Below are 138,267 nucleotides of genomic sequence, written 5' to 3'. Positions count from 1 at the left end.
TGCTTCTTGCATGACCAATCAAACAGACCCTGATTGTACATGTAGCAAACTCCAGACGTACTTTTCCTGTCTGCAGTGTCACTTCCAAAACTTGCATCTGCAAATATCTCAAGACCACCAGACTTCTGATTGTTAAATCTCAGTCTGTAATGCATAGTGCCTTTCAAATACCGCGCTATGCGTTTCAGAGCTTTCCAATCCTTGACACTAGGATTGTTGTCTTGTCTGCTTAGCAAATTACAGCTAACAGCAATGTCTGGTCTTGAACATCTGGCAATGAAGTTTAGCTTGCCTAGCACACTTCTGTACAGTGTAGTGTCAGAAAATGCTTCTTCAGTGTCATCTACCTGATAACCTGTTGTCATCGGTGTGTCTACAGGGTTAGCATCCATCAGGTTTAGTTTGCTTAACACATCAGCAATTTTCCGTGACTGGTGTACTAGAATGTTACCATCTTGATCTCTCTCTATTTCCAGAGATAGGTAGTTGTTTACCTCACCAAGATCTTTCATGTCAAAGTGCTCTTTCAGTTGAGCTAGGGCGTTATTGTACATTGCGACATCTTTTCAAAAGAATAATAAATCATCAACATAAAACAAACAGTACAGTTTCTTTTGCCCCTCCTCTTTGACAAATACACATGGATCAGCTGTCCCTTGCTGAAAACCTAGAGAAAACAATACTTCAGTGAGTTTTGTGTGCCAACACCGTGCACTCTGTTTGAGACCATAAAGGGATTTCTTCAGAGCACAAACAAATCCCTGTTTTACCTGTACGCCATCAGGTGGAAGCATATAAAGTGATTCATCTAGAGATCCGTACAGAAAAGCTGTATTAATATCATGGTGACTAATGTGTAGATTTTCCTCTGCAGCTAGCTTGAGCATAAGCCTAATGCTTTCATACCTCACTGTGGGTGAGTAGGTCTCGTGATAGTCTTCACCTGGTACCTGTGCAAAACCTCTGGCTACCAATCTGGCTTTGTGTCTGACTATCTTGCCATTTTGATCTGTCTTCGCTTTGAAGACCCATTTGCTTCCAAGCAGTTTCATTCCTGGAACTACCGGAACTAGCTCCCATGTTTTGTTCCTTTCCAAGGAATCAAGCTCAGCCTTCATGGCATTTAACCATGGCTCAGCTTCCTTTGAATCTAAACCCTGGATTTCTTGGAAACTTGAAGGTTCAAATACCTTCTTGGAGCTTTTAACAGCTGTTACTGCTATCGTAGCAAACTCATCAGCAAATCTCTTTGGAGGTTTGCCTTTTGTGGCTCTCTGTGACCTACGAATTAGCCTTAAGTCTTCAACACTCTCCTCTTCCTTCTTAGGAGAAAAACGTCCTATTGTGAACAATGGTTCCTCCAATTCTTCTCGATCAGAGCTTTCAGAGGGTCGCATAGAGGCTTTCGCACTCTTGAAATCCTCTGAATCACCTGATTCAGTTTCAGATTCAGACTCAGAACCTTCATCAGTGGGTGTGGGTTGTTGTGGTTGCTTTTGACTATCCTCAGTCTCATCACCGTCATCAGGATAACATTGGAAAATTCCCACATTCTCCCCCCACTTTGCATTGTACTCAACACTTCTCGTGAGCTTAATTGTCTTAGAGTCAGTCATCATTATTCTGTAAGAACCTTTCTGATAACCTAGAAAGATACCATGCAAACCACGCTTGTCTAACTTGGAGTTTTGTGGTGTGTGAATCCACATATCAGAACCAAAAATTCTCATGTGTTTGATGTAAGGCTTCTTGCCAAACATCTTCTCATAGGGGGTACAACCAATCGCTGAAGATAACCTGCGATTGTAACTGTAAACAAAACACGAGAGAGATTCGGCCCAATAACTCTCTGGAAGATTGGCATCATGCAGCAAGGTTTTTAACCCTTGAAGCAATGTCTGATTTGCCCGTTCCGCAAGTCCATTCTGCCATGGCGAGCGAGGACTAGACAAATCGTGTTGAATTCCTTTCTCAGTCAGAAAAGCTTCAAACTGCTGAGAAGTTAATTCTCCCCCGCGATCACTGAAAAGAGTCTTTATCTTCTTACCATGCACATTTTCCAACCAAGCACAGAATTCCTTGAACCTTGGAAAAGCCTCTGATTTCTGCTTGAGATTGTACACAAAAATATACCTAGAAAATGCATCAATGAGAACCATGAAGTACCTATTTCCACCCAAAGAGGGCGATAGTGGACCAACCAAATCAGCATGAACAACCTGGTATGGTTCCGTAGTTTGCCTACTAGACACCTTACCTTTCGCAGCCATTTTCACCTTGTTTGCTGCGCATGCTTTGCACTTCATGTGGTACCTGCAGGGTTTAATAGTCATACCTTCAACCAAGGCAGGCATTTTAGATACAGTGGTGCCTCGCAAGACGAAATTAATTCGTTCCGCAAGTTTTTTCTTCTTGCGAGTTTTTCGTCTTGCGATGCACGGTTTCCCATAGGAATGCATTGAAAATCAATTAATGCGTTCCTAGGGAAACCGACTTCAGACCAGGTCCGGGGACAGTCTGTCCCCCGACCTCTTCTGAAGGCTGGGGGGGGGACAAGGGCTTTTCTTCCCACCCCCAGCATTTTAAAAAACCCCGGGACAGCGGAGGGCTTCTCCGCTGTCTGGGGCGATCTTAAAATGCTGGCGGGCGGCATTTTAAAATCGCCCCGGGAATCGTCCGGGGCGATTTAAAAGCCCCTGGGAAGGCAGGCAGGGGGGACAAAGACTTTTGCCCCCCGCCAGCCTTCAGAAGAGGTCCTGGACCTCTTCTGAAGGCTGGCGGGGGCGAAAGTCTTTGCTCCCCCCCGCCTGCCTTCAAAAGCTGTCCGGCCAAGGCGCGGACCTCTCCGCCAGCAGCGGCAGCGCTGCCGCTGCTTGGGGAGAGTTGCCGGCATCCCGAAGCCTGCGCGCGCTGATCTCAGCGCGCCCAGGCTTCGCGGACCTCTCCACAAGCAGCGGGAACGTTCCCGCTGCTGGCGGAGACTTGCCGGCATCCCGAAGCCTGCGCGCGCTGATCTCAGCACGCCCAGGCTTCGCGGACCTCTCCACAAGCAGCGGGAACGTTCCCGCTGCTGGCGGAGACTTGCCGGCATCCCGAAGCCTGCGCGCGCTGATCTCAGCGCGCCCAGGCTTCGCGGACCTCTCCACAAGCAGCGGGAACGTTCCCGCTGCTGGCGGAGACTTGCCGGCATCCCGAAGCCTGCGCGCGCTGATCTCAGCGCGTCCAGGCTTCGCGGATCTCTCCACAAGCAGCGGGAACGTTCCCGCTGCTGGCGGAGATTTGCCGGCATGCCGAAGCCTGCGCGCGCTGACATCAGCGCGCCCAGGCTTCGCGGATCTCTCCTGCCTTCAAAAGCCGTCCGGGATAGCGGGAAGCGCTTCCCTGCTATCCCGGACTGCTTTTAAAATGCTGGCGCTGGGGAGCAAAGCCTTTCGGCCCCCGCCAGCCTTCCTGGACCTCTTCTGAAGGCCGGAGGGGGGGGGGAGGCTTTGCTCCCCACCGCTAGCATTTAAAAGAGGTCACCGGAGATTTCCCTATGGGCTTTCGTCTTGCGAAGCAAGCCCATAGGGAAATTCGTTTTGCGAAGCGCCTCCAAAACGGAAAACCCTTTCGTCTAGCGGGTTTTCCGTCTTGCGAGGCGTTCGTCTTGCGGGGTACCACTGTACTGCCTCAAAATGCAAATGACCAAATTTTCGATGAAAATCATGAATACATCCTGCATGCAAACTTTTGTTAGAACCTGCAATGCAACAAGTGTCATCCTGCACAACATCATCATAATACAAAACAAACAAACGATCAACATATTCAGCATGCAATACATAATCATTTTTCTTTGTGATGATGCACTTCTTGTTCTTAAAGGAAACGTCAATGTTCCGCTCATTCAGCTGTCCTACGCTGAGCAAATTATGTTTGGCGTCTGGCACGTATAGGACATTCTGTATCGATAAGTCCAAACTGTGAAGAACAACAGTTCCGTAGCCTTTACTGGGAATCGTGTGGTCATCCGCCTGGTGAATCGCACCTTCCTGCGGTGTAAAAGACACAAACAGTCTCTTATCGTTGCACATGTGGTGGGTCGCCGCTGAATCAACAACGAAGAAAGATCTAGACGTCTTCTGGACCTCTGCAACCTTTGGAGTGAAGCGTGAAACCATAGCCTTGTGCTGCGTTGTCCTAGACACCGGACCTTTGCCTTTGCCTCGGCCTTTCCCACGCGATGAGCTTTCGCTGCGCTGCTCTGTCTTGGCCTTGGGATATCTGCATTCCCTCTTCATATGGCCTAGACGTCCACATGAGTAGCATTTCACTGCCTTCAAAGCTTTGGCGCCATCTGGTGGTTCCACTGCACTATGGGATGACGTCTGTGAAGACTCCCCCTTGCCCATGCAGCTAGCACCCCGGCGATCTGCTTCATTTAAAACCACGGCAGTAACAAAGTCCACTGTCAGCTGAGCTGTTGGCTGCACAGCAATCTGGGTTGCAACAGACTCCCAACCTGAACCCAAAGATTGTAGTATCATGAAAGAATACACAGCCTCTGGAAAGTTGAGTCCTCTCTGTTGCAGCTCATGTCTCAGATTTTGCATCTCCATCAGATGTAAACGCACATCTCCACCTTCTGCAAGAGCCATATTATGCAGCTTGTTAAAGTAAAACATAGTGGATCCAGCTTCTGTCCTTAAGTGAGCCTCTCTCAAAGCGTCCCAAATTTCTCTGGCTGAGGTCTTATCACGCAATAGACAGAGCTCTTCTGGGGATACTATCAATGTAAGTGTTCCCCTCGCTTTGGAATCCTTAGCTTCCCATTCATCTGTAATTGGAGCTGGGGGGGCGTCTGTAATCACTGCAAACAAACCCTCTTTCCGCAGTATTGCCTCTGCATACAGAACCCAGTCCGCATAGTTTTTCTTGTTGAGCTTAGGAATCCCACAAGCATCCTGAAGGGCCATCATGACTCTGGCATTAGCCTTCAGCGTCATCTATGCTGCTTTAAATCTTGCTGCGTCACTGCTGCAGCTGCTTTGTTCCAAAAGCGCTTTTTAAAAGTTACTTTCGATTTCCCCAGCATAGTAACGTGAGCCTGGGAGCCTTTTGCGTATTCCCGGCAAAACGGCTTTAAAAGTTCAAAGTCCAGCCATAAAGCCATTAACTGGAAGCTGGCAGGCTGCCCGGAGCAGTAGCACATACCTCATCAATCATGTTTACGCGCAGAGCAGATTCCGATCCAATCCGTCCCTCTGCATTCCGATCCTTTGCCGGCACTCCGATTCGACTTCTGGGCCCATAACCACGTGTTGGTGTAAAGCAGAGTCCCGTGCCCAGCGGAAGGATGAGGAGTACGTACTACATACTCTATATTGCTTTATTTACAGTTCAAAGCTGATATATTACAGAAAGACATCTTGCCTCTGCCGGAGCAGAAAATGCATCCTCTCTCCTCGACAGCTTGGAGAGAATCACACAGTGAAACTGCAAAGAGCAGTGAAAAACAGGAAACCAGTGTACGTCACATCCAGTCTCCCTTTCCCGTGAGAAACTCCAACAGTACTGACTGTGGAATGTAAACACCTGTCTCGTGACAAGCCCTTTCGCTGCACAGTGAAGGAAAGCAGAAACCAACAAAGCTACCGTTAGAACTGGATATGGAACAACTGATTGGTTCAAAATTGGGAAAGGAGTACCACAAGGCTGTATTTTGTCTCCCTGGTTATTTAATTTATATGCAGAATACATCATGCGAAAGGCTGGGCTGGATGAATCCCAAGCTGGAATTAAGATTGCCGGAAGAAATATCAACAACCTCAGATATGCAGATGACACAACCTTGATGGCAGAAAGTGAGGAGGAATTAAAGAACCTTTTAATGAGGGTGAAAGAGGAGAGCGCAAAATATGGTCTGAAGCTCAACATCAAAAAAACGAAGATCATGGCCACTGGTCCCATCACCTCCTGGCAAATAGAAGGGGAAGAAATGGAGGCAGTGAGAGATTTTACTTTCTTCGGCTCCATGATCACTGCAGATGGTGACAGCAGCCACGAAATTAAAAGACGCCTGCTTCTTGGGAGAAGGGCAATGACAGGCCTAGACAGCATCTTGAGAAGTAGAGACGTCACCTTGCCAACAAAGGTCCGTATAGTTAAAGCCATGGTTTTCCCAGTAGTGATGTATGGAAGTGAGAGCTGGACCATCAAGAAGGCTGATCGCCGACGAATTGATGCTTTTGAATTCTGGTGCTGGAGGAGACTCTTGAGAGTCCCATGGACTGCAAGACGATCAAACGTATCCATTCTGAAGGAAATCAGCCCTGAGTGATCACTGGAAGGACAGATCGTGAAGCTGAGGCTCCAGTACTTTGGCCACCTCATGAGAAGAGAAGACTCCCTGGAAAAGACCCTGATGTTGGGAAAGATGGAGGGCACAAGGAGAAGGGGACGACAGAGGACGAGATGGTTGGACAGTGTTCTCGAAGCTACAAACATGAGCCTGACCAAACTGCGGGAGGCAGTGGAAGACAGAAGTGCCTGGCGTGCTCTGGTCCAGGGGGTCACAAAGAGGTGGACACGACTAAACGACTAAACAACAACAACAACAGTGGGTGGGAGTGACATTTCCAGATCTGGTCAAAGGCCAAGGCATGCTGCCACTCTCTCCTCTTTTCCATCATCTTTTCATCCTGTGAACTTCCTGGACTGAACTCCTGGCTGCCAGCCAAGCAGTTCCCCAGGTCATCTCCCCTAAGGGATAAACCTGTTAGTATACAGTAACTTTGTAACTTTAAGCCTAAAACCTGCCTTCAGGGGACATACTGTGCTCCACCTGATCATGAGTAAACTTTAAAAGGGGATCTTACCAGGAACATGATTGAATTGCATAATAGTAAAAGGTTCTAACGAGCCTGCAACCAGCTTTCTACTGAAGGGGAATGTAAACTCTGCTAAGTAAAGGAACTTGCTAGTGCAAATTAGGAAGGATATTAATAAACAATATATCCTCTCCTGCAACCCTGAACATTCCCGCAATCTGATGGGAGGGCATTCCACATGGCAGGTGTCACTACCAAGAAGGCCCTCTGCCTGGTTTCCTGTAGCTTCGCTTCTTGCAGGAAAGGAAGCGCCAGAGAGCCCTCGGAGCTGGAGCTCAGTGTCTGGGCTGAATGATGGGGGTGGAGACGCTCCTCCAGGTGTACTGGACTGAGGCCGTTTAGGGCTTTAAAGGTCAGCACCAACACTTTGAACTGTGCTCGGAAACGTACTGGGAGCCGAAGTAGGTCTTTCAGGACCGGTGTTATATGGTCTCGGCAGCCACTCCTAGTCACCAGTCTAGCCGCTGCATTCTGGATTAGTTCTGGTTTCCAAGTCAGCTTCAAAGGTAGCCCCACGCAGAGCGCATTGCAGTAGTCCAAGCGGGAGATAACCAGAGCATGCACCACTCTGGTGAGACAGTCTGTGGGCAGGGAGGGTCTCATCCTGCATACCAGATGGAGCTGGTAGACAGCTGCCCTGGACACAGAATTGACCTGCGCCTCCATGGACAAAATGACTCCCAGGCTGTGCACCTGGTCCTTCAGGGACACAGTTACCCCATTCAGGACTTCTGTCTTGTCAGGATTCAACCTCAATCTGTTAGCCACCATCCATCCTGCAACTGCCTCCAGACACTCACAGAGGACATTCACTGCCTTCACTGGTTCTGATTGAAAAGAGAGGTAGAGCTGGGTATCATCCACATACTGATGAACACCCAGTCCAAACCCCCTGATGATCTCTCCCAGTGGCTGCATGTAAATGTTGAAAAGCATGGGGGAGAGGACAGAACCCTGAGGCACCCCACAAGTGAGAGCCCAGGGGTCTGAACACTCATCTCCCAACATCGCTTTCTGGACATGGCCCAGGAGGAAGGAGCGGAACCACTGTATAACAGCCCCCAGCCCCTAACTCCTCTAGACAGTCCAGAAGGATGTCATGGTCAATGGTATCAAAGGCTGCTGAGAGATCCAGCAGAACTAGGAAACAGCTTTTAATTTTGTCCCTAGCCTGCCAGAGATCATTAACCAGCTCGACCAAGGCAGTTTCAGTCCCATGATGAGGCCTGAATCCTGATTGGAAGGGATTCAAATGGTCTTCTGTAAGAACCTTTCTGATACCCAAGAAAAATACCATGCAATCCACGCTTGCCTAACTTGGAGCTTTGTGGTGTGTGAACCCACATGTCAGAACCAAAAATTCTCATGTGTTGTATGTATAGTTTCTTGCCAAACATATTTTCATAGGGGGTACAACCAATCAATGATGATAACCTGCGATTATAACTGTAAACAAAACAGGCCAAAGATTCTGCCCAATAACTCTCTGGAAGATTGGCATCATGCAGCAAGGTTTTCAACCCTTGAAGCAATGTTTGATTTGCTCTCTCACAAAGTCCGTTAGCCATGGCGAACGAGGACTAGACAAATTGTGTTGAATTCCTTTCTCAGTCAGAAAAGCATCAAACTACTGAGAAGTGAATTCCCCCTCCCCCCGCGATCAGTAAAAAGAGTCTTTATCTTCTTACCATACACATTTTCCAACCAAGCACAGAATTCCTTGAACCTTGGAAAAGCCTCTGATTTCTGCTTGAGATTGTACACATAAATATACCTGGGAAATGCATCAATGAGAACCATGAAGTACCTGTTTCCACCCAAAGAGGGCGATAGTGAACCAACTAAATCAGCATGAACTACCTGGTATGGGTCTGTAGTTTGCCTACTAGACACCTTACCTTTTGCAGCCATTTTCACCTTGTTTGCTGCACATGTGTCAGAGCTGGCTCCAGGTCCCAGCTCACAGAGGACCCACGCTAGCCGGTAGTAATGTACAAAAGTCTTTATTGAAGTACAGTTTCCATTTCCAAGCCGCAGCGCCCCAGCTCTACGTCTTAGAGGCTAGACCGGCGAAGCTCCATCTGAGTCTCCACCCCCTGTACACCAGCTTAAGACTCTAACCTTACTCCACCTCTTCCGTCTCTCCTTTCTCCTCTGGGTCCTTCTGCCCCCCGGGGTCTCCTCCTTTCTGGACTCTGCTGACGCTGACCCCCCTGACTCCTCCCCCTCCTTTCGGCGGGCTTTGGGACCTGGCTCCCTATCCGGGCTGCCAACTGCGCCGCCCTCCTGTACATTTGAACTTGGCGCGCGCGCCCAGCCTTCCACCTTCCTCTTGACCGTTTCCTCGCTCTCCGATGGAGGCGTGGCCAATCCTGACTCCTCTCCTCCCGCTGGCGGTGAGCCTCCTGGTCCCGATACCTGGGACTCCTCCCCCCTACTGCGCTCTGGTGGGGAAGCTGGTCCTGATTTCCAACTGCTGCTCTCTGAGTCCCCTCTGGCCTCTTCTTCCTGGGGTGTCCCCCTAGGCACCCCCCTTGCTCTGACCATGGGAGCCCCTTTCTGTGAATCTTCCGATTCGCTGGAAAGACTCAGAGACCTCGGACCGCTGTCATCGCTAACATTTCCTTCGGATTCCTCCCCCTCGCTCTCTATTTCCTCCCTTTCCTGTGCCTCTGCTCCTGAGCCCCTGACATCCATCCCCCCCTCGAAGCCCCCCCTTCCCCCCTCCCCTCCTTCCGGTGTGGGTACTGGGTGCTCCGTCGTTGTGGGGGTGAGTGCCGGATACAGTTCGTCCCCCGTGGCGTACATCCAGCCGGATAAGTCTGGCTCGTTCTCCGTGCTCTCGCCGACGTCGATCTCCTCTGCTTCCATCTCTTTGCCTCCGTGCTCGAACCCAATGTCCTCCCCCAACACGTCCATGTCCGTCTCTCCCCCGTTCTCCTCTGGGGATGTTGCCTGCCAAGGACCCCCCAGCCACTTCCTGCGCCACTGCTCCTCTGGTCGATCGTCCCACCAATAAGAGCGGTCTGAGGCAGACCCCGAGAGTGATCCCTCCGGGGAACGTGTGTCTAGTGCCGGTTCCTCGTCCGAGGCGAACCCCTGGAATGTGCTGGCTGAAAGTGTGGGTGTGAAAAGTCAGTCGTCGAAATACTCGGCTGGCATGGGTCTGTGTGGGAAAAGGGCATGAAACTCGTCTTTGAGCAGAGGTTCCTCCAAAGCATAGTCCGGCACCCAACTGTTGGCGTTGGCCGGGGTACCTTCTCTGGCGAGGAGATATTCTACTCCCTCTTCCCCCCATCTTGAGTCTAAAATCTCTGTGACCTCATTGATGGGTTCCCCCCTTGGCGACCCCCCCCTTGTGGGCGTTTCCCTGAGTGGGTCTGGTGCCGTGCCTGGCTCCTGAAATCTGTGAGGTGCTTTGTAGGGCGTGAGCACTGATCTATGGAAAACTGGGTGCATTCTGGATCCTTCAGGAAGTGTCAACCGGAAGGCCACTGGATTGACCTGTGCCTCGACTTGGTAAGGCCCTAGCTGCTTATGTCCGAGCTTCTTCTTCGCTAACGATCTGGCCGGCACTGCCTGGGCTGCTAACCAAACCCAGTCTCCCACCTGTATGTCTTCCCCAACCCTTCTGTGTCTGTCAGCCTGCAGTTTGTATGCGTGCTTTGCTAGTTCTAACTGTCTCCGAAGCTGTTCGTGGACCTCCTGCAACTCTGATGCTAAGGCTTCCGCTGCCTGTGGCTCCCCCTCCCCCACTCTCTCTAAACCCGGGAAGGTTCTGGGATGCCTCCCGTTGTTGGCGAAGAACGGTGTCACCCCCGTGGACACGTGCTTCGTGTTGTTGTAGGCGAACTCGGCGAGCGGCAGGTAGTCCACCCATGTTGCAGGCTGCTGATTCGCGTAGCATCTCAGGTACTGCTGCATGATGGCGTTGACCCACTCCGCTTGTCCGTTGGTCTGCGGGTGTCTCGCCGACGCTAGGTTGATCTTGACGTTCAGGAAGCCCATCAGCTTCTGCCAGAAGTTCGAGATGAACTGTCGCCCCCGGTCGGACAGGATAGACCGTGGTAGACCGTGAACCCTGAACACGTGGTCTATGAACAGTTTGGCGGTCTGTTCCGCCGTGGCCACCTTCGCGCACGGAATGAAGTGGGCCATTTTGGTGAACATGTCCACCACCACTAGCACTGCTGTCTTGCCCCTCGAGCTGGGCAGATCCGTGACAAAGTCCAGGGCCACCCTCTCCCACGGTTCGAGCGGTGTCTGCAGCGGTTCCAGCAGTCCCGCCGGCGGTTTGTGCACTGACTTGGCCCTTTGGCAGGTGTCGCACCTCGAGACGTAATCCGCGACTTCCCCCCGCATCTTGGGCCACCAAAAATCTCTGGCTACTAATTCTACAGTCTTCTCTTTGCCAAAGTGCCCGGCGGTGGGTGCGTCGTGCAACTGCTGCAGTACTTTCGCGCGGAGGTCGTCTCCCGGTACGTAGAGTGCCCCTTTGCGGATGAGCAATCCGTCGCGTATCTGGAACTCGTCGTCCTTCGCCGTGCCCCTGTGCACCTCCTCCATCTTGGCTTGTGCGAAGGGGTCCTCCTGCAGCGCTCGACGTACAGCATCCAGGTCCACGGTTGCCGAAGCGCACGCCCACGCTTTCGGTGCGAAAATGTGCTTGGCCGCCGCTGGTGCCGCCTCCTCGAGGTATTGCGGCTTCCTGGACAGTGCATCCGCCATGACGTTGTTGTCGCCTGGGATGTACTCTATCCTGAAGTCGAAGTCCGCAAAGAACTCCGCCCATCGTATGTGCCTCTGGTTCAGGAACCTTGCCGTGCGCCAGTACTCCAGGTTCTTATGGTCTGTGCGGACCTGCACTGTGTGTTTGGCTCCGATAAGGAAGTGCCGCCACGCCTTGAATGCTGCATGAATGGCTAGCAACTCCCTGTCCCAGATGGTGTAGTTCTGCTCTGACTTGCTGAGCTTCCTGGAGTAGAAGGTGCACGGTCTCCAGTCCCCATGCGGGTCTTGCTGCAACAGGACTGCTCCCACGGCCCTGTCTGAGGCGTCCGTTTCAACCCTCATCGGTCTGCTGGGATTCACATGCAGTAGCTGCTCTTCGGACGAGAAGAGACGCTTGAGTTTCTGAAAGGACTGCTCCGCTTGCTCCGTCCAGATGAACTTCTTCTTCTTGGAGCTGAGCGTGTCGGTAATGGCCGCCGTCTGCATAGCGAACCCCTTGATGAACTTGCGGTAAAAGTTGGCAAAGCCGACAAACCGCTGGACCTCCTTCCGATTGCGCGGGCTCTTCCAGTCCAACACTGAGCGCACCTTGGCGCTGTCCATGGCGAGCCCCTTGTCCGACAACTTGTAGCCCAGGAAATCTACCTCCTTCATGTCGAACTGGCACTTCTCCAGCTTGGCGTACAGTCTGTGCTCCTGCAGTCTCTGCAGAACTTCCTTGACGTCTCTCTCGTGAGTCTCCTGCGATTCTGAAAATATCAGGATGTCGTCCAGGAAGCAGACGCACTTCTTGTAGAGGAGACCCGCTAACACGTGATGCATGAAGGCTTGAAAACAGTGGGAGCCATTTTGTAATCCAAAGGGCATAACTCTGTATTCATAGGTGCCCAGGGGCGTGAACATGGCTGTCTTCCACTCGTCGCCCTCCTGTATGCGAATCAGGTTGTACGCCCCTCGCAGATCCAACTTGGTGAAAACGCGTCCTTTCCTCACCGTCGCGAGCAGGTCGTCTATCTTGGGCATGGGAAAGGCTGTGGGCTTGGTTTTCGAGTTCAAAATTCGATAGTCCACCACCAGCCTTTTTGGGGGCGTGTCCTTTTTCTTCACAAAGAATATGGGACTGCCCCCCACTGCCTTCGACTCCCGGATGAAACCGCGCTTCAAGTTGTGATCTATGAACTCCCTGAGTTCCTGCAGCTCGTCTTCAGACATGGAATACAGTTTCCCGGTTGGCAGCGTCGCCCCCGGCAGGAGGTCAATCTTGCAGTCATAGGACCTGTGGGGAGGTAGCTTGTCCGCTTCCTTCTCGCAGAAAACCTCCAAAAACGCTGCGTACTTGAGGGGCACTGCTTGCAGCGTGCCTAATTGTAGCTGCGGGTCATCCTCTTCCCCTTCCGGGCTAGGCAGAATGCAATGTTCCGCACAGTAGGAGGAGCCGAAGGTCAGTTGGCGCTGGTACCAAGCCAATGCTGGGCTGTGCCTGTGCAGCCAACTCATGCCTAATACTACAGGCGTGTCCGACAGTTGGGTGACATTGAAGCTGATGACTTCTCGGTGATTCCCAATTTGCATCACCATCGGAGGCGTTTGCTGCACCACCTGCCCCCCCAGCAATTCCCTGCCATCCACCGTGACAACCTTCAGGGGCAGCGTGGCTGGCAGTAGTGCTATGTTGTGCTGTTGAATGAAATCCAGTCCTATAAAGTCTGCGTTACTACCAGAGTCAATGGTAATTGGCACTTCCATAGTGAGTCCATTGGGTAGTTGGAGCGATGCTGTGAGCTGCACCACTGGTTTGGGCGGGAGGGGGTCTGGGGACTGCTTCACTGACTTGTCTGGCTGGGCCCCAGTGCCTCTTCCTCCAGCCAGACTCTGCCGTTTCCCTGCTGTGGTTCTCTCTGCTGAGTTGTTTCTGTTACTGTTGCGGAGGCCGCAGTGTGCTTGTGGAGCCTCTGGGGACACTCTTTCGCCATGTGCTGAGCACTGTCGCAGATGTAGCACTTCCTGTTCCCTCTAGGAGGCTTCGCTTTGACTGCTCCCGGTGTTAGGGCTCTGGTTGCTGACTGAGCCCTGGCGCCTCCAATCTCCATCGGTTCCTCTCCCCCTCCCTGCGGAGGTGTGGATTGCGCACGCGCTGCATCCCTGGGAAAGAGGGGAGGTGCTCTCGCTGGCGTGCGTCCCCAACGCCCTTCATCTTTGCTCCATGGACGTTCTTCCAGACACACCCCAATTGTCAGCGCCCGCTGGACAATTTCCTGAATGCTCTTTGGTCTCTCCCCCCTTGCAATTTCATCTTTAACATTTGCATTCAAGCCTTCCCAAAAAAGGTCTCTGACTGGAGCAGAATCTTTCTCCCAACCCAGCGCGTTGACCAATGCAAAAAAGCGAGAATGATACTGCCTTACAGTGGCTCTTCCTTGTTTCAACCCATGTATGTCTTTTCTGGCGATATCAATGTCTATATTAGATAAAAAACACGAATCCATCGCTTTAATGAATGCATCCGCACTTCGGAGTGCCGGATCCTTATCTCTCCAAAGATTGCGCAGCCACGCTTTAGCATCTCCATACAAATGGGATAAGATAAACCCCACCTTCTCTTGCTCATCTCTAAAGTCTTTATCCAGCAGTTGCAGCGCAAACAGCACGTCTGCTCTGAAGTTAGGGTACTGCTGTAAATTCCCATCGAAATGCGAGACCAGATTGCCTCCTCTCTTCCCCAGCCCAATCCCCTCTGATTTGGGTCCTGGTTGCCCCTGCTTAGTAAGCACTTCCAACCTGGTTTGGAGATCCCTGTAGGCGGCAGCCGCTTCATCTTCCCTTTTCCTGGATGCGAGTATCTCCGCGTTGAGTTGTGTCACTGCATTTTGCAGGGCTGCTATTTGCTGTTCGGAAGTCATCTTGCCTGACTTTTGTGAGCTCGCGAAACACCAATCTTCGCCCCTCGCTGCGTCCACTCACGTTGCGAGGTTTTTGGTGCAAAAGGGGGATGGAGCTTACTGTCAGAGCTGCCTCCAGGTCCCAGCTCACAGAGGACCCACGCTAGCCGGTAGTAATGTACAAAAGTCTTTATTGAAGTACAGTTTCCATTTTCAAGCCGCAGCGCCCCAGCTCTACGTCTTAGAGGCTAGACCGGCGAAGCTCCATCTGAGTCTCCACCCCCTGTACACCAGCTTAAGACTCTAACCTTACTCCACCTCTTCCGTCTCTCCTTTCTCCTCTGGGTCCTTCTGCCCCCCGGGGTCTCCTCCTTTCTGGACTCTGCTGACGCTGACCCCCCTGACTCCTCCCCCTCCTTTCGGCAGGCTTTGGGACCTGGCTCCCTATCCGGGCTGCCAACTGCGCCGCCCTCCTGTACATTTGAACTTGGCGCGTGCGCCCAGCCTTCCACCTTCCTCTTGACCGTTTCCTCGCTCTCCGATGGAGGCGTGGCCAATCCTGACTCCTCTCCTCCCGCTGGCGGTGAGCCTCCTGGTCCCGATACCTGGGACTCCTCCCCCCTACTGCGCTCTGGTGGGGAAGCTGGTCCTGATTTCCAACTGCTGCTCTCTGAGTCCCCTCTGGCCCCTTCTTCCTGGGGTGTCCCCCTAGGCACCCCCCTTGCTCTGACCATGGGAGCCCCTTTCTGTGAATCTTCCGATTCGCTGGAAAGACTCAGAGACCTCGGACCGCTGTCATCGCTAACATTTCCTTCGGATTCCTCCCCCTCGCTCTCTATTTCCTCCCTTTCCTGTGCCTCTGCTCCTGAGCCCCTGACAGCATGCCTTACACTTCATGTGGTACCTGCAGGGTTTAATAGTCATACCTTCAACCAAGGCATGCATTTTAGATGCTGCCTCAAAATGTAAATGACCAAATTTCCTGTGAAAATCATGAATACATCCTGCATGCAAAACCTTGTTAGAACCTGTATTGCAACAAGTTTTATCCTGCACAACGTCATCATAATACAAAACAAACAAACGATCAACATATTCAGCATACAATACATAATCGTTTTTCTTTGTGATGGTGCACTTCTTGTTCTTGAAGGAAACGTCAATGTTCCGTTCATTCAGCTGCGCAACGCTGAGTAGATTGTGAGAACATTGAGAACATTGTGAATCGACAAGTCCAAACTGTGAAGAACAACAGTTCCGTAGCCTTGACTGGAGATCATGTGGTCATCCGCCTGGTGAATCGCACCTTCCTGTGGTGTAAAAGACACGAACTGTCACTTGTCGTTGCAAATGTGTCTCGTGGCTCCTGAGTCAATCATGAAGAAAGATCTAGACGTCTTCTGGAGCTTTGCAACCTTTGGAGTGAAGCGTGAGACCATTGCCTTGTGCTGCGTTGTCCTGGACACCGGACCTTTGCCTTTGCCTTTACCACGCGATGAGCTTTCGCTGCGCTGCTCTATCTTGGCCCTGGGATATCTGCATTCCCTTTTCATATGGCCTAGACGTCCACACGAGTAGCATTTCACTGCCTTCAAAGCTTTGGCGCCATCTGGTGGTTCCACTGCATTCTGGGATGACGTCTGTGAAGACTCCTCCTTTCCGATGCAGCTAGCACCTCGCCTGTCAGCTTCATTCTGAATCACAGCAGTAACATGTGCTACTGTGATCTGAGCAGTTGGCAGAACAGCAATCTGAGTGGCAACGGACTCCCAACTTGAACCCAAAGAATGTAGTATCCTGAAGGAATACACAGCCTCTGGAAAGGTGAGACCTCTCTGTTGCAGCTCATGTCTCAGATTCTGCATCTCCATCAGATGAGTACGCACATCTGTACCTTCAGCAAGTGCCATATCATGCAGCTTGGCATAGTAGAACAAAGAAGCGCCAGCTTCTGTTCTCAAATGAGCATCTCTCAAAGTGTCCCAAATTTCTCTGGCTGAGCCCTTATCACGCAATAGGCATAACTCTTCTGGGGAGACTATCAATGTAAGAGTTCCCCTTGCTTTGGAATCCTTAGCTGCCCATTCATCTGTCATCGGAGCTGGGGGGGGGGTGCCTGTTATGACTTCAAACAGACCCTCTTTTCGTAGAAAAGCTTCTGCATACAACACCCACTCCGCATAATTCTTCTTATTGAGCTTTGGAATCCCACAAGCATCCCGAAGGGCCGCCATGACTCTGGCATTAGCCTTCTGCGTCATTAATCAAGCTGTATCTGTGTTTACTGCTGCTTCCAATAGCACTTCCGTTTCAAGCCTCTGCCGAGCCTCTGGCGTTGCAGGCTTAAAAGTTCAAAGTCCAGCCTTAAAGCCATTAATTAGGAGCTGGCAGGCTGCCCGGAGCAAGGGCACATAGCTCTCATCAATCATCTTGATGCGCAGAGCAGATAACTCCCATTCCCTCCGCCATCCGTCATGATTCCGATGTCTGGAGTCCATAACCAAAAATGTGAGATTTGACCAGCTCCGGCCCATCTGGAACTGGTACAGGCTCGTCTTATCTTGAGCCCAAACAGAGCGTAGTCATGCAGCAGAAGGATAAGTAGGTAAATGTGCTACATGCTAACTTTATTTACAAACTATGCTGAGAGCATACAAACATACATCCTGCCTCTGTGAGAGCAGAGAAGCAACTCCTCTCGACACAAAGAAACCGAGAGAACACTGAAAAACAGGGAACCAGTGAACGTCACATCCAGTCTCCCATTCCCCTGGGAACCCAACAGTAACTCTGACTGCGGAATGTAAACATTGCCTTGTGACAAGCAGTTGCTGCACAGTGAGGGAAATAGAAACCAACACAGACACCTTTGCTGCTCTATGGAAAGCCTCCCAGCTTAACTATGCCTTCAAAACTTGGGAACACATGTGTCAGGGCCGCCTCAGGTCCCAGCTCACAAGAGACCAACGCCAAGTCCACTTTATTTACAAAAGTCTTTATTGAAGTACCTCGTTTGATCCACAGCCGAGGCGCGCAGCCCCACGTCTGTTACGCTTAGACCGCTGAAGTCCCCTCTGAATCAGTCCCGCCTCCACACCAGTTTAAGAGGCTTCTGCTGGTCCACCTCTTCCTGTCCTTCCTTTTCCGCAGGGTCTTTCTGCCCCCCTGGGTTCCTTCCCTCCTGCTTTCCCCTGACGCTGAGTCCCCAGACGCCTGCTCCCCCCTCCTTCGTGCTTTGGGACCAGGCTCCTCCTCCGGGCTCTCCGCATTTCCGCGCGCCTCCACATTTGAACTTGGCGCGCGTTCGCTACCTCTGACCTTCCTCTTGACAGCTACACTACTCTCTGTACTACTCTCCGCCCCTTCCGGCAGGACGTCTTGCCCCGATCTCCTTCCCCTCTCTGCTTCCTGCTCTGCTTCGTCTGTCACACTGGGAACTCCACCCTCTTCACTCCGTTCCGGCAGGGAAGCCGGCCCCGATCTCCAACTCCCACTCGGGGTTCCCCTGCTGCTCCCCTGCTCCTGACGAGTCCCCCCTGTGGCTCCCCTTGGCCTGACCAGGGGCGCCCCCTTTTGGGAATCCTCTGATTCACTTGAAAGACTCATGGAAACCCTCAAGTCATTGTCATTCTCCTCCTCCTCGTTCCGGGATTCTTCCCCCTCGCTCTCAGTCTCCTCCCTCATCTGCGCCTCTCTCCCTGAACCCCTGACAACATGAAAAAAGAGATATGCTTATTCAGTATAAGAGAAAGCCAGCTGAGGAGGAACAGTGTGAAGTTGTCCTTTTGTTGAACAAAATATTCCAATGTGACCAATGTCGTCTGTCCTGAGGAATGCTTAGCTTTGATATACAGAAGCAAACAAGTTTTCAGTCTCATTTCTGTTCTTATTGGAATTCCCCAGCATCTTTACTCCTCCCTCAGCTCTATTTCCATGTCCAGGAGCGGAACATGTTTACTCAGCCCACAGAGGTGGCCAGAGATAGCTGCCCCAACCTTCCTTCCCAGTGCCTGCTTTCAGAAGGCAACCACTGGATAACCCCCAGACCCACACGTGTGTGTGTGTGTGTGTGTGTGTGTGTGTGTGTAGAGTATCAGTTCATTAGGCTCCAGAAAAACTGAATTTTTAAAATGTCTCTACTTTTGATACATATAAAGACCTTCAAGACAGGCTATCCTAATTTTGTACCATGACCTGTTATCCTTGTCTCGCAAAAACACATTCCGGAGTGTCTGCATAAGAAAGGGAGACATGCCTTGCTTCATGTTCTAAACTCCCTCAAGGTAAACCCATGTAAGGAATGGGTACCATGTGTATCTGAAGAAGTGTGCATGCACACGAAAGCTCATACCAAGAACTAACTTAGTTGGTCTTTAAGGTGCTACTGGAAGGATTTTTTTTGTTTTGACCATGTAAGGAAAGGAATGCAAAGGGATCACGTGCAGCGAGGTGCTGCTTAAAGAGAGTTCTTTGTGAGCTTGCTTAATGTATATGCAATTAAGGAAAGACCATAAATGGTATGCTAATCGGGCAATGTGGCCTAGGATAGGAGGGATTTTGCCGCAGTCTATGCATATGTAGTGCCTTAAGAGATAACAGAAATGTATATATGAAGGAGCCCCTCCCTTTTCTCAGGGCTGATTCCTCTGAGTCAGCTTGCTGGCTAGCCAAGCAATAAACCTTTTGTTATTCTTCATTCACTGCGTGGAGTTTTCTTTCAGCCCAGACGCTGCTATTTTGCAACACTTTGTTAAGAATGTAATAATCTCAGAACGATCTACTGCTTCATAATAATCCAGTGAAAAGACACAGGGCCTAGAGGTCAGACTTAGATCTTATGTGATAATGTATATTTCTCACTTCCTTTGTTGATTGTATAATCCTTATAATGAAGCCATAATTACTTTTGTTTATGATTATCTACCTTATGATAGAATATAAAAATAAAACTATACATACATAAAAAACTGAATTTTGTCAATGATTCTTAAAGGAATTGTATGCTTGTGAGGGGCATATGTAAAGGTAAAGGTACCCCTGACCATTAGGTCCAGTCGCGGACGACTCTGGGGTTGCGCGACTCTGGGGTTGTCATCTCGCTTTATAGGCCGAGGGAGCCAGCGTTTGTCCTCAGACAGCTTCCGGGTCATGTGGCCAGCATGACTAAGCCGCTTCTGGTGAACCAGAGCAGTGCACGGAAACATCGTTTAACTTCCCACCGGAGCGGTACCTATTTCTCTACTTGAACTTGGGCATGCTTTCGAACTGCTAGGTGGGCAGGAGCTGGGACCGAACAATGGGAGCTCACCCAGTCACGGGGATTCGAACTGCTGACCTTCTGATTGGCAAGCCCTAGGCTCTGTAGTTTAGACCACAGCGCCACCCGCGCCCCATTGTGAGGGGAATACATTCCATCAAATGAAAGATTGGAAGAAAGAGGCAGAAGAAAAGTAAATTTATGTTGATAATATGTTGGTGGTGCTTACCATATAATTTCCCTCCTTCCTACAGTGTTCATAATATAGTCTTATTTAGATTATGAAATAATAAAGTCCAAAATGTTAATGTGAAGTATGTTCCCCCTGGGTTCAATTACATACCATTACTTGTGGGATTCACCTCTGGGCTTACCTTACTTACTCCAGAAGGACCTATAATACAAATGCAGCTTACGAAAAAGGGAAAGAAAATGAGAGCAAAATACTTACCTTCTTTATCTCAAGGACTAAGCAGGACTCTTCCGTTTACATGGAAGTGAACTAGATTTCAATTCATTTCACTGACCTTAAAAACAAACATCACTCTCTTAACACCAACTTTCCCGCTACAACTTCTTTGTGTTCTGGGTCTGTGATGTATTGTGGAGAGCATATTGTTATAAACCTCTCAGATCAACATTAGGAGAAGTACCAGCAGGTAAGCATTTTAGTGAAAAGGGGGTGAGCATGCTTTGACTTCCCCGTAGTATTCATACTGTTTCCAACACTTGGCCTGATGAAGAATCAGAGGCATAGCTATTCAGGGCTTTGGGAGTAGGTGAGCTTATTCTCTGCATGTAAATGCTACATAGAATCATAGAATCCTAGAGTTGGAAGAGACCCCAAGGGCCATCGAGTCCAACCCCCTGCCAAGCAGGAAACCCCATCAGAGCACTCCTGACATATGGTTGTCAAGCCTCTGCTTAAAGACCTCCAAAGAAGGAGACTCCACCACACTCCTGGGCAGCAAATTCCACTGTCAAACAGCTCTTACTGTCAGGAAGTTCTTCCTAATGTTTAGGTGGAATCTTCTTTCTTGTAGTTTGGCTCCATTGCTCCGTGTCCGCTTCTCTGGAGCAGCAGAAAACAACCTTTCTCCCTCCTCTATATGACATCCTTTTATATATTTGAACATGGCTATCATATCACCCCTTAACCTCCTCTTCTCCAGGCTAAACATGCCCAGCTCCCTTAGCCGTTCCTCATAAGGCATCGTTTCCAGGCCTTTGACCATTTTGGTTGCCCTCCTCTGGACACGTTCGAGTTTGTCAGTGTCCTTCTTGAACTGTGGTGCCCAGAACTGGACACAGTACTCCAGGTGAGGTCTGACCAGAGCAGAATACAGTGGCACTATTACTTCCCTTGATCTAGATGCTATACTCCTATTGATGCAGCCCAGAATTGCATTGGCTTTTTTAGCTGCCACGCCACACTGTTGGCTCATGTCAAGTTTGTGGTCAACAGAGACTCCTAGATCCTTTTCACATGTACTGCTCTCAAGCCAGGTGTCACCCATCTTGTATGCTACATCTGTAGTTCAGATTCAGTAGCTCTATAGCAGGGAGAGGGAACACTTGGCCCTCCAGATGCCGCTAAACTACAATTCCCATCAGCCCCAGCAAGTCAAGCTGGTTTGTGCAACTACCTACAATTGAGATGGCAATCCTATCTCAATTCTTCTTTCTTTATTTTCCTGATTACCTGACTAAAGAGAACTGAAAGGTTGGGAGAAATTTGTGTTAAAATTTTATTTTGGGAAATGAGCCACTTCTACGTAAGACTATAAGTTTACAACTTCTGACTAACAGTGGAGGCAAAGCATTTCCACAGTGGGTGGGTTTTTTTGTCCTTTAAACACATGCTCAGATATTTGTCAATGAGTTCATGACTTCCACAATAATTCTTCTTTTTTTTTGGACAGGGTATCTACTGAAGAAGGAATGGATATCTGCGTGTTCCAGATAACCTTTTTGATTTCTTAGATGTGCATTAATGTGGGTTTTGAATTTCAGAATTTTTTTATTTAGTAGTAGTCGTAGCAGTCATTGTTATCATCCTGCCTTCTACGAAAGTTTCTCAGAGCAATATACCATAAAACAGCACACAAAAATTGAAAAACAACACACAGCAGATATCTTCAAAACTCAAAGCAAAGCAAAATAGGCACCCATGGTCCATACATTTGTCTTGGCTAGGTCTTCTGTCTTGGATAGAGCAGTTTTTTAGGGATGACCAAAACTGCATACCTCCCACTGTGACATATTTCTAAACACTTCATTCTTTTCACCCTGCAGGAAAATGTTATGGCTGCTGAAAATGAGACTGTGGTGACTGAGTTCATCTTGACTGGATTTTCCGAATACCCCAGAGTTCAGGCTGTATTCTTTTGGTTCCTCTTGATTGCCTACCTCATTAGTGTGCTTGGCAATGGACTTATTATCCTGCTGAGTATAAAGGATCCTGACCTTCATACTCCCATGTATTTCTTTCTTTGTGTCCTCTCATCACTTGACCTTATCGTTACTAACAATGCACTTCCAAATGTCTTGGTCAACTGCTTCATTTACATGCCCACAATTTCCTTCTCCGGATGCCTGACGCAGATGTACATTGGTTTGTTAGTTGTCGCAACAGAATGCATCATCCTGGCCATCATGGCATATGACCGCTTGGTGGCTATATGCCAACCCTTATACTACATGCAGATCATGAGCTGGAGAGTTTGCATAGCCCTGGTGGCTGTCCCTGTAACACTTTGCTTCCTCTACACCGTAGCCACAGCCCTGTTGCAACCTAGAGACTTCTGTGGCCGACACATCATCAACCACTTTGCATGTGAGTTACAGTCATTCCTCAAACTGGCTTGCTCAGATACACATATCAGTGAGTTATTTATGCAAATATCCAGCCTTTTTCTCCTAATACCACCCTTTGGTTTCATAGTTGTGACATATGGGCGCATAGGCCTGGCTGTACTGCGCATCCGTTCAGCACAGGGTCGCAAGAAAGCCTTTTCCACCTGCAGCTCTCACCTTGTTGTCGTCAGTGTCTTCTATGGCACAATCATGATCATGTACTTGAACCCACAAGGGAAATCGGTTTCTGAAAAGGACAAGCTCATATCTCTAATGTATGGAGCTTTGACACCTATGCTCAACCCTTTGATCTACAGCCTGAGAAACAAGGATGTGAAGGGTGCCTTTTGGAAACTGGTTGGAAGGAAAATATCAGAATAAGTATCAAAACATGATGATAAGGCCATAGCTTTCAATTACTTTTATTAGCATAGGGCTGATCTGAAGAAACTCGAGGGAAAACGATGTCCTTCACCCATATTTTTTTAAAACAAAAAAAATTCCTTCCAGTAGCACCTTAAAGACCAACTAAGTTAGTTCTTGGTATGAGCTTTCGTGTGCATGCATACTTCTTCAGATACACTGAAACAGAAGTTGCCAGATCCTTCTATATAGTGAGAAGGTGGGGAGGGGTATTACTCAGAAGGGTGGTGGGAATGGGTGATTGGCAGATAGCTGTGATGAGCCTGTTGACGACTCTTAATGACTGCAATAGGTCTTACAGGAAAAAGCAAGGGGTGAGAAGGTGAAAAATGGCTTTGTCATGTATAATGAGATAAGAATCCAATGTCTTTGTTCAGACCAGGTCTCTCCATGGTTTTAAGTTTGGTAATGAGTTGCAATTCAGCAGCTTCTCTTTCCAGTCTATTTCTGAAATTCCTTTGTTGTAAAACAGCTACTTTGAGATCTTGTATAGAATGTCCTGGGAGATTGAAGTGTTCTCCTACTGGTTTCTCTGTCTTGTGATTCTTGATGTCAGACTTATGTCCATTTATTCTTTGGCGTAAGGTTTGGCCTGTTTGTCCAATATAGAGAGCTGAAGGACACTCTTGGCATTTGATGGCATACACAATGTTAGACGATGAGCAATTAAATAGTCCCGAGATGGTATGTGTGATGTTGTTATTTTTTTGTTAATGACATTTAACCAGCCCCTGTTCCATTATAGCTCTCAGTTCTGTTAACCAGTTTCCCTCCCAGAGATTCATGTCCCCTAGAAGTGCCCCCCCACACACACACATCTACATCCAGAATTGAAGGAAACTGCAGCAAGAGGTGACAGCTCTGGACTTGACTTAATTTGAAACCTTTTCCAAATCATATAAATGTTTGGAGTGACAGAGTTTCATTAAAAAACTGTATGTTCTCTCCTATTTTTATGCCATAGGGGGTTTTTTTATTTCAGCAGGTGAACCATTTTGTTTTATTTTTGTTGACAGCAAATTTTGCAAACCATTTTTTTTTTCATATTCTGAGCATGGCTGTGTTGTAATATCAAACCACCTGATATTTGTTGACAGAATGTTTTTGATGTAATTCTGAGTTTCCTGCATGCCCATAAAAAACTTAGATATTACTGTTTTTCATTCATTTGTCACTCATTGTCAGGGGAGTGCCATTGGGACAGGGGAGGGAGGCCGGGGGATACAGAGAGCCTCCAAGGCTTCTGAGGAGCAGCTCCTTGTCCAACAGTGGGGAAAGCCACACCTCCAGTGTAGCAGAGGGGAAGGGGGAAGGCGAGCGAGGGGAGGGCTCGAAGATGCTACTGAGAGCCCAAGCGCCTCACCTAGCCTGGCCAGCCAGGAAACAGGCACGCCCTTTTGTCGCCCAGTTTGAGCAGAGGGGTGAAGTGTAAGGAGGGGAGGCGGAGATTTGGGGTGTCTAAGTATTTATGCTGGGGGAGAAACCAGAAGGGGCCACTCCCGGAATCTGCAAGTGACTAAGACGGACATGAACTTTAGCGTTCTGCACTGTAAATAGTTGGGACATTGGTTTCCAGGTGGGAGTTGATCACAGTGTGGATTTTCCAAGCGTGCCTTCCTCTTGGCAAGGTTCTCTCTTGCATCCTGAGTTCGAGCATCTTCAAAGCCCATGACACCTTTGGTGAAGGCTGTTCTCCAATTGGAGTGCTCGCAGGCCAGTATTTCCCAAGACTGATAATTTTGGCATCACTAAAGTCTGCTGGGATCGCTTCTCTTTCGATGAGCTTGTGAAGTTGTTGTGCAAGTTCGATTCCACCCACTTTGAAGATTTCAGCAGGTATCCCATCAGGTCCACTGGCTTTGTTGTTTTTCATTTGGTTAATAGCTGTACACAACTCTCCTAGACTTGGAGATACTGCAAGCTCGTCTCTAATTTGTTTTTGTGGAATTTCTGAGAGAACCTCAGCAGCTACGGGGGAGATGCAGTTAAGGAGATGTTGGTAGTGTTCTTTCCAGAGCAGTGCAATAGCTTCTTTATCTTTTAGAAGTGTGGTACCATCTGCTGAATGTAGGGGGCATATGCCATGATTTATTGGCCCATAGATGGTCTTTGTGGCTTTAAAGAAACTCTGTACATCATGAGTGTTGGCTAAGTCCTGGATCTCTTGAGCACTTAGGTAAAGGTAAAGGGACCCCTGATCATTAGGTCCAGTCGTGGCCGACTCTGGGGTTGCACGCTCATCTCACTTTACTGGCTGAGGGAGCTGGCATACAGCTTCCGGGTCATGGCGAACCAGAGCAGCACACGGAAACGCCGTTTACCTTCCTGCTGGAGCAGTACCTATTTATCTACTTGCACTTTGACATGCTTTCAAACTGCTAGGTTGGCAGGAGCAGGGACCAAGCAACAGGAACTCACCCAGTCGCAGGGATTCGAACTGCCAACCTTCCAATCAGCAAGTCCTAGGCTCTGTGGTTTAACCCACAGCGCCACCCACAGTCCCTTGAGCACTTAGTATATGTCCCACAATGAAGTCATCTAATCTGCTTTTTTTGGAATTGGGCAGATTACTCAAGCTCTGTGATGAAGCAATCCTTTTCCTCCTTTTGATCATATTAGGGAACAAACACTGTTCTTATATAGGGCAGCAAAATTCCAGATTCTATGGAGTCCTGTCTAGCTGCTGAGCCAAAATTGGTGTCTTTGCTGTTGTTAAATTAGGCAAGCAGTCAATAAGCAGTAGAGGCACAATAGTCTTGCAATAGTTTTGCAGGTGTCAGCAAATAACTTGGCAGTGAGACCTTAAGTCATAAACTATTGAGTTGCAGTGAAGGCAATAACATCTGCAAAACAACAGGCAAACGCAGTGGCAGAGCAGTAAAACAGTAAAATTAAGCAAGAAAAAAATAAAACACTAAAACCAGTCCATAAAACAATAAAACTTAACTATAAAATCGGAAACTCAGTTGGGGCTGCTGGCGCTGTCACCATCTGACTGGAAGTCTGGCATTTTATGATTCTAATGGCAGAGGTTGAGAGAGAGAGAGTTATATAGATAGATTGATTGATTGATTGATATTTATTTCTTTCTTTGATGGTGTGTATGGTTCTGTCATGGCCTTGGGCTAGTAAAATAAAGCTTATCTTCTGAAAGGTTCTTATCAGGTAGCAGGTGGGCTGCCTGATGCTGGATAGGTACATGCCCAATGCCATAGCCAAACCTACTGTTTCCTGTAATCAATAAAGCTGTGGCTTAATTCTGTCTGATCGATATTGATCCAGAGTAGATTCCAGTGTATAGCTAGCAGAGTAAAAACCTAAACACATTGCAGGAGTCCCAAAAAAATAGACCAGAGGCAATTGTATTTCATCCAGCAGAGCTTTACTGAGGAATGATGAGGAATGGTCGCATGGAGGAAAGTATTAGCTAAGGCTTAGCTCGGAAAGAAGGAGATACGAGAGCCATCTTCAAATATCTCAAGGGCTGTCTCATGAGAGATAGAGCAGGCTTGCTTTGTCCTGCTCTGGAAGGAAGGGCCCAAACCAATGAATTCTAATTCCATGAATGGAGATTTAGACTGAACACTAGGAAGATCGTTCTGAGGGTAAGCGTTGTTGACAGTGGAATGGACCCCCTTGGGGGAATGGACCCTCCACCTTCAGTGGAGGTTTTTAACCAGAGATTGGATGGCCACCTGTCAGGGATTCTTTAGCTTGGACTAGATGACCCTCAGGGTCCCTTCCAACTCGACAATTCTAGGATTCTATGATAAATGCCGTTTTGCTCCATTTTGACCTGGCATTGCTATCCCCCACTCTCACCAACTGCCCCCCCCACCTCCTTCTGATCTGGGCCAATACCCAATTCCACTGTGTTGCTTGGAAGCAGCTGCCTCTTACTTCACACACCTTTGCTGCCTGTGGACATTCGATGCTCATGGAGCAATATTTGTCTGACTTGGAGCCAGACGTGGTGAGGAAACAGAACTTAGCGGTGTGACCACAGGCTCCCCACCTTGCCTGCTGCATTGTGCACTTCAGTCTCTTAGGAAAGGATGCTGAAGACATCCCATGTCTGTGTAGGTTGCAAAACATGAGCAAATGCCCTGTAAATTTCACAGGACAGGACACAGCACAGACCAACAGCTCACAACCGGCACTAATAATCCTCCCCCAGAATAATATGAGAGCGCGATCCTCACTTTGGAGGGCCCCTCTTCTGAGCCCCCCTCTCTCTCCCAAAGACACACAACAATACACACAATTTTATGCCAATGCCTGCCATTGCCAACAATATCAAAACAAAGTGTTGATTCAGCACTACAAGTAAAATACAAACAGCACAACACACACATTCAGACCAGTTCAGAAAGCAGCAGGTTGGTGATCAAAGAGCATTCGGGGGAAAGAGAGGATTATGCCTGCCCTTCCTTTGGAAAAATGGATATAGAGGATGATTGATGGCATGGAAAAGTTTGGTGCTGGAATGACTGGGTTGTTTCCAAGGCTGCTGTCCTGTTCAGGCAAGAGATTTCTGCTTGGTATAAGACCTTTCCATCCTCTCCACTGAAGACTCCCCCAGGCAACCTCAAAATCTGCTCTAAAGATTGGAATGACTCTCCAGAACAGATGTGGTGGTTCCTGGGGCAGAGATGGGTTTAGGGCAGTGTTTCCCCACATGAGGTGTGGAGTAGGGGTGCTGAGTTTTGTCCTTGCACCAGGCACTACTGAAATTTGAAAGATCAACGTCCACCATTGTCCAGGGAGAGGAGAGGAATCAGGGGTCAATTTGTGAATTTGGAGACAAGCCATTGAGTTGCAGATGGTGGAGAGAAAGCCCAGGCAGAAATGATGGTATGAGGTGTGGATCTGAAGGACTTAGCATGAGAAGAGCCCTGAAACGGACCAGCCCAAAAGCCTGTCTAGTCCAGCACTCCTTGCTCTCTCCCACAAGCTCACACTCTCTTTTGTAAACCAATGAGAGGCTGTTTTCACAAGCAAGAGGCATAGAAATATAAAAACTCCCATCAGCCTCAGCCTCACATGGTCCTGCACGGGGCGATGGGAGTAGTAGTCCCAAACATCTAGAGGGCACCAGGCTGGTGAAGGCTGTGATGTGACCTGTGTCCAGCTCTCCCATCGTCCCCCTTTGGTCTCCATCCCAACAAGGACTACAAGACTTGCGTTCTCGCTCTCTTTCACAGTGGACATTTCTTTTGTTGTCCACCAACATTACGCTTTCCATTCTGAAGTTGGGAATGGAGTAGTTGCTTTGGAAGACGCTAATCAGGCATCTAAACCACATGACCAGTCCAACAAAGTTGATGTTGAAGAATCATTGCTTTGACACTGCTGTGGGGGCAATAGCAAAGAACCTTCAGCATCCAAAATAAACCAAAAATGGAAAGTAGAAGAATGACATATGGATATGAATTTACAGTGGTACCCCGCAAGACGAACGCCTCGCAAGACGGAAAACCCGCTAGACGAAAGGGTTTTCCGTTTGCGAGTTGCTTCGCAAGACGATTTTCCCTATGGGCTTGCTTCGCAAGACGAAAGCCCATAGGGAAATCTCCGGGACAGCGGGGAAGCGCAGCGTGTCTTCCCCACTGTCCTCGGACCTCCTCCCGCCGCCCGCCATCGGAACGAAGCTCCGATGCCGGGCGGGGGGGCGGGAACGCGTTCTCCCGCCGCCCGCCATCAGAACGAAGCTCCGATGCCGGGCGGGGGGGCGGGGACGCCTTCTCCCGCCGCCCGCCATCGGAACGAAGCTCCGATGCCGGGCGGGGGGGCGGGGACACCTCCTCCCGCCATCGGAACAAAGCTCCGATGCCGGGCGGGGGGGCGGGAACGCGTTCTCCCGCCGCCCGCCATCGGAACGAAGCTCCGATGCCGGGCGGGGGGGCGGGGACACCTCCTCCCGCCATCGGAACGAAGCTCCGATGCCGGGCGGGGGGGGCGGGGACGCGTTCTCCCGCCGCCCGCCATCGGAACAAAGCTCCGATGCCGGGCGGGGGGGCGGGGACGCGTTCTCCCGCCGCCCGCCATCGGAACAAAGCTCCGATGCCGGGCGGGGGGGCGGGGACGCGTTCTCCCGCCGCCCGCCATCGGAACAAAGCTCCGATGCCGGGCGGGGGGGCGGGGACGCGTTCTCCCGCCGCCCGCCATCGGAACGAAGCTCCGATGCCGGGCGGGGGGGCGGGGATGCGTTCTCCCGCCGCCCGCCATCGGAACGAAGCTCCGATGCCGGGCGGGGGGGCGGGGACGCGTTCTCCCGCCGCCCGCCATCGGAACGAAGCTCCGATGCCGGGCGGGGGGGCGGGGACACCTTCTCCCGCCGCCCGGCTTCGGATGGCTTTCCTGAAGACTTGGGGTGGGAGGAGGGTTTTCCTTCCCACCGCCAACATTCAGAATGCTGTTCTGAATGTTGGCGGTGGGGAGGAAAAACCCTCCTCCCACGCAAGCCCCGGGAACAGAGGGAAAGCGCTGCGCGCCTTCCCCTCTGTTCCCGTACCTGTCCTGAAGGCTTGCGGTGGGGAGAAAAGCCCTTCTCCGCACCGCCAGCCTGGCAAGCGGTTTCCCTAGGAACGCATTAATTGATTTTCAATGCATTCCTATGGGAAACCGTGCTTCGCAAAACGAAAAACTCGCAAGAAGAATAAACTTGCGGAACGAATTAATTTCGTCTTGCGAGGCACCACTGTATTTACAAATACTGTAAGCCCATTGGTTTTTTGGCCCTCATCAAACTTTGAAATGCAAAGTTGAAGCAAAGTGTAAGAATCTCTGAGAAGATATGCCTTTCATTAATTTAATATAATATAATTTCTATAAAATTTTCTCTTTTGCAATTTACAATATTCATTTAGACAATCTTAAAATATCAATGACTTCCCTTCTTCTCTTTCCATGGTTCATTTTGCATAGCATAAATCCCTGCATGTTTTATATAAACTAAACCATTCACTATTTCCTTATTATTTCCATCAAAATTTATTTACACAGTTGAATTTATCTTAATGCTGCCAACATTTTCAAGTGCACACAATTTCCCCCCATATATTAAAAAAATGTTTCCAATCTTCTTTAAACAAATATTCTTCTTGTTCTTTTATACTATAAGTTAGATCCTCAAGCTGCCACATATTCCATCAGTTTAAGTTGCCATTCTTCTTTGGCTGGGACCTCACTCGTTTTCCATTTTAGGCTAAAAAAACACGGGCTGCCATAGTGGCATACATAAATAACCTTTTTTGAGGTGTCAAAGAAGATACGTCTTTCCTTTTCCCTGCTATTTGTCCTCCAAATATGGAAAAGGAAAGGCATGACATCAAAAGGATGCTAAGAAATCACACTGTCATTCTTCAATGGATTGCTTGCCAGTGGGGTCCTCTTTGTGTTTTTGCCAGGGAAATGGGAGACATTAAATTCAGCTGACATTTAAAGGTCTGCCCAGCTAATTTGCACTTTCCACAATGTTATGTGAACCAGAACAGAATCATCCTTCCAACTTGACTCTTCTTTGAATTTTCCAAGGCAGTTCTCCAGTCACATAACGGGTACCCAAACACACACAGTGGGGTACCAGTGCCACTGATAACCCACAAGGAAGAGCCTTTCAAAACCATCTAATTTTGTGGCACTATCTCTTGTAGGAGCAAACTCCATTCTTTAACTATGTGCTGTGAAGGATCTTTTTTAAATGCATTATCTGAAGAAACCTTAACTCTTGTAAAGGGCATAAGGAGATCCCTGCTGGATCAGACCAGCAGCCTACAAGAGTCAACCATTGTTGGGAATGGTAACTAGAAGTCTACCAGAAACATACATGTGAGAAACAGCCACACCCTCTCTTGTGATTCTGAGCAACTGAAGTTCAGAGACCTACAGACTCCAGCAGTGGAGGGGAGACAGAGCCCTGGGGGCCAGGAGCCCTGATAGCCCTCTCCTCCAAGAATGTGCTTTTCCTCCATTAGCTTCATGGTAAAATCAGTGCATTGCTGGGAAATTAATTCTCCAATGGCATAGCTTCAGAAACAACTCTCTCTGCTTCTCTTTGTCAGTCAGTGACACTAGCCTGGTTTGTGGTCATTCTTCCATATGTGGTTTTGCACAAGAGAATTACTCAAATCCGGACGCCTCTTCTCATGTTCTTCTGCCCCGCAGGGTTTGTGACATCTATCCTGCAAAATACATTTGGCTTCCCACAAGGTTTCAACAGTCCTCCATCCACCCATAAGTAGAGGAACCTCTCCTTCCCCAGACAACTGCTCTTCCACTTGGCTTCTGGCAACTCCAGGATCCCACCAACCTCCAGCCATGAAGATCTTCTGCCTCCTCTCTGTCGCCTTCCTCCTCCTGATGCTGGTGGCTCCAGGTATGGCCTTCTTCTCAGATGCTTCTTCTCTGAGCTCCACAGCTCTCACCTTTATTCATCTTAAACCTGCCTCTGAATACAAGTTGCTGGGAATCCCAAAGGGATGGGTAGGGAATTCTCTTGCCCCTCTGTCCCCCTTGAGAGCGTCCCAAATGGGGCATCTGGTTGGCCACTGTGAGACCAGGTTGGTGGATTAGATGAGTCCCCTTTGGCCTGATCCAGCAGCCAGGCTCTTAGGATCTGATTGCCATCCCAGTCCTAAAGTATGGAATCTGATCCAAAGAAGCTGTTGCTTAAAAATCTTTAATAACACATTTCAGTAAATTCAGCTTTGTGGTGGGGAAGAGAGTGGGCCAGTTTCCTGGGCAAGGGGGCTTCTCTCTCCAAGGTTGCCAGTGGCTCCCAGGAGAGTGACTTCAAGGCAGCTGTTCTCAATTTCTACCATAGTTGACATTTCCCTGCTTCCTCTTCTTGGGTGGGAACTGGTGGAGGCCATCGGGGAAGGCCTTTGGGCTGGGCTCACCCTCCCCTCCAGGAATTGGTCTAATCCTCTCTTAAAATCATCCAATTTTGTCAACATCACTACATCTTGGACAAGCCAGTGGGCCTTTGTGACACTGGTCCTGAAAGTATTGCACTGGCTGCCAGTGAACTACAGGGTTCAATTTAAGGTGTTGGGATGAGCATGCTCAAAAGTGCCCCTAAATAAGCTTGCTTTTCACCAAAACACCTGGGGACCACCACCACCCCACCTGCCACTGGGAATATATTCATTACTATTTTTAAAATGAATGCCCTACTTTTTTCTGTCCACAAAATATTTGTTCAAAGGATATAAGCAACATCGATCCAACCACTAAAATAAAGAACAAACTGAAAGCAGAAGCAAAAACGATAGCATTGGCCAGTTTGGTTAATTTTGGTTTCTCACAGTGTCTCCTCTTCCAAGCTGCAGCTGAGTTTTCCACAGTTCCATTTCAGTTTGCTTAAACAACAAAACAAGAGAACTCAGCATTTCTGTGTGGATTTCTCCAGATAACATGTCTGTATGTAATTTTGCCTGATCTGCAGATTTTGGCAGAGCAATTTCCCTTGGTGAAATTTATTTTTGCATGATATTTCCATGAATATATATGGGAACATCAGAGATACCCTTTGCCCTGGGTGTACTTGGCCATATTGGCCGGGTCTAATTTTTTTTTTAAGAAGCGGTTTGATAACTGCCTCTTTCAGCGGGTCTGGGAAGACTCCCTCACAGAGGGAAGCCTTCACCACCCCGCGAAGCCCGTCTCCCAGCCCTTCCCAGCTAGCTTTTATAAGGCAGGATGGGCAAGGATCAAGGAGACAGGTGGTTGGTTTCACTCGTCCAAGCAGCCTGTCCACATCCTTGGAGGTAACAGATTGGAATTGATCCCATGAAACTTGACTAGACAGGACTCCAGCACTCTCCCACCCTGGCCCTGCTCCCACGGTGGCATCTCCCTCTTTCCAACTTTGAGCGACTTTATCTGCAAAAAAACTTTGCAAAATCACTGCAGGAGATCTTGGGGTTCTTACCAGGCCCCAATGGCGAAGGTGGTTCTATTAAATTATGATCCATCTGAAAGAGTCTCCTGCTGCAATTTTCTGCATATGCAATAGAGGTAATGAAGAAAGTCCTCTTCGCCGTCCCTATCACCACTTGGTAGGCTTGACGTTGAGCTCTAACCTGTGTCCGGTCAGATTCGGAGTGAGTTTTCTGCCACTGACGCTCTAGCCATTTCAGCGATTGTTTCATTGCCCTCAGCTCTGGGGGAAACTACAGGACTGTCCGGGCTCCATGCAATCAGAGAGGGCGCTTCGGAGCCAGACAGTCAATAGTAAAGGTAAAGGCACCCCTGCCCATACGGGCCAGTCTTGACAGACTCTAGGGTTGTGCGCCCATCTCACTCTAGAGGCCGGGGGCCAGCGCTGTCCGGAGACACTTCCGGGTCACGTGGCCAGCGTGACATCGCTGCTCTGGCGAGCCAGCGCAGCACACGGAAACGCCGTTTACCTTCCCGCTAGTAAGCGGTCCCTATTTATCTACTTGCACCCGGGGGTGCTTTCGAACTGCTAGGTTGGCAGGCGCTGGGACCGAACGACGGGAGCGCACCCCGCCGCGGGGATTCGAACCGCCGACCTTTTGATCGGCAAGTCCTAGGCGCTGAGGCTTTAACCCACAGCGCCACCCGCGTCCCATAGACAGTCAATAGCCCTGGTTAACTCCGCATTCCAGCGGGCCACCAGGGAATCAGCTGAAAGGCCATTGACATGGGATAAAGCATCCCCTACCACTCTCTGGAAGCCAATTGGATCCATTAAGTGGTGGGGGCAGACTATCCGAATCGGTCCCACCTCCCTGCAGAGGGGATGGGTCGCAGAGAAGTCCAGTTGCACCAGGAAGTGATCTGACCATGGCACTTCTTTCATTTCGCTTTTACTTAGTGTCAGATCACCCACATCCATAGAGGAAAACACCAGGTCTAAGGCTTGTCCGCAGCTATGAGTTGGACCAAACTTATTCAGGGACAGCCCCATGGAGGCCATGCTTTCCACAAAGTCCCGAGCGGCCCCTTGTAAGTTTGTGTTGGCATGGATGTTAAAATCCCCTAGGACAATCAAACTAGGTGTCTCCGAGTGAATATCCATCATGACCTGAAGCAGCTTGGGCAGGGGCTCCTTGGTGCAGATGGGAGGTTGGTACACCAAAAGGAATCCTGTACTGCCCCTATTGCCCAGCTTTCAGAACATGCATGCAGAAAACTGGGTCTTCCCAAGAGGGTGCCTGGTGCAAGCTAATGACTTCCTAAAAACCACTGCAAATATGACCTGGGTTGCTGTGCATAAGAGAAACCTGGTGGACAAGCAGCAGCAAGAACAGGCCCATCTGCTTCATCCAACCAGGTCTCTGTTACACATGCCAGGTCAAGTCCTCCATCCACAATAAAATAATGGATGGCAGTGGTCTTGTGAATCATTGACCTGGCATTGCACAGCAGCACCTTCAGGTCATGTAGATCTCCCTTGTTGATTCCAGTGTCCTTCCAGTCAGGACCAGACCCGGAGGCAGGAATAGTCTTATAACAACAACTAAACCTGCCTCCTTGGTAATGACATGGTCTGGTCTTAGCGTAACTCCTCCTCCTGCCCGTGATCACTGAAATCGGGTGTCCCAGTGCATCCCCCACCCCTGGTGGAACCTGCCCCAGCCATTCTGTTGGCTGGGACCCACTCCCAAGCAGCCCTGAGCCTCTCCCCTTCAGAACAGAATACAAACTATACAATAAACCAATAAAACAGTAGAAACTAATTAAAAAACAACGACAATTTACAGCTATACTAAAATTAAACTAATCCCCAGCCCCAACTAAATGTTTATCCCACCTGCAACAGAGCAGAGAAAAAGAAAAAAAAATAAACCACCAAAGATTTAAAACTATTTAAAAACATTTAAAAGCATTTAAAAGCATTTAAAAGCATTTTTGACATTTGCCTCAACCCGAGTTTGTTCCAGTGAGTCTGGGCTCTTCAGCACTCACGGCAGGACAATGTCCCTTTGTCCCAGGAGTCTGCTTTTTTCCTATTAGGTAATTATTTACTATTACACAGATGCTATATATTTAAGAGCATACATGCTGCCTGCTTTAATCTCTTCCATTGAAAATGATAAGTAAATATTGAGATATTTCCTAAATTGCACACTGTTATCCTATATCAAACCAGAATTGCACCATGTGTCTGTTTTTCTGCAGGGGGTGGGGTTGCTGTCAATATTTATTCCCCCCCCCATCAGTGTTCTGCTCACCATCTGGACTCTGCCCAAAACTTTGGTCTACAAAAGCCACTGCAGATCCCAGGGAACCAAGCTTCGCTCTCCAGGGAATCGCAGAGATGAAGGTTCTGGCCCTCACCCTCTTCTGCCTCCTCCTTGCAGGGAATGAAGCCAAAGTGTATAAGAGATGTGAACTGGCTGCGCGACTGAAACGGGCTGGGATGGATGGATATCGTGGCGTCAGCCTGGCCAACTGTGAGTTTGCTCTTCCTTTCCCTTCATCTTTGCTACTTCTGGTGTTTTGGGGCAAAGCTGAAATGGGGACTTCTTTTCAGGAAAAGGTTCACACAAACCCTGCTGCCCATCAGAATGCCCCAACTTTCATTAATCTTTAAAAGATCAAAAGGCTGCACATCTATAGGGCCAAACCAAATTTATCCTCCTTACTAATGTGAGATTATGAAAAGTACTAGTCAGCTGGAATGCAAGAAACTTACGTGAAAATGTCTATTTAAGACCATGGGGGGGGGGGGTTAGACGTTACAGACAGCTTTTACAGTGAACATTTTAAGAATCTTTTTAAATTATTCTGTTTCAAAATGCTGCAACTTTGACAATAAAGATTGCACACCCAGCGTGTCCCCAAATTGTAAGCCTTTTCTTGTTCACTTTGTTCCAGGGATCTGTACTGCTTATCATCAAAGCTCATTTAACACTAGACTCGTGGGGCCACAAACCTCCAGCGGCAATCGTGAGTATGGAATCTTTCAGATAAGCAGCCGCTGGTGGTGCGACAATGGACATGGCTCAACAGCCAATGCGTGTGGGGTCTCCTGCTATGGTAAGCAACTTGACACTACAGGGAATGCTAGCTTCCACTTCTTTAATTCAGTTCACATTTGAAGGTGAATCTACCTAATTTTCACTTTCTGAAATAATACACGGACAAACACACTGAACATTCTTTGAAACTCACACTTCTAATCTTGCAATGCACTTCTCAAGCCAACTGCATTGGGCACAGTATGACTATAAATATATATATTTACAAAAAATTACATACAAAAGTGCATTAAAAAGGTAAAGGGACCCCTGACCATTAGGTCCAGTCGTGGCCGACTCTGGGGTTGCGGCGCTCATCTCGCTTTATTGGCCGAGGGAGCCGGCGTAAGTGCATAAGATTACAGAAAATTGCATACAAAGCTGTCATTTAGGAGAATTTCACACAAAATAACTGCTGGATTTTTAAAAAAAGAAAAGAAATCTACAACCTCCACCCCCAGGTGTATCTGTCCAGCTCTCAGGACTGTCCTTAGTCAGTGTCCCCAATGTTTTTGGTATGGTGACCCACAAATCCAAACTTAAAAGACTACAGATTTATTGTCAAATGAATTTTGGACCTTAGGACTTCCAGAAATGCTGGTACTAATATCTTAATAAATTTTAAAATGTGTCTCCTATACTTCCTGTACCCCCTTCTTTGTTGAATTTGTGGTGAACTTTTAATGACAGAGTTAATAATAAAAATTAAAACTACATAATGAAATTCAAAATGTTTCACATAGTATAGGTTCCATTTATTTGTTTGAGTTAAAGCCATTGGGGTGAGCATAGGGAAAATTGCAGAGAGTACAGTACAGTCATTGCTGCTTCCCTGTCCCCAAACTTCATGTTTACCATTGGAAGCCAGCTGTGCCCTGTTTGTCCTGACTGTGTCGCGAAATATTGTTTTTACATGCAAACATACACACTGGTACCACTGTTGTCCAATAACACCAAGGAGCACTCCCTGTACCAGGAAAATCTATACAAGGTAGCCAGATGACACTATTGTGTACACACAGAGCACACACATGCCCTTGCACATACACATCACAGACATACATGAAGTTTTGTGTCTCTCACTCCACCTTATATTGCACAGATATACAATCACTCAGACATGCCTCTCTCTCTCTCTGCTCAAGTGCTTGTCTTCCTCTCTCTCTCACGCACCACATGTGCATGCATGCATCCCTCCGCCCGCACCAGCAGCGTAGTGTGGGTTGCCGCCCCCCTCCCCTGGTGGACAGGGCATTTGGGGCAGGTGCCAGGGGGTGGCACAATGGAAGACAATCTTACTCGGCTACAAGTGATCGCCAAAGAAGAATGTAACCCCTTGCACGAAGCAACATGTAAATCTGTCCCTCCTTTCTTCCATCACACACACACACACACACACATCACACATACATCTCTCCCACCTTCCTCAAACAACTTGCACATCTCTCTCGCAGTCACACACACATTACTTGAGCACTAACATCCCAATTCTAAAAAGCATCTTCATAAGGCTAAAGAACCATCCGTCAACAGCACCACCTAGCGGGCTGCGAGGAGACCTAGGCCTCTCCTTTACTTCTCCAACCCTTTTTAAAGAAAACATCTCCAGCACAAGGCAAAAGAGGCACCTGCTGGTGGTTGGTGGATAGCAGAATCCTGAATGTGCCGGGACGTCCCTGCTGCTCCTCCCCAACCCCCTCCATTCCATTTAGCCTCACTTACCGTGGGACAAACAAGGCACTCACTGCTTGCTGGCAGGCAGCAGCAGCCGGAGCCTGCAGGGATAACCCCACAGCTCCTTCCTTCCTTTCCCAACCTTTCATTTCAAGTAAACATCTGAAGGCAGGCAGCTGTGTGAACAAAAGTCCTAGCGCTCCTTGCCAAAGTTTCCCAACAGGGGGAGAAAGCACGGAAGCAATCGACCCACTTCTACAGGTTTGGCTGCCCACTTGCAGGTTGAGACCCACAGGCTGGGAAACATACGCCAGGGGTAGGCAACCTAAGGCCCGTGGGCCGGATGCGGCCCAATCTCCTTCTCAATCCGGCCTGCGGACGGTCCGGGAATCAGCGTGTTTTTACATTAGAATGTGCGTTTTTATTTAAAATGCATCTCTGGGTTATTTGTGGGGCATAGGAATTTGTTCATTTTAAAAAATATATATGGTCTGAGGGACGGTGGACCGGCCCACAGCTGAAAAAGGTTGCTGACCCCTGCCCTAGGCCATGAGCTCTCACGAGGCCATGCTCTGCCCCACTGCCTCTCCTCTGTATCCGCCTGCTTTTACCGGGTTGCAATGTGTCCTGGAACTGTGTCCTTGCTTGTCTGGGTGGAGGATGAGATGGGCCATTTATAAAGAACTGGTTTCATTCTCTGGCTAGAATGCAGCTGACTAGAAGGGATCCCCCGCTTGGTGCTATAATGATTGAATGCCAGCTCAGGGGGGAAATGCTTTAAGTGCCCCCCAAAAGTATTCAGGCTTGGAGTTGGATGGAGCTCTAGGAAAAGGTTTTCCACACTTCAGAGGCAGCCCCTGCAGCCTTGGGGGTGTTTGTATTCTGGGGTTTGCATTTTAGGAATCCCCAGTAACCTCCTTTGCTTTCTGACAAATCTTTGCCAGCGTTCTTAAATGATGACATCACAGATGATATCAAATGTGCCAAGAGGATTGTCCGTGACCCTCAAGGGATGAACGCCTGGTAAGTGCTAATATCTCAGTGCTTGGAACATTCAATACCAGCCAAGTCTTCAGTTCACATAACTGTGAAGAGGAAGGTGGTTTCACTTGACTGTTGTACAGCTGGCAGCTAAAGATCCTTCCCCAATAGGCACTGACAAGGGCTAAAGATGCTTCCTTAAATGTACAGCCAGTAGTGCCCTCACTGCTCTGGGACCCTGCTGCCCTTCTCCACTTCCCCTGAGTAACTGGCAGCATCACACAGTGCTGGGAAGCCAGGAAAAGACCGCAGCCCCACCCGCATCACAAAGCCAGCCACCACTGTATGCAGCAAACACTTGGGTGGCTGGTGACTACTAGGAGCTGTTAGTAGCTGTCAGCTGTCTTGGTGGGGATTTAAGGAAATGATTTGAGCCAATGTGGAGTAGTGGTAAGAGAGGACCTGGGAGACCAGAGATCAAATCCTGACTCAGCCAGGAAGTTCACAGGTTGACATTGAGTCAGTCACTGTCTCCCAACCCAGCCTACACCAGTGTTTTTCTAAGGGGAAGAAGCATGTATGCCACCTTGAGCTCCTTGGAGAAAAGGTGGGGTATAAATGTAGTAATAAATAAATTGGAATGCAGGAAAGGAGGAGACAGTCAGAGTTCTGTCATGGGCTGGAGCCAAGTCCTGGGGCAGATGGTTCACTTCCCAAGTTTGCTTGGAGGTCTTTCACAGAAGGCTATCAATGCTTAGCAGCCACAATGACTCTGTTCCACCTTCATTGTTAGGCACAATGTGCCTCTGAATGTGCTTCTCACTCACTGGATCATGACCTTGTCATGGTGAGTGGGCTTGCACGTTCCTATGACCCTTGTGAGCGAAGCTGTTGGGAGTCGCGTACTCCCAGCAGGGTCACCCAAGGCGGTAAGGTCAAAGGGAAGGAGCTAGACAAAGAATGATCCAAGAAGTCCTCGACAGCAGAACAGGAGGAAGATAACAAGTGACATGTTACAATGGCTGTGAAGGCAGGTGAAGGCTGCAGCAGATAAGAATTTACCGGTCATTGTTATACTCATGCCATCGGAATAGAGCTTTACTGCGAAGACTGTGTGTTGATCAGCATGCACTGATCTACACACAAACAACAAATTCACACACAGACATCTTCTAAAAAAATCCCAAACCCAAACCCCAAAAAGTCCCATAGTGGTTGGCAAATGTTTATGTGGGCAAGACCGTGAAATCTAGAAGCCCCTAGTCAGGAACCGGCACATGGGTGGTAGATACAGACAGATTCAGTCATTCTGACTCAAGGAATGAGGCAGTGAGCAGCTCAGCAGCTCTGTCCATGACTGAGCAGTAAAGTTCCATGGAGGATGGGAAGCAAAATTTTGCTAGAAGGACATCATGGGCTGTTAATAGATAGACTTCCCGTTCACCACCAAAACTGATCATCAGCAGGGACAATGAACGGGAAGAAATACTCTGTAGCTGACACAAATGCCTCACTTGGAAATGTTGTGGAGCTTTTAAAGAAGATCCATCTCACTTGTAGTTACGTGGAAGCAACAGTCATGTGACTTCCCTCACTTCATTTTTTGCTCTCATTCTGACTTTTAGGTATGCTTGGCAGAAATTTTGCAAAGGAAAAAATCTCTCAAAGTGGACAAAAGGTTGCAGACTCTGAGTTCCATGGTCCTGAATGAATTCCAGCATTTCTCTTGAGATCCCCTTTGATGAAACTGTCTACCTACTGCCATATAATCAAAATCCAGTTGCTTCTTTCTGGGCTAGCATTGCATGTTGTGCCCCACCCCATGGTGGAGGGAAATGGCCCTCTTTCTATATGAATGAGGGAAAGTGATTATTATTTTTAAGTGTGTCTGGGGTGGTGAGTCATCTTGCTTTGGATTGAGAGCTTCTCTGCTTGAAAATCTTCAATAAATTGAACATAAACAAAACTCTTTTCTTGCTTGATGAGTGAATAGAAAGAACAGAATTAGGTCAAGCATCATCGTCTCATCATAATTTGAAGGGAGGTGCAGAGGCATACCTAGGCCCCTTGCACCCCGGCAAGGAGCTGTATGGGCACACACACACACCAGAAAAGATCACTTCTCCCCCATTTGATCTTGCTGCGACAGCAGCAACGCACTGCCACACACATACACATCATCATCTCCCACAGTCAACTTTCATGCTTCCTTGCCATCTCTCCCACCACTCAGCTCCCAGCTCTGTCTAAACTCATGACCTTATACAGATAACTAGTGACAGATTTCTGGGGTGACTTACAAATGTCAGATTGGAAAATGGGCCCCAAGTTTGCAGTCAATTTAAAATTGGAACACATCCTATAATATTCCCATTATTTCCTGACTGACTTTCTCCTGCTTATTACTTCTGGTACATCCTATTATGAAGTTTTCCAGACATTCTATTATCCCGTCAAATGACCAGGCCTGCCTTGATTTGGACGGGGTCTGCAGTGCTGAGGAAGAGGCCTAACCCTTTCTCCACACATCAGATGCAACCGCCTTCCTGAAGATGTCAGCTGAGGGGGAAACTCAAACGTCAGGTGTGGCACCGCAAGATAGCTATATCAACCAACACACGTCTCTCCTCTTAAGTCCAAGGGAACTGCTGGGTTTAAGCAGGGTTGGGCAATGGGGATCAGGGGCATGATGGATGAGGCCATAAATTTCCCACTGCAGTCATAAATGCCCACGTACTACAGCAAAATAGTAGTCGGCTAGGAACAGAATTGCTGTGCTTGGACAGAGAATGACACATCAGACGTGGAACCTAAAACAGGACGTAAGTAGGAGCCCAGGGCCCTTCTGATCCCATGTCTTTGTGCTTGAGCTTTAAAAATGGGGAAATTCCAGCTTCACAGTTATTGGAAATATTCCTTATTTCCCAACTGTTCAACTTAATCAAACCTTGTTCTGGTGGTATAGATTTATTCGGTTGGGGTGGTGCACATCTCTTTGTTTAAGCAATCCCTATCAGTTCAAAAATTGATGCTTTCGATTTCTGGTGCTGGAGGAGATTCTTGAGAGTCCCATGGACTGCAAGAAGATCAAACCTCTCCATTCCTAAGGAAATCAGCCCTGAGTGCTCACTGGAAGGACAGATCCTGAAGCTGAGGCTCCAAGACTTTGGCCACCTCATGAGAAGAGAAGACTCCCTGGAAAAGACCCTGATGTTGGGAAAGATGGAGGGCACAAGGAGAAGGGGATGACAGAGGACGAGATGGTTGGATAGTGTTTTCGAAGCTACCAGCATGAGTTTGACCAAACTGCGGGAGGCAGTGGAAGACAGGAGTGCCTGGCGTGCTCTGGTCCAGGGGGTCACGAAGAGTTGGACACAACTAAACGACTAAACAACAACAACATCAGTTCCCCATTGCTGGTGGCCAGGAAATATACAGAACATTTCTTCTCTCTTTTTTTCACCAGAGCTTAAGTAAAATTCCAGTAAAACACTTAAAAACCAACAACACAGTGTTGCCCCTTAGCTGTACATTTGCCATTCACTAACTGCAGTTTTCTGCATATCCTTTGGCTCTTCAGCTTGATGTCAATGGCCACATGCTAAGTTCTCCACTGATGTAAATGAAACAAACCACTGCATTTGGAACCTAACATCATCATCATCATGTTGGTCACTTTATCTTTTCCAAGGCAACCCAAAGTCACAAAAAAAAACCCAAAACCCCACACCTAGATACATTAAAACAAGAGGGGAAAGAGAGAGAAAATCTCACTTACTTCTAAAAGGCCACAGATAGTTTGAGGCTAAAGGCCAAATGCCTGGTTCTAGAGGAAAGTCTTGCCTGATGCCTAAGGATATAAATGATAGTGTCAGGTGAGCTTCCCAAGGGAAAGCAGCCCGCAAGCAGGGAGCCACCGCAGAAAAGGCCTCTTCTTGTGTTGCCAGAGGAGGCACATGAAGAAGGGCCTCAGATGATGGCAGCATCCAGGTCGGTTCATATTGAGAGAGGCAGTCCTTGAGCTATTGTGGTCCTCAGCCATTTAAGGCTTGATAGGCTAAAATCAGCACTTTGAATTGGGCCTGGAAACTAAATGGCAGCTAGTGCAGTCAGGCCAGGATCAGTGTGAGATGCTCAGTGTGAGATACTGGAGGATACTGGAAGCCAGGACCTCCAAGGTTGCTTTCTCTGAAATGCTGCCAGTTCCACGCACAAAGCCAGACAGACTCTGTGGTCTCAATGTGTGGACGAGACGATGGGATCAGGAGAAGGAGTTTGGATTTGTTAGGCACTGAGAAACTATCTGGGGCAAGCCAGGCCTGTAGAAAAGCGGCAGGCTCCCCTTCAACCAGGGATAGAACCAGACTACTGCTGGCACCAAAAATAAAAAAGGTGGCAGAGCAGCTTTTAAACTGATCAAGGGGGAGAAAGCCAAGAGGAACTGAGAGAGATCCAGTTTGGATTGAATCTCTCTGCTGGGATGCAGATGATAAAACTGATGAAAATTTAAATGTGGGCAGTTGAGAAATGAACTTTGTAAGTGCAGGGGCACAATATAGCAATTCAGAGAGACCAAATCACCACAGGTCTCTTGCAGTAAGAACAGTCAAAGAGTCTTGTGACACACTCCTAGCTAGAGGCAGAAACTGGGACCTCCAAGGTCTAGGGAACAAGTGGGTTTGGGGATCCCTGGCTAGGTGGGACCAGAGACCCAGCTGGCCTGCAACTCAGTGAGATGAGGAAGGCACTTCAGCCCTGTGGGATTCAAGCAAAGGTCTGGCCCTCAAGGCCCAGCCCTGCTGGGCTCAACCTTCAGAAGGCCGGTCACAGCCCTTGGCCCCTGGCCCTGCCCTCGCTGCCACAGCCAGATGGGGAGCCCAGAGGAGACTGCAAGGAGCGCCCGACACTGGCCTTGGAGCCAAGCATTTCCACTGCAATGGCTCTGGATTGAAGGTTTCAGGGGGTTCAGTGCAGCCCCAGGTGTGTGCCCAGCTAGAGAACCCCAAACCCCAACCCCCAACCCCTAGCTTAGATTACTGGAACATGTTATACTTGGGGCTGCATCTGAAGATGGTTCGGAAACTTCAGCTGGTGCAGAATTCAGCAGCCAGGTTGCTCACTGCAACAAGATGGTCTGAGCCTATGACATGGATCCTGGCCTGACTGCAGTGGCTGCCTATCAGTTTCCCAGGGCAGAGCACTGATGACCCAGTCAGGCGACTTTTAAAAGCTTGTCATTGCTTTTGCATTTATTTAATTTTAATTTCTTGCAAAACCATTATATTGAGGTTCTCCCTCTCCAGTAGTGACAGATCATTCAAGCATAGTCCGTTCACATTAAGGGAGATTAGCTTTAAAGTCATAGAATCAAAGTTTATTGTGGAAGGCGTTTTAATTTTTTTCTCGGAGCCGTAAGACAGCTCTCAACAAGAAGCAATCCAATGGACACAACAGTGAGGAATGGGATTAACGCAGGCAAACAGCCTAAATAAAAAAACCCAACAAACCTTATAAACTGTAAAGTGAGGGTGACCTGAGAAGCCAGAGGCAGCCTGGAGCAGTTGGAGGCTGCACTCCACGTCACTGAACAGCATGTGGCAGGCAGGGACTATAGCTGTGCCTCAGACCCTCTTCTCCTGTCAGGAGAACCAAATAGAGGGGGGGAAGTGCCCCTCCCCCCCAAAAAAAATAATAATCAATGAGGGGGCTGGGCCCCCTCAAATTTGTGCAGTGGCATTTTAGGGATTGTTCTTTCTGCCAATTTTAGGAAGGTGCTTTGACCAGTCTTCTCCTTCTTTCTTGCCATCACATGCCAGATCTTGAGGGGAGGGGTTCAATTCTAAGCATGGCTAATGCATGGATCTCATTGCTTGCTGCCATTAGATGCCCTTTGTATGGGAAGAGTGACTTGGAAGGGAAGGCCCATCTGTACACATAGCTGACTTCATTTGAGGCCAGAGTAAATGCCTAAGAATATCTGCACTTTCTCCAGTTTCCATACAAGTACCCTGGTAAATTTCAATCACACTCGAATCAAACTTCATGCATGGTTAGGTAGATCCTTAATTCTGTATTTTAAAAATCTGATAGTGTTCTCAGTACTGAACACTTCAGGGAAGAAATCAAAATCCACAGAATGAAACTGATGATAAATTGGGTGAGTCCTCCCTCACCCTCGCTCTCCAGTATTCTACAGACCCTAATATTTTTCCTGCAATCGCCCTTTGAGTGCATCTCTTCTTTTTCCTCTAAATTATTTTCCACCATTTGTAGCTGCACAGGAGGGCAACCAAGATGATCAAGGGTCTGGAAGCTAAGCCTTATGAGGAACTGGAGATGAAAGCGCTCCTCAGTCTATGCGTTCGAGACATCATGAGCTTTCCAATATGGCCCTGTCACCAAACTGTGGTAACTTGGTTCTTTTGAAATCCGGAGAGACAAGTGATATTCCGTATGCTATAGGACTTTCAATAAGACATGTCGGAGACCAGATCTGGGTTTACACACCTTTCATGCAACATTTATTTCACATAGTCAGGTATACTTTAATACATTGGTACCAAGAGGCTCAGACACTCACAGTTCATTCACCCATACTCACAAGGCCCTTCACGTGGGTTGATCATGCCTCACGCAAGAGCTGTGGGTGTCGAGCTGTGGCGCTAGTCCCGGCACACTGAGGGCATGCAGAGAGTCCTTTTTATAGCCTTCTTCCCCCATTGCCGTCTGTGGGCTGGCTTGGAGAAGGATTGAATCTCCCCACTCTCTTCTGCTCTCCTCCTGGACCACCACCAAGTTGCCTCTGCAGCTGCACCTCAGAACATACCGTGTGTCCTAGGCCTTTATCTCATGTCCGTGGCCCATTGCCAGTTCCTCCCTCTTTTTGTCTGGGGCTTTTTGCTTTCAGTAAACAACACCACAGTCATACATTCCTCTTTGATCAAACTAATTTCTCGCTTCACTTGCCAGCATATCATGCTTTGCGAATTCTCCATTTTCTTTTGGGCCTAACATTCATACTGCACCTTCATGACAACCCCGAGCAATATAAAGACATCTGCTGTCAAAACATGAAAATCTGGCAAACAAATATGTTCAAAATTTTGAAAGGCTTTTGGAAAAGCAGGAATACCAACAATCATATTTCAATAAACAAATAAAAGTCTCAGATAAGATGCAGATTCTATCTTACAAAGTGACTGAACTCATTGCTTAACAAACAAGACCACGTACAATAGGTGGGGGGGGATTATTAAGCCTGCCTGCGGTTTGTGAAAAAATTGTTGGGTAATGATGGAAATGCTTGTCTGATAACACAATTCACAGAAGCTGATATGTCAGCTAATCTTCAGGAAGCGTCTTTCTGATAGTATGAAGAATTCTATATTAGCCTTTTAAGTAGATGAATCTATTGACCTTAGGTGTTCTATACTTTCTGAATGTTCCATAATCACATTATGAAGTAGTTATGTTGGAAATGTAACGAAGCAGTAGGAGCAATGGATCATGTATGGTGATGTAAAAAAATAGGAGAATTCTGAGATACATACAATGAGTTAAAAAAAGATGTTTAAATTATCATTTCCAAAAAAGCCAGAAGCTTTCCTTCTAGGAATCATTGGGGATGAGATCCCCAAAGAGCTGAAGAAGTTATTTATGTACGCCATCACGGCAGCAAGAGTATTGACAGCACAAAACTGGAAAGAAGACCAAATAATAATAATAATAATAATAATAATACCAACGAAGAGGGACTGGCAAGCAAAACTGATGGAATATGTGGAGATGGATAAGCTGACAGGGCAGTTAAGAGACCAAGAGTACCAAAAAGTTAACAGCAATTAGAGTAATTTTTAAAAAATATCTGAAAGATTACTGCGGCGATTTGAATTTTTTGGCTGGGCTAGATTGACTCTTGTAAAGATAACCAGTAGAAACGGTAAATAGAAGATTAGATACAACTGGAAAGGCATACAACAAAGAATTCTATGGACCCTAGTAAGATGTGGAAGTCCAATGCAAACAAAGTAACAACGTTCAGTAGATAAGTAACATATTTATTTTATTTTTTGTTTATGCATACATGTACAATGGTAGAATGTTGAGAGATTTCAATTATTTATAGTGAATGTTGACGTGTATGAAAAGGGTGGTTGTAAATCAACAGAAAAACCAATAAAGATGCAAAACAACAACCCTTAACCTATAGTTTTCCCCCTTTATGAATTCTTTGATGGGTCAAGAGATTGTCCTTCCGAATGAAACTCTTTCCACATTCCAAACACTGAAATGGTTTCTCCCCTGTATGAATTCTTTGATGAGAAGTGAAATTCTGCTTCCACAGAAAGCTCTTTCCACACTCTTGGCACTGAAATGGTTTCTCCCCACGGTGAAGACTTTGATGACTATGGAGGTTTGCGTTCGTCTTAAAGCTCTTCCCACATTCCAAACACTGAAATGGTCTCTCCCCTGTATGAACTGTTTGATGAGAAGTGAAACCGTGCTTCCGCAGAAAGCTCTTTCCACACTCTAGGCACTGAAATGGTTTCTCCCCACGGTGAATACTTTGATGACTATGGAGGTTTGTGCTTGTATTAAAGCTCTTTCCGCATTCAAAGCACTGATATGGTTTATCTCCAGTATGAATTCTTTGATGGGCTGAGAGATTGGCCTTCACACTGAAGCTCTTTCCACACTCCAAGCACTGATATGGTTTCTCCCCTGTATGAATTACTTGATGGGCCTTGAGAGAGGACCTCTCACAGAAGCCCTTCCCACATTCCAAGCACTGATGTGGTTTCTCCCCACGGTGAATTTTCTGATGCCGATATAAGTTTGCGCTATTGCTAAAGCTCTTCCCACATTCTGAGCACTGATATGGTTTCTCCCCTGTATGAATTACTTGATGGGCCTTGAGAGAGGACCTCACACGGAAGCCCCTCCCACATTCCAAGCAACGATATGGTTTCCCCCCTGTGTGAATTATCTGGTGGGCTGTAAGATTGGACCGCTGTCGGAAGCTCTTTCCACATTCTGAGCACTGATGTGGTTTCTCCCCAGTATGAATTCTTAGGTGGGAAGTGAAGTAGCTGCTGTTACTGAAGCTCTTTCCACATTCCAAGCACTGATATGGTTTTTCCCCAGTGTGAACTTTCTGGTGTTCACGGAGGTTTCCGCTAATTTTAAAGCTCTTTCCACATTCCAAGCACTGGTATGGTTCCTCCCCTGTATGAATTCTTTGATGGGTCATGAGATTGGTAATCTCACGAAAGCTCTTTCCACACTCCAAGCACTGATAGGGCTTCTCCCCTGTATGAATTCTTTGATGGGAAAAGAGCCTTTCTTTACTACTTAAGCTCTTTCCACATTCTAAGCACTGATAGGGCTTCTCCCCTGTATGAATTCTTTGATGGGTCATGAGATGGGTCCTCACACGAAAGCTCTTTCCACATTCCAAGCACTGATATGGTTTTTCCCCAGTGTGAACTTTCTGGTGTTCGCGGAGGTTTCCGCTAATTTTAAAGCTCTTTCCACATTCCAAGCACTGGTATGGTTCCTCCCCTGTATGAATTCTTTGATGGGTCATGAGATGGGTCCTCACACGAAAGCTCTTTCCACACTCCAGGCACTGATAGGGCTTCTCCCCTGTATGAATTCTTTGATGGGAAAAGAGCCTTGCTTTACTACTTAAGCTCTTTCCACATTCCAAGCACTGATAGGGCTTCTCCCCAGTAGGATTTATTCGATGGGAAGTGATATGGGAGCTCTGGCTGAAGTTCGCTCCACACGGCCTCTCCACTGTGCAGATTTTGTGGTGGCCTCCCTTCTTTATTTCCAATTCATCACCTTCTGCAACGAGGAGAGAAACCGATTAGAGCCTCAGGAAGAAATGGAGCCCCAAATTATTGAACAATGCTAATGAACACATGTGATAGAGGAAGAACTGAGGGCATTAGTCGTGAGGTCTTACTACAGAGCTTTCCAAACTGTGTTTTGCGACACATTAGCGTGTCAACTACAGTGTGTAGCTCTTTCGCACAAACTCACCCCACACTCCTCCTGGGGCTGGAAAAGGGTTAGTTGCTTGTAAAACTGAATTACTGTGTCATGAAATGATGCAAAACTGAATTACAGTGGTACCTCAGGTTACATACACTTCAGGTTACAGACTCTGCTAACCCAGAAATAATGCTTCAGGTAAGTACTTTGCTTCAGGATAACAGAAATCGTGCTCTGGCAGCGCGGCAGCAGCAGGAGGCCCCATTAGCTAAATTGGTGCTTCAGGTTAAGTACAGTTTCAGGTTAAGAACGGACCTCCGGAACGAATTAAGTACTTAACCTGATGTACCAATGTACTGTGTTGCAAAATGATGCATGTCTAAAAAATGTGTCACCAACATGAAAAGTTTGGAAAGCTCTGTACTCCAGGGTTCACCGCCTTTTTTGACTGGCATTCACTGACCTATTTATAGGAACCTGAGATTTGAAAAGTCTGGCTCGTTCCTGGGATGGATTTTGTTTGGCTCATGAAATCCACTCCATCTCCAATGTCAATTGTCTCTTTGGTCAACCAAAAACTGATGGAAGCAAAAAGAAAAAACCTGACAAAAGCTACTTCCACTTCCCCATCAACTCTGCCGTCTATATTTTAAAAGGCCTAGGAAGTTCAGCCTGATCATGATTAAAAAGGCATAACCAGAGGAAGAATATTCACAGAAAAGCGGTAGGTAGCCTTCCATTCAAGGTAAGCTGGTGGGGTGTTAGAATCCCAGATTCTGTAGGTGGGAAGTTCATCACATAGATATATGTCTTGAATTTAAAAACAGATATTATGATCCAACGGAGCCTTACCAAGAGAGTCCATGATGCCCTGATTCTCCTCCATGACTTCCTTAGGCAGAGCTCTCTGGTCAGGATCCAGCAACGCTCACTCCTCATCTGTGAAACATGTAGCTACATCTTCCAAACACACTGCACCCTAAAAGAAAAAGGTCTTAGTCTTAGATAGCATAAAAATTATCTACTATACTTTGCTCTGTTGTTTTCTGCCTGTTCTTTGCTGCGTTGTTTTAATGGGATTGTTTTGCTGCACATTTTAATTATTTAAAATGCTTATTTAGCATTTTAATGGAATAATTTTATTGTGTATTTTAATGATGGAAATCTTTGTGTAACTGGCTAGAGCTCCACGTTGCGTTCTTTTCTCCCTGTGCGCTGTTTTAGGGGGGAACCCTCACTCTGCAATTGATGGAGCTGATCAGGTGCGCCCTGGCCAATGTTTACTATTGTTTGTCAACTGCTTAGAAGCCAATTTAGCATTCAACAATCAATACTGAAATAAAACTACAACTGATAAATAATACTAGTGACATACAATCACGGAAGAGACCCTGAGGATTATTGTCCAACCCTCTGCAATGCAGGAATCTCAATTAAAGCATCCATGGCACTCCAGCCTCTGCTTCAAAGCTTCCCAGGAAGGGGCCCAGCACCTCTTGAGGGAATCCGTTCCACCATTACTCTTACTTAATCTAAGCACAACCACAAGGGCTCCAGACTAGGGCTGGGTGATATATCGGCACATCATCCAAAACCAGCCTGAAGTCCACATCATGGTAACATCATAGTTTCATACCATTCAACGTGGCAATATATCATGAATCACAATGCGAGCTGGCCCTATGTAAAAAGTAACCAGTGGGGAAAACTGTGAAGTTGGTCATTGCTTTTCGTGATTCCTGCCGCCCCTGTTGCTCTGCCACCTCAGCGCTTCCCTGCCTCCTGCAAGGGGGAGCAAACCAGAAGAGCAGGTGCTGAAGAAAGCAGCCGTCCAGGAACTTTCCTCAGGAACAGAGACACCACGAGCTTCTTGTTTTCAATGCATGTGCCAGGCTGGTAAGTGGCGGAGGGAGATGCCGGTCCGAGGCGGCTCTGGGCTTCTTGCTGGGAGCCCCTTGCTCCCTTCCTTGCTCCTTCTCTAGGCTCTCTGCCTGCAGGCGTCTCCTGATCCCCGACTTTCGCCCGAGGCCTCGCCAGAGAAAGAAGCCCTTTCCTCCTTGCCCCCCCAAGCCCTTTCCTGGTTGCTGCCCAGCCCTGTCCTTTGAACGGCTGCTGCCCTCAGTCGGAGCTCTCTTGGAAGCAGCAGCCAGTCCAATGGAAAAAGAAAGTGGGGTTATTACTTCTCAGGCTATTAAAGGTAAAGGTACCCCTGACCATTAGGTCCAGTTGTGACCAACTCTGGGGTTGCGGCGCTCATCTCGCTTCACTGGCCGAGGGAGCCGGCGTACAGCTTCCGGGTCATGTGGCCAGCAGGACTAAGCCGCTTCTGGCGAACCAGAGCAGCGCACGGAAACGCCGTTTACCTTCCTGCTGGAGTGGTACCTATTTATCTACTTGCACTTTGACATGCTTTCAAACTGCTAGGTTGGCAGGAGCAGGGACCAAGCAAAAGGAACTCACCCCGTCGCGGGGATTCGAACCGCCAACCTTCTGATAGGCAACTCCTAGGCTCTGTGGTTTGACCCACAGCGCCACCCACATCCCTCCTCTCAGGCTATTACTTATGTTAATAAAATAAAATAAACTTTGTCCTGTTGTTCAAGCCTCTTTCCTCCCCTCTCCCCTTCTGTGTGTCTCTCAGTTGCCAGAGAACACCAAAATGCACATTTTCCTGGCAAAATATATGCATTTTATTTAATACATTTTTGGTTTGGTGAAATTTTGTCCATTCTTTCTAGTTTGAACTGGTTTATAAAAGAAAATTAGCAAACAATCAAATAACTGGTGTTGTGGGATGTATATACAAATTCAATTAAGACTCAATAGTGAATAATATTTTAACATCTAAAAGTGTGACAGAGAATTTGTTTTTTTCTTGTTTAGTAATGTCATTAATTTGGGGGGGAACATTCTCTTACCTTACCTTTGATATCTATGCTACTTATTACTTCTACAGCTTTACATAAAATGTGCTAATTTTAAAATTATATGTCCTATTAAATAACTGCTGCAACAATATGCTAAAGGTAATTAAAAATGTATCCGTTTTAGACCCCTAAGTAGTAGCAGTTGCTAGTTTTCATTTGCTTCTCCACAGTTTCAGGCTTATTTCAGACACTGTGATATATCGGTATGATATATTACAATGTTGAAAACTAGACATCACCCAGCCCTAGAACATTATCTGTTAACTCTGATAGAATCAGAGTTGCAAGGGACCCCGGTGGTCATTTAGTCCAACCCCGTGCAATGCAGGAATCTCACCTAAAGCCTCCACAACATGCCGTTTTGTTTCTGTTTAAACCAATTCACGAACCAAGAACTCATATATTGACCACTAGTAATAAACCACATGCTGAAGATATTCTTGCACATTTATTGTGCTATTTTTGTTATATACAAATAACATGAAGACTCAGGAGGCTCAAAGACTTCTTTGTATCCTCGGTTATTCCTATGATCCTTGTTCTAGGGTGTGTGGGGTATTAGGGGAGGGGCAGAACCTCTGGCAGGGGACCCGTCATGCTCCTTCTGGGGTACCTGGTCCACCTTTGGTCCCTACCCTGCACCCAACTCTCGCCCATGCCTTCTAGGAGCTGCCAGCATGCGAGAGGGGCCGCAATCCCGGGAATGGCTTCACCTGGCCAGCTAAGGCAGGTGAGGGAAACCAGTGGGTCTTGAACCCTCCGTGAGTTTGGGACTTCCCAATGAGTGGACGAAGAGAGGCTCCAGCAGATTCAGCAGACAAGACCAACAGGGGGTCCGACGGCCCAGAAGGTGGTTTCTGCAAGTGCTGTGGAGGAAAGGGAGCCCGTCCAGGAGGAGAACTCTCCTTCTACACCTCCACTGCCCTGCAGGATCTTGTCAGAAGAAAAGGCTCCGGAGGAAACAGGGCTGCTAAGGCAGTGGCTGGACTTCTCAGTGGGAACGCCTGTGATAGGAATTTTGAGGTCTTAGATATATGGTAATGTTCCTAAGTGTACCAACCAAGCACCTACATAGATCAGCGCAGGAAGACCAACCTGGAAGCATTTTGATTCCCAAACTGACCAAATGTTTTCCCTGCAAGGAGGGGGGGGGGATCAGGGAGGCTTCCCATTGTCTCAGGAGTTGAGTAATCAGCATTTTAATGGGTGACAGACTATCAGGAAAGACAAATCAGGAAAGGCAATCAGATAACCTGGCAAGCAGGAAAAAGAACATTCAAATTTCTGTTTTTTTCCTGTGATGTAGGTATGATGTTTCTGGGGGTGGTCTTGATCTACAGGGTGGCAATTTCAAAAGTCTAGATAAGGGCTTGGGCGCCATTGTCCTGGGTTCCTTCTCCTTTCCTTTGTGTGGCAGCGAGGACCCGGTTGCAACAGATCAATCAAGATCCGGCTTTGCGCCTCCATATTCTCTCTCTGCTTGGCCTCTGTTCTTCTCTCCTGCCAATAGGGAACCCACTTAAGGACTCTCGATGGGCTCTCGGGTCCCCATCAAGGAAGAAGGGCAGCTTTTGTTGCCCACCCGCCCTCCCGCCAGAGGCCAAGGAAAGAAACCCCTCTCTGACTTCCAGAAGACACCTGAGGGCAGCCCTGCCGAGGGAAGCTCTTCCTCGTCCGGCTCCTTTTCCTCGGCAGGCGCCTCCCTGCGGCCAGGCTCCCCCCCCCCGGCCCCCCCCCCCGCCGCCTCCTTCCCGGGAGCAAAGAGAGAGACTCACCGGACGGTCGCCGGCCAGGCCGGAAGAGACGCGGAGGGCGGGGCTTCCGGCTCCGCCTGCCTTTCCCGTCCTCTCTAGGAATCCCGCCCCGTTCACTGTAACCCTTGCCAAGCCGGGCGGCCGAGGGAAGTCGAAGGTGAACGAGTCGAAGGATCAAGAAGCGATCTTGGTTTTCCTTTCTGATGATCTAGAAACGCAGGCACAGCAACAAGAAAGGGAAACTTTGATTTTATGTTAAGAAAGTTATTTCTATTTTTAAAAACCAATAAAGGTGAATTGAAAAATGAAAGAAACGCAAAATAACACAGCCGACTTAACAAGAACCACACAAAAAATGAGGGGTCACTCCGATCCAACGTTCATCAGGAAATGGGATATGTAAAGATAATATAAAAAAATATTAAAAATATAAAAAAATATTTAAAGGATTATTGTCATAATGTGATGTCTGCGGCAGCCTTTGAATGATGGATAATTAGAAGATTTCATAATTTTGATGAAATTTAACTTTAACCAAATAAAACAGAAAGATACAGTGCGCTAGATAGAACAAGTGGTGGATTCATGGTGGGGTGACGGGAAGTCAATAGAAATTAAAGAAGAACATATCGTGATGTAATGTAATAAGTTTTATCTTCTCTCTCTTTTTTGCCTTTTTGGACAATTCTTCTGTATGCTTTTTGTGTTAATTTCAATAAAGCACTGTTAAATAAAAGAACAAGAACAAGAACCAATAACTGGGTTCCGAGCTCTTCCCTCCCTTGGCCAGAGGAAAAGGCTCTGCCAGAAGCGGGAAACTGCCGGGGAAGAAGGGCTGGACGGAGTCTCTGGGGAGGCGCGCCCTGCACTCCCGCCGGCCACCCCAATCCGGGGAGCCACTTGGACGGCTGGGCTAAAGCAGGGCTTGCAATCCTCGGGGACTTGTCTGTCTATCTCTTCCCTGCATGCCCGGACGGGCTCTGGGGCTGGAGCAGGCGAGACCGACAGGCAGCGGCGGAGCCCCTGCTGCCCCTGGGGAGAGGGGCACGGGGGGGGGGAGCCCGCTGCGCCCTGGGTCGCGCCGGGCCGGGCAAGAGCGAGCTGCCTGTTGTGGGGTCCCTCAAAAAATGGACCCGGGACCGCAGCCCCCCAGCCCCCACATTCTCCATCTCTGCCAATAGCGAGTCCCACAATCAAGAAGGCGGCTTCTGCCTTTGCTGTCGAGCTTGTCAGCCTGGAAAGGGAGCCCATAAAGGAGAACTCTCAACCTAAAGCTCTGCTGCTTTGCAGCTGTACTCATTTGTTAGAGAAAGAGAGAGAGGGTTTTTTTGACAGAGAATACCATTATAAACGTGGGTAAACCCAAGATACATCAGAGACATAGAGACATACATAGAGACATCACCTTGCCAAAAAAGTGCTGTATAGTTAAAGCCCTGGTTTTCCCAGTAGTGATGTATGGAATGAGAGCTGGACCATAAAGAAGGCTGATCGCCGAAGAATTGATGCTTTTGAATTATGGTGCTGGAGAAGACTCTGGAGAGTCCCATGGACTGCAAGAAGATCAAACCTCTCCATTCTGAAGGAAATCAGCCCTGAGTGCTCACTGGAAGGACAGATCCTGAAGCTGAGGCTCCAAGACTTTGGCCACCTCATGAGAAGAGAAGACTCCCTGGAAAAGACCCTGATGTGGGGAAAGATGGAGGGCACAAGGAGAAGGGGACGACAGAGGACAAGATGGTTGGACAGTGTTCTCAAAGCTACCAGCATGAGTTTGACCAAACTGCGGAGGCAGTGGAAGACGGGAGTGCCTGGCGTGCTCTGGTCCAGGGGGTCACGAAGAGGCAGACACGAATAAATGACTAAACAACAGCAACAACAACAACAAACCCAAGATATTAATAAATGGCAGGATTTTGATTATTTGTGGTATGAAGGGAGAATGCAGGCTGCGAAGGAATTCCTGGGCTGGGTATGCAAACCAGCCTGGCTGGCTGTGGGAAGAGCAAACCTGTTTGTTGTTGTTGCTGTTTAGTGGGCAAACCAGTTAGCATGCCAAAAAGGTGTGAATGAGCCGTCAAAAAAGGATTCTTTGGCCTGGGGAGTCTGATGTCACAAAGGGGTAATGGTGTGTTTGAGGGGACAGGAAAAGTGATCTTTGAAGCAGGGACTCCTTGGAAGGAGGAGGAGGAGGAAGAGGGGCTGAGATCCATCTTGGCAGGGGAGATGAAAGGTTGCCTGCTGCCATGCTGTGGGCCATGCTGTAAGTTCTGGACTCCCTCCATGCAGACTGAAGGTGTAAATAGGTGAATAAACCATATTTCTTCAAGCACGACAGTCTCCACCGTATCTTCTATTCTCCAAAGGGGCACAGATCCTGTGTGGGTGCCTGAGACGCCCATGGGTTCTTGCCACCACTTGGCAGGGAGAGGGGCAGGCACTGGACTTTTGGAACAATACAATAAAAGTCAAACTAATCTGAAGAAAAGAAATGAAAAGAACTAAAATGATAAGAGGAAAAAAATCAAGAGATAGAAAGGCAAGAAAGGGAATACAAAAGCCATCTGTCACAATTACATCCTGTCTTTATCCATACCCAGAAAGGTAGACCCTCCCTGCTTTCACCTGGAAGCTGCTGTTTCTTCTCCCAACCCCCAAGATCCTTTCTATCTCTACCTCCCACTTGGGCCCCCCAAGAAGAAGAAGAAAGAGGGGCTTCTAATTCTCCATCTGCCAATTATATATATTATAATGATTCAAATTATTTGAAGCATACACTGCAGGAAAACACCTAGCTATATTACATTAAAGAGTTGCTAAGCAGTCTGCCAAACACAATTCTTCTCAGACACCACAGATTCATCTTTTTCTGTCAAAAAGTCCAAAAGTAGTTCTTAATTTTTTATTCTCCTTAGAAGTCCAGAACTGTCCATTTCTCGTCAAGTTCAATTCTTTCCCAGGATTCTATCAGATCTTAATATTATAGCCCTCAGTTCTGGACTTTTTCCAATTCTTCCTCACATCAGTTGTTAGTGACCCTGAAGTTTCTTGCTATGCATTCATTTCTCTCCCTTTGAAGCCCACCATTTATGATCGTGCCCCATCTTCTCCAACCATAAAGCATTTATTTCTTTCATCAACAAAACAGCTTTCTTTGTCTGTCTCAGTTTTCCTCTCCTCCACCACTATCTCCTGCAGCTCCTCTTGCACACCTACTCCTGGGCCCATTTACTCAGAAGTAAGCCCCTCACCTGCCCAGTCTTCAAGTTCCAGTAAGATCACCTCTGCTCTCCCACTGCCCTCGGCCCACCAGCAACCCAGGGGGGGGGGCAAGCAGCAATGTGATTTTTGCTTCCCCCAGGCCAGCACCCTTGGTGGGGGCCAAATTAGCAAAGCCTTAAGGACACCCCTGGGCATGGAGCAGATCGTCTGGGACTCGCAGGAAGATGGTCTCCCATCTTGAAGAATTATGCAGCTTTGTAGAAGCGTTCCAAATTATGCCTGTGTGGACAAAGTGGTCAGGGCTGGGGGGGGGGGCCGCTTTGGCCTAGAACAGCAGGGCTCCTCTATTCCTCCTTGGACACCTTCTGTTTTCAACACTGTGGTGATTCCACCTCCATTGTGACGCAGTTGCTCTTCTCTTGAGCACATGATTCTGATGGTCTTCTGTTCTTTGGACACCTTCCATTTTCAACAATGTGGTGATTCTACCTCCATTGTGATACCAGAGTTCTTCTCTTTAGTGTCTTTTTTGCCTTGAAGCTTTTCAGGAGGGTTCATCATCCGAGAGACCAATGTCTCGCATGACTGACACTCTGATGGGGCAAAAATGTCCAAGACATTTCTACAAAGTGGCCCAGAATTGAGCTTGCCATTCATGGCGGCTGCTCTGCTCTTTGCTGAGGATTGCTGATGACGATGGTTCCTCAGGGCTAGCAGGGCCCATATTGACAGAAACCTCCGTTCTCCGTACGTGTCCCCACTGCCAGCACCACCAGCACCCATTGCTTGGAGGAAAGGTGAGGAAAGACCCTTCAGCCCCTGCCACCCTCTCAGCCTCAGCTTCTCTCACAGCTGCTTGGTGGCTGCCCACCCCTGTCCCAACTTCAGAAATGGTACAAACAGAAATGCACTGAAGCAGAGCTCCTTTGCACCTCAGCACAGGGCAGGGCAGGACAGGTATATTCTTACTTATCTTCAGACCACAATCTCATTGTTAGTCCTTGCAGTGTTAAGACAAGACATAGTGGCCAGGCACTAAAGATGCGAGGGATTCGGGTGACTCTGTCAAATTGCAACCTGTATTTCTCAGCCTGCGGGGGGGGGGGGGGCGACCTGCTGCCTCAGAACAAGCCTAAAGTCTGCTTGGATTTGTGTGACAAGTGCCATCATTGTTTGGCACCTGTTTGGTGGCTTGTCCAGGGCTTTGGACCAGGTCAGGTTCATCCAGCCCAGAATAGCTTGTTTTTGAGCCTAGCACCAGCTCTCCCAAACCTCAGGCAGAGAAGGGTCTTTCTCACCACCTGCTAGGTGAGATGTCAGGGATGAGACCTGGGTCTCTTCTTTCTTTCTTTCTTTCTTTCTTTCTTTCTTTCTTTCTTTCTTTCTTTCTTTCTCTTTCCACATGCAAAGCAGGCAGTCTACCACTGAGCTATGGTGCGTCTCCAAAAAGGTTGCTCAAAAAGTCATTGTTGATATATGTGTTGCAATTGTGTATTTTACAAAGGATAAATTACATGAAGGAGTTAACTGCGACAGCTGTGAAACAGGTGACCAGAACCAAAGTCCAGCTTCTGAGTCACTGTCTTGTGTCTTGTGAGTCTCGTGAACAGTCTCCTTAGAAGGGAACTGTGTGTGCAAGCTAGCAGAGGTGTAGAGTTGGGTCTGAGAGGAGAATGCAGAGTTTGTCGGAGGTTGAGGAGATAGTGTGAATGTCAAGCATTTTGTCAAGGACCTGCAGCAGGGGGATTACAGCTGGAGAACTTTCTGCTAGGAAGCATCCTCTGCTACCAGGAGAACAAAGTGACGGAAAAGCAACCTTGGACTCCTGCAACAACTGCACCATTTTCTTGTACTTAAAAGACTGCACCCTCTTGTGTGTGTGTGTGAGAGAGAGAGAGACTTTGTATTGAATCCTTACATTAGACTGGTTGCCTGTTTGCTCATCTAAATGCTACCTCTGAATTAAGAACCCATCTTCCTCAGCCTCTGTGAGAAGCAGTTACTTCAGCACAACCAACAAAGGTTATGGGCCCGTTGTGGCCAGCAGGTGGTGCTAGAGAGCAACAAGCGAATTCTTGAAGTCCATCCCACACTTTGGAAACCAGCAATCTGAACTCATCACAGTCAAGGAAGATTTTGCAGATACGGTAACTCAGGGGGCAAATGGGGGTCTGTGAATCCTATGTGGCTAAGTGGTTGTGGAAGCTGCAGAAAGTTTAACTGCAGGAAGGGAGCAAGCAAGTTTCACAATGTCTGTGTCTCTGAGTATGGAGAAACTAACAGAAAAGAATTATGCCAGTTGGTGTGTCAAGATGGAGGTGCTGCTCTGGAGAGAAGATTTATGGGACCCTGTATTAATGACCCACCTTCAGACCCTTCTTCTCCTGAGAAGGGAGTGGGTGGCGCTGTGGTCTAAACCACTGAGCCTCTTGGGCTTGCTGATCAGAAGGTCGGCGGTTCAAATTCACTTAACGGGGTGAGCTCCTGTTGCTCTGTCCTAGCTTCTGCCAACCTAGCAGTTCAAAAGCACACCCCCAAAAAAGTGCAAGTAGATAAATAGGTACCACTCCAGCAGGAAGGTAAACAGTGTTTCCATGCGCTCTGGTTTCTGTCACGGTGTCCCGTTGCGCCAGAAGCAGTTTAGTCCTGCTGGCCACATGACCTGGAAAGCTGTCTGTGGACAAACGCCAGCTTCCTCAGCTTGAAAGCGAGATGAGCGCCGCAACCCCATAATCGTCCTTGACTGGATTTAACCATCTGGGGGTCGTTCACCATTTTACCTTTACCTTCTCCTGAATGGCTTCACAGAGAGGAGAGAGCAAGAGTCACAATAATTACTGATCTGGAAGACAGCCAATTACTGACTTAGAGGGCTGTTAACTGCAAAAGAAGTTTGGGCTACTTTAAAGAATTTGCTTGTGAGAAAAGCAGCATATAACTATATGAATGGGAAAGAAGACAGGAGCAAGGGAAGATGGCAGAGAGCTGTTTCAAGAAGCCAAGATAAAGAAGTGAATGTAGAAGAAAGAAAGAGTGACAACATGTTGAAAGTTTATGGAATTTGTAGGTGCTACAACTGTGGATCAGAAAATCACCTTAAAATAAATTGCCTCAGGAAACATTTGGATTACAAATCTACAGATAGAGAAAGAAAATGACAGAGGAAAAAATGGTGTTTCTCTGCCGACATTGTAAAGGTAGACTCTGTAATTGCTGAGGGAGTGTAAATCAACAGCAGCTCCAATTAACACAAAATGTGAAAGAAATCCTAAGTGAGTTCTAGAACTTCTGCATATAGATTGAGCAGATCCATTCCAGGAAACTCTGTGAGGAGCTAAATTTAATCTTACAGTTGTTGACAATTTCTTGCATTTTGGGTTCATTTATTTGTTGAAGTGTAGCACCCTGCTTGTGGTTAACGCTTAGCTGGAATGAAATATTCAACGCAGCAATAGAGAAATTAAAATAATAATTTATTTGTCAGACAAATAAATGAGAGGCACAGTGGTATATGGTTACCAAGCTCTGGCCTGGCCTCCTGCCATTATGGCCAGCACTTATATTCCCTTAATCCAGCCCCCTTTGCTCCTCCTGTGGCTGCATCTGTCCAATCAGCCTGGTTGAAATTCCTATTGGCTGCCTGCTATATCCAATCACAAAAGATACACCCATTTCCTTCTATCCTTATAAGGGAGACAAAGAGCTATATATTGTTACATCTATAAATGACAAATAAGTAATAATATATCTTACATGGAATCTTAATTACCAGCTCACCTCTTGCCCTCTTTGCCCTATTGCCTTCTAAAACAAATGGTTAATCTTAAATTTTTATCTTAAACATATGTCAAGGATCTTGAGTTTCACATCAACATTGAAAGATCTCCTTCATTTGAAAGTTTCTAAACAAATGTCTGACAACTATATATCAGGACTGCTTGGATGGCTGCTTGGATGGCGTCTTCTTGTCTGGCAGGGGGGCTAGGCTGGTGGCTGACTTAATTTCAGGATAAATACAACTCTTACAACTATATGAAATAAGAATCTAGCATTTCTTAAATCCTTTGCATAATTACATTTAAGCCAATATATTTAAGCTAATATATTTCATACATTATCATAGGTAACCTTTTAAAAGAATAAAGCTTCTCAAAGTAGAAAGGAAGGAACTCAGTAAAAAACAGCTTTTAAAAGAAACCTCTTCAGTTCACACCTCCCCCTTTCACCCTCCTTTCCAGCCTCAAAATAAAATAGGAAGAAGCTTCTTCTTCCCCAGCCAAGCCAGTTGCCTTTCCCAACATTTATTGCTCTTTTTAACTCTCTCAGTTTAAGAAAGAAACTGCTTTTAGAAGATTTCCTAAAAATGCCCTCTTTTTCTGTCAGCTAGATGTTTTTTTTCCCATTTGCCTCTGGCCTTAGAAAATACAGCTCAAGGTTTAAGAGAGGCCCATGGTATCATTTTACTATTTACCTACCACTTTTACAACTTAGTTGTACTCTACAGCATGCAAGGTCAATGACCTGCTTCTCAGCCTTTTTATGACCGCAATAAACCAGGGGGCCCTTTGCTTGCCAGCTGCTTGCTGGAGCCGCTTGCTGGTTTTCTACCTTGGAAGAAACATTATTTTTAGAATTTTAGGAACCTGATCAAAATATAAGCCAATATAAGTCTTGATTAAAAATGCAGTCTATATTCAGATGCCACAGAAGGAGAAGCTAAATAGAGGTTTGAGAATTTTGTAAACTGGGTGGAAGCAAAATATGATGCAAAGATAACTGGAGTGCAATCAAAAAGAGGAGGTGAATTTATCTCTAATAACTTTGAAAGATTTCTGTCTGAAAAGGGAGTCCAGCATAAAAGGGAGTCTTCGGGTGTTTGTGTGTTGAAAGGAAACATCTAGGAAATTGTCTTAGGTGGATTAGCAGTTTCTTATACTCACAAAAGCCAAGAACCAACATCCTCACAATGGCCACTGGTGAAAGTGTCTTTTGATATAATTAAGGATGTCGCAGCCTGAGAAACAACAGGGAAATCCCTTAGCTTCTCTGTCCAAAAAACTCAATAGACGGCATGTACCTTTTGCCCCATCCCTTCTTCATTGTATTTTAATAAATTTAAAATTAACATAATGCACAGTGAAAACCCAATTAATCGAAGAAGCTTCAGCACAAAGCACTCATCAGGTTCTGAGCTTGCTTCTGAGATGCCCAGAACAAAATCTCTCAGATCATGCGTTCTGGCAGAGCTGCATTTTTCAAGTGCTCAAGAAAGAGATATGTTGACTACATCCTTATGGACTGGGTGCAATGGAGCAGCTCCCCCTCCAGCCCCGTATCTGGCCAACAGCCCCTTGCTCATGGAGAGCTCCGGGGGGGGGGGGGAGACCCAGTTCCCTCTCTCTCCAACTCTTTTTATACATGCCTCAAATGCTTCTGTCCGTTCCCATGTCAGGAGGGAGCCAGCAAGCAGTAACTCACACGGAGCAGGTGAACTTAACTCTTGATTAGAAAAAAAAGGATCTGGACAGGAGGACCAAGCCTAAGGAGCACAGCAAGTCTTCCTTGGTAGGTCTGATCCTTATGAGGCAGTTGTGGAGCCTGAAAGTCCCCACCTTCCCACAGCTAAGGGCCTTCCTCTGCCAGGTCCTTCCCAAGCAATCTGAGACGGCACCTGTGTTTCTGCCTATACCCCTCTTGCTTCATGCCTCTCCTGATCCTGGGAGACTAGGGAGGTGGAAAGCTTGTCACAGCAGGGTGTGTGTGCGTGGAAGACACTTGTGTTTCTTCACCAGCCTGACTCATCTCTGCCTCTTGGCCTCCCTCAGCCCACTCTCCTGCTTACGCTTCTGATTCTGATTCTAGACTTCCCTCTGCCACAGACCCCTCCCCCCCCCCCGCTCACTAAACCCCGGCACCTCTTCTGCTTCTGCCACCTCCTCCTCCTCCTCCCGGTCTGCTCCCTCTTCACCCTCCCACCACTCATTGTCATCTCACCACCAAGCCGCAGACTCTGAGCCTTCCTCCCTTGGTGGTTCCCCAACTGGTTCCTCCCACTATTCCTTTGTGTCCAACCAGTCCATGACACATGGATAATGGTGCTGGTTCAGTGCAGATCCAAAATGTCATCAAGAGTTCAAATGATGGCTCATAAAAGTTCCATTTATATTGAAACTGACTGTTTGTATGTTGCTGCTTTTAGAAAATTGACTGAGGACTTCAGGACCTCAGAACGTGGTACCAAAACATTTAAAATAAAATCCCACTGCATTTCTCTTTTGTCAGTGCCTGAGAGGGCAGCCCCTGCCACAGCATGGCGACAAAGAAGACCAGGTCCAAGGCTCGGAAGAGCATCGCCAAGAGCCAGAGCACGACTGGGCCGCTCTTGACGGAGCAAGAGCAGTCCCTGAAGAAGGAGTCCCTCATTCTGGCGGAGCACATCCACACCTACACGCAATGGGTGGACCAGTTCCAGAGCAGGAACGAGTTCCTGGACAAGGAAGCGCAGGAGATCCGGCAGAACAGCAAGGCCTACCTGAGCTACCTGAACAGGCGCGCTGCCCGGTGCCAGGACGCCATCACCACCCTCAACGAGCAGAACCTCTTTGACCTCACCAGCGTCCTGAAGCAGAAGGAGGAGCTGACCTCCCAGTACACGGACAAGGAGACGGAGATGAGGAGCCAGCTGATTGAGATGGAGACCAAGTTCTCCCTCATGACCAAGGAGGTTGAGGAGCTCAAGCCCTTCAAGGAGCTGCAGTCCGAGCAGCTCCTCCGCATCCGGGAGCTGGAGAAGGAGCTGCTGGCCATGAAGATCCAGCACTCGGAGGAAATGCGCTTGCTCAAGAGCAAGTACCTGCACCAGAAGGCGGAGTACGAGGTGCAGGCGGAGCAGAAGGTCCAGGCCCTGGCCAAGAAGGCCGAGAAGGAAGCCGTGCGCAGCCTCATCCAGCACACCAACCGAGTGAAGGAGGAGAACAGGCGGCTGCGCAACGAGCTCCTCGGCCTCATCCAGCGAGCTAAAGGCCTGAAAGCCTTCCGGCAGCAGCTGAGGGAGCAGAAGGAGCAGCTCCTGTGGGAGCTCCAGTATGGGCGGGGCCTGGCACACATGCGCCGCTGGCTCCAGCAACAGGCGGCTCAGAAGACTGGCCCCACTCCCAGTAGCCAGCCTCCCAAGGGTGAACAAAAATCCTCTTGGGGCGCGAGCACTCAAGGGTCCGCAAAGAGGGATGCTCAAGCAGCCGCCGCCAAAGGTTTGCCACCACTCTGGAGCCCCAAGGGCAGCAGCAAGCAGCAAGCGATGCCCACAAGCAGCCAGCAGCCTTGAGAGAGTGAGCGGTTTCCAGGCGCGTGAGCAAAGGCCTGAGAGTAGACTTCTAAATGCGGAGGCAGAAATCCTGACTCAGAGACAGAAACAAGCTGTTTGGGGATTGGAGACTGCAGCAGCTCATGCGCTCTGCTCTTCGCTTCAGAAGCGGCAGGAAACATGGACCAACCCCCCCCCCCCAATTAAAAGGATGTGTGTGGATGCGCGTCAGTGCTGGACAGCTTCCTGTCCTCTTATGGGGTCTCTGGTCAAGCGGGAGGAAGAGGCTGCTGCGCCTCTGCTTACTCCCAGGCAAGCCCATCGGCCTCACAGCCAGCAACAACACCTGCACCCTCTCATAGGCTCTCGTGGCAGCCTGCTGCCGCCCACCAGCCCTTGGGCAATAGCCCTTGCCCACCTCAGGAGGCAGAAACTGCAAAACATTGGGCAACACAGGCTGCTGCCTTCTCTGGGCAATGGCCAGGGAGTCTTTGTGGTGAAGTGCGTTAGTAGCACAAACTTACATTAGTGGAAGGGGTGGGGAACCTGTGACACTGCAGGTATTGTTGGCCCCATCACCCCAAGCATTGGCTCACACTAGCAAGTTTCTTTATACAGCAGAAAGTGGTTGCAGACTCGTGTGAGCCTCTTAAGACAATAAACAATTCAATCTGGCTTGCCCAGATTGAGATATGTTCTATTACTCCTGGTAAGATCCCTTTGATCCCTCCTAAAAGAATAAAGACACAACAGTCTTATTCATAAGTAACATAAAGCAGTTTTACGCATGATCAGGCAGAGCAGAGTGTGACCCCTGAAGGCAGGCTTTAGGCTTAAAGTTAAAAACATGTAGAGTTTTACCCCATATGGGAGATGACCTGGGAGACTTCTGGCTGGCAAGTCCAGTTCAGGTGAATCAGGAAGTTCGCAGGACGAAAGGAAGATGGAAAAGAGAGTGAGTGGCAGCTGGCCTTTTCCCAGGTCTGGGAAGGTCACGCCCACCCACTAGTCACATGCAAGGAAGGATGCTCCAGGCAAGGAGGAACAGGAAGTTTCGACTAACTGGACCAAATATCCCCTTGCATGTCCACTCTAGCAAAACAAGGAATGTTGTACTTGACTGCTCCCAGTGTTTACATCCCATAGGCTGGTGGATCTGACATCACCTGGAGCCACAGCTCCGCTTCCCCTGGTTTGTGGGCTCCAAAGACGGTTCACTGGGAAGCAGCAGCCAAAGGGACTCCAGAAGGAAGTTGTCACCCAGAACACACACCAGTGGGCACCACTCACACCAGGCATGAAGGGCCAGGATCCGTGCCATTGTTCTCCTTGGCGCCAGACAATTTGGCCAACTCATCCAGCAAAATCAGTTTCAGAGAAGCTGCTGGTTAAACAAGGCAGGGTAAGCATTCTGGGAAGCCCGTTTGTGCAGCTGTCCATTCGCATTGAAATCCTTCCTCCCTCTGCTGCTGTCCTGAAGAAAAGTTCCCTCCTGAGGCTACTGTTGGGCACAGCAGAGCTCTTGGCCCATCCCACACCCGGTTCCCAGTCGGAAAGGCCTTCCCCTCAGCTGCTTGTTTTCTTTCTGAAGCAAAGACACCTTAGCTGCAAGTATGCGATTATCTTCCTACATAGATTGCCCCAAACAAGGAGCTACAAGCCGAGGGGTGAGATTCTGGCACTGCATCTCCACTGCATTGGGAGCCAGGATCCCCACATTCCACATCCCACCCTGAAGCCACAATAATAATAATAATAATTTATTATTTATACCCTGCCCATCTGGCTGGGCTTCCCCTGCCACTCTGGGCAGCTTCTAACCAAATATTAAAATACCGTAATACATCAAACATTAAAAGCTTCCCTAAACAGGGCTGCCTTCAGATGTCTTCTAAAAGTTTGGTAGTTATTGTTCTCTTTGACATCTGGTGGGAGAGCGTTCCACAGGATGGGTGCCACTACCAAGAAGGCCTTCTGCCTGGTTCCCTGTAATTTGGCTTCTTGCAGTGAGGGAACCACCAGAAGGCCCTCGGCGCTGGATCTCAGTGTCCAGGCAGAATGATGGGGGTGGAGACGCTCCTTCAGGTATACTGGGCTTTAAAGGTCAGCACCAACACTTTGAATTGTGCTTGGAAACATACTACAAGCCAATGTAGGTCTTTCAAGACCAGTGTTATGTGGTCTCGGCGGCCGCTCCATCACCAGTCTAGCTGCCGCATTCTGGATTACTTGTAGTTTCCGGGTCACCTTCAAAGGTAGCCCCACGTAGAGCACATTGCAGTGGCCCAAGCAGGAGATAACTAGAGCATGCACTACTCTGGCAAGGCAGTCTGCGGGCAGGGAGGGTCTCAGCCTGCGTCCCAGATGGAGCTGGTAAACAGCTGACCTGGGCACAGAATTTGGACAGCTGTGAGTCCAAAATGACTCCTAGGCTGCGCACCTGGTCCTTCAGGGGCAGTTACCCCATTCAGGACCAGGGAGTCCTCCACAGCCGCCCGCCTCCTGTCCCCCCAAAACGGTACTTCTGTCTTGTCAGGATTCAGTCTCAAAGCCACCATATCACAAAGCACAGAGCCCCACTTCCCAGCCCAATCTCAGGTGGCAGCGTTTGTTTCTTGGCTGATTTAGGTAGCACTGGCCTGCTCCAGGCTTCTGTTCTCAAAGAAGCATGACCAAGTAAGAAAGTATTTCTCAGATGGGGTGGGTGACAGGGACATTGTGCTCATGTGGGGAGGGGCGTATGATGACCTACTGGCTAGAGCTTGCCTCCCTGGTCATGAAATGGCTTTTGCACCACAGGTGTGCCCCTGGCACCTATCACAGGAGTGGTCAGGTCCTCCAGACACGCCCCCACCCCGCGAGATGCAACCGGTGGCAGAAGGCCAGCTGTAGCAGGTGTGAGATCATCCATAGACTTCTAGCGATTCATCTGCGCTCAAAAGCGCAATTAGGAAGAAAACAATACTCAGGACACACAAATAGTTTGCTTTATTCATAACTCAATGTGTTACCAAACTGATTTAATCGCCTGGGCAAATGAGACCAGACACGCAAGGATTGTAAAAAACATTTGGAGTGGGGGGAGAAGGGAAGAAAAGACTCTGCAGTTCCTGGGGAGGTGGCCCCAGCACCACCTGGTTGCTTCTTGGGAGCAAAGAATCACAGACGTACAGCAAGGGATCTGGAGCTGCTGCCCAAGCCTTTGCTAGTGTGGGAGAGTCGCTTGTGGGGTGAGAGAAACTTGGGCAGCAAAATCTGCACTGAGTTTCTTCATGATGTCTCCGTGGCTCAGCCCCTTCTGCGAGTGCTTAGCAGAGCCGTAGTTTTCTTTCACAAACTTTGCAAACGGCGTGAGCGGTGCTTTCGCTGGTGTGCCATCCTTGCGCGTGGGCTGGCACAGCACAAACTGCCCCTTGCAAAGGGCACAGACAAAGCGCTGGGTGTCCAGAGACTTGGAGTGGCGCCCGATCCTGGAAACAAAAACACAGGAGGCGCCTGAGGGAGCAGCAGACGGGCGGGCGCAGGAGGCAGCCGTAAGCAACACCCACTAACTGGCAGCCGGATTCAGCAAGAGGCCACAGGGCCAGCACTCCTGATGCCCAACCGGAAGCCCACCCATACACATGAAAAGATCCTGCAGATCAGAGCCCAAAGCAGGCACACAATAAGCCCATCTAGACACATTCAGTGGTTGGTTAACAGAAGCCCTTCTTGAAAGAGCAACGCCAACTATTCCCCTGGAGCCATGAGCTGTGAGCAGGCCTGGCTAGTTTCTCTGGCCCCAAAGAGGGAGCGAATTCCAAACTGGTCCCTGGACCAGTTGCCCCCCAGCTGTGTCCAAGACAGCAGGACTCAGCAGGCTGCTTTCAACCTTGAGGCCGAGAATCTCCCCGGTGATTCCCAGGAAGGCAAATTCTGCAGCCACCATGACATGGGCTTCTCTCCTGTCCTCCTGCAGGACCCCCTGATGATGTTACTCCTCCTGCAGAGTGTTAGGGAGACCGTCATCCGGGCCAAGCTCTGGCACTGGGTTTATATGAGCGATGGAGAAGGCAGCGGGAAGAGAGGAAGAGGACTTTGGGGGTTCTGGCCCCCCTTTTATTTCGCTACAATGACTCCCACCCTGGGAGGTGCCCATGCCCTCCTCACTGGGCGCTTTAGCCTGGCACTTAAGGCAGAGTCTTTAAGTTAGGCATCTGGTGAGGATGGGCTTTGGTTCACCTTGTACTGAACGTCAGATGAGCCTGCGGGATCTGGCCAAAGGGGCGCATCCTGTTCTCCTCAGTGGCCAACCAGGGGCCCCCCAGGTCCCAGAAGCCGGACCTGAGCACAGCAGCAGCAGCAGCTAATCTCCCCACTTGTGATTCCCAACAGAGTATTTACTGCCTCCGACAGGGGAGGGAGAACACAGCTTTTAGTCTCCATGTATTCGACTTATCCTCCTTTGAAGCCACCCAAGGTAGTGGCTGCCATTACTTCTTGTGGGAATGAGTTCCACAAACTATGTGCCATGTGAAGAAATACTTTCTTTTGCCTGTCCTGAATCTTCCCATGTCCTTGGATGTCCACGGGTTCTGGAGCTATGAGAGGGAGAAGAGCTTTCCCCTCTCCACTTTCTGCTGCGTGGGGGCTTCCCTGGGGGGCATCTGGGCTGGCTTCTGTGGGATGAGGAGGGTGGCCTAGAAGGGCCCCCTTGGCCTGACCCAGCAGCCACAGGGCTCTCCTTCAGCTCTCAAGCCCTCGCTCCCCTTGATCCTCACCACGGAGACCAAGCTGATAAAGAGCTCAAGGGCTGAGCAGGGCAGAGCTCAAGAGTGAAGAAGGCTCTTCCTGGGGGCCAGGAGGCAGCCCCACACTCCCCTCACAGGGCACTGACTGCAAAATCCAATATATCTGGATAGCTTCCAAACTTCATTCCAAAAGCTGAAGGGGGCAGGATGGGTGGGGTCTGATCACCTTCTGTGGGGTTAGCCCACAAAACCATGAGGGCTTACAGGATCAGGGCCCTGGAAAGCTGGAGATTCTTAGAGTCACTAGCAGATGCAGAGACTCTCTTCGAACAGGATATGGGTCTCACTCAGGACTAGCTACAATAGCTGAGCCGGGATCGCACACCGGGGCTCAAATGCCTCACCAGGAACAGGCCCTGATCCTCACTCACGTGTTTTTGCACCGGCAGCACTCGTAGGTGAACTTGTACTTGATCTCATAGTTGTGGCATCGCGACACCACTGGGAGCTCTGGGTGGACCACAGCCGACTTCTTTGCATATAAGCGCCAAAACCGGCCGTGGCCGTCTCGGACCCCGTGGATCAGCCAGGCAGCTGCGTGGCACAGTTCGTGGATCAGAGTGTCCCGGAGTCGATCTGCGCAAGACAGGAGAGGCATGGAGCGAGGAGACACGATTCCAGTTGATGCGCAGGCGCACATGCACCAGGCTCACCACCAGGGCTGGGCCATCTCTGGCTTTCCAAATCACAAGATATCCCCAGCTAAACTGCAATATAGTGACATATCACAGCGCCTGAAATAAGGATGGAGCTATGGAGAGGCATTGGCTGGCTTCACAGTTTCCCCCGCATTTTTGCATAACACACAGAGACGATTTGCGATATATAGTCAGATCAAGAATTATGAAACCAATATCACAAAATGGACTTCAAACCGGTTTTGGATGATATATCAATATATCGCCTATCCCCACTCACCAGCTTCCCACACCTTGAGTGACCCTTTTTCCCTTGCACTTCCTTGAACAAGCCTATCCAGGAGACCAGAGAACCAGCAGGGCAAGGGAAGACAGGCTGCACCTGCCACGCTTGGTCAAGGCCTGTCAATACATTGTGACCCCTGGGGTCTTGATTGACAGCATGGCATTCACGCTAGAGTTTACAAAGAGGAATGCTTGGGATAATGTCCCAAGCCAGTAATCAAGACACGTCTTCTACTATGGTGGGGAGCAGGATGTGACCTGGGATAAGGCCCCACCCTTACTGAGATCAAGCAAATCTGAGCCTGATCAGTGCCTGGATGGGTGACAGCCTGGGAGCCACATAGACCCCCCCCCCTTGAGCTCCAGGGTGGAAGAAAGGTGGGATTTGGATGCAAGGAAATAAAAAGAATACCACTACTCTCCCCTCTACTTCTTCAACCTCAAAGCTCCTTTCTGAATCTGTGCGATGCCATCCAAACGCAGCATTAGCCTCAGGACCCCAGGAAGACCCCTCCCCCCCCCACTTGCCTGCAGAGTCACAGACTTTCTCTGACAGCATTATCCGGGCATAGCGCTGCCCCTCAGGGCCCTTCAGCTGGCCACTCACACAGCACCCGGCAGTTTTCCGCATCTTTTTGTTCCAGACAATCTCCATATTCTCTGGCAACTGAAAGGACAAGGGGGAGAAGCAGCTTAGCTCCTACCCGGCCCTGGAGCCACACTCCTGACTTCTGAGCTGAGGGCCAGGCTGGCCAGAGACAAGGGGAGCCCGGCCGGCTGGCCTTTCACAACACTCCCTGTGCTCTTTCGTTTCACTGACTCCCCAGGGCAGGCGTGCGCTAAGCCCTCTTTGTGCAGCTTGGCTCTGCGGAGGAGCAGAGACCAGACAATCTTCCTCTCGGTCTTCTCTTTGGTTTCAAAGTAGGGAGCCTGTAGAGCCCAGCATTACTGGACTGTAGAGCCCAGCATTGCTTTTGCACAGCCCCCACTCAGTCGCGTGACTCTTTACTTCAGCTTTGCTGATGCAGGAATCCAGGCAAGAGTCCAGAGGCAGCTCATATAGCAGGCAAGGAACCTCTCGCTGCTGCCCTCCTGCCCCCTTTCCCAAACCCTCTCAAGAGGCCACAGGATCCATAGGAGGAGAGACAAGGGGTCAGCAGCCACGAGCAGAACCCAGACCCAGCAGCCCATCTGCTTGGAGCAGAAACAACCCCATTCCAGCTCTGTACCTTTTGCTCAAACACGGAACGGTTGTAGAAATCATAGAGGTTCTGGGCCAGCTCCCCCTTCCTTCTCCGGAAATGCTTAGAGTGCTGGGATTCTGGGTCGGACAGCTCTTGCAAGAAGCAGCCCTGCACCTGGCAGGAACTCCTGAGGAGGCAAAGACCCATGAGAGGGAAGGAAAGGGCAGCCCAGGCTCCCTCTATGAGACTCGCCAGGGACTAGTCCAGAGGTTGCCAACCTTTCTGAGTCCAGGGCTGCCTTGAGCAACCACATTTTTCTGCAGCTCCTGTATGGAAGCCACTGACACTGGGGTCCGGATCCAGAACGTGCATCCCAGTCTGCAGGCTGCGAATGGAAGGCAGAGGGCATGCCCTCAGGGAGGAGGTGCTGGGCTTGCTGGTTCTTCCAGGCTCGCCACTTCAGGCCTGGGCCAGCTGCTTTGCCAGAGTCCAAAGCTGGGAACAGAGGCATGAGCAAAAGAGGAGCTCACCTCATCTGCGTCTGGTGGGACGGGGTGATGTCACCGAGCACCTTGCTCTTCGGAGCTCGCACAGAGATCGGCGTGGCCGGAAGAGGCGATCTGGGCCGCGTGGGAAGGGCGCTCTCGCTCTTCACAGCCGGGCGGGCGCTTCCAAGGGGAGGCGGGACGTTTCTTCTCTCTACCAATCACAAGCCAAAGGTTCAGCACAGGCAGACAAGGCCCCAAGTGGAAGCCAGGGCAAAGCACATGGCCAAACAGCTTCACAAGCCCTTTCTGCTCCCCAATCAAGTGTCTGGCAGCGTAAAACATCTGCAGGGCCCAAGCAAAGGCCCACCTGGCCCAGCTACCCCGTCCCAAGTGCCTGCTCCTCGTGCAGAACAATTCCGAGCCCTTCTTTGCTGCTCACTTCTGACACCCGCGATCCAGGCAGGCCGGCTTCTCCTCTGGCAGGTTCCGCTCAGCCCTCGTGAGCAAGATCTGCCTCGACAGGCCTGGCTGGGCTCCCTAAGCTTGGCTTAGCCCCCTCTAGCGCTAGCTGAGCCCATGGCCACCCCCATATCCCGCAAGAGGGTCAGCGAACACCTGGTGCAAAGCAGAAGCAGCACTTCTGCCTGCCCTGAACCCTTCAGGTGACCCAGAGGACTTGCACCCTTACGGGAGGCGGAGGAAGACAACTCTCCTGGACACTCAGCCCAGCCACGTCCCCCGTGGGGTGTGAAACACAGAGCTGTCAAATACAACATTCCTAGAGTGGAAATAAAAAGGGGGTTCTGAACCAGCCAGTCGGAACTTCCTGTTTCCTCCTGGGCTGGGACCGACTTCCTCTACATGTGACCAGAGGTGGGCGCGACCTCACCTGTGCAGGTTACAAAAGAGCACAGGGGAGGCAGCCATCTCTCTCTCTGACTCCATTCCTCAAAGAAGCAACATCTCCTTAGCCTGAGATGCTTCCAGCCAAGAGAGTACAAAGGAACTTTCTCCTTATGGGATAGATTCCAGGTGTATATATTTTGTAACTTAAGTCTGCCTTCTGGGATCCATTTGCGAACAAGATGTGTGAGTAAACTATTTTTTACTTTTATATAAGACTATGTTGTGTCTACTCTTTTAAGAGGGAATAAAAGGGGCTTTACCAGGAAACTTATACAAGCCTGGCAAACCTATCCGCTGTAAAAGTTTAAAAGGGGAATGTTACTTTGCTAAATTATAGAACTTGTTAACACAAGTTGGGAAGGACATTATTAAACAATATATCCTCTCCTGTCTCTCTGAACATTCCCACATCCCCCACACGGCGCTTTATCAGGGCCCTCTGGCAAACCCCAACCTCTTCTGACCCGTCACCAGTCCAATGAACAGCAGCCAGTTCCCTGTTTCCACACACTTCTGAAGCCAATGGTCCTCAGGACCAGGACTGGGCTAACATTACCTAAAATGAGGATATTTCTAATGATACGACAGTGTGAAGAGGACTGGGGGTGAGGGGAATAGTCCTGCAGATTGTTTTCAAGCTCAGGGAGAATGTACTCATGGAGGACACTTATTCACGGCTCCTGTACGGAGAGCCTCGCAGGCAAAGAGATGTGCAACCCGCCACCTGTGGACACCTGCCCCAAGCAGCAGGGGATCCAGCCCGAGATGGTTTCTCAGTTACCTTGGCGGGGGGGGGGGGGAGTCCAGTCTAGCTGGCTCTCGCTCTTCTCCCTCATACAGAAAGCTCCCTTTCCCCTCAAGCTCCCACTTTCCCCAAGGCAAATAAGGTCCTACAGCTGCAGTTTCAGGAAATCTCCCCCTTTGCCCTGCACCCCCCCAAAGGTGTTAAGTGGGTGCTGAGGACCCAGCCTGCCTTCACTCTCCTTCCCGAGAAAGAATGAGGGTCCCCAGCCTTTCCTCTTTTGAAAAATAACATTACGTCTGCACAAAACACTTCCCCACTTTCTTTCCACCAACCAAGGTAAAACTGAAGGTAAAGGGACCCCTGACTATTAGGCCCAATCGTGACCGACTCTGGGGTTGCGGCACTCATCTCGCTTTACTGGCCAAGGGAGCCGGCGTGCAGCTTCCGGCTCATGTGGCCAGCATGACTAAGCCGCTTCTGGAGAACCAGAGCAGAGCACAGAAACACCGTTTACCTTCCCGCCGGAGAGGTACCTATGTATCTACTTGCACTCTGACGTGCTTTCGAACTGCTAGGTGGGCAGGAGCAGGGACCGAGCAACAGGAGCTCACCCCGTCATGGGGATTCGAACCGCCGACCTTCTGATCGGCAAGCCCTAGGCTCTGTGGTTTAACCCACAAAGCCACCCGCATTCCTCCCCCAACCAAACTGAGGACCAAAGCTACAGCGATCTCTGAATGGTGGCCACGGGGTTTGAGGGAGGGAGGACCCTGGAAGCCCCCTCCTCCTACCCCCCGGGCCCCTCCTGAGGGGGGAGCAGAGCTGCCTCTTACCAGTGGCTCCCTTGGGGTCTGCCGCCGCCGCCTTCCTTGCAGAAAGGACCATCTTCTGCTTCAGGCGCACCAGGAGGCTGTCCATCTCCTCCTCGTCGGAGGAGGTGTCGGATCCCAGCGCAGCGCTTGCTCTTGTCTCCTGGCTCTGGGCGGTGCCTCCAGACTGATCCGTGCAGCAACTCCTTTCCCCCTCGCGCAAGGGAGAGTCGGGGCTGCCCCTGCGAGCGACAGGGCGTTGCAAGCTCCTCCAGGTCCACTTTGAGGCCTGACACGCTCGTCTGGGCTGCTGGGGGTTCCCTGGGGTGCCTTTGGCAAAGACGGAGTCGTCGTCGTCATCATCGCTGTCAGTCTCACTGAACACAAGGCGAGGCAGAAACGAGGCAGAGGGAGCAGCTTCCTTTCCAGGCGCCCCAGGCTCCTCTTGCGCCTGAGCAGACCTCGGCCCTGCAAGTCAGCAAAGAACATTTCACAGGCGCTTCTTGGGAGCCAAACTGAGCAGATCAATCACTGCATTTAGAGACCATGAGAGTGCACCAACTCAGCTCTGAAGGCTCTTGGGCTGGGGTGTTGCTTGGGCCTTTTAGTTTGGGCAGGCGGTTATGGCTGCTTTTGGGGGGGGGGATCCTTATTTTAGATTTGGTTGTGATTTATGTGGAAACTGTTCAGTTTGGTTTTGTATTTTGTAAGGTTCTACGTATCGTTTATGGCTACTTTTGTTGTGTTGGAGTCATATACTTTTTTATGTTGTAAGCTGCCTTGAGCATGGTTTGAACTGTGGAAGGGTGGCATGCAAATAAAATCACAGCAAGGTGAGTGCCCCCAACCATCTCATATCGCCCCGACATGGGGCCCAAATTCCTGCACTCCTGTGGGGTGAAAGGAGGCCACCAACTGCTCCCCAGGTTCAGAGCTCCGCAGGGTCCCCAGGGAGGGAGCAGGTTTCTTGCGTGGGCCGCATCAGCCCAGCTGAGATGGCAAAACGCAGCCGGGGGGGGGGGGAGAAAACAGGCATTTTGAAGTGGGAACCCCCCCACCCCACCCCACCCAGATGCTACTCTGCTCCCTGGACAAACACATGGATGGCCTGCCTTGGACCAGGACAGCTCACCCGGCCTCCTCCGGCTGGCAGCTGGGTCTTTCCATGATCACTTGCCTTTTTTGCCAGATCCATATTTGCTTGTGAGGTACGTGAAGAAATCATCCTTGGAATCATCCAGTCTGGGACACAAGAGACAAAGGGAGCAGCGTCAGAAGGCAAAGAAGGGTGCAGAACAAGTCTTTGGTCTTGCTTGTGAAATATACAGTAAGCCCACAACTTACACAAGGGTTGCATTCCAGGATCATGCCTGAAGACAACATCTTGTATAGTCCAAACAGATACTGGGCTCAGTGGTGGGTGGGGTTGCCAAAGTCTTTTTTCCCGGATGCCCACCTCCTCTCTATTTACCTACCTACCTACCTACCTTATTTATTTATTTATGCATGCCAAGGGCATGAATCTGAACACACACAAATTAAAGGTGTGTAAGTTGTGGGCTTATGTAATTCAAATTCCAATTATGTAATTCACATGCCAAGTCAGAACTCTACTCACTTTAAGGCAGCTGAAACAATTTCCAATTCTCCGTTTGAAAAACCCCACCCCAGCCCTCCCCCCTTGGGCAGAACCCACCTGCTCTGTGTCCTTGGAACGCAGCATGTTGCAGGTCTGGGGGTCTTCATTCTAGATAAAACTAAGTCAAAACCATGAAAGGGGGAGAAATGTCACTTTTTTGTTTCCTGAAATCTGTTCTTCTAAAGCCCACAAAGGTGGCAGCTTCAAAAACTAGCCAGCGTTGAAATGAAACGAGGGATGAAGGAACAGGGTCCACATTCAAGGGGCTCAGATGCCAGCATGAAGCTGATCCCAGCAGAAAGACCTCAAAGGAGACGCTGGCTCTGGGGCCCCCAGGAGGACCCACCAGAGACGAGTCACAGGTTAAACTGTCAGGCTCACTCGCCTTTACAGACGGGCTCCTCCTCCTCCCATCCACTGACCCAAAATTAGTCAGAAGCAGGTGGCAGGTTGCTGCTGAGCCCCCCCCCCCCCCGATGCTACACACAGAGCCTGCCCTCCTGAGGTGCTGGGGTGGCATCCCACCAAGTCCTACTCAGAGGTTGTGCTGCGTTTCAATGTTAGGTGGCATCTATATGCAGGTGGCATCTGTTACGGAGCTCAAGGGAAAGGGAATCTGCCTGCCTGGCAAAGGGCTTCACCCCAGTAGCTGCAGAACAGGAGAGAAGAAACCTTTGGCCAAGAGACTCAGGTCCATGGCAGAAAGAGGACCGACTGTCAAGGGAAGAAATGCTTTTCGGTGGGTGAGAAGAGATGCTGACAGTGCAGCAGTCTGAAGAAAACACAAGCCTCCCTGCACCCCAATAAAGCTGGGGACCAGGTTAACCCCAAAGGCAACAGAAGAACCAATTTTAGTTGAGAGCAAAAGTGTAATGGAAAGGGAACCTATCAGTACATAGGAAAAGGTTTCTGGGTTGGTGCAACCCGGAGAAAGAGGGTAACTCCTTCCCCAGGCTTCACTTCTCTGAAGTCTCTCAGCCCCACTCACCTCACAGAGTGTTTGTTGTGGGGAAGAAGGGAAAGGAGATTGTGAGCCGCTTTCCTTCGGGTAGTGATAAAGTGGGATATCAAATCCAAACTCTTCTTCTTCTTCTTCTACACAAGTAGCTTTTTCTGAGGGGGGTTTTGTGCTATAACTTATCTTTAGACCCACTGAGGAAATTAGCTTTTACTTACAGTTTTCAAACTCGTCATCGCTGCCTGAACTCGTGGAGCTGAAAAGCAGACAACAGTAAAAGGAAAGTGGCTAGCCATTGCACAGCCATATTCTAAATGCACAGAAAGAAGCTTTGATCAAAAGTCTTCACTGCAGTGGCATATGGCAGGGAGCACACAATGTTCTGACATTTCCAATTTAGGATGGGAGACTGGCTGCTTTTCAATGGGTTCGCTATGAAGTGCTCTGGTGGATGACTCTCTCCTCAGCACTGGGAGCGAGTCTCTCAAGAGCCTGCAGGTTCAGTGCGGCCTCAGAACTCAATGCCGCTGCCCGTCTGTGTTGGAAGTCAAAAGGCTGTTTGAATTTACAGCCAGGTGAAGGAAACACTAAGCGTGGAAACTGTTAAACTCTGGAACTCCCTGCCACAGGAGGCAGTGATGGCCACCAGACTAGATGGCTTTAAAAGAGGATTGGACAAATTCATGGAGCAGGAGAGGGCTATCGATGGCTATGAGCCACAATGATGATGCTCTGCCTCCATTGTTGGAGCAGCGATGCTTCCGAATACCAGTTGCTGGGAATCACCAATGGGGAGAGGGCTCTTGGGTTCTGCCCAGGGGCTTCCACCATTGGGGCATCTGGGGGGCCACTGGCAGAAGAGGGGGGCTAAACCAGGTGGACCCTTTGGCCTGGAGTAGCAGCTCTTCTCGTGTTCCAGGTGTTCATCTTCAACACGGAAAGGCAAGAGTAAGAGTGAAATTACTCCAGGGTTGTTTCCAGGGTTGGCAACCATGTTTTATTCACAATTCCAGTTCTCTTCAGAAGAGCATCTATATATGTCTTCATGCCACTGAGCACTATTTACTTAAAAGATTTAAAGGCGTCAAAAAGGGGTTAAAACACATAGATGTCGTTATATTTCAATTTCTTTTTCTACTTTTTATTGGGTTGTTGCAACATACCATACACACATAAAATAAGACACCCCAGCCTAACGCAGACAATGGAATTTGGGCCATATCTCCAAAAGAACATTCAAATAACATAATAAATGTGATATATATTTTTTTAGTTAATCTGTGCTATGAATGTGCTTAATCCTTTCAATGCTGTTGGTTACTTGCTTCTAACGCCTTCTCTTGATTAGTTTAGCATTTCTCCTGAGCCACGAAGAGGCGTGTCTCCCCCCCCCCCCCCCATATTTCTATTCTGCCGAAGGGGCCGACCTCTCCCGCTGTCTACCCGGAGGAACCCGCCCCGCTTGAAAGGGGCCCCTGACCGGGCCTCGCCCTCCGGGGGCTACTTACGCCGCGCTCCTCCTCGGCCGGCGGGCTTCTTCGGCCGAGACCCCTCGCCGCTGCGCCATCGGGCCGAGCGGGAAGCCGGGCGAGAGAGACCGAGGCCAGGGAGGCCGGGTCTTCCAGGGAAGGCAGCGCTGGCTCTCCGCGCCCGGCTCCGGGGGAGCAGCCGGGGAAGAGCGGGCGGCGGGACGACGGGGGAAGGAAGGCAGCCTCGTGCGCGTCGCTCTCGCCGCCGCCGCTTTGAATTTCCCGCCGGGGCGCGCGGGGATGACGCACTTCCGGAGTCTCGCCCGAAGCCCCGTCGCCCCACGGGCTCCTTCCGGTCCTCCCCGGCGGAGCCCGAGGAGTCGCTCCGGGGTCCGGGCGGAGGGGGCCGGGCGTCGTCCTCTTCCCCCGGGGGCGGCCCTGCGCTGCAGCTGGTGGCCCGCCGGCCCCGGGGAGCTCTGGCCTCGCCGGGGCGGGACTAGATGGCCCCTGGGGGTCCCCTCGGGGCGGCGCTTCTCCCTCGCTGCTCGGGGCATCCGCCTGGGAAGGGGGGCGAGCAGATGGGGGGCCCTTCCGGGAGGGGATCTCCAGAGAAAGTTCTCCCCCTTGCCCCCCGCCCAGAGCCTGCTCCCGGGGGGGGGGTTACGTCTAAGCTCAACAGGCTCTAGCTTAGGGCCCCCCTCTCCTGGGACCCCCCCCCCCCAAAAGGGGTGGAGAAACCGGGTGCACATTTCCAAAATATAAGATAAAAAACAAATGAAATCAAACTTACATACAGCAACAGTGTTTTGTGTTTTGTCAGCTCCTATGATGCAAGTCCTGGGCCCCGCCTGCTAGCCTGCTCCCTCAAATATCACTGCTTTGCTCTTTTCTATATATAGGGTAGGGACGTGGGTGGCACTTTGGTCTAAACAACTGAGCCTAAGGCATGCCAATCAGCAGGTCGGCGGTTCAAATCCCCGCAACGGAGTGAGCTCGCATTGCCCTGTCCCACCTCCTGAGAACCTAGCAGTTTGAAAGCACAAAGTGCAAGTAGATAAATAGGTACCACTGTGGCAAGAAGGTAAACAGCATTTCCGTGCGCTGCTCTGGTTCGCCAGAAGCGGCTTAGTGCTGCTGACCACGTGACCCGGAAGCTGGGGACAAACACTGGCTCCCTCGGACAGTAAAGCGAGATGAGCGCTGCAACCCCAGAGTCATCCGCGACTGGACCTAACGGTCAGGGGTCCCTTTACCTTTACCTATATATAGGGTGCCTCCATTCTGCATGGACTGGTAGCCTGGCAACATGTGCAAATGGTCTGAGATGCCTGTTAGGTCCATAAATTACCATATAGCATATATTCAACACAAAAAACAGCGACAATTTGTTGTTGACAAAGGACAGCTGGACATAGGGCCCCATTACCTTCAGGAGCTGAGGGCCGCATCAAACCTCAATCCGGCCCTGGCTGTGCTCCCCCCCCCCATGGGAACTCCAACATTTTTAAATGGTTTGCATTTTTTGCTGCACATCACCCTGTTGTTTTATGGCAGAGCAACATAGAAATACATTGCATAAATAAATAAAAAGGAAGGTGGTCTAGGCTGTCTTGCTCTCACATCCTTCAGTTTGCTTCGATGGGTGTTTGGCTCTTGGGCTGACTGCCTTTCTCGAGTCTCAAGGGACACCCGGAGGGGAGGGGAGTCTGGCATTTCTTTTTATTGTGAGGGGTACTTCCTCATAGAAATGGGCATGGCCTCAGGCCCACCCCCAAATGCATATGAAAACTCCTGGCAAAAGAAAGACCATCACTTAGATGTTTATTATTTTCCATAACAAGTGCAAGTGTAGGAGTTGTGTTTGGTGTAACATTGTGCACAGTCCTTCCAGCCCTCATATGCACCCGCCTCTCCTGCAGGGGGGTCTGGGGCGGCTGCTTTGCTCCTTTCCATCAGATGGCCAAGACACCCCTCAGCCGGCTCTAGTCAGGGCTTGGGCCCTGGTTGCTTCTTCACGGCCCCCTCCAGCGGGGGATTCCCTTCAGTGCAGAAACCCCCATCCAGACTGCCAGAGAGGCCAGGGCAGCTGCTCCGAGATGTGCCAGGGGAAGGCAGGAGACCCTCTCCAGTCCTGGAGTCCGTTGCTTCCCTCACCCATAGCTGTGGGGGCTGCTGGGGTTCATGGGGGCGGATTCCTGAAGTCCCAACTGGCCCTTCAGAAGCCAGAGCCGATGGCTCAGGTTCTGCACTTGGCAGGTGCCCAGGGCACAGCCGACACGCATCAGCTGCGCGCGGTGCAGGCGGGGGGCTGCCTGGCGCTTTGGACGGGGGGCTGGAGTCCATGGGAGCCGGTGCTGGGGGGGCCTGCCAGGCTGCTGGGGATCCAGTCTGCGCCTGGGGAGGACGGAGAGGTGGAGCCAGCTTCCTGGCGTCGCCACGGGAGGCTTCCAGGCCGGCCACATTCTGGCCGTCTTGTCCAAAAGCTCTTCTGTCGTCAGCCTCTTCCGCAGCCAGGCTGGTGGGTGGCTTCTAGCCCAGGGCTTCCTGCAACGAGAGGATGGAAGAGGTGCCATGAGCCCTCGCCCTCCGCTGGCAGCAGGAGGGAAAGAGGCATGTTGGAGCAGGAGCACAAATACTTGCAGGAGCAGCCACAGCCTGTTTATAGGGGGATCAGAGCCGCCTCCCCCCCCCCGCCTATGTGGTCCCTGGGGGTGCAGGGGCCACACCTACTTCTGCACTGCCCAGGCCCAGAGCCGCCATGTGCCCTCGCAGGGCTGGCTCATGGAATGTTGCTTGAAACGGCTTGGCTGCCCTTGCCCAGAAACTGCGCACAAAATTCTTTCTCATGGAGGAGGAGGAGTGCTCGTCACAGGTGAGTCTGCCTCTCCATGGGATGGTCCAGGCAGGGTGAGAGTGAGGCCTGTCAGAGCAGAAAAAGCACAGACAAAGGCCCAGCCTGACTCAAGAAGAGGGCTCTGTGGGGGAGGCTGCAGATCTGGGTCAGCATATTTGGGTGGGTGTACAGCGCAGCCTCTCGGGGAGAGAAACCTGAGGGTTGCCACTGTGGTGCCAGGCCCAATTCAAAGTACTCATGGTTGCCTTCCAACCCCTAAACAGCTTGTCAGGTGCTCACCTGGAGGTGCACATGGGCGTCTCCAGGACCTGGCTAGCCCTGAAGGTCAGCAAGGAAGACCCCACTGCCAGAGCCTCCCGCCAGGTGCATCAGGTTGGCACTGGACACGTGAGACAGGGTCAGAGAAGGGCAAGCCTCGCACCCCAGGCGAATTTTCCTATAGCCCAAAGGAATCTCCATCTCCACAACCCCACTGAGTTTCAGGGCTCTGCCTGGGGATCCCCCTCCATCCTAACAGCAGCAGGAATAAGGCAGTTTGGGACATGCGCTTTTTTGAGAATGGGCTGCCTGAGAAAGACCCTTTTGCCTCCAATGTCATAGACAAGAAAACCAGACTGTTCCCTCCTAAAGTCCACTTTGCTCAGTGTGATTCGCTCTCAAGAACCCAGGCATAGGACAACAGTCTTGGGTATCTTTCTTGGAGAAAATCGTGTGAGGTCTGGTACTGGGAGTCAGAAAATATGACTTGGTCTTTGTGTGTGGAGCTTGTGCAGAGTGTGGGACGATGGGCACCCTTGCTGTGTGTGTGTGCATGCGCGCACATGTGTACACTTGTATAGCTGTGACTTGTGTCCCCTTCTCCCTGCTGTGTCCTTTTATGGCCAATAGACATGCCAGCCTCCCAGGCCATTGGAGATGGCTGCCATTCTCAGAGACAACTGCGGCTCTTCCACTCACTCCCGTTAAAAAACTTAATGTTCTGTATTTGGGTTTTCTCTCAGAATTAATTACTGTAATAGGAAGCTGCTTTTTAAAGGGCTCCCCCCCCCCCAGTCCTCTCTGTGGGGGACCCAGATCCTGAATGAGATCAGAGGAGAAGCAGGGGCAGAGCCCCCTTTTGGGTGGGGAGATGAGTTCCCACCCAGTCCAGGGACAGGTCCCCTTGCCCACGTCCTGCTGGGAACCTTGGAAGCCACCGAATTCCAAGTCAGAGCCCTGCTCCATCTGGTTCAGTACTGTCCGCACTGACTGGCAGCAGCTCTCCAGGGTTTCAGGCAAGGTCCATGCGCAGCCATTGCGGATTGGACCTGGGCCCTGCATGTGGAGCGGGTGCTCTGTCCCTGAACTATTGCCCTTCTCAGATCAATGAGGCAAAAAGTCGGCTGGGGCAGAAGGAATATTTGACACATTTAAATGAAGCAACATTTCATTGCTTGAAACTGGTAGACTTCAACCTCGGCTTTTGCTTTTGACAGATGCTTGTTAAAAGCTCAGCTCTTGGCCTTTGTAACTGAGCAGATGCAGACCTGCCTGGCTGGCCATCCTCATAGGAAGACGGTGGTTCCAGGAAGGGCAGCCCCCCACCTCTGTGGCAGGACACAGCAAGGGGGGGTCATCTCTTGAGGGCCATGCTCTGCACCAGTCGTGAAGAGACTCGTGAGCTGAGCCCAGAAGCTCCCTCTAACCCCAGCAGTCCCTCCTTGAGGACCTTGGACGGCCTCTGTTTGGTCCCCCGTGAGGCCAGGCCCCTCGGCCTTGGCTGCCTGGAGAGGCATCACGGCCAGCACGTCTCTCTGGGTGGCGGCAACCGTCTCTTCCAGACCACAAGAGAAACTATGTGTGGCCTAGCCCTGACGCAACCTGCTGATCCACCTTTTCTATTTGAGAAGCGGGATGGGGCGGCGGGGGGGGGGGGAGAATGAATGAGGAGAGGAGAGAGCATGTGTCAGGTTGGGGCATGGAGAAGGATGTCAGCTTCCTTCCACCAGGGAAGAGGAACTGGTCTGGAGGAGGGGAGGAGGCGGGAGAGACTGGGAGATGGCCAGAGGGAAGGAGCAGGGCGGGAGGCGGGGAGGAGCGCAGGCAAGGCAAGGGAGCTGTACCTGCCACAGGACACGTACGCTTGGCAGGCAGGCGGCAAGGAGGGAGCGGAGGCCAGCTGCATCAAAGGCCCGTAGCCCACACACAGGCCAGGTTCAAAAGCCTCTCTCCAACCGTCACCACAGTTTCAGGTAACAGGACAAGAGGAGCTGCCTCTCCCCTCCACAAGCGAGGGCGCCTGGCACAGCTGCAGCTGGGTGTGATGACTGCCTGGCTCTGCAGAGGCCTTGGTCCTCTGGCCTGTGGGGTGTGTGTGTGTGTGTGTGTGTGTGTGTGTGTGTGAGAGAGAGAGAGAGAGAGAGAGAGAGAGAGAGAGAGAGACAGAGAGAGAGATGTTTGCTTCTGCAAATGCAGCCTAGGATTGCATCAGCTTTTTGAGCGGGCACATCACACAACCGGCTTCTCTTTGGTTTGGGAGCCACTAAGACCCCGAGATCGTTTCTGCACACTTGGTTTCCCCATCCTATACTTGTGACTCTGATTCTTTGCACAGAGGCGGTTTTAGGGTAGCGCAACTGGTTCTGCCCCACTGGGTGTTGGCGCCACAGGGGGCGCCAAATTTTATTGTTGAACCACTGAAATTTGAGAGCCCAAGAGCCATCCCTACTTTGCACCTACATGCAGGACTCTACATTTATCACTGTAGGTTTTCATTCTGTTGGTTTCAGCCCAGTTTTCCAGCCTGTCAAGATCTTTTGAACCTGTACTCTTGTTTTCTGAGGTCCTCATCCCCTTCCCAGCTTGGCATCAGCATCCTCCAGACTCCAAGTAATCGAAAGGAATGCTGAGCAGGACAGCTCAAGACCTCCCAGCCGGCCGACACAGAGCCACTCATCGTGGGCACTCAGTGGGCACAGCTGCCCAGCCAGTTTTAGATCCACCTCAAAGGAGTCTTTGTCCAGCCTCTATTTTACCTACTTGCCAACAAGATAACGTGGGAGACACTTTGTCAAATGTTTTGCTGAAATCAAGATATACTATGTTCATTGAAGATAAAGCAACCAGACTAGTCACTCTAGACAAAATGACGGGAGAGAAGGTTGGTCTTGCAAGCCATACAGTTGATCAACCCATTCTGGCTCCAAGTCATCCCGCCCGGAAACCAATGTCCCCACTGTGGAAGGAAGCGTGGATCCAGAATTAGTCTCCACAGTCACTTACAGACTCATTGTTAAAACTGTTTTTATGGAAGACCATCTTACACGGCTACGAGGGATCGCCGAAGAAGAAAGATTTTCTAGATGGCCACAGACTGACCTCTTACTCATCTTGTATTGACCAGTATTTTTTGGAGACACTCCCCTCTTCCCTTTTGCAGACAGACATTTGCCCACCTCCAGACATAAACACCCATACCTTCCTTACACACACACACACACACACACACACACACACACACGGAGGGAGGGAGGGAGGGAGGGAGGGAGGGAGAGAGAGAGAGGTGATTCATTCCTTGTTTTAGTCACAACCAAATATGATTTTTAAACTGCTGACCATGACTTTGGTAATTGTTTTGGATTTAAAAACAACACCTATATTGTAAGCCATCCTGTGTGGCAAAGTGGGGTGATATAAATACTCTGCTCAAACAAGCCTGTCTGCCAGCTCCCCGTCCTCTGCAGCCCTTCCACTCATCCTGGGCGTTAACCCTCCTGACACCATCCTCCCAGGTGTGAAATGTCTCCGCTGCCTGAGATGTCCCCCTGCTTTGCTCATTGCAGTTCCCACTCTCTCATCTGCCCTCTGCCCAGTACTTCCTTGTTGCTTAGCCTTGAATCAGCCTTGATGGAAACTGTCCTGGTACTCTGGGCAGATTCCATCTGCCACAAATGAGCATTTCCTGCCATCCCTGGATGGGGTGCGGGCAAAGCAGCATCTCTTGCCATTAGCTTGAATAGGAAAAATGCCTCAGGAGCTGATGCAACAGCTGGAAGCCTGTAGGGGAGCCACAAACCTAAGCCAAAAATCATAATTTGCACTTCGCAGTAGGTGCCTCAATAAAAGTTTGTCTTTCAGCTGGGAAGACTCCAGTTCCAATCTCTGCTTGGCTGTGCTGACCCTGAACCAGTCTCTCTCCCTTAGGCTGTTCTGTTTCACAGGACTGTTGGGACGATGTGGGTCTCCCTGGAGGAAGGGCAGGTGGGGCTGTAATTCATTCCCCATTCTGCTCTGCCATTGAGGGCCGAAACCAAAGACAACAGTTGCATCACAGCTGAATGCTGGGTAAACACAGCAGGAGGCGCTTGTGGGGACCACGGCCTTCTCTGGCTTAGGGAGCTGTTCCACCCGCCTTCATGGAAGCCTTGCTTGCTTGTCCATCTCCAGGCTCCCAAGTGCTGCATGGCTGAGGGGAGCGATGGTTCAGCTGGGCTCCCATTCATCCCCTGGGCTTCCACCTGCTGCTCACCCCCTTTAGCACTGGAGCAGGGGCTAGAGGGACCAGAGAAGATGCTGGCATACTGCCCAGCTGTGGTCCCAAGCAAACAGCTGGATGCCCCCATCCCCTGGCTCACAGACAGAGGAGGGAGCAAGACACAGAAGCCAGCCCCCCCCAATGCCTTGCCCCCTACCCCCATCCTCTGAGCAGAACTCGTGGGCTGCAGTGGTCAAAGGTCTGCAGGGTCTCCCCACCCCCCACTGTGTCAACACACTTCCTGGAGCTGTATTTTCAACAGCAGCAGAAGAGCCTTGGGGAGACCCGCCAGTCCTTGGCCGAAAACCCTCCATCCTTCTCTGCAGGGACTGGCAGCCTGCCCACTGCCCAGCGGGAGAGCCAACAGCTCTAGTCCACAGCGCAGCCAGCAGCGTGCCCAACCCTCCTGCTCCAAGCGATGCCCGCTGAACCCCTGCCTGCCCTTCCGCTGCCTTGGCTCAGGGGCAACTCCGGTTCAGGTTCACTTCCCCCCAGCCATCCGATGGTCAGGTGACGAGCCAGACATCCAGCCCTGAGTGCCTGAACCCTCACCCACTCAGCTGCTCCCGGCCTGGCTGACAGAAACGCTCTGACTGCCCAGGTGCTTGGAGTTGAAGCACCCAAAGGTGCCAAGTCATGCCACACTCACATGCCCCACACTGTTGCCAGCTGGGCAGTCAGCAACTTCTGAGGACCCAGACACTCACAGCAGGGATCAATTCTCTCTCTCTCTCTCTCTCTCTCTCTCTCTCTCTCTCTCTCCCTGTACTTGCGTTAAGGCCCAGCTCGCCCAAACCCATTTTCTCTGCCATGTGCCCCCTCCCTGCATAAGTCTCGTTTGCGCACCCACCCCCTTTTCACAGAGAGGTATCCCAATCAGTGTATAGCCTGGCTTGCTTCCTTAAGCTGCCCTCTCTCTTAGCAGGCAGGCATTTTCCCAGGCAACATATTCAACTGTATATAGAATTTATTTAACAACATTTATATACTGCTTCATTGTCAACGGAACCCCTAGGCAAGTGTGTGCATGTGCCTGCTTGTATGTGCCAAACATTTTCACAAATGGGAGCTCTACACTGGTTCAATTCCTTGCTAAAGGGGACACATCCTCCTGCTGGGATGACAGAGAGGACGTCTTCATCATGGCGCAATGGGCCAGTGCGTCTGGCTGTTAACCAGGAGGTTAGTGGTTCAAGCCCACCTAGGGATGGCTGTGGGCAGGATTCCTGCATTGCGAGGGGTTGGACTAGATGACCCTCGGGACCCTTCCAACTCCACAGTTCCAGGGTGCTAGGATGGTTACTGCTGCTTTACCATGGCTTCTATCTCATCTGCGCCTTGCGTGTTTTCTGGAGATGATGATTTATTAAATTTGTATGCCGCCCCAAACCCGCAGGTCTCAGGGCTGTTACAACCGCCTAGCGGAGGTTTGCCTCTGTCTGCTGTCGCAGAGCTTGAAAGGAGATCCTCGCAGGGCTGAAGCGGGTGGCAGGCTGGCACCCCCATTCCAGCCCAGGCCAAAAGCGCAGCCCCCAAAATCCAGGGGAAGGGGATTCCTTCCTTCCCATCTGAGCATATTTGGGGGTATCCCGACCACCACCCCTATTTTAGGCGAGAGCTCCGGGCTGCTGTGGGGAATGGAAGGGCTGGGGGCGAGCAAAGGGTCTTTCTTTAGGCTGATCCCAACAGGCGCGACCCAATTCTCCCAAGAGTAACTCCTGGAGCCCCCCCCCCCCAACTCCCTGCCCCACCGCGGCGGCTCCCGGACACGTTCGGCCATGGCGGGGGTCGCTCCTCTGCCAGAGAAAGAAGCCGGTTCTCGGGCCGGTCCCTGGAACTCCCTTCCACTGGACTGCACGCCCCTCCCGAAGGGCAAAGAGGGATTCCAGCTGGCAGGGGCGAGGGAGGGGCATTCCCTTTTCTTAAGGGAAATTCCCTTATTCCGAATAGGATTCCTCGCAAGAAAAGGGAAAAGTTGACAGCTCAGCGGCTCCCCACACGCCCCACCACTCTCTCTGCCAGGGGACATGAAATGGGGGTGAGCAGGCGGGCCTCTCCGCTCCGCTTTGAGGCGGCCTCCGTCGGGGAAGGGCTCCGGTCACCTCTCGGCCCCATTTCAGGCTCCAAAACACCCACCCCACCCCCACCCCACGGCTGCCGACCTTCGCCCTCCCTGGAGGGGACGGAGCAGGAGGAGAGTTCTCCGACGGGGACTCACCTGGGCGACAGCGGCCAGATGCGCCCCGATGGGGCGGGCGAGGCGGACTCGGCTCCCGGCAGGTGAAGGAGCAGCGCGAGGAGCGGGAAGAGGAGGAGGAGGCGACAGCGGCTGATGCAAGCGGGCTCCCGGCGCAGCGGGCGCTTCATGGCGGCGCCGAGGGCTCCAGGGTGCGAGGACCCGGTGGGGGGCGCTACCTCGCGCGGGAGCCGCTTGGCTCCAGTGCCGCCGTCGGGTGCAATTCTGGCTGGTGGAGCTGGGCTGCCCGGTCCTTCGGAGCGGCGAGAGTTTCCCAGGAATCCTCGACGGTGAGCTGGACGGCGCGCTGGCTCTCCTGGACGGCTCCACGATATATGACCCGCAGCAGCAGCAGTAGCAAACTGCCTCCCCGCGCCGTCCGACGCGGCTTAAATACCAGCCTCCCGGCCCCTGGGCGCTGCCCGGGCTGGCCAAGCCTCTGGAGGCTCCTTCCGCGACGGGGCGGGGCATCCAAGACCGCCACTGACTGGCTGGGGCCGCCCGGGAGAACGGGATGGCCGTCCGGGGTCACACCTCCCCCAAGCTCCCACGGGCCGCCCTGGGTCTCTCTGCGCTGACGACCCCCTCCCCGCCGCGGGGACGGGGGGAGTCGGAGAAACCGGGGAGAATCCCCCGTCGAGGGCGCCTTCGGGGTTCCTGCCTGCAGGGCCCGCGCCGCCCACTAGAGGGCGCCTGGACTCCAGGGCTGGCCAGGGATTAGGTCGCCCCGTCCGAAGAGACAAGCCGCAAACGAGGGACTCCTGGCCGGGGGGTCTGCGCGGCTCATTTCTTCCCCAAGAGACCCCCCCCCCATCCTCGCCGGTAGCCCCTCTGCGCAGGCAGGCCTGCCCCTTCCGGAGCGAGGAGCCCTTTGGACTGGTCCCCGTCTCCGCAAAGCACACCTGCCGGCCTGCCCCACACCTGAGGCCATGTTTCCAAGGGATGGCGGGGTGGGGCGGGGTGGGAGTCTTGCTGGCGCTTTGGATTAGCTGACCGGTGGGGAGATCGCGCAAGGGAAAGGGGGCGCAGCTGACCCCCCCCCCCAAAGCAGGGCTCGCGGTCACCGGGAAGCAGCTGGCAAAGATGAAATGGGTCCTGGCCCTCCTGTCAGAGGGGCTGCCAAGGATGCGGGAGCTGAGGATCCAGCCCCGGTCAGATCCAGTTCCCGCCCCCGCCCCGCCCTCTGGCTTGCTTCTGTGTATTTTCTACTTCGCAAGTGAAAACTAGCTTGGCTCTTCTGGTCACATCAGCGTGGAAAAAAAAAATGATGTCTTTGCAATTCGTGACCTCTCCATTTTAATATCACTCGGGAGGCTTCTCAGCTAAGTGTCCTCTCAGCAGCTCAATCCAGGGATCCAGAGTTATCTTTAAGAGGATCTCCAAAATTAGGTTAACAGGAGCTCTGCTTGGGCACAGAATGACCCCTGGGGACTGGCAGAGCCAGGGCAGGATCCCTGCCAAGGAGGCCAACTCCACACACACAGGCTCCGTGGGGCACAGGAGAGGTGGGCGGGCTCCATGCACAGAATGGGGCAGCATTAACAACAACAACAACAACAACAACAACAACAACAACAACAACAACAACAACAACAATAATAATAATACTGCCCTCACTCCCTGTCTGGACACACTCAGGCCCAAGGACTGAGATGGGGTTGCTGAGTCCCAGGATGTTAAACTGCCCCACGGAGAGGAATTAGGATGAGAAGCCAGGAGGCAGAGGGGCGGGAGGGAAGCGACTGTCCGCAAGGCCCAGCAGTCTCACTATTTGAAGGCTGGAACCAGCAGTTCCTAGACATTTTTCAGCCCCCCGGCCCCTGGTTCCATAAACGTATTCCTGGTGCCCCTACCCTGTCCTACAAAAAGCAATATTCCAGAATAGTGGTTTGCATGACCCACTAAGGAAGAGAACAACACAACAGAATTCAAAACAGTAGCAGTTAAGTGCACATTTATTCAAAATCCAATTAAAGTTACGTAGTTTAATTAATGTGACAAAACTGATGAACTTGATCCAGTGATAGATGCTTCTCAAAGCCTGATGGTCATTTATACCTCCAGCCCCCCATCACCCCCTGGCACCCCCCTGGGGAACCCTAGGGGGTGGTACCAACCACTCTGGGAGCCACTAGGCTAAACCATCTCATTTCTTCTGCATTTTTGTCCAGGTTCAGACTCTTTTCTCTCTTCCTTTCTGTGGGAAAGAGAAATCAAGGAGAACCAGAAACCAACAGGAGGCAAAAGGAGGACATTTTGAGACCCTGTGGTCAAGAAGGTGATAATCCTGCCTTTGTGGGGATAAGCTAGTGGAGGGGCCCCTTGTGGCTTCTGTTTTTTAAAAACAGTTTCCCCCTTTGCCTCCGAAGGCCTGGTGATCCCACTTGGGGGGGGGGGCGTCCACAAACCCTGCGAGGAGCCTCAGTGCCCCCTTGCCCAGAGTCAGGTACTGGGGGGGGGGGGAGTGGAGTCGGAGTCTGACTCAGGGAAGAGGCAGGGCAGGCAAAGGAGGGGCCAGGCGCTTCCCTGCCCTCTCCTGCCCCACTGCCCCCCAGAACCAGCGGGAAGAGCAGAGGCAGCTTCCAGGCAAGCAGAGGTGGGGGAAGATAAATAAGGAGGTGGAGGAGAGGGAATGGCTTCCTGCTGCTGCCAGTGAAGGATGTCAAGGAAATAATTTGTTGGAAGCCAACAAGAGTGGCAGGGATAACCCAGTCAGACGGTTGGCATCATCATCATCATCATCATCATCATCCTCATCATCTGCTCCACAGAGTGAGGTACAGCTGCCTAGACACAAGGCTGGTTTGCCTGGGGATTCAGGGCAGTGGAAACTGCTGTGTCCGCTTTGACAATAGTCAGCTGTCTTCCGTGTGCATTCCTTGGGCTGGGGAGGGCTCTTGACACCCAGGGATGCAGGAGATGATCCCAGGGCAAGACTGGATAGTAGAATCATAGAACTGCAGAGTTGGAAGGGACCTCAAGGGTCATCCAGTCCAATCCCCTGCAATGCAGCATGTCTTTGAACTGTAAGGCTCCTGGGGCAGGGACCTCGCTTGGTGTTGTCCTTCTATAGGACACGGTTGGTGCTTTAGAGTCAAAAGCAGAAGCACCAAGCGTGGGCAGAGCCAGGATGTAGGTTGGGGTGGCGGGCTTTATGTTGGGGGGGGGGGGAGCAGAACCGAGGCATCTGTGACATAATTGGTCGGTTAGTATTTTTATTTACTTGATTTAGGGGGCCAGCTGCCCCTCCCTGCCCCCCGGCTGTGCCCATGGGAGCAAGGGCAGTCACAGTCTCCAAGAGAAGGGGGAGCTGGTGCTGTGGGCATCCGTGGGTGGGCGCTTCTTCCACCACCTGGGCACCCGGAGCCCCCACTGGTGAAGCGGGGTGTGTGTGTCAGTGTCTCAAATTGAAGGTGCTGCTAGAGCTGGCTTCCGGTGTGTGTGTGTGGGGGGGGTGTTCATGCAGGTAATGCTAGCATCGGACAGGCAGCAAGCAAAGCCCAGGAGGTCTCTGTCCCTGAGCCCCATTTCTAGAGGCAGAGGCTGCCTGTCACCCACAGACCAGGGTCCTGAGCCTGGCTGGCATTGTGAGCCTTCTGAAGAAGCAGGTGGCAGGAGTCCACTTGGGGCTCCTGAAAGCTGTCCTGGTCAGCCAAATTGCTTTCTCAGACTCTGCTCTGGATTGAAGGGACTGAATTGAATACCTGAGGGAGGGAGGATTTGCCAAGGAAGCGTCTCATTGGCAGAGGGGCCCCACCCCCAGCATCTGCCCCGTTCAAGCGTACAGTTCTCTCCAGTCAAGAGAGGGCATTGCAGCTGCCCTCACCCAGAACAGGAGCAAGAGGTGTGATGAGGAATGCAGCCTGAACCTTTTAGACAGCAGTGCCGCCCCAAAGCCTGGATATCTTTAGAAACAATAACCCATAATTTCCCCCTGCTGATATAGGAAACCTGGGTCAATTCCATGACTCACTGACTGAGGGGCCAATAAAAGGACCCCCCCCCCCAAAGTTTCTGTATTGTTTCACGCAAGCAGGTAGCAGCAAAATTGCAGGAAGGCAGGCTCTTCTCCACAAGTTTCACTTCTTCAGAATCGCCAAATAATGCGTTTGCTTTTTCTAAATGAATGGACTTGTGAGGTCCAGGCTTGTGGCTGAACTGGGGTCACAGGCTAGACAGACCATGGGCCACACTGGAGCAGACTGCAAGCAAGTTTGCTGACAACAAGCCAGCCAAACAAACACACCCCCGCCTTGGCTTTCAGTTCCTTGAAGGTGGATGCTTGCGGTGCAGGAGGAAGAGGATGAAGGCCGAGTGATAGGTGTCCTTTTGCAAGGAAGATGGAAACCAGTTTCCCTTGCACAAGACTCCAGATGGGAGAAGCCACCAGAAGGTGCAGCCCATCTCCCTCATGCAACGCAGGAAGAAGAAGAAGAAGAGTTTGGATTTGATATCCCGCCTTTTACTCCCCTTCAGGAGTCTCAAAGCGGCTAACATTCTCCTTCCCCTTCCTTCCCCACAACAAACACTCTGTGAGGTGAGTGGGGCTGAGAGACTTCAGAGAAGTGTGACCGGCCCAAGGTCACCCAGCAGCTGCATGTGGAGGAGCGGAGACGCGAACCCGGTTCCCCAGATTACGAGACTACTGCTCTTAACCACTACACCCCACTGGCTCTCAACAGGAGACATCCATCTGCTTATGGGGTGGGAAGGTCAGCCAGGACAGGTCAGCTGTGGGTCCCAGGGGGCAGGTGGGGGGGAAGGCAGAACTCCTTGGGCAGAAGGGGATGCAGGGGTGCCAGGAGGACGGGGCCAGCCCATGACCAGAGAGTGATGCTTCAGGCCTTTTCCCTAGCCATCTCGCTCACTAATTCTGACCCAAAGCAGAGAGAGGCTTTGTTTCTCCAAGTCAAGAGGGGCTTGAACCTTCTTTGGCTACACACCAGCAGCAGTTCCCAGTTTGAGCTGGGAGAGAAGCGTGTGAGCTCTCTGGGGCTGTGGGGTGCCAAGTCCAGCTTATGAGACCTTTCCCTGCAGAAACCCCACCGCCGGCTCCCGTGTCTGGGAGGCAGCATGAAGCCTAGCCTGGACTGGGAGGTCCCTGTCCTTTGGCCCTCATCTGGTCAACCAAGTAGGGCTTGCTTTCCCGTCCAGCTTCTCTGCTCCATCCAGGCCCAGATGCAAGTAAGGTCACCCTCAGCCCAGGCCCTGTTCTGGCAAGTGGTCTGCAGAAGGAGAGCGTTTTCCTGGCATCTGGTGGGACTAGATGTGGCCGTGTCCGTAGGATGTGGAGAGGAAGCAACATGTATACCTTGTGTTTCACTGTGTTTCTTAACTGTTGTTGACACCGCGACCCCCAAATGTAATTATCCTGGCACTCACTCTGTGTCTTAATCATCTTGCAGCTGTTGCCAAAGGATAATCTTCCTCTTAAAACCAGACAGCGCACCCCAGTTGCCAGCTTTCGTGTTTGGAAGAGGCTGACTCATATTTGTACCACCCAGATTCTGGGATTTGTAGCATCTGACAAGCTGCATTAGAACTGCCTTACTGGATCAGATCCGCTAGTGCCCACATTCGGTTACAGCTGCCCTGGCTGCCTGGACCCTTCCAAGCCCAGTCCAAAGTGCTCTTTATGGCTCAGGACCCGATACCTTCTGGAATGCCTCTCCAAATACATATCTGGGTGCCTAAATCTTCATCTGAGGCACCACTCCTTGTGTTTTTAATATCTTGTTGGAAGCCGCCCAGAGTGGCTGGGGAAACCTAGCCAGATGGGCGGGATATAAATAACAAATTATTATTATTATTATTGAAGGAGAAGAAAAGGGCCTTCTCAGCCACGCCTCCTGCCTGTTTGATGCTCTCCTCAGTGAGGGCCACCTGGCACCGACACTGACATCTTTTTGGTGTCAGGTAAAAACTCACATTTCCCCCCAGGCTGATGATGATCTTTTTGCTGTTGGTGTGCTGCCAAAACTTCCTGCTGCTGTTATGGTTTGTTGGTTTGTTTGTTTGTTTGTTTGTTTGAGTATATAAGCAGTGACCCATTTTAGTAAGCTTCTCCTAACCTAGGCTGACACTGAGTCCAACAGTTGAGGGTGCCTCACCTGGGAGTCAGCATCCTGAAGGCAGTGGGGTTTGCTGCGAAACAGATGCGTCCAGGACTCAAGACCGGCAGCCGCCCCCCACAGCACCTGCCTTTCCCTCCCCCTGACTAATCTAAGGCTCTCCGTCTCCCAGGGGAATCTCGTAGAAATGAGCAGGCGTCACCAATCTCTCAAGACTTTCTTTTGTCTGGCAGCTGGTTCTCTTCCAGTTGGATTGTGTGCAGAACGCAAGAAGGATTTGCAGCCAGCTCACCTGCCTCCTAACCCTTCAGCCGACAACACTGGGAGGCATCAAAGAACAGTGGCTGACTCAGTGTTGGCAGAAGCGGAGAGGCTGGGAGCTCGATCTTGCCTGCCCTCTGTTCTTCTAAATCTGGCAAGGCGCCCTCCAGGAAGGGATCTGAAAGTGATCCAGGCTCCAGAAGGCGGCTGGCAAAAATGGAGACCCTCAGGTCGAAGCAAAGGCCAAGTTCCGTAGAGACGCATGGTTTAGCCTTCCACCTTGCATATGTTGCACAATGGAAAAGAGACACACTGAAAGCCTCGTAGTGTCAACACACATTTAGTATTCCTCACCCTCTGCTAACACTTTTGCATGTGGTCCTTTGTATTGACCCTGGACTTCTTGCCCTACTGCATGCAAAGGTTAAGTCTCTTTTGCAAATCAGAGAGGATTTTAGGACAAAGCGTTCTAGGGCAACACTTGGAAGGAAAAGGTAAGTTGAGCTTTATGCCCCTGGCCCAGGACAACACTGGGCTTCCCCAGGCACTTCTGATCTCATTTAATTCGATTATGTACAAGGCTAAAGGCTATCTTTCTGGGGAGGGGGGCCCTGGGGGATCCAGGCGCCCATCAGAAGACAGACCAGCAGAAAGGCCAGGGGGCTGGGGGGGGGGGCTGCGAGGCTAAAGAACTTGTGCAGCTGAAGAGGAGGTCACGTCAAGCCCAACCGCCAAGCCCCGTTGGGGGCCTCTAAATCGGTGGGTCCTTGGGAAGTCTGAAACATCTGTCCTAATCCTGGCTCTCAAATGGCTACTGGTCCCGAGGGCCACACTCTGCCTCCCCAGTCAGAGGCAGCTGGGCTTCTGGTCACAAGGAGCTGGAAACCACAGGAGGGGAGAGTTGCTGCTGCTGCTGCTGCTGCTGGGTTCCCCATTGGGCGTCTGGTTGGCATTGTGAGAAGGGGATGCTGGACTAGATGGGCTCCGTTGGGCCTGATCCAGCAGCCAGGCTCTTCTCATGTTCCTGACAACTTAGCGAAAAGGCCCATTTTAGAGTGCCATGGGGAGGACTTAGGAATGTGCCCAGCTGTGTACATGAAGCAAAGTTTTCCTGCACTTAAGCCTAGGTTGTTTATATACGTAATTCTTTGATAGCCAAATTGTAGTCTTTTGTCATTTTTTAATTTATTGGCAAGTTCTGTATTTTGCATTTTCCAATGCTGTTCGTTGTAATCTGCTTTGGGCACAGCCAGTGCTGGATTTACGTATAAGCTAATCAAGCTCTAGGTTAGGGCCCCACTCTCTTGGGGGCCCCCCAAAAATGGAAAAAACTGGACGTACATTTCCAAAATATAAGATAAAAACAAAATAAAATAAAACATCTATACAGCAATAGTATTTTGTAGGCTCCTGTGATGGGTACATATTTTGTAATGTGCAAATGGCCTGAGATACCTATGAGGTCCATCAATGACCATATAGCATATATTGAACCCATAAAACAGCGACTATTTGTTGTGGACAAAGGAGAGCTGGACATAGAAAGGGCCCCATTACCTTCAGGAGCTGAGGGCCACATCCAACCTCAATCCGGCCCTGCTCGACCGAGAGGGCGCAAGCTCCGGGAGGGAGGCGGGCGGGCAGAGAGACCCCGCGGACCCTCCGCCTTCTCCGTCGGAGGCAGCGTCTCCAGAGAGCCGGCGGCGGAGGGACCCGGGGCGGGCGGGCGGGCGGGCGGCGAGGCCCCGCCCCTCAGGGCCGGAGGAAGGAAGGGGCGGGCTCTGGCCCCGCGGAGGGCCAATGGGCAGCCTCCCCGGCCGCCGGGCCCCGCGCATTGGCTGGGGCGTCCCGGGCTGGGTCGCATCCCGCCGCCCAGGCAAGATGGCGGCGGCGGCGTCTGAGGAGGCGGCGGCGGCAGCGGCGGGAGGCGGCGCGGCCGGGCGGGGATGAGCCCCGGCGCCCTCGCGCCCCCCCACGCCGCCCTCGCGCGCCTGGCCATGGCCCGCCTGGCCGACTACTTCGTGGTGGTGGCCTTCGCGCACGGGAAGCGCGGTGAGTCGGGCGGGGGGGGGGCGGGAGGAGGGGGGAGCCGAGGCCCCGCGGAGCCCCGAGCAGACCGGGCCCGCCAGGCTCCCGGGGAGGCCGCCGCGCTCCCTCGGCCCAGTCGGAGCCCCCGCCGGGACGGGAGCTGGAGAGGCTGCCCGGGGGCCGCCGGGCGGGGGCGGAAGGGCCTGCGCAGCGCACCCGGGGGACGGAAGCGGCAGGCCCGGCACCTCCTCGCCGCCCTCTCCTGCCAACGAAGGCAAGCCGGCTGCCCGTCTCCCGGGAGCAGCCGCCTCGGGCCGGGGGGTTGGTGTGCTCGGCCCGCCGGACGGGGCCCCCCCGGGGCGGCAGCTGCACGCAGGTGCACGTGAGAATGCGAGCTTGGCAGGTGCAGCGCCCACGTGGGAGGCTGCGCCGGATGCAGGTCACGTGAGAAGCCCCCCCCCCCCCCAGCAGCTCCCGCTGCGCTGCGCGAATGTTTGGATGGGAAGGGGCCGAGCGCCGAGGGGGAGATGCTCGGGGCAGGGATGGTGGAGCCCTTCTGGCAAAGGGGGCTTGGGGTCCCGGCTAGGCGCTGCATCTCTTCTTCTGCTTCCTGGTACCTGAGTCATCAGGTAGATCCTGGCCCGAGAAAGGCAGGTCTCTGCAGGTCGAGCAGGTGAACCTGCTGCTTTTCCCTCTCGGGCTCCCCGCCTCTTGGCGGCCTCTCGCTGCGTCTTTCAGGGTCTCTTGGCTTATTTCCGCCTCTAGAATGCACTGAGTGGCAGCTGCAAAGGAGGACTTTTCGCATTTAGGGTTCTGTTGCTGAAACTGGGGTTTTTGTTGGGTTATTTTGGGCAACAGTCTCCTCCCACACGCCTGTTTCATACGGAAGGAAACGGGTTTCTGTCCTCTTCCGTCTTTCTGTGGCACAATGATGTTTGACAGCTCCTTTTTGGAGGTATTCAAGGAAAGACTGAATCGACACCTTTCAGGGATGCTTCAGGTAAAGAGTCTGGAATTTCAGAGAGAAGGGCCTTGGGCGACCATTCATTGCAGCACATTTCCTCAGCAGGCTATCGTCTAGCTAAAACTTGATGTTTCAGTCTTCTCCCAGCTTCCTCTGGAAGCTTCCAAGGAAATATTTAAGTCAGTCTTTTACATTGCAGTTCATACGCTTCTTAAACAGTTGCTATGACTACTATTTATAGTAGTTATTAAGTACATTATTCAGCTGTGATTATTCTTTGGAGGGGATTGTAGGTGATCCTTGGGGGTCCCTTCCAAGTCAAATTCTGTGGCGCCTTTATAACATCTAGGAGTTTTATCCAGAGTCACTTGTATAAAGTTGGCTGTTTATTTTGAAATCAGTAATACAAAAGAACCCAAATAAATAAAACCCATTCAAATTCTCCATAACATAAGCCACTCCAGCCTCAATCCAGCAGATGGGACAAAAATTACTCATGCAGCCCACATGTGTTTTGCTCTATAGATATGTGTTAAGAAAGGGGAGCAATTGTGAAATCAAGGATTTCTGTTTGTCTCTTGATACCCACGCAAGGACTTGGTGCAAGATCACTCACTGGAAGGCTGTCCAGACATAAGAGCTGGTACTCACTGGCAGGAAAGAGAGAGATGTGGTAGATGTGTGGGCTATTTGGCTGCCAGTGTCCAAATAGTCACAGTTTGCACATGGCATGACATGTTTATGATGCTTGACTTCAAAAAGTTTCCTCTTTTTGCCTCCATTTTTTTTTACTTAGATAAACAGATTCCATGGAAATGGATTCATTTGTAAGAGACGGACAGTTCAAGGGTTTGCTGATCTGCTTTTAGTCACAATTCAACACATTGGCCGTTACTTTTATAGAATTGTGCGGCTGAGGTTTGGGAACAATTGGGGGTCTGCCTTCTCTGTGAGATCAGGAGGAAGCCCATCTCTGGGTCCCACCTGGAAGGGGGCCTACTGTTCAGTGGCTGCACCTTGATGATGGGGCTCCTTGACCCTGACAGTATGGCCGATCCCTCCCTTACGAGGAATGGCTGAGGGAGCTGGGTATGGAAAAGAGGAGACTGAGAGGAGACAGGGTAGCCACCTTCCAGTATCTGGTGGGGCGTCACATGGAAGATGGAGGCAGCATATTTTCTCCTGCTCTGGAGGTGGCAGGATCAAAGTGAATGGCTTCAAGTAACAAAAAAGGAGATTCTGACTAAACAACAGGAAGAACTTTCTGACAGTAGGAGCTATTCGACAGTGGAAAGGATTCCCTTGGTAGATGGTGGACTCTCCTTCCTTGGAGGTTTTTAAGAAGAGGTTGGATGGCCACCAGTAACCCAGTTTTGAGGCGCCATGTGGCACCTAAATTGTATACCTGGCTTTCTAACACTGATCTACACCAGTTCCCAATTAGTTACGGGGCCACGTTCAAGGTGTTGCTATGGGTATATAAAGCCCTAAACAGAACAGCAATATATTCCCCAGAAAACTTTAATGGTTTAGTTAAGCATGCTATCACTGAGTAAATTTTCATTTAATTATACACATCAAATTTAGATCCGCCCCTGATATTTCCCCAGATTATTATAAGCTCTAGCCTTATTTCAGACATCATGATATATTGAGATATTACAATGTTTAGCTGGCAATATATCATGATATTGAAAACCAGATATAGCCCAGCCCTAGAGTAGATGTGATCTTGTGGATGTAATCTTAGAGCCTCTGTCTGTAACAGGGGTAGGCAACCTAAGGCCCGCGGGCCGGATGTGGCCCAATTGCCTTCTCAATCTGGCCTGCGGACAGTCTGGGAATCAGCATGTTTTTACATGAGTAGAATGTGCCCTTTTATTTAAAATGCACCTCTGGGTTATTTGTGGGGCCTGCCTGGTGTTTTTACATGAGTAGAATGTGTGCTTTTATTTAAAATGCATTTCTGGGTTATTTGTGGGGTATAGGAATTCGTCCGTCCCCCCCCCCCCCGCCATATAGTCCGGCCCACCACATGGTCTGAGGGATGGTGGACCGGCCCACGGCTGAAAAAGGTTGCTGACCCCTGGTCTATAATCTTTGAGAATTCTTGGCAACTGGAGGCAGGCAAATGTTAGACTGGAGGCAGGCAAATGTTGTCCTTATCTTCAAAAAGGGGAAAATAGAAGATCCAGGTAACTACTGACTGGTGAGCTTGACAATGATATTAGGAAAGTTTCTGGAACAGATTATTATAAAGATGGTCTGTGAGCACCTAGAAAAGGATGCTGTGATTCCTCAGCATGGGGTTCTCAAAAAACCAGTTATGCCAAACCAGTCTCATTATTTTTTGATGGAGTTGCAAGCTTGGTGGATCAGGGAAATGCTGTGGGTGTAGTGTATCTCGATTTCAGTAAGGCTTTTGACAAAGTCCCCCATGATATTCTTGTGGCGAAGCTGGTAAAATCTGGGCTGGACGAAGTAACTGTTTGTAGCTGGTTGCCTGCCCAAAGCCAAAGGGTGGTCACTAATGATTCCTCATCATCCTGGAAAAAGTTGGGTGCCAAAGGTTTCTTTCCTGGACCTGTTGTGCTAAGCAGGGTTCGAAATTACCAGGGCTCCAGGTGCATTTTGCATCTAAAGGTTCTCCATTTGCGAGCACCTCCAAAAGTCCGGGCGCCATTTTTTGCACCTGGTTGACACTCAAGGATTACTGAAATGTATGTGCTTTGAAGGCTCGAAGTATATGTTCAGGATAGACTATATGTTATGGAGTTTTAAAATAAATAGTAGAGTGTTTAGAAAACGGGAAGTATGGTGTCAATATTTTTCAACACCGTTAAGCATGTATTAACAATTTCTGCTATAAATGTGATATTAACAATGTGTCACTTATGTGAATTGCATATTAATTCATGCTTATCAAAATAATAAATAAAAAGTGTTGCTGACCCCCACAGATTCTGTTTTGGTGCCCATAAACCAGGTCCCAGAAGCCATTTGCCTCCTAACTTTTCTATCCCAGTGATTGTAAAGGTTTTGGATGAAGGAATTGAGGTGATGCTCATATTTGCAGATGACACCAAACTGGGAGGGGCAGAAGACAGAATCAGGATTCACGAGGACCGTAACAGATTGGAAAACTTGAATTTCAGTAGGCTGCTGTACTTAGACAGGAAGAACCAACTGCACAAATATAACATGGGGGACACGTGGCTTGCCAGTAGTATGTGTGAAAAGGACCTAGGGATCTTAGTGGACCACCAGCTTAACACGAGTCAACAGGGTGATGCAGCAGCGAAAAAAAGCTAAAACAATTCTAGGCTGCATCAACAGAAGTCTAGTGTCCAGATCAAGGGAAGTAATAGTAGCACTCTATTCTGCCTTAGTCACACCACACCTGGAGTACTACTGTGTCCAGTTCTGGGCACCACAATTTGAGAAGCATATTGACAATCTGGAATGTGCAGTGGAGGGTCTGGAAGCCGCCTTCGGAGGAACAGTTGATGGAGTTGGGTATGTTTAGCCTGGAAAAGGGGAGACGTGAGAGGAGATACGATAGCCATTTTCAAATATCTAAATATGGAAGGTGGAACAAGCTTGTTTTTGAATGTTCTGGAGGGGAGGACCAAAACCAATGGATTCAAGTTACAAGAAAGCCAATTTCAAGTGAACTCCAGAAAGAACTGGGACAGTAGGAGCTGTTTGGCAGTGGAATGGTCTCCCTTGGGAGGTGGGGGACTCCTCTTCCTTGAAGGTTTTTAAGCAGAAGTTGGGTGGCCACCTGTCATGGGTGCTTTAGCTGAGATTCCTGCACAGCAAGGGGTTGGGCTAGATGACCCTTGGGATCCCATCCAACTCTACAGTTCTGTGATTGTAGACATTTACCGTACATGCTCGTGTTCAGATTTAATTTTAAAACTAGTTATTTTTAGAGACGCTTAATATCATTGGAAGTATATAATTTAAATAAAATTATTAGGGTTTTTGTTTTTTTTTACAAAACTGTACTTGTTTATTCATAACTGCCCTGATGCCACCCTTTTAAAATATGTAAATGACTCTTGTAGTTGGCATTTTATGAAGGTCTGACATCAGTGAGCCTTTTGCTGTAGAGGCCTCATGCCCTTTGCCTGTGTTTGGTGGTGTGAGCCTCCCTCAAGGAATTAGCAGCCCTTTGGCTCCTCACCTGTGGAATAATTCAGGAAAGGCTGCCTTAGCCAGAGGCTTTGGGGAAACCAGCCTATGGAGCGCCAGGCCAAGTCTTCCGCCCAGGCTGTCTCCCTCGCGGGGTGGTGGGCTTGCTGGCATTATTCCTGCCCATAGCCACCCCTTCATTCCTGAATTCTGCTCCCCTCTTCCACCACATTGCTTTCTGCAGCATGTTCTGTTCTCTGCCCATAATGTTCCCGCGGCATTTCTCCAAACTCCCCCACTTTCCTGGTCTGAGGGAAAAGAACAAGAGTAGCTCCTGGAATCCACCTGCCTCCTGTCCCTTGGGTTCTTCCTCCTTGCCCACCCTGCCCTTTACTGTAGCATCCAGGAGCTTGCCAGCTCTGGCAGTTTCGACTCCTGCAGCTTTTTCCAAGTACACTTCGCATCACATCACATTATGCTTGTAATCCACAGCCTGGTACGTAGGAGGGCTTTATTTCGTGGGGCAGGGCAGCCTTTGAGATGGCAACTGTTTCTGATAGCAACTAGATCAGGGGTCAGCAACCTAAGGCCCATGGGCCGGAAGCGGCCTGCAGAGGTTGTTTGACCGGCCCACAAGCTGCCCCCGAACTGAGTTGCCTGCTCACGCACTGCGCTAAACTGGCACAGTGTGGTGTGGGGACTCGCTTCTGTGGTGCTGGAAGTCGCAGTGCATGCACTTATGATCCTGCCCATGGAGGGATCTTGCTGACCCCTGAACTAGATCGAGGCTGAAGGTGTTGATAGAGGATGCACACTTCAAGGTTCCCCCCCCCCTCCTTGTTGGCTAATCAAGCAACTTCTTGATGGGGCCCTGGCAGACAGAGCTTGCTCCCCGCCCCAATGAATTGGCAGCCCCCCACTTGCCCCAGGGGCCGGAGCACTGGGCACCAGGCCACCTCTTGTGCAGATGCCTGGATGTGTGGCTGTTCTGCACCAGGCAAAGGGGCACAGGGAAGCTTCCCCCGGGGGCAGGAGACTTCCAAGGGGTGGGGTGGGGGGAGGCCTCAGTGTTGCTCTGACTCAGAGCGGGCTTTTGTGCATTGAATGGAGCTGTGCCAAAGCAGCCACGTCTCTCTTTGGAAGAGCTGCCTTGTGGTTGAGGTTTGGCCTGCACTGTGTGGGAGTTTCTTAGTCAAATGTGTTCAATATGAGCATTTGGAGAAAAATGTCCTGCCTGTGTGTTCCTTACAGGGCTAGAGACCACGGTAGCCTGACTGCCTGGGAGCCTCAGCTCTCTGGAACCCGCTTGGTCGCCAGATGTGCAGCCAGTTGCCCATTCCGCAGCAAGAGCTTGCTGGCCATTCAGAGCGGAGGGACTGGCCATGGCTCATAAGCCCAGGGTGTGTCCATGGGGAAGGGCAGGGGAGTGGCCGTCTGGCCAGGTGCCTGGCCTGGGTGTTCTGGAAAAGCGGAGCAGAAGGATCGGCTTGCAGCAGGCAGAGACGGGTCTGGAGGGCTCCGCAGAGAGTTAGTCTGAGATCTGGTGCTGATCAGTGGTTCCCATGAAGTGCGACATTTCCCAAGTTCCGGGATGATGTGGATCCCGTGTGGGGTTGCCAGCAGACCCTTGGCGGAAGCACTTAAACATTCCAAAATGGCTTTCATAAGCCGGTGGACCACAGGCCAGTGAAGTATGATGGGCTGAGGCTGGTGCTCTCTGCCTGCTGCAGCCTCCATGGCCTGAATCACAAGCAGCCTTTATGGGCAATTCTTCCTGCGCCACACAGTCAGGAGATGGCCTGGGCTTCCCTCCTCCTAGTGTCCTGATTTCTGCCAATTCTTGTGTGTCCTGCTGACTCTACGATTCTATGGATGGCCTTCTGTCATGGATGCTTTAGCTGAGATTCTTGCATTGCAGGGGTTGGACTAGATGACCCTTAGGCTCCCTTCCAACTCTACTATTCTATGATAATACACAAGGCCAGTGTTATTTTGGGTTGTATTATCAGGAATACTTTCCCAGTGGACTATGCTGCTTCTCAGTGCTCGTGCAGTTGGCCCTTTGGTAAAGAGAGGCCAGGTTAGCCTCCCTGACCCTGGACCTCTGTGCCCCCTTTCCCTGGGCATCAAGAGTCCTCTGGCTCCATCTCTTCAGAGGTGCAAGTCAGCTCCTCTGATGCTCCTGCTAGTCTGGCTTGTATATGGCCTTGTTCACCATAGATACCTTGCTGGGATGTCTTGCAAGGATGGGTCCAGGAGGCGCTGTGTTGAGGGGCTTCAGCTGTTCTTGGAGGGCAGATCCCAGAAGGTGGTGATGGTCATTTGCTTATGGGATGCTGCACATTTCCACCTCGTTCTGCACTTGCTGATTGGTGTCAGGTGCCATAAGAAAGCTGCAGAGATAGCGCAGGATAGTGCGCACCCCGGAAACGATCTCTTTCAGCTTCTACCTTCGGGAAGAAGGTATAGGGTTATAAAGACCAGGACTAGCTGCCTGAGAAACAGTTTCTACCCAAATGCAATTCTGGTTCTAAACACAGTATAAGGAGTCTCTATAGCATATTGTACTGTATTATAAAATGGGGTTTCAGAGTTTTTAGGGGTTTTTGAATGTCTTATGTAGATTTTTCAATTTCATTGTTCTGTATGGGGCAATGACAATAAAGATACCGTATCGTATTGTATGTTCCTGAGGTGTAGTGGAAACCCTGAATGATCTGGGAGCTGTGGGAGGTGGGGCATGGGTGAGAAACAGGAATCCAATCCAGATTAGGGGGGGAATTAGGGGGGTTAGCTGGAGATGGGGGGGCAGGTGATCTTGGATTGGGAAGGTGGCCTGTCTCCCTCTGAGTCCTGAGGCTTACAGCTGGCAGAGCCTCTTCTTTGGAATGCTCTTGTCTGGGTTAAGGTTGCTTTTCTTTTTTTCTTTTTAAATATAATTTTTATTATTTTTTCATTAATAACACTCACATATGGGCCACATTATTACAATATCAAATCATGCCAAATCATAGTATAATTTATAAAGCCAATTATACATCCCAAATTAAACAAATTGGGTGACTTCCCATGTTCTGATCGTTCAGAGATAATTATTCCTAAATCCTGCGCATAATCTCATATATAATCCAAACACAGCAATTCTGATCTTGATCCTTCTATTTTTGCAGCCACTGGTGTAATGGTTGCTTTTCATGCTAGGCCCTCTGCTAGTGTGTAAAGAAGCAGCCGCTCACATTGCAGGCGGCTACTATGTCCAGTGTTATTTTGTGATAGCTGTACTCTTGCTCTGATGGTTGGTTTGCCATCTGAGTAACACACACACACAAAAGTGTAGACAGAACAGGATTGGGTCATGAAGTAGATGACAACTCGGAAGTCCTGGCTGCCTCTGGCCCTGATCCTGGCTCATCTGCATCAGCAACCTGGTTGCTCCTTGTGGTCGCAACACAATCTCCCTGTGGTCGCAGTTGGGGAATTTTCAACACTGCTCCTGCATCATCCCCACCACCAGCTCCTCCTCAGTGATTTGCTGCAGAAAGCCAGCAATGAGCAGTGGGCAGCTCCTTCCTCCTGGAGGCCTCTGTCTTGGGCTGAGCTTAGGAGGCAGCCTTATACGAAACCACTGGTCCATCCAGCTCAGTATTTGCTGCACTGACTGGCAGCAGTGGCTCTCCAGGCTTCCAGGCTCGTGGTTTTCTTTCTTTCCCAGCCTGCTTGGAGCTGCTGTCAGGGATTGAACCAGGACCTTCTGCTCTGCCACTGGGCTTAGGTTACCTATGGAGTCCCTCTGCTGCACCCCCCCCCCCAAGCTGCTTTCAGTCTGTGGAGCCTAAACTTGTCAGGACCTTGTTTTCTCTTGTGCTTCCTGGTCGACCTGCAGCCCCAGGAGTGGTGCTGCTCTGGGGGCCCCTCATTCCTCTGCTGGAGGGGGCAGACCTGCCTCAAGAGCAGCTGGGGGCTGAGCTGGTGTCAGTCTTCCTGTGCCGCTTGCCTGGCGCTGCCTTGCCGTCTTGCGGGGAGCAGGACGATCAGGAAGCTGAATGGTTTTTGAGGCAGGCTTGGCGCATCAGTTTTTTCCTTATATAGAAGCAACATTTCGTACCTCCCTGGGCTGCGGTAATTGTGACTCACTTGGGATCTCAAGTGCTGCATTTTGGAAGGTCTGGATGCAAAAAGGGGTTTGGTTACAGGTTCAGGAATTAGTTGTCAACTTTTTCAGACTTGGTGCCCGCCTTTAACCTCAACCGGCAACGCAGGACGCTCTCTTGACCTCAGGTGCCTGGTTTTATTCTTTCTCCCTCTGCCTGTGCATCTGCTCTTGGAGAAAAATACTAGAAAATATCTGCACTACCCCAGTGAAGGGGAGGATCTTAGTGGAGAGCACTTGTGCTGCATGCAAAAGGCCCCGGGTGCAGGCTCAGGCTGGGAAAGGCTTACTTCCTGCCAGTCAGTCTCTTTGGACCAGTAGCCTCCCTTGGTATAAGGGAGGCTCCCATGTCACAGTAAGGGGGATCCATGAGGTGAAGGCCGGCACTTTAGGAGGATGTTGTGGTGAGCTTCCTGTCAAACCTGTGTGCCAACAGAATACCCCTTCCCCGTGTCTGCATTCAGGGAAGTTTGAAGAGGTGAAACTGTGGCCCACTTCCTCACTTGCACAGTGATTTTGACAAGGGTCTTCAGAGTAATGTGCACATGAGAGAAAGGGACGGGGAGCCCTTTTTAGGTTCACAAAGTCTGCGTGCTATTATGGGCCATCTTCTGAGTGCTGCCGTGGGTGGGGCCAGAAGGGAGCAGAGCAGTGGATGTGTGACCCTGACCTTGGAACAGGAGGTTGCATTCGGGCCATGCCAAAGGTGGAGGTTTCCACACAGGCGAACACACCGTGTGTATCTCCAATCTCTTTCCAGGCAAGGAGAGTTAGACCTTTTCCCGCCCGGCAAAATCACTCCAGGAGGGTGGAGCTTGTGGGAGGGAGTATGACTTGTGGACAGCCCTGAGGGCCAGATGGAGAGGCCTGGAGGGCCATATATACAGGGCCCTGCTCTATACTCTGCTTAGAAAGCGGATCCTGCAGGCTCTGTGAGACCTGAAAGGATGCTGTGGGGGTGGAAGGAAAGCAGTTCGTGGTCTCCAGCTGCAGGGTTGTTCCTTGTTTCTATTGTGTTACGTGAGCTTCGGAGAGCCTGGAAGGCCCAAGTCTCCAGCGCTTTCTCTGGCAAGGGCTCCCCCTCTGATCTGTTTAGCATCTTGGAGAGTTGCAGCAGTTCAGCCCAGCTGCATCACTTGGGGGCCCGAAGATCACAGCTGGGGAGGGCGGGTGCTGCTGGGATGGAGGGCTCCAGGGTCAGTTGCATCTTGAGCTGGCAGAAGGACCAGTGGCAAAGTTTGTGTTTCTTTAAAAATTATTTTTATTAAAGATTTTCTTGGTTTACAAAACTACATGCCTTGTCTCTTTTTTTCAGGTTGTACAGTCTGTCTTACAAATCGGTTTCATTTGTTGTAAGACTTTATTGTTGGGTACACATAAGGTTGGAGAAGAAGTGGGGGAGAGGAGGAGGTGGGGAGGCTTATATTCTTTTGAATCATAGAATCATAGAATCATAGAGTTGGAAGAGACCACAAGGGCCATCGAGTCCAACCCCCTGCCAAGCATAGTGTCCTTGTGGGGTTTTGTGTCAGTATCAACTGGGGAGGTTCTCTTTTGGTTTATTACATTTCCTTGGTAGTGAGTGGTATTGGGGGGCAGGTTGTTTGTGGTTGTCTGCAATGGGGTTTGTTGCATTTGTGAGGGGGTGAGAGTGCTTGTTGGGTCAGGTAAGCCAGATTGACTCATATGCTGCCAGTGGATTCTTGTTGTTGTCTTGTTGGGCTGGGCCAGTGGGAAAGTTGACTGCTAGCCCACATGATGGGTGTCTGCTATGTTGCCTGGTCCTTAAGTCACTTATTTAAAGATTGTGTGTGTGCTGTGTCTTACAAGAGAATAAATAAGAGAAGAGTAACTCAAAGGAGGGAGGTAACTGGGTTGCATAGTATATAGCAGGCACGTCCAACAGGTAGATCACCAGTGGATGGATTGCTGGCTGCCCCCAAAAAAGCTCAACAACTTTGGCTCCCCTAAAAAAAAAAGCTCAACATTTTAGCCCTGCACCCCCCCAAAATAGGGCTTTCCTTCTTCCTAAAACTTTGACCTGAACCCCCAAAAAGGGGGTAGATCACTACCAGTTTTTAACTCTTAGTAGATTGCAGTCTCTTGGGAGTTGGCCACCCCTGGTATATAGATTAGTAACCAAATTCCTAGACTTACCATAGACTTACTTTAGGCTACGAGCTCCTGTCTCCAGGCAAGGATGCCTCAAGGGGAACTGCAGAACCATTGTTTCAGTTCACATGGTCAGACAATCCGGGGGTCAAGAATGCCAAGGTCCGAGGTCCCATCAGCCCTAGCTAACAAGACCAGTGGTCAGGGATGATGGGAATTGTAGTCCCAAAACAGCTGGAGGGCCAAGTTTGGCCATGCCTCGTTAAACTAACCATAGTTAATGTTAACCACAGTTTATCAGGCTGGATGATACAACAGACCGTGGTTAGCAAGACGCAGGAGGCACATGAGGGAAGGAGGGGGCCTGACACTCTGTGTGGCTCATTCACACAATGCTATGCTAGATGTGTTGCTTAGATGCGGCCTTGGTGTTAGTCAGCCTATGAACTGTGAAATCAGGGCCACTCCTTGTGTGTTTTGTGTTGGTCCTGCACCAAGAGGGTCATGCTAAGGTGAGGAAGGGCTGCAGCTCAGGGGCAGAGCATCTGCTTGGCTTGCAGAACGTCCCAGGTTCAATCTCCAGCATCTCAGAGCAGGACTGGAAGATAATGCTTGTCTGAAATCCCAAAGAGCTGCTGCCAGTCAGTGTAGACACTACTGAGCTAGATGGACCAGTGGTCTGACTTGGCATAAGGCAGCTTCTTGTGTTGCCTTTCACCTCCCCTGTGCTGTTGAGCCAGTGGTAGGAGGCTGTCAGGATGGTGGGAGCTGCGTGAGCCACATTTCCTCTCTCAAAGCTGTCCTCGGTTGGGCAGATGGAGAGAAATGGGCTCCTTGCCTACACTGGATTGGCAGAGCCTGTGGCTTGCTCTGCATCATCTGGCCTCCTTGGTAGCTGTGAGTGGAGGCGGTTGGTGTCATTTCAGCCTCTGTTTGTGTCAGGGCCTGTTTAGATTTCCAGCACCCAGAGAGACTGAAGCAGGCCGTGTGCTTCAGAGCATTTTGCGACCAGCTCTCTTGTCATGGTGGCTTATGAGTACTGTTGGGTTCCCTCTTGAGTCTCCCCCTTCCTGGGCTGAGAGCTCTGCTCAGCCTTCGCTGAAGCTGTTTGGCTGGTGGGATTTCTCCATGGACGTTGCAGCCTTTTGCATGTGTGTCTTCAGGGAGGAAGCTGAGTTGCACCAGTGCCCAGGCCCTGCAAGAAGTTCTGACCCTTTTTGGCAAACCACACCCACCTGTCAATCATCTGCCACCATAAAACATCTGGCACCAAGATCTGCTATCTTCATTTTAGAAAATGTTTTGCATTCAGAAAATACACTAGCAGAATACAGAAACTGAACATATAAATAACACAGAACAGGATATTAAAGCAAAAACCCACAAGAATAAGACTGTAGAAAAAAAATGGGCTCATTTTCGAAATGGCTGGGGAGAAACATTTGAACCTAGCACTTTTGGGGCATGCTTCACTCCTGTGGGAAGAGTGTGCCAGAGAGGGGAGGCTTGTGCTCAGATCACAGCATGCTTTCCTGCCGGGGCTTGTGGCACCGAGCCCTTATCAGCCTTTGGCAAAGTGACATGGACAATATATGGGGGGGGGGGCGCTGTTTGTGGCAGCTGCTTTGGCAGTAGACCCAGCCAATGATGTGAGCTTTATTCAGCTGAGAATTCCCACCTACCCTCCTCCTGGCCCTGGCAGCCAGCCTGATCCAGTATGAGGAACATGCCCAGGTGGTGGAAAGAACAGGAAATCTGTGTCACTTCTGCACAACCTCCCAGACACAATTCTCGAAAAATGCCCAATCATAGAATCGTGGAATATGATATTCAAATATCTAAAGGGCTGTCACGTGGAAAATGAAGCATCTCCTGCTCTGATGGATTCACCAAGTTACAAGAAAGGAGATTCCAGCTAAACACCAGGAAGAACTTTCTGACTGTCAGAGCTGTTGGACAGTGGAATGGTTCTCCCTTGGGAGATGGTGGACTCTCCTTCCTTGGAGGATTTTAAACAGAGGTTGGATGGCCATCTGTCATGGATGCTTTAGCACTGCAGGGGGTTGGACTGGATGACCCTCGGGGGTCCCTTGCAACTCTATGATTCTCTGCAGAAGGTCCCAAGTTCAACCTGGAACGGCATCTCCAGGTAGATCTAGGGATGTTCCCTGCCTGAAACCCTGAAGAGGCTACCAGTCATTGGGCCAGGAGTAGTGAACTGGATCTGGCTGGTGGGCTGGATCCTTGTCTCCCCCATCCACTACCTGTCAATCGCTTGACAACCTGTCTTTTGCTATGTGGATGGTCAGATTTTTTCCTCCATGAACTTCCCTTTGTCCCAGGGCTTGCAAAGCTTTGTGCCTGGGGCTTTGCAGGCGCTGCCATCAGCTGATCAGGAGTGACAGTTGTAGGGCAGGGGGGTGTGGCTTAGTCAGGGCAAACTGGGGAGGCCTGGGAACTCTTAGTAGGGTCCCACTTCTGGGGCAGGCAGTGCTGGGCTAAGTGGAGAAGCTGGTTGAGTTGTTTTTAATTTAGTGATAGTATCCCTGTAATATTGGGTTGGGGCTGGGGTGGTTCTTTTTCTTTTGGTTATATATCTTGTGGTTTTATATTTTGATTTTGTTCTGTGAACCACCCTGAGACCTCTGGGTTTAGGGTGATATATAAATGGTGAGGATGAGGATGATGAAGGATGATGATAAATACAGTAAACCTCGGTTTTTGGACATCTTGGCTGTCGAATGTTTTGGAAGCCGAATGCTGAAAACCCAGGTGTGAATGCTTCCGTTTTCGAACATTCCTCAGAAGTCGAATGGCTTCCAAGGCGCGCTTCTCAATTTCCCCCATTGAACTTGCTGACAGCCCTTTGATCCTCGGTTTTCGAACGTTTGAGGTTCCACTCTAATAATAAATGAAGGATGGGTAGGAAATCAAATGAACAATAAATAACCCAATAAGTGTCATACTTTGTGTAAGACAGAGGAGGGCAACCAAAATGGTCAAAGGCCTGGAAACGATGCCTTATGAGGAATGGCTAAGGGAGCTGGGCATGTTTAGCCTGGAGAAGAGGAGGTTAAGGGGGGATATGATAGCCATGTTCAAATATATAAAAGGATGTCATATAGAGGAGGGAGAAAGGTTGTTTTCTGCTGCTCCAGAGAAGCGGACATGGAGCAATGGATCCAAACTACAAGAAAGAAGATTCCACCTCAACATTAGGAAGAACTTCCTGACAGTAAGAGCTGTTCGACAGTGGAATTTGCTGCCAAGGAGTGTGGTGGAGTCTCCTTCTTTGGAGGTCTTTAAGCAGAGGCTTGACAACCATATGTCAGGAGTGCTCTGATGGTGTTTCCTGCTTGGCAGGGGGTTGGACTCGATGGCCCTTGTGGTCTCTTCCAACTCTATGATTCTATGATTCCTGTGTGCGCAAAGTGATCTGTTTGAAGTGATTGGCATATGTATGTAGAATCACAGAATCGTAGAGATGGAAGGGGCCCTGAGGGTCATCTAGTCCAGCCCCCTGCAATGCAGGAATCTCAACTCAAGCATCCATATGTATATGTATATTAAGCTTATAATGTGCTTGTAGTTTCATATGTTTTGTGTTTGTGTGTGAAAGTGTTTATGGAAAAGATTCGTTGTTGAGTTTTGCAGTATTACCTTATTTTTATAAGTAAGTAAATACAAATTAATGCTTTAACATCAAATAATAGAAAGGTAGAATCCTTTGAAGGTGACTTGGTAACTGCCATTAATCCAGAATGCAGCTCCCAGGCTAGTGACTGGGAGTGGCCACCTGGACCATAATAACACTGGCCCTAAAAGACCTACATTGGCTCCCAGTACGTTTCTGAGCACAATTCAAAGTGTTGCTGCTGACCTTTAACTCTCTAAATGGCTTTGGCCCTGTATGTTTGAAGGAGCACCTCCACCCCATCATTCAGCCTGGACACTGAGGTCCAGCTGTGAGGGTCTTCTGGCGGTTCCCTCATTGTGAGAAGTGAGGTTACAGGGAACTAGGCAAAGGGCCTTCTCGGTGGTGGCACCCGCCCTGTGGAACGCCCTCCCACCAGATGTCAAAAGATAAGCAATTATACTACCTTCTGTAGACATCTGTATTGGGACTCTTAATGTCTGATGTATCATGTTTTATATTCTGTTGGAAGTCACCCAGCATGGCAGGGGCAACCCCGTCAGATGGGCAGCGTACAAGTACAGTGGAACCTCTACTCACGACCACAATCCGTTCTGGAGGCCCGTCCTTATGGCGAAACGGGTTGCTGGGAGAGGCGCCCTTGTGCGCAGGCGTGGGTGGCAGTTGCCCGCTTCTGCGCATGTGCGAACGGCGGCAAACCTGTCAGTTACTTCTGGGTTTGCCAGGGTCACAACTCGGAATATCTGCGAGTGGAGGCGGTTGTAAGTAGAGGTTCTACTGTAATTAATAATAGTCATAATGATAGTAATATTTTATTGCTATTATCCTTCCCAATAAATTTCCTTTAAGCACAACAGACAGCTATGCGGGACAGTCCACATCCTGGCCCTGCGGAGGGAGGGCTTCCCCAAAAAGGCTGGCGGGCGAGAGCGTGTTGTTTCCTCTCCGCTGGGCTTCTGGAGGAGGTGCCTCCAGTGAAACCTCAGGCACAATTCCTCTCTTTCCCTGCCCAGCCCTACATCCCAGTATGCAAATGCACATCTGAGGCCTAATGGCCTGGCAGTAAGAGCATTTCAGGGCCCCTCCTAACCAGCGCAACCAGTGTCAGCAGCGGAGACAATGCGCACCCTGTTCCCTCCTTGCTGAGCGATGGAACAGACCTTCAAAATAATAGCCTGCCTATGGGAGATGAAGAAGAACAACAACTGTGCTGTGTGCCAAGTGGCTGAGAACTGGATCTGGCCCACTCCTCCATGGGCCAGGTTGGGGTCGGCCAGGCCAGTTGCTCCTGGCAACACATCCATTGAGCCTCCAAGGCCCCCTTGGTGCCTCGGCCTTTCTGCTGCAGGGGCAAAGCCTGGCTGATGGCTCAAACCAAAGGCCCACCCAGCCCAACCTCCAGTTCTCACAGTGGCCAAGACTCTGGAAGCCCCAAGCAGGACCTGAGTGCAAACAGTGCGCTTTTCTGCTCACAGCCCCCAGCGACTGGGTTCAGAGGCCTCCTTTCTGCCACTGGTGCTGGAAGAAATGCAGAGCCATCACGATTGGAAGCCTTTGGTGGCCTGATCCAGACACATGAATTGGTTCACCCCTTGGAAAGCCATCCAAGTTGGTGGTCATTGCTGCATCTTGTGGTAACCAAGTCCATAGTTGAGGCCTGTAAAGAAATCCTTCCTTTTTCCTTGCCCTGCATCTCGCCACGTTCATTGGGTGGCCCCGCTGGGTTCTCATATGATGAGAGCTAGAAAAACACCTTCCTATCCCATTCATTGAGTTATCCACCAAAACCCCCACCTTTTATTTTGTCAGCTCAGCCTCCATCAGAATATGTGAGGTTGGCATTATTTTGCTCCAGTGTACATCACTTTACACTTGCCTTAGCTGAGCCACATTTGACATTTTACTGGCTTTCCAGTCAGCTTGTTGTGACATCATTGTTCATGAAGAATGCCAGCTGCCTAATGAAAGTCGGCTCTTTCCGCACCAAGCTGCTCTTTAAGGCACTGTAGGATGTATTGCGTGCTAGTTCTTTTTATAGTAAACCTATTGAAATTCGGTTTCTGTTACTAGCATCAATTTCCGTGGGTCTCCTTAGCTGCTTGGATCAGTCAGGGCGACCCCTTGCCCCTCTTGGCAATATAAACTAGCAGGGAGGGGGCAGCTGGTTGGGCTGGGGAGGTCATTGATGCCTCCTTGTGAGAGGGGGTGGTCCCTGCTTGCTTGAAGAAGGCAGTGGTGAAACCACTTCTCAAGAATCCCTCCCTGGATTTGGAAAATCAAAGTATTTACCTGCCAGTTGCTAATCTCCCCTTCTTGGGCAAGTTCTTGAGCAGGTGGTTGCAGATCCTTTTCAGTTGGGGGTCTGGCACAGAAGCTGCTTGGCTGACCCTGTGTGATGAGCTCTGCTGGGAGAGAGATGGGGGGAATGTGTCTCTCGGTGGCTTTTGAGTCCATTGATCATGATCTCCTTCTGGAGCAGTTGTCCGAGTTAGGGGTGGGTGGCACTGCTTTATGGTGGTTCCAGTCCTACTTGAAGGTCTTGCTTGGGGAATGTTCTTTAGCCCCATGGAGCCTTCAATGGGGGGTTCCCCATGATTCGATTTTATCTCCTGTGCTGCTTAACATCTACATGAAACCGCTGAGTGGGGTCACCTGGAGTTTTAGAGTATGTTGTCAGCAGTAAACATAGCTTGGCTTCTCCTTTACAACTGCCGACGTGGCAGTGGAAGTGCTGGACCATTGTCTTGCCTTGGGAACGGACTGGATGAGAGCCACCGAACGGCAGCTCAGTCCACATCCGATGGAGGCACTGCTAGTAGATGGTTCCCTGGACCAGTTGGATGGGAGGTTGCCTGCTCTTGATGGGGTTACGCTCCCTCTGAAGGAGCGGCTATGTTGCTTGGGGATCCTTCTGTTCCCTTTGGCTGGTGGACCAGCTGCACCCCTATCTGGACAGGGTTAGCTGGACTTTTGTCTACGCTCTGGTAACCTTTAGGCCAGATTAATGCAACGTGTTATACATGCCGCTGTGTCTGAATACAGTTTGGAAACTTCAACTGGTTCAGAATTTGGTGACCAGGTTGCTCACTGGACAAGATGGTTTGAGCCTTTGACATGGACCCTGGCCTGGCTGCACTGGCTGCCAATTAGTGCTGTTTTTGACCTATAAAGCCTTAGGCGGCTCAGGTCCCTAATACCTCAAACTGGGGGGGGGGGCATTGTTTGTGTTTGTTGCTAGGGCATGTATTTTTGTGTCACTGCCCTGTGATGAAGGGGGGTATAGAAATTTAATAAAGCAAAACAAAACAAAACAAAACAAAAACAAACAACCTGGTATGTTTGCTGCCACAGATCTGGGCTGCCTCTTCTGGAATTTGAGCACAACGCACTCTGAGCACAGTTTAATGCAGCCTTTTCTTCAAGTAGGCATTGCTGGCCATGGTTGCCAGGCCTGATTCTGCCCAGCAGGAACACAGGACCACACTGGGGACCGGGAGCCTCCAGGCTGTGAGTCCTCGCCAGCCAGTGGTGGCAGAGGTCTCTGTTTATTCCTGCTTGCGGTGTCTTTCCCCTTTGGACCAGGAGAGCCTATAAGTAGCATCTCTTGGCTTGCCTAGTCCTTGAAATAGAGCTGTGGGCGGCTGGTGGGAAGAGGAGGGCCCAAAATAGTCCTGCAGAGGGAGACACCCTGCAGGTCCCAAGCCCAGCTGCCCATCTATTGCTGGCCTTGGCAGCAGGCAGCCCTTGGCTTTGGCACCCCAAACCCAAGCAACAAAAACTTAAGTTATCTTCAGTGGATATTTGAGAACGCAGCTGGATTTGCTGCTGTGCAGGTTCCTGTCCCTGAGCCTGGTGTGTAATTAGAGGGGCAAGTTTCCCTGACAAAATCTGGGCCTTGAGTGCCACAGCTGGTGGGATGTGCCGCATCACAAGTGCTTCCTCTGAGTTGTGACTTGTGCAAGACCCTCCAGCCGTGCCCCTCCCCCTGCACTGCCTTCTGCCAGAGATGTCCCAGTTGGTGCGGGTTAGTGATGAGCTGTTGGGAGGGCTGAAGCATGGAAAGCAAGGCCAGCATTTGAATATCAAAGGGCCGGTTTGAGAGCGAAAGCAGCTAATTAAAGAGGGATCATATTCCAAGGAACTGGCACTGTGGAGCATGAAGACAACTGTTTCTTTAAAGGTTGCCTGGGTGGCAACAGCCTGAGAACCGGGAAAGGCAGGATCCGAAAGGGGCAGAAATGGGAAATAGGTTTGGGTATTGAGGAGGCTGGGGTAGTTTTTACAACACATGTCTGTAGTGTTCTCAAGTCATTCTAGTACAGTGGTGCCTCACAAGACGAAATGAATTCATTCCGCGAGTTTTGTCGTCTTGCGATTTTTTTCGTCTTGCGAAGCACGGTTTTGGGAAAGTTTTGGAAAAGCTTCAAAAATCACCAAAGTCTTCAAAAACCTCAGAAAAGGCTACCACACCGTGTGCTATGAGTTGCTCCTCGAAGTCAAGTCGCAACTGTATTAACGGTGTTAAGAAAAAGGAAACAAACTTGCAAGACGTTTACGTCTTGCAAAGCAAGCCCATAGGGAAAATCGTCTTGCGAAGCAACTCAAAAAACCAAAAACCCTTTCGTCTTGCGGGTTTTTTGTCTTGCGAGGCATTCGTCTTGCGAGGTACCACTGTATAACATAATGAAGAAGCTGGCGTTTCTAAATTATGGAAATCTAGAGAGCGGGAGTGAGCAGTAGAAAGGTTTGAGGGTGACAGAGGTGGAATGTACACACATATAAAAAACTGTGAAAATGCTTTTTTAAATAATGTTTTGAAAAGTATATTGAATTAGCCATAGCTCACCGTCACTGTCTAGTGTCACATTTGTTTATTGCACTTTACAACACACTTAAACCATTTTATTTGCAGCTGTAAAGCTGAGTCCAGAGAGACAAATGCAGTATTCATGGTGATTTGCCTGTGTTTTTTGAACTTTACCCAGGTGTCCCTTTTTCCACCTCTGTGGAGGAAGTCTGTGTGGCAAGCAATTGAATCTGTCTTTGGGGGTGGCAGTGTTTTCCCTAGGGCAGAGCTTTACAAGCTGTGTGTCGTGTGACACGTTAGTGTGCCGGCTGCAGTGTGTAGGTGTGTTGTGCGAACGCTCCCGGCGCTCCTCCTGGGCCTGAAAAAGGGTTAGTTTAACCTCTGGTTTGATAGTAAAACTGAATTGCTGTGTCATGAAATGATGTCTAAAAAGTGTGTCACCAACATGGAAAGTTTGGGAAGCTCTGCCCGAGGTCTTGTCTCACCAGCCTTGCCGTACTCGGGGGAGCCAGGTGAGGTCAGGGCCTGGCTCCCACCCAGGCAGAGGGGCTCCTGAGCTGCCTTCTGCTGATCCAGACTCCTGGCTGAGTTTACAGGCTTTTTATGGTCTGCCTACTTAAGAGTAAGGGGAGGCAGCATCAGTGGTGGAATTTGGGGTTCTTGTCCATCATTTCCACTGCAGGAGTGTGGGCCTTGTCTTCCTCCTTCCTTGTCTTCTTTCATGTTGAGGGTGGTTGCACCAGGAGTGAAGAAGGGAGAGGCCAGGAACAACCTTTTGGTCAGAGCTGTGTCTGCTGTGCTCTCTGGCTCTTGGGGCAGAAGCCGCCTCTTGGACTCAACAGCTTCTTGCTTGCTCTGGTCCTGCTCATGTCTGAAGCTTCTTGTTTGCCTCCTCGTTTGCAGGGAGTGGAGATGGCCAGGGGCAGATCCTGCAGCGCTTTCCAGAGAAGGACTGGGAGGACAACCCTTTCCCCCAGGGCATTGAACTGGTGAGTAGGGGGGCTGAGGGCGGCTGCAGACCCCTCCTAACGTCTGTCCCCTCGCCGGCAGAAGCAGCCTATTGCCCGCCCAATTGCTGCAGCGACATCCAGTCAACACCAACCCTTGCGTCAGACACCAGTAACACGCTCCAGACCATCTCCGGCTTGTGCCATCAAACAATCACACGTCCCCCATAGGCATGACCTATGTATAAGACGACCCCCAAATTTAAACATAATATTTCAATAAAAAACCTAGACTTATACACGGAAAAGTACAGTATCTCTTATCTCAAAACTTCCCATCCCATCCCTCCATGGTTTCCTAGTTGTTCCTAGTTATGCTGCATATCTTCTTACATCAACCATTTTCAGTTTATAACCTAGCTGTTGTTTCTGCTTCTCACATATCTAGTCCTACCTGAAGGTTTAATTGACCATTGCACCTCTTTAAATGTTCTCCAAAGGGATCAAGATTAGAAATGGATAAGGGAGGAGTGGAAATACCTTAGGCTGCATGCAGCTTCCTTTGTGCCTGACCACTGGCCATGCTGGCTGGAGATGAGGAGAGCTGAAGCCCATCAGTGTCCGTCCTTGGAGCTGTACAGACGAAGCCTGTCGCTAGGCCAGGCTCTTGAAAGCCCCGCTCCTCCTCCTCCTCCTCCTCCTCCTCCTCCTGCCTAATACCAGCCCTGAGCCCCCACTGAGCCTCTTTTTTGGTCCAGCTTTGCGAAATGTTCTTCTCATCGTGTCACAAAACCAAAGAGTGGCAGGCCCAAGTCTTATCTGTCCTCACCCCCATGGGCTAGCCCACCTGCTTGTCAATCAAATGATTATGACATCAAATGATTGCCATGTGGCTTGAAACCACCTTGGAAGACAGCTTCCCCCTGTTTTTAATGCAAACTGCTTGGTGCTCCTGGAGGAAGGGGGCTGGGGCTGGGGCAGGGGGCTTGCTTTGCTTCTGGAGCAGAAAGTGTTCTGTCTTGAACTGGAAGGGCAAAGCTCTGTTTTAGCCACAGTTTCAATGCAAATCATACTGCAGTTCCCTCTGCCCATTGGGTGACTGGCAGTGGGAGTGCACTGGGCTCCAGCAGACCTTAAGCCTTTGTAGCCACATCAGTTCCTGACCCACACCTGGTGTCACCTGTGACGGCAGGTAGGCCTGGACCTGAGCCCAAGAGCACTCTCCTCCCCTGCAGTTTCTAGCAACTGGTGTTCAGAAGCATTTCTTCCTCTGACTGGAGGGCACAGCATAGCCATTGAGGCGAGTAGCCATTGGTAGCCCTCTCCTCCTAATCCTCCTTTAAAGCTGTCCAAGCTGGTGGCCATCCCTGCCTGGGGACACCACTTTTGCTGGCAGATTTCAAGCCACCTCCTCCAGGGTGCAGAAAACGGAGGGACATTTCATAAATGGTTGACGTCAGCCCCTTACTGCATCTTTATATTTAGTCTCTTGCAGTTCAAGCTAATAGTTTGAAATGTTAGAACTGAGTTTTGAAATAAAGTTTTGAAAATTAAGGAGATGGGAAGCGATGTTAGGACTGAGTGGTTGCGGAAAGGTTACAGATCAGAAGGAGATTAAGCTCCCCTCTTCCTTTAAGCTGAAATCTTTGCTTGCTCCAGTTGATTCACATATATGAGGGAACAGAAGCGGAGACAGGCAGGCTTTCTCCACACCTTTTGGCTTTGTGCTAACCATAACAGACCAAAAAACCCATTATCACCTCATTCAGAGCAGCATTATCACTTCACTTTCAGAGCAGGGAGCTCTTTGTCACCACCATTGTCTTGCCAGCGGGATTTGGTTAGGCCTCTTTGTGGATTATTCCTTCTCTTCCTTACCAACAACATTTTCTGTACTTTAAACACAAACAGAAGGCTTTCACACTTTTCTCCACCACCCGTGACATGTAGCAGCTCTCTGTACAGTGGTACCTCGGGTTACAAACACTTCGGGTCACAAACACTTCGGGTTACAAACTCCGCTAACCCGGAAGTAGTACCTCGGGTTGCGAACTTTGCCCCAGGATGAGAACAGAAATCACATGCTGGTGGCAAGGCGACGGTTTCGGGTTACGAATTAAGTTTGTAACCCGAGCTACCACTGTATTTGTGTCCACAATGTTTGCATTTTAGTGGCAGTTGAGATCATAAGGATTCTATTCCAGCTGCTGAATTAGGGCAGCTCTTCCTGAGTCTTATTCCTCGGATGCCAGCTTGTAGGCCACACAACCTACGGTGCTCTTCCACGTTTGCCAGTCTTCCATCCCAAGGCTGTTCGCCTCAAGCCCTTCCTTTCTCTGGTTGCCCCTCCCTGCTGGGTGTGGTCGTTGGCAAGAGGGACACGGGAAACACTCTCTGCGGCTTGGCTGAACTCAGGGAGCCTTTGTGGCTGCATCTCCAGCCCTGAACGCTCTGTGCCGAGGGGCCTGGGACGGTTTGCCTTCCACAATACTCTGCTGGGTACTGTTTATTACTGTTGCTGCCCTGATGGAGGGAAGACAGGGAGGAGGGACGGGTTGCTGGAGGCAGCACGGTGGGTGGGGTGGGTTTGCCATCTTGGGCCAGGCTTGGAAGGGGATGGGCAGGTGTGGGCTGGTGCCTATTGCACCTGCAGTGTGCCCCAGAGGGTGGGGCCGGGTGTCACAGCCAGCTGAGGACGCCTGACGTTGGCCTCGCCCAGGAGGCCAGCAGACAGAAAGAGCTTTCTGGGGTGGAGCCACCACTCCCAAGTCCTCCTGGGAACCTGGGCTTGCCTGTCTGTGGGCAAACCCCTCAGAGCCTTTTTCAGAGTTGCTTCGGGAGCTTCCTTGTGAGTAAGTACTGTGTTTAGGGGACACCCCTGCCCCGCCCTCTGCAAGGCCTGTACGGGAAATGGAGAACCTCTGGCTAGGGGCCACGGAGTTTGCATCCTGCCTCTGAAGGTGAACAAAGGCTTCTCCTCTGCCTCTTGGCTCCAGGAGGCGGCCGTGGGGCTCTGCTTGGTTGGGGACCAGGGGTCTGGGGCTCCCGCAGGGACGGGGCATCCTGAGCCCCCCCCCCTGCCTGCTCAGCTGCCTCTTTGCCTTTGCTCTTGCAGTTTTGCCAGCCAAGCGGGTGGCAGCTCTTCAGTGAGAGAAACCCCCCGACCTTCTTCATTGCTGTCCTGACCGACATCAACTCGGAGCGGCATTACTGTGCCTGCTTCACCTTCTGGGAGGCGGTTGAGAGCAGCCAGGTAAGAGGGGGGCTTCCCTGGGTCTTGGCGGCACTCGCAGGGCTTCCCTGCCTCCGAGGACGAGCCCCACAAAGCGTGATGGGCAGTGGCACCAGCCTCGTGCAGGCGGCTGCCCTCAGCCAGCCGGACTGCCTGACCCCTTTCTCTCCTGCCAGCTGCAGAACCACCTTAGGAACGAGGAGGAGGAGGGGGAGGTGGCCGCCCTCATCCAGCCAGCCCAGCTCTTCGCCCCAAAGAGTTTGGTGCTCGTCTCCCGCTTGGACCACGCAGAAGTCTTCCGGGTAAGGTTGGGGGGGGGGGGAGGCATTGGAGGCCAGAGAAGCCTCTGCCTGGGGGACTCCACCATGGGCCAAGCCCTCTGCTCCTCTGCTCCCTGAGTGGCCGGCCCATGGCCTCCCGGGCGCTGCCCGCCAGGGGCAACTGATGGGAAGGGCCAGCCATGCGGAGTCCTTCCATGTGGAGCCGCCATTTCTTTGCTCTCTTTATAGCTCTGCTCCTAAACGGCACAGAAGGTGAGGCTGCCTCCTGGCCCCTTCTTCTGGCTCGGGGCTGAAGCTCTCCTGGGAGGGGGGGGGCTCCCCATTTTGAGCGGGTCTTCTTGCTTTTGTCCCTGGCCAATGACCCACCAGAATGCCAACTTACCCTGTTTCACCTGCAGAACTGCCTGGGGCTGGTTTACACCATCTTTGTGGACGGGCTGAACGCCTCCCTGGAGACCGTCATCGGGAGCCTCCTGACCTGCACCATCCCCATCACAGGAGGTGCCCAGGTGGGTTCCTGATGCCCCCTGGCATTTCCTCTAGGCAAGATGCAGCCCGACCCCAGGCCCCTCCAGCTCCGTGGGCTGATGTGGCCAGGGGTCCCAAGCAGCCGACCGCTGAGCTCCAAGGGGAGGTTAGGTAGAGCTCCCTCGCTTGCTTCTCGTGCCTCGCAGGGAGTGATCAGGCGAAAGAGACCTGGCTGGAGAGAGGCAGTGCCTTTCAAGCCGCTTCATGGGGCTGGCTGGGTGAGCTCTTCCCAGGCCCCTCCGCCCTCTCCCTGGCAAGGGGGCTGAGACCTCTTCTGATCCCAGCTTGCCAGGCGCCCTGTGGGCAGGGAGAGCTTGCACAGCTGGCAGCATGCTGGGAGGATGGTTCTGGCTTTGTGGATCCTGCTCCAAGCTGGCTGGGCAGCCCGTGCCTCTCCTGGCTCTCTTGTGGGGCGCCCCCTTGTGCTCTTGGCTTGCTGTGTCCCGCTTGGCGTGCTGCCTCTCCCTCTCGTGTGGCTGTCTGCCTGTCTGCCCGCCCGCTGCCCGCCTGTCCGTCTGCTGCACCGTGTTTCTAATTTTCTGTGCTGTTTCTGTCTGTCTCTATCTCAGCCTGACACGGAGGACGAAGGAGCGGTATGCACAACTTTTCTCTCCTCGGGGCTGCCTCCTTCTGTGGGAGGAGGAGGAGGAGGCGGCGTTTTGGGGGCTGAGGTGGTGCTGCTCAGTGTGTCCCTCTCCGGAAAGATCAGCGCACAACTCTCTGTGGCCCTTGGTGTGGGGCAGTGCCTACGGGAAGGGGGCAGGGACTGAGAGAGAACAGAGAAAGAGGGGAGCAAGAAGAGCAAGGGTCCTGCCTGGGGGGGGGGGGCAAAGGCTTCATAGGCCAGCCTTGAATGCTGAGTCCACAGCCCAGCACCTGCTTCACATGTAGGCTGACAAGGTCCTTCTGCAGTGCCTGGACATATGTGCCGCCATCTGCCTGTCCTCTTCTCTGTGTCTCTTTGTCCGTCTCTCTTTCTCACTGTCTCCTTGGTGCAAGTGCTCTTCAGCCCAGGCTTTGAGAGCCCCTTCCTGGCAGCGGGCCTGCAGTTGGCCCTGGGGGCAGGCAGCTCCCCTCCCCATGGGTGGGGTGTCTTGGGGGCGCTTCCTGCCAGTCTGCCTTCTGGAGCCCAGGTCTTCTGCTGGGCCGTCCCTGACTGACCGCCGGCCGTGGGGATTGTGTTTGTCTCTTCCAGAGGACAATCTCTCTGGGCGCAGGCGACAGGCAGGTGATTCAGACGCCCATCAACGATTCCCTTCCCATCAGCAACTGCAGCGTGGCCCTGCTCTTCCGACAGCTCGGTGAGACCCGGCTCAGGCCACTTCGGAGGGCGTCCATGTCTCTGGAGAGATGGTGGGGCTCTGGCTGGGCCTTGGGCGCAGGGCTGGCCCAGCTGGGAGGGGCCTCTCCAACTCCTTCCTTCCTTCCCTTCCAGGGATCACCAACGTGCTGTGCCTCTTCTGCGCGGCCCTCACAGAGCACAAGATCCTGTTTCTCTCCAGCAGTTACCAGAGGCTGACGGACGCCTGCCGGGCCCTGCTGGCCCTCCTCTTCCCCCTGAAGTACAGGTGAGCGCAGGGAGCTGCGGGCACCGGGAGCAGCCGCTGGCTCACCTGCAAGGAGGGTGGGGGAGGGGAGGGGGCTCCCTGGAGAGGGTGCCTTTCGTTGCCACGTCTGCCGGCCTGCATTGGTGCTTTCTTGGTTCCAGCTTCACGTACGTGCCCATCCTGCCCGCTCAGCTCTTGGAGGTCCTCACCACGCCAACCCCTTTCATAATTGGTGTGAGCTCCATCTTCCAGGCAGAGACACAGGAGCTGGTGAGTCCCTGAAGGAGGACTCTGTGGGAAAGCGGAGGCCAGGCTTGCCAGGGGCGTTTTCAGGAGCAGGGCTGTCATCCCATTCCCTGTTCTTCTCTTGGGAACTTCCCCTTCTCTCTCTCCCCTCCCTCAAAGAGAGTTTTCTCTCCTGGGGTGACAGGTGGGTTTGTCTTGGGTGTCGGAAACGGATTCTCCTCCTGAAGGAGCCCCCTCAGACCCCCAACTCCTCCCTCCCTGGTGCCCCGGGGGGCGGGGGGGGGGAGCTGGGCTGGGGCCAAAGGGGTCTCTCGGCAGCCTGGCCTGTGTCCTTTCCCTCTTTGCCCCTTCTGGACTCTGCCATTGCTCCCTGACTTTTCCCAGCTGGATGTGATCATCGCTGACCTGGATGGTGGAACGGTGACTGTTCCCGAGTGCATCCATATCTCTCTGCTGCCTGAGCCGCTTCTCCATCAGACGCGGGAAGCCCTGTCCATGGTGAGTGCCGCCCCTTGGCTCCTCACAAGAGGCCTCCAGACCCTCCGCCTTGGGCTTCATGACCAGTAGGCAGCCGGGGGGGGGGGGGGGGGGTCAGTGACAGAGATCCATGGCAGGTGGTCATGTGGGAATCTGGCACCGCCAAGTGGCGTTTGGTGCTGCAGGGGGGCTGCATCCTGAACCCGCAAGGCCAAGAGGCCAAGGACTCGTCAGGGGATGAACTCGCCATCTGAGTGGAGGCTCATGCAAGGAATATTATTAATGATAAATAATGGAATGGAAAAGTGAGAATCTGGTTGCTGGGGGGGGAAAGGTAAAGTGGAACCCTTCTGGTTTTCTCCATGGAGTGGTGTTTCCCCCCACATTATTTGTAAAAATGGGGTGTGTCCGTATGATTTACACAGAATCATAGAGTTGGAAAGGATCCTGAGGGTCAAGCATCCATGAGAGATGACCATCTGTCATGAAGCCTGGGAACTGATTCTCCAAGTAATAGGGAGAGAGAGAAGGAGCGCTTCTGCTCTTGGGCTTGCAAGTGGGGGCCCCGGGGAAGGAGGGGTGTGTGGCTGGAGGCTGAGGAGCCCCTTCCCAGCTGAGCGGGGCATCCTTGCCCTCGTTTCTCTGTGCAGGTCTTGGACCCAGAGTTGGAGATTGCAGACCTGGCCTTCCCCCCATCGCCCACCATCTCTGCATCCTCCCTCAAGATGCAGGTAAGTGGTGCAGGCTGCTGGGGGGGGGGGGCACCTGGCTTGGCCTGGCTCCTCCTCAGAGAAGTTCCCAGTGGCCTCAAGGCACAGAGAGCACTGGAGCTGGCAATCAGCCCCCACAGAGCCATGAGAGCCAATTGAGACCGTGTGCAGCAGACTCCCTCCTAGGGTTCTGGTCAGCCCCTCTGAAACAGGATGCTGGACTAGATGTACCCAGCAGCAGGCTCTTCATGTCTTCTTACGGGTGGGGACTGCAGAGCCCCTTCACTGCCCCAGACGGGCACAGCCAGCCAGGGGAAGGCATGAGACCTGTTTTGGAGGGGCAGCAGTGGGTGCTGCAGAGCCCCCCCCCACCCGTCCTCTGGCAGGAGCTGCCCTCCTCATCCAGCGCTCCCTGCTTGACCCTTTCCCCTTCCTCCGTCTTGGGCTGCAGGACAAGGAGATCCGGGCCGTCTTCCTCCGCTTATTTGCACAGCTGCTCCAGGGCTACCGCTGGTGCCTGCACATCATCCGCATCCACCCGGAGCCAGTCATTCGCTTTCACAAGGTAGCCAAGGCGAGGGCGGAGGAGGGTTGGGATGGGGGGTTTCAGCTTCTGGGGTGGGTTGCACAACATGAAGAACAGCCTAAAACCAAAGACAAGTCACAGAAGCCCAGTGGCTCAGGGGTCCAAACCAGAGGCAAGGGTCTCTTTGCGAGGGTCCACAGAGAGCAGGAGCCCCCCTTCAGGAAGCCTGCTGCTTCCACTCTGCACACCAGGCTGGCAAGCCTTGTCTTTCTGGAGTGTGGACCAGCGCCAGGAGGTCGGTCCTAGGCAGCCGGCCTGCTCTGCAGACCATCCCTGTTGCCTTTGGGGCACATGTGGAAGATCCTCTTTCAGTCAGTGTCTCTCCTGGATTTGAAATGGCTTTTGAGATGTGCAGCTGTTCTGCCTGTGTTCTGATTGCCTTGTGAAGTGGCTCTGAGATGCTTCCCAGGAAGCGATTCCTCCGCAAGACCCACAAGTGCCTCTTCCTCTCCCTCGGTCTAGGCAGCCTTCCTGGGGCAGAGGGGGCTGGTGGAAGACGACTTCCTCCCCAAGGTACTGGAGGGCATGGCCTTCGCTGGCTTTGTGACGGAGAGGGGGCCCCCCTACCGAGACATTGACCTGTTTGACGAGGTGAGGAGTGGCGGCTGGAGGAGATCTCCCCCCAGGCCCTCCGGGGCCACAAGGCCTGGGCCTGCGGGGTGGTCCAGTCACCCCGTCCCCCTCTCCCCCCGCCCTTCCTCTCTCTTAGCTGGTGGCCAATGAGGCGAAGCGGATGCAGGCGGACGAAGGGAGCCGGGCCAGGGTGCTGCGCCACATCAAGGAACTGGCAGAGCACCTGTACAAAAACGTACGTGGGTGTTGTGTGTGCGGATGATGCCCCCAGCTTGGGGTAATTCTGTCCCTTCGTCCCTGGCACACAGTGGAGCAGGGGGCCAGCTGGCACCACAGACTTTGTGGGAATCCCTTCCTGCCCCATCCAGCAGCCCCTCTTCTCCCCCACGGCAGCTGAGCAGGGCTGTGCTGCTGCTCCCTGCCCTTCAGCCGGGCTGGATGGAGGCTCTGCAGATGAGCCTGGGAGGCAGGGCCTCCTTCAGAGCCTCCTTGCTTACCCCCCTCCCTGGCTTGGCTTGCCCAGGAGAACCCGTATCCTGCTGTGACGATGCACAAAGTGCAGAAGCCCACAGAAGGCTGCCACCTGCGCCTGCACCAGCGGCCTTTTCCTCGCCTGGATGAGGGCACCATCCAGTGGATCGTTGACCAGGCAACAGCCAAGCTGCAAACGGCTCCCCCCTTAGTCAAGGCAGAGAAGAAGTGCATGGTGCCGTCTGGGCCCCCCCTGGGTATGTGGAGCGCGCAGAGTCTGGCCCCTGCCTCTAGGTGGTGCTGTGGGCAGGGAAGTCTTGTGGGCTGCGTGGGTCCCTGGACATGCTTGTCTGCTCCTTGGAGAGTGGTCAGGAGCAGCAGTGCCAGCGGACCCTCTCTCTGGGCGCCCTGGGGGTGCTCCCTGTGTCTCTGACTTGGAGCATCTTCAGCCAGGGCTCCCAAAGGACCCGTGCTTGGGATCCCCGGAGGAGGTCTAATAGGCCTGCGCTTTGGGCCCCACCCTGCTGACCCTCCTTGCAGAGCACTGTGGTGCTGTCCGTTGCCCTGCGGAGGCTCCTCTTCCTGCCCCCCCCCCATGCAGGGTGTGTCCAAGATGCAGCAGGGAAGGGGCCGACGCCTCCTCCTGGCCTGATGAGCATCTTCCTTCTCCCCCCAGGGGCCATCATGGACCGCAATGGCATCATCTTGGCCAACAGCGCCCGCCGGCTGGAGGTGGTCAGGAACTGCATCTCCTACGTCTTTGAGAGCAAGATGCTGGAGGCCAAGAAGGTGAGCTCCTGGGAGCCTTTCAGCCCCTGTCCCCAAGAGGGGACCGCGGAGGACGCAGAATCCAGCTCTTCTGGCCGCTTCTTCTGCCCACTTACATTGGAGATTGTTTGGAGGCAAAGCAGCTGCCGCTGCTGCTTCTCCACTGACTGGCAGGTTTCCCCTGGGCGCCTCCGTGTGCTGCCAGGCCTCCCCTTGCAGTTGGTGGGAAATGAAAAGCCAGCCCCTCCCTCTCCGTCTCTCGGCTTCCTTGTATGGACGATTTGGAGCCTTGCTCTGGGGGGGTTGGTACTGTGTGTGTGTTCAGAAGGTCCCTGGGCAGCGCAGGGTGGGCTGGCTTTGCCCCTTTGGCCCCCACCTCAGCGCTGCTCTTGCCGCCTTGCAGCTCCTCCCGGCCGTCCTCCGTGCCATGAAGAGCCGGGCTGCCCGCCACTGCCTGACCCAAGAGCTGAACCTCCACGTGCAGCAGAACCGGGCTGTGCTGGACCACCAGCAGTTTGACTTCATCGTCCGCATGATGAACTGCTGCTTGCAGGTGGGCTGGGGCTCAGGGAGGGAGCGGCCGGGCCTGGGGGGCTCAGGCTCTGGGCTCTCGGGGGTCCCATGCTGACTTCCCCTCCTGTCCACCTCAGGACTGCAGCGCTTCAGACGAACACGGGGTGGCGGCTGCCCTCTTGCCCTTGGTGACTGCCTTCTGCCGCGTGAGTAGCCCTTGGGCGCGCAGGGCCTGGCGGGGAGAGGGCTCCCTCGGGTCCAGATGGCATCTTGGGGGGGCGGGGAGCCAGGCTGGGCTGGTGAGGCCGGCATCGGTTCCCACCTGGGCATGGCGGAGAGCTTGTGGCCTTTACGCAGGCTGCCTCCTCTTCTTCCCACCCCAGAAACTGAGCCCAGGGATCACCCAGTTTGCCTACAGCTGTGTGCAGGAGCACCTGGTGTGGACCAACATCCAGTTCTGGGAGGCCATGTTCTACTCTGACGTGCAGAACCACATCCGGGCTCTGTACCTGGAGGGGATCGAGGACGAGGGGGAGAACCACGTGGAGAAGGTGAGGAAAGAAGCCGAGGGGAAGGGGGCTTGGGGCAGGGGGTGGATGTGCCCACATGCTGTGGACAATGCTTTTCTGGTCCCCCTCCCAGGCAAGTGAGGAAGGGCCGCCGCAAGAGGAGAAGTCGGCCCTGGAGATTGCGGCCGAGCAATGTCGCCTGTGGCCGACCGTGAGCCGGGAGAAGCAGCAGGAGCTGATCCAGAAGGAGGAGAGCACGGTCTTCAGCCAGGCCATTCACTACGCCAACCGCATGAGCTACCTGCTCCTGCCCCTCGACACCAGCAAGAACCGGCTCCTGCGCGGCTCCGGCCTGGGCGATGCCGAGAGCGTCAGCAACAGCTTCATCACCAACAGGTAGCCTGCGGGGCTTGGCTGGGCACCGGGAGGGGGAGAGGGGGCGTCCCGGCCGCGGGGAGGGCGGTCCTGGCCCCAGAGGAGCTCAGCCTCCCTTCTGCCTTGCCAGCATCGCAGGAAGCGTGGCCGACAGCTACGACACGGAGAGCGGCTTTGAGGACGCAGAGAGCTCCGACGTGGCCAACTACGTGGTGCGCTTCATCAACCGCTTTGTGGACAAGGTCTGCACCGAGAGCGGCGTCACCAACGAGCACCTCAAGGGGCTGCATGTCATGATCCCCGGTAGGTGCTCTGCGCCCCACCCTTGGGAGCCGAGTGTGGCCAGCGGGGGGAGGCGGCATCGCGGGGTCTCCTCTCTCTTCCGCCTGTGACCTCCCTCCTCCCTCCCCCCAGACATTGTCCAGATGCACATTGAGACCCTGGATGCCGTGCAGAGGGAAAGCAAGAGGCTCCCCCCGATACAGAAGGTGAGGGTGGCCCCCCCCATGGGGGTCTTGAGCGAGAAGGAAGTGTGGGGAGGGGCTGTTCCACTCAGGAGCTGTGACTCAGGGTCAGGGCAGGGGGACTCCCTCCTTGACTCCATCCCCTTGGCTTCTTGCAGCCCAAGCTGCTCCGGCCCAGCCTGCTGATGGGCGAAGAGAGCGTGATGGAGGGGCTGCGCGTCTACCTCATGCCGGACGGAAGGGAAGAGGCATCTGGGGGGACTGGGGGGGGACCCCCCCTGCTTCCAGCCGAAGGGGCCATTTTCCTCACCACCTACCGCGTCATCTTCAAGGGCACCCCGACAGATCCACTAGGTGAGAGCCGGACGGGCGGGATATTATTCTGGGGAGGGGGGGAGCTCTCTGCTCCTCCTCCTCCTCCTCCTTGGGGGGCTTGCTGAGCTCCCTTCTGGCAGCAGAGGCACCCAGCTGTGTTTGAGCCCCCTGGGCTGACGCTGCCTCTTTCTCGGCTCCTCCCCAGTCGGGGAGCAGGTGGTGGTCCGCTCCTTCCCCATCGCTTCCCTGACCAAAGAGGAGAAGATCACGGTCCAGGCCCAGGCGGACCAGTTCATCACGGAGGGCTGCGCTCAGCTCCAGCTGCGCTCCTGCACATTCCAGGTGAGCCCTTGGGGGTGGGGGGGAGGCACCTGGGACCCCCTCCCCAGAGGAGGGCAGCCGTGCTCTGAGCTGGGGTCAGCTTGGCCCAGTTCTGCCAGCCCTGACCCCGCCTTGCCTTGCCCCACAGTTGCTGCGCATTGCCTTTGACGAGGAGGTGGCCTCTGAGAGCGCAGAGACCTTCCGGAAGCATCTCAATAAGCTGCGCTACCCCCAGCAGGCCTCCGACACCTTTGCCTTCACCGTGGGCCACCTGAGCAAGGCAGCCCTGCAGCCCAAAGCCAAGGAGAAGAACCCCTCACTCAGGTGCGAGCTCAGGGCTGGGGGAGGGAGACTCCCTATAGGGCCTCTTGGCTTCAGGCTGGGTCTGGTGAGAGCTCCTGCCTGCAGGCCATGCGAGGGTCTCGCTCGGCTCTGGGATGAACCCCCCCTCCTTTTTAGTGACCAGCGCCCAGCTGGGGGCAGAATGCTGCAAGCTCTGCTGGTGGGTGTTGTTTCCTTGGGGCACGTGGGGCCCCTGAGCCGCAGGAGGAGGCAGCAGGGCACCGAGCAGGGGCTGCAGCCGGGCCCCAGAGACTCCTCCCTCCCTCCCGGCTGTTCCTGTTGCCACCCCACACAGCCAGCCCCCCGTCCTCTCCAACTCTTGGGGGCCCTTTTTGGCTTCTGCTTCTCCGAAGGCGGTTGAGGGTCCAGGGGGACATTGCCCCCATGTGGCTCTCCCCAGTCTGGTTAGAAAGGAGCAGCTTCCGTCTGCCACACCCAGCTGCCCACCTTGCCTGCTGGGGCCACGCTGCCCTTTCTCCTGGCCTCTTCACCCTCTCCTGTCTCCTTGCCCCTCACCCCCAGCTGCCCCGCCTTGCTCTTCTCCTGCTGCCGGTGCTGCCGGCTGGGCCAGGGGTGGGGGGAGGGCCTGAAGGGGTTTCTCTTGCACCCCCGCCAAGCCTGCGCTTGAGCTCCCTGGCTGCTCTCGCCCTCTCCCTGCTTTAGGACCATCTCCAGGAACCTGGTGAAGAACGCCAAGAGGACGATCGGCCGCCAGTATGTGACACGCAAGAAGTACACACCGCCTCCCTGGGAGGCCCGGGGCAACCAGCAGCACTTCCTGGAGGACAACGAGGACGAGATCTCAGGTAGGGACGGCCCTTGCCTGGGGGTGGAGAGGGGGGTTCTCCTTCTGAGCTTTGCCCAACCCTGCCTGGCTGCCTGCAGTGTCCGAAGACGTGGACCGCAGCACCTTGACCCCATCCACCACCATCCGGCCCTCCGACAAGATGACCATGAGCCACCTGGTGGAGCGCGCCTGTTGCCGGGACTACCAGCGCCTGGGCCTGGGGACACTCAGCAACAGCCTGACCCGCTCCAAGAACGAGCCCTTCCGCATCTCCACCGTCAACCGCATGTACGCCATCTGCCGGAGGTGAGCCAGGGCGCCTGGCGGGGGGGAGAGGGGGACACCCAGAACGTAGGCAGGGCACAGGGGGGGCTCCATGGGGGGCCCTTGCCAGACACAGCAGGCGAGGCTCTCCAGAAGGCAGCTGAGGGGAGAGCTGGGATTCAGAGTCTGGCCACGGGGTCAGGAGGAGGTGAGGAGCAGCGTCTCTGGGCCACCAAGATGGTGGGCGATGGACGGACAGAAGGACAGGGCACCTTGTGCTACTCAGTCGCTCAGAGTCCGTCCATCTGTCAGCCTCAAGGAGCAAGTTGGGCAGGTTCTGACAAGGGGGATTCACAGACTGGATGCCAAGGCCCAAGGTTCTTCCTGCAGCTGGGGATGCTCTGCCCCCTCCCTTCCCCCCCTTCTTGAGGAGGGGGGCTCAGGGGCAGCCCAGGCTCTCTGGGTCTCTAGCTGGGGTTTCTGCAGTGCACAGTCATGAAAAGGGGTGGGTGGGTCTGGAAAATGATGGCTCTGGTCCTGCCTTGGGGGCTGGGCTCTGCTGGGCCTCCCTTGCCTGGAATGAAAGGCTCTCTGGCCACCTGCCTGATCCCTCTGACTGCACTCTGAGGCCCCAATCCAGAGGCTACGTGATGGTGACCAGCGAACAGGCCTTCTCTGCAGGGAAACGTTTTCTGCCCAGGCCCTGTTTCCTTAGCACCACCATTTCCTGGTCTTCTCTCAACTGCAGCACCGTCTGCCTTTGGTGGGGGGAAGTGGGGCTGCAAATGCCGTTTTGCCTCTTGAAATGACAGCACAGAGCCTTCTGGGGTGGGGGGTCCTGACCCAGAGCTTCTCGACTGGGAGATCACCACCCAGAAGGTTGCACAGAAGTGTTTTGGTGGACTGCAGCAGCCCCTCTTCCTCTTTAAAATAATACTTAATAATAACTTCCTTCCATCCCTCTCTCTCCCCCCTGCAGCTACCCTGGGCTGCTCATTGTCCCACAGAGCATCCAAGACAACGCCATCCAGCGGATCTCGCGCTGCTACCGCCAGAACCGCTTCCCGGTGGTCTGCTGGCGGAACTCGCGCACCAAGGCGGTCCTCCTGCGCTCCGGCGGGCTGCATGGGAAGGGTGTGGCCGGCCTCTTCAAGTCCCAGAACGCTCCTGCCACAGGTACAGCGGCCTCCCCCCTCCCCGCCTGGCCTCCCTCCTCCCGAGGAGACCCTCAGGATAACCCCTTCCCTGCTGCTCTTTGCAGGCCCCTCTCAGGCCGACTCCACCAGCCTGGAGCAAGAGAAGTACCTGCAGGCCGTCATCAACTCCATGCCTCACTACGCCGACAGCGGCGGCCGCAACACGCTCAGCGGCTTCACCTCGGCCCACATGAGCAGCGCAGGTGAGGGCCTGGGGGGGGGGAGGCTGCCCTGGGCTCAGAGGTGGGGTCCTGGGCGCGCAGGGCGGGAGAGAGCTTCCCCTCGACCACCAGGCCGTGGGGCCACAGGCCCAGGTGAGTCTTGTCCATGTGCAGCTGTTGTGTCGCCTCCACACCATCCTTGCTGGTGGATCAGCGAGGGCCCTTGCCATCCCATCAGCCCCCCCCCCCCCATTTGTCGTCTGTCTGAGCCATCCTGGAGAGAAGAGCCCCAGCCGGCCCTCTGGAGCCAAGCAGCCCTTGGCTCTGCTGGGAGCGTCAGCCTCAGGACAGGCCAGAGCTGAATTCTGGCTGAGCTGGGAGAGGCCATTGGGCACGTTGTGGGAGGGGCCAGTGCCCCCCCCCGGTCCCTGCCGGATTTTGGGTGGGGACGCCCCAGGGAGAGAAGAGGCCTTGCAGCTCCGGGGCTGCCTTGCTTTCCTTGGGTGTGGAACGTCCACCTTCTGTTGGTGCTACAGATTCTTCTGAGAAGCGGCAGCCCAAGCTGGGATCTCTTATGAAGCAGGTGATGGGAGGGAAGGACGAAGGGCCGCTTAGCCGCGGAGGTGAGATGCTGCGTGCAGCCCCCGTAGAGTAGCCACGGAAGGGCCGTCTGGCTCCGGGGGGGCTGGGCTGGGCCTTCTCCAAGCAGCCTGCGGACGGAAGGGGGCCTGGTCACCCCAGGGCTGTTGCTCACAGCCACCGCCTCTGGCTGCCTCCCTCCATCTTGCCTGCCCATCTGTCTTGCCCTCTCCGTTGGGGACAAACATCCGTCTGCCATCCATCGCTGCCGCCTCTCTTCCCCCACCCCCCCTCGCTGAGATGCCTCTCCGTCCTGTCCTCTCTCAGCCCTAGGTCACAGAGGTAGGCTCATTACCCTCTCCAGCCCCAAGAGCCTGGCATCAAAGGGACACCTCTCCCCCCGAGGTACTGTATGGGGCACTAACCTCAGGGACGTGGCATTCACACTGCTAACTCGCCCCACTGGTGCCCCCCCCCCCCCAGGCAGGCAGGCAGTCTAACCCACCCTCTGTGCTAACCCTTCCGCAGCCTCACAGCATGCTCTTCCGCCTGGCTTGGCCTGCCTCTCGGCCCCTCCTAGGTAAGGAAGGGCCGGCCGGGGGCGCTGCGCCCGTCTCCAGAGTAGCCCGCCCTGGGTGGGTGTGGCTGGGGCCGTCTTCCCTGGCCTAGAGCTCCGGCTGGGAGGGGGCAGCAGGCTCCAGGGTGAGCTTGCAGCAGAGAGCGGAGTCTTGGGCGCCACCTGACACCCCCTCCCTTGCAGGCAAGTGGGGAAGCATCCGCGCCAGCGGGCGCATGAGCAGCTATGCTCTCAACATGGAGGTTGGCTCCCGCCTGGCCGGCAAGGAGCTGCTGAGCACACAAGCCAACGGGTCCCCCTCTGAGGCCAGCTTCCTGCGCCAGCATCGCGCCTCCCTCTACATCATCGGAGACAAGTCCCAGCTCCGGGTAGGGTTCTCTTGGGTGCCCAGCAGAGGGGCAGGGGCTGGGAAGGGGGGCTGTGGGGCCCCTTCCTGATGGCGTCTCTTGCTCCCATCCAGGGCGTGAAGCCGGACCCTTTGCAGCACTGGGAGGTGGTGCCCATCGAGGTCTTTGACGCCCGGCAAGTCAAGACCAGCTTCAAGAAGCTGATGAAGGCCTGTGTGCCGGGCAACCCCTCCGCCGAGCCCGGCCAGACCTACCTGCGCTCCCTGGAGGAGTCCGAGTGGCTGATCCAGGTCAGTGGCCAGCCGGACGCTCAAGGGAGGAGGCTCTTCTCTCCGGCCTCCTGGTCCCAAAGACTCCAGAGAGGTCAAGGCAGAGGAGGACTTGGGGGGGGGGGGGCTTTGAGATTCGCCAGGTAAGGAACAAAGTCCTCGCTGCTCGTCCGTCCGTTTCTGAGGTCAGCAAAGATGTGGCAGGCAGAAACTCCGCGTTCCGGTCGCCAGGCCCTGGAGCTGCAGGAAGGCCCTGGCTGCCGAGTCTCGTTTCCGTCACAGGAACCACGTTGTCCGCCCGCAGCCCAGGAGCCCCTCCCTTGGCCAGGCAGGCAGGGGGCAGGTTCCAGGTTCCCTGTGAGGCAGAACTGGAGTAGCTTAGCAAGCTCAGGAGTTTAGTAAAATTGTTAAAAGAGCAGCAAATTAAATGGCCCCCCCCCCCAAAAAAAAGGTCAAGAGAAAGGTATCTGGAAGGAGGCTGGATGTTGCACAAGCGGAGTGTGGCGTTTCAGCCTGCAGCTGCCAGGAAGGCTCTGGGGGTTTCTGAGGTGGGTCTGCAGGAGCTTCTGCGAGAGATTTGTCCCATTGCAGGTCAGGGGGAGGTTGGCACTTGCTGCGCACCTTTGAAGGTTTGCTCCAGGTGCGCTGCCTCCGCCACATCCTGGGATCCTTCTTTCCTCCCCAGATTCACAAGATCCTGCAGATCTCTGTGCTGGTGGTGGAGCTGCTGGACACGGGCTCCTCTGTGCTGGTCAGCCTGGAGGACGGCTGGGACATCACCACCCAGGTCAGCCTCCTTCCCTCTCCCCCCCCCCCCCCACCAGCACTTGCCCTGGAGGCCGGCCGTGACCCCCCCTCTGCCCCCCAGGTGGTGTCTCTGGTGCAGCTCCTGTCCGACCCCTATTACCGCACCATGGAGGGCTTCCGGCTGCTGGTGGAGAAGGAGTGGCTCTCCTTTGGGCACCGCTTCAGCCACCGAGGGGCACAGACCTTGGCCAGCCAGAGCAGCGGCTTCACGCCCATCTTCCTGCAGTTCCTGGACTGCGTGCATCAGGTGAGGAGAGCAGGCCAAGCCCCTGGGGGAGGAGGGCCGCCCCAGCCCCAAAATGCTTCCATGTGGGCAACCCCTGGGAGGAGGGGCCCTGTGGCCTCTTCCTGCCCCCTCCCCACTCTACTGCTGCCTCTTCCCCCACAGATCCACCTGCAGTTCCCCATGGAGTTTGAGTTCAGCCAGTACTACCTGAAGTTCCTCAGCTACCACTCGGTCTCCAGCCGCTTCCGCACTTTCCTGCTGGACTCCGACTACGAGCGGCTGGAGCTGGGTAAGGAGCCCCCGGGGCCTGGGGAGGGGGGGCCCTTGTGGCCCCTGGGACAGTGGCAGGAGCCAAAGGCTGTGCTTCCTTGGCAGGGCTGCTGTACGAAGAGAAAGGGGAGCGCAAGGGGCCCCAGCTCTTTCGCTCCATTTGGGACTACCTGGATCGGCTGAACAAGAAGACGCCGGCCTTCTTCAACTACATGTATGCCCCGGAGGACGGGGAGGTGAGCAGCCGTGGGTCGGGGGCAGCGGGGCCCAGCTGGGGGGTGCTGGGGCCCACCAGCTGCCCCATCAAAGGCTTCCCTGCTGGGGGTCCTGCCTTGGGTGCTGCTGGCGGGTGCCAGGCGTGGCCTTTGGGGCAGTGACTCCTCGGCTCTTTCCTTCCGTTAGGTTTTGCGCCCGTACAGCAACGTCTCGAACCTGAAGGTGTGGGACTACTACACGCAGGAGACCCTGTCGGAAGGACCCTCCTACGACTGGGAGCTGGTGCAGAGCCAGGCGGACCCTGTGGAGGAGGCCGCCCAGCCAGACACCAGCGCCCCCCAGAGCCGGCGCAAGATCGTCTGGCCCTGCTATGACAACCGCAGCCGCACTGAGCCAGACGCCATCTCCCGGCTGCTGGAGGTCAGTGGGGGCCTTGGGCGAGAAGCAGAGGCGGGAGCAGTTAGGACAAGGGCAACTGGGCCCACTTTGGTTCTGGACTCTTCCCCTTCTTGGTCCTTCACGGCCAGCACCATTTCTTGGCCACCTGGACTCAAAGCTGGGAATCTTGTTTTCTTCAAGGCAGGTTTCCTGCCTTTGTGGCTGTAGAGGTGAGCTTGAGAACATGCAGCTGTCGCCCATTTTCCCCTGCTGCTCTTGATGCCGTAGGAACCCCTTTGCCTTTGCCCCCCCAACTGCCCCTTCTCTGTCTCTTGCAGGAGCTGCAGAACCTGGAGATGGAGCTGGGGCAGGTCCCTGAGCGCTGGAAGGACCTCTGGGACAAAGCGAAGGCCTCTCAGCGGTCGGAGGTGCAGGCGGACCCCAGCGGCCGAGTAAGGGCTCTGGGCTGGGGGGCTGAGGGGCTGGGGATCTTTGCCCGCCCTGCGCAGAGCCCTCCTCTGACGGAAGGAGCTTCCTTTGCCCCCAGGTGGCGGCTGGCTCCTTGCTGATGGCCTCCAGCCTGTCGCACCAGCGGCGCTCCTTCGGGGTCTACCTGCAGGAGAGCGGCCGCGGCAGCTCCACCATCAACCTGAGCCTGGACAACGACAGCAGCAGCGCCTCCACCCCCTCCAGCGGGAAGCAGGGGGGCCGCAGGAGCACCAGCACCCTCTACAGCCAGTTCCAGACGGCGGAGAGTGAGAATCGGTGCGGGACCCGGCCGTTGGGGGGCTGGCAGAGGGAGGCAGGGGGTCTTGGTCTCTGCTTGCCCCTCTTCCCCCACTGACCCCCTCTGTCCTCCGCAGGTCCTACGAGGGGACACTGTACAAGAAAGGAGCCTTCATGAAGCCCTGGAAGCCTCGCTGGTTTGTGCTGGATAAAACCAAGCACCAGGTGGGTGGTTGCAGGCGGGCGAGGGGAATGGGGAGGGGACCTTCTCCTGGGGGGCTCTGACCTTCGGCCCTCCTTCCTTGCAGCTGCGCTATTACGACAGCCGCCTGGACTTGGAGTGCAAAGGCGTCATTGACCTGGCGGAGGTGGAGTCGATCACACCAGGCACCCCCACCATGGGGGCCCCCAAGATGGTGGAGGAGAAGGCTTTCTTTGACGTGAGTGGCTTCTCCCCATGGCTGCCCAAGGGGGGAGGGAGGAAGGCTGGCTGGTGTTCCAGAGGCAGACCTTTGCGCTCACCCTTCTCCCCTCGCAGGTGAAGACCACGAAGCGTGTTTACTATTTCTGCGCCCAGGATGTGCAGCTGGCCCAGCAGTGGATCGACCGCATCCAGAGCTGCTTGTCTGACGCCTGAGGCAGCCCTGAGGCCGCCCTTCTAGGCCTCCGCAAGTGAAGCCGGCGCCAGGGCTGGACCAGGACCGGGCAGGACTGGAAGAGGTGCTGTGGGGCGCAGAGTAGAGGCCCCCTTGGGACCCCCATCCGACTGCTTGGCAGAGGAGTTGGGGTCCGCCTGCTCCCTCTGCCTAAGAGATGCATTGGCAGGTCAGGTTGGGGGGAGTGACGTGGTCAGCAGGGCCCCCCAAGCAGATGGCTCTGGCCACCGTCAGTTTCCCCCCATCGGCAACCACAGGCGGTGGCAGATGTGCCAAACCGCCTTGCTTCCACCCCCCTAGCCCCACACCGGCTGCCCAGGGGTGCCCCCTGCCAGGGAAGGCAGCGGTGGGGAGGTTGGCGACCTGCTGGAGCAGCGGGAGAGAGCAGAAACAGTGTTAGGGCTTCCAGTGCCCCTGTCCCGGCTTGGAGGTTTGGAGCCCCTGGGACACTGGGGCAGAGGAGTGGGGTGGCGATTCTGACCCTCCTTGTCTCCCTGTGCAAACCACAAGCTCCCCTGGTACTGCTGAGGCTGCAGTTGGAAAGGGACTCTGTCCTGGGGAGAAATGCCAAGCGAGGGGGGGGGGGGGCGAGTGTCTTGCTGCACTCCCAGCTCTTGGTTCCCTCTGTGTCTTCCTTGCAGAGGGTTGTGAGTCTGGCTGCTGGGGGCGGCTCAGCACCTGCAACTGCCCCTCCAATTGTGTGTCCTGCACTGACCCCCCCCCCCCAAGCAGATCATGCAGCCTGCTTTCCTGCCAGAGCAGGCAGGGCCTCCTTCCCTGGAGCTCCAGTTTGGCCTGGCAGCCCCCGCCCCCCACATTTTCAAAGGCAAAGGGGCGCCCTTTCCTGTCCCCGAAGCGTTGTACATAGTCTGGAGCCCCAGCTGCCCCTTTGCCTCCCCCCTTTTTTTATTTGTACAATAAAGGCTGTGGCTGGTGTGCATCGGAGGGTTTTGTAACTTCCTTGAGCAGTTGTAGATTACTGAAGTTTCTGTACATTGTGTCAAACCTGCAGAGTTCTTGTATTGTATTGTGCCTAGAGGAAAAAATATATGGAGAGAAAAAAACTAATGGAATTTAATAATAAAAAAGAAATACACAACATGTTGATTGTTGCGCGTCTCATGCAGCACTTGAAGCAGGAGGCTTGTCCTTGCAGAGGAAAGCCGGCTGGGGCGGCGGGGGGGGGGGACGACTGGTTGCGTTCAGGGCGGCATCAACGCTCCTTGGCAGGGCGGGGGGCTGCCTGCTATCTTGAAAGAAGCTGGAGCTTCTCCTTAAGCTGCCAACCCTGACGCAGTTGCCAACACTCCATGTTTGGATTAAGGCGGTGGAGCAACCTCAGGCGTTTCTGGAGCAGATGGATTATCTCAATTCATTTCCATCTGGTGTCAGAGCTGGTTTGGGGACTGAGTTGGCCAGCATTGCCTGATGGAGGACCTTTAGCAGGAAAGAGGCGCCAGGGCCACCCTGCCTCACCTGCTCCCTCTCTCGGAGGCTTTCAGAGGGAACCTCTTGCCTAGATGAAGCTGTAAGGTGTTTGGGGGGAAGGGGTCCTCTGTGCTGGTGCTGCCCAGCTCTGTTTCCCCATTACATCTGATTTAGTAAAGGCTGGGAAAGACCAGGACCAGTTCCTGGATGCACAGTTGGACTGGATGAGAGCCGGTCAGCTGAGACTGAAGCCTTGGCGGACAGAGGCTTGTGGGACTGTGGTTGGGGGGTGCTGGGATGCGGGAGACAGGCCAGTTGGCTGCCCTGAAGGAGCAGCTATGTCCTTGACTCATTGTCATGGGAGACTTAGGTGGCCTCTATGGCAAGGTGTGCTTTTTATCAGCCATTCCTTCATAACAGTTGACCACTATAGTTCATGCGCTGTTAACCTCAGGACTGGATTACTGCTGCATGCTCTGCATGGGGCTGCCCTTGGCCCTGACCCAGATGCTTTAGCTGGTGCAGAATGCTGTGGCTGCTCAGTGAGGAGAACGCCACCAACCTGAGACCGGCACTGGCTTCTCATCTGCTAGCGGGTCAAGTTCTTGC

The 138,267-nt window shown here is 52.0% G+C and overlaps 7 protein-coding genes across 20 annotated transcripts; 4 read left to right on the top strand and 3 right to left on the bottom strand.

Moving 5' to 3' along the window:
- The first annotated feature begins 22,040 nt into the window (after positions 1–22,040).
- On the top strand, positions 22,041–22,973 carry LOC114604877 (olfactory receptor 13H1-like). Its single transcript, XM_028745398.2, has one exon. The coding sequence runs from the start codon at positions 22,041–22,043 to the stop codon at positions 22,971–22,973; it is 933 nt and encodes a 310-aa protein (XP_028601231.2).
- Positions 22,974–35,275: 12,302 nt separating this feature from the next.
- LOC114605748 (lysozyme C, milk isozyme-like) lies at positions 35,276–40,628 on the top strand. Its single transcript, XM_028747293.2, has 4 exons — positions 35,276–35,440; positions 35,865–36,026; positions 38,626–38,704; positions 40,288–40,628. Exons 1-4 carry the CDS (start codon positions 35,305–35,307, stop codon positions 40,352–40,354), a joined length of 444 nt encoding a protein of 147 aa, XP_028603126.2. The 5' UTR covers positions 35,276–35,304; the 3' UTR covers positions 40,355–40,628.
- Positions 40,629–46,703: 6,075 nt separating this feature from the next.
- On the bottom strand, positions 46,704–53,451 carry LOC114605416 (uncharacterized). Of its 3 annotated transcripts, none has more exons than XM_028746697.2 (3): positions 53,364–53,451; positions 49,514–49,640; positions 46,704–48,511 (listed from the first exon to the last, which is right to left on the bottom strand). In XM_028746697.2, the coding sequence occupies exons 2-3, from the start codon at positions 49,545–49,547 to the stop codon at positions 46,866–46,868; spliced, it is 1,680 nt and encodes a 559-aa protein (XP_028602530.2). In that variant the 5' UTR covers positions 49,548–49,640; positions 53,364–53,451; the 3' UTR covers positions 46,704–46,865. The 3 variants fall into 3 exon arrangements, with proteins under 3 accessions (XP_028602530.2, XP_077791672.1, XP_028602528.2); XM_077935546.1 differs by having other exon boundaries at positions 46,704–48,508; XM_028746695.2 differs by lacking the exon at positions 53,364–53,451 and adding an exon at positions 52,842–53,095.
- Positions 53,452–62,857: 9,406 nt separating this feature from the next.
- Positions 62,858–63,915, top strand: LOC114605417 (coiled-coil domain-containing protein 166-like). The gene has a single exon (XM_028746700.2). It carries the CDS (start codon positions 62,875–62,877, stop codon positions 63,886–63,888), a length of 1,014 nt encoding a protein of 337 aa, XP_028602533.2. The 5' UTR covers positions 62,858–62,874; the 3' UTR covers positions 63,889–63,915.
- A 2,925-nt stretch (positions 63,916–66,840) lies between these two features.
- On the bottom strand, positions 66,841–78,347 carry LOC114605338 (germ cell nuclear acidic protein). Of its 2 annotated transcripts, none has more exons than XM_028746488.2 (10): positions 77,818–78,347; positions 76,528–76,565; positions 75,409–75,469; positions 74,890–74,954; positions 73,737–74,180; positions 71,295–71,463; positions 70,810–70,951; positions 70,109–70,247; positions 69,029–69,233; positions 66,841–67,337 (listed from the first exon to the last, which is right to left on the bottom strand). In XM_028746488.2, the coding sequence occupies exons 1-10, from the start codon at positions 78,330–78,332 to the stop codon at positions 67,073–67,075; spliced, it is 2,043 nt and encodes a 680-aa protein (XP_028602321.2). In that variant the 5' UTR covers positions 78,333–78,347; the 3' UTR covers positions 66,841–67,072. The 2 variants fall into 2 exon arrangements, with proteins under 2 accessions (XP_028602321.2, XP_028602322.2); XM_028746489.2 differs by having other exon boundaries at positions 77,790–77,849.
- A 1,235-nt stretch (positions 78,348–79,582) lies between these two features.
- On the bottom strand, positions 79,583–87,704 carry ADM2 (adrenomedullin 2). Its single transcript, XM_028747639.2, has 2 exons — positions 87,364–87,704; positions 79,583–80,322 (listed from the first exon to the last, which is right to left on the bottom strand). The coding sequence occupies exons 1-2, from the start codon at positions 87,510–87,512 to the stop codon at positions 79,929–79,931; spliced, it is 543 nt and encodes a 180-aa protein (XP_028603472.2). The 5' UTR covers positions 87,513–87,704; the 3' UTR covers positions 79,583–79,928.
- Positions 87,705–95,577: 7,873 nt separating this feature from the next.
- Positions 95,578–137,331, top strand: SBF1 (SET binding factor 1). 11 transcript variants are annotated; one of them, XM_028745418.2, is made up of 43 exons: positions 95,578–95,765; positions 116,470–116,555; positions 119,629–119,766; positions 119,928–120,047; positions 120,425–120,535; positions 121,124–121,147; positions 121,750–121,855; positions 121,990–122,122; positions 122,263–122,371; positions 122,732–122,845; positions 123,475–123,555; positions 123,986–124,099; positions 124,583–124,711; positions 124,830–124,928; positions 125,217–125,421; positions 125,841–125,953; positions 126,336–126,485; positions 126,583–126,651; positions 126,829–126,996; positions 127,088–127,350; positions 127,460–127,632; positions 127,744–127,817; positions 127,952–128,147; positions 128,314–128,450; positions 128,578–128,753; positions 129,435–129,577; positions 129,657–129,864; positions 130,802–130,998; positions 131,084–131,221; positions 131,716–131,802; positions 132,086–132,163; positions 132,519–132,703; positions 132,796–132,972; positions 133,637–133,738; positions 133,820–134,005; positions 134,147–134,273; positions 134,360–134,490; positions 134,657–134,890; positions 135,187–135,300; positions 135,396–135,613; positions 135,712–135,799; positions 135,883–136,014; positions 136,113–137,331. In XM_028745418.2, exons 1-43 carry the CDS (start codon positions 95,660–95,662, stop codon positions 136,209–136,211), a joined length of 5,838 nt encoding a protein of 1,945 aa, XP_028601251.2. In that variant the 5' UTR covers positions 95,578–95,659; the 3' UTR covers positions 136,212–137,331. The 11 variants fall into 11 exon arrangements, with proteins under 11 accessions (XP_028601251.2, XP_028601250.2, XP_028601253.2 ...); XM_028745417.2 differs by having other exon boundaries at positions 119,922–120,047; XM_028745420.2 differs by lacking the exon at positions 121,124–121,147.
- The last annotated feature ends 936 nt before the right edge of the window (positions 137,332–138,267 follow it).

This window comes from Podarcis muralis, chromosome 10 (genome assembly GCF_964188315.1).
Source record: "Podarcis muralis chromosome 10, rPodMur119.hap1.1, whole genome shotgun sequence".
Classification (NCBI taxonomy): Eukaryota; Metazoa; Chordata; class Lepidosauria; order Squamata; family Lacertidae; genus Podarcis; species Podarcis muralis.
The sequence above is the reverse complement of the archived record's forward strand: the minus strand, read 5'-3'. Positions and strand labels throughout refer to the sequence as shown.

Excerpts from the sequence above, each read along its gene's own strand:
- LOC114604877 (XM_028745398.2), top strand. The coding sequence starts at position 22,041 with ATGGCTGCTGAAAATGAGACTGTGGTGACTGAGTTCATCTTGACTGGA.
- LOC114605748 (XM_028747293.2), top strand. The coding sequence starts at position 35,305 with ATGAAGGTTCTGGCCCTCACCCTCTTCTGCCTCCTCCTTGCAGGGAAT. Across the intron at positions 35,441-35,864 it reads TGGCGTCAGCCTGGCCAACT|GGATCTGTACTGCTTATCAT; the intron begins GTGAGTTTGCTC and ends ACTTTGTTCCAG. Across the intron at positions 36,027-38,625 it reads GTGTGGGGTCTCCTGCTATG|CGTTCTTAAATGATGACATC; the intron begins GTAAGCAACTTG and ends AATCTTTGCCAG.
- LOC114605416 (XM_028746697.2), bottom strand. The coding sequence starts at position 49,547 with ATGGAGGAGAATCAGGGCATCATGGACTCTCTTG. Across the intron at positions 48,512-49,513 it reads GGGCATCATGGACTCTCTTG|AAGGTGATGAATTGGAAATA; the intron begins GTAAGGCTCCGT and ends TCCTCGTTGCAG.
- LOC114605417 (XM_028746700.2), top strand. The coding sequence starts at position 62,875 with ATGGCGACAAAGAAGACCAGGTCCAAGGCTCGGAAGAGCATCGCCAAG.
- LOC114605338 (XM_028746488.2), bottom strand. The coding sequence starts at position 78,332 with ATGCCCCGAGCAGCGAGGGAGAAGCGCCGCCCCGAGGGGACCCCCAGG. Across the intron at positions 74,955-75,408 it reads GTTCCAAGGACACAGAGCAG|ACTGGATGATTCCAAGGATG; the intron begins GTGGGTTCTGCC and ends CTTGTGTCCCAG. Across the intron at positions 74,181-74,889 it reads ATATGGATCTGGCAAAAAAG|GGCCGAGGTCTGCTCAGGCG; the intron begins GCAAGTGATCAT and ends GCTGACTTGCAG.
- ADM2 (XM_028747639.2), bottom strand. The coding sequence starts at position 87,512 with ATGAAGCGCCCGCTGCGCCGGGAGCCCGCTTGCATCAGCCGCTGTCGC. Across the intron at positions 80,323-87,363 it reads ATCTGGCCGCTGTCGCCCAG|GAAGCCCTGGGCTAGAAGCC; the intron begins GTGAGTCCCCGT and ends CTCTCGTTGCAG.
- SBF1 (XM_028745417.2), top strand. The coding sequence starts at position 95,660 with ATGAGCCCCGGCGCCCTCGCGCCCCCCCACGCCGCCCTCGCGCGCCTG. Across the intron at positions 122,372-122,731 it reads AGGCAGAGACACAGGAGCTG|CTGGATGTGATCATCGCTGA; the intron begins GTGAGTCCCTGA and ends GACTTTTCCCAG. Across the intron at positions 134,006-134,146 it reads TCCTGGACTGCGTGCATCAG|ATCCACCTGCAGTTCCCCAT; the intron begins GTGAGGAGAGCA and ends CTTCCCCCACAG.